We start from the raw sequence: 144,179 nt of genomic DNA on the forward strand, positions 1-144,179 counted from the left end.
TTATCCTACTATCTCAATCATTTGTCTCTCTCCTTTTCCTCACAGTCTCTCTGCTTAATAGCTCTGTCTGTCGCCAACACTTTTTCTGCTGCAGGGTGCACTTGCCGCTGCGTTAATGATCCTGTTTGTGAAGGTACAGGAGCGTCCGCTTTGCTTGTGTTCAACACTGTCTCTCTGTGATCTTGTGCGTCTGCAACTGCATACTTTTATCCCATTGGCCGAGGCGTAATCTTCTTCACTTACTGTACGAAGAGTACATACTTGCTTCTGGCTCACATGTGCCTCCTCCTATGATATTGTGTGTGTTTACTAGAAATATTACTACTGGGACTTATTAACACTGTAAATGTACTGTTGGTCCTTCATTGCACAATCAAATGGGAAGCATGTAAGCCTTACTTAAGACATGGATGACAGTTGATGTGAATGAAAGTGGACACTTTCACTGGACACTTTCACTTACCATAGTATTCCTAAAGGAGAGTAGACAACAACAACAAAGAATGGTGGAGGTGAAAGTCAACTCCTCATCAACCCCCTCAAGCACATCATCTAAAAGCTAATGAGTTTGATGAGGCATTAATGCTACTCGAACACACCGGGCAGAAGCAGACCTCAAGGCCCAGTACACCTCACAGGAAGCTATGACTATATGTTGTTAGGTTTTTGTTGGGAACTCGTGCCAGGTGTTTGCTGATAAACCTGGAGCCTTCCATGCATTGATTTGATATCTCTGTGGGAATGGCTTTTATACGTTGATAGGAACATGGGGCACCATTGTCCTTGCCAGAACTTGTAATGAAACCATGGGGCTTTATGTCTCACTGAAGGGGCTTTTAGGCCTGGTGAATCAGCATTCAATGAGAGACTGACAGACAATGTCATTTTGGCTGCATTTACACAGGCAGCCCAATTCTGATCTTTTCTCCACTGATTGGCCTTTTCTTTTTCAGAGCTGATCTGATTGGACAAAAGACCAATTACACAAAAAAATAAATCTAAACGCAGCCTTGGATTCTAAATCACTTACGCCTGTAGCAGCCCCTTCTGAAGTGCATGTTGCCTTGTTTAACACAAAAAACTATTTGCCTAAACGTTTATTTATTGAGAAGCCATAACAATCACATCTTCAATGTGTTTTAGTGTAATTGCATTCCCCCTCCAAGACGCTTGAAATAAGCAGCAAGACTCATTGTGAGAAACAGTGTAGAGTAACATTTAAGAGGAGGTTTTCAATCATGGCCGCTTTGTATTCATACTGCTCTCTGGGTATTTTTATTAATGGGCTTTAAATGTATAATCTCTTATTTTCTTTGCCAGGCTATATCAGGTCACAATGAAAACCAGCGGTGACAATCTCTAAAGTGGGCAGTCTGTGCTTTTGTATATGATATTAGAAGCACACACACAGAGATATTGCTAACTCCAGGAGAAGCCAAATCATGCTTGCAGAGGACATATCAGACTTTCTGCTGACTGTTGACCAAAGATACTTATTTCGCTGACATTTTCCACCAGCCTTGTTATAACATTTATGTCATCTATACTTCATTCTCCTCTTTTATGTGAGGAGCCAGGCTGGTCCTCTCTCCCCAGACAGATGCATAGTGGGAGAAAGCTAAAGGCTCCATTTTAAACATACAGTGCCTTCGGAAAGTATTCAGACCCCTTGCCTTTTTCCAAATGTTGTTACGTTACAGCCTTATTCTATAATGGATTAAATAAAACAATTCTCTCAGCAATCTACACACAATACCCCATAATGACAAAGTGAAAACAGGTTTTTAGAATTTTTTGCAAATGTATTAAAAATGAAAAAACATAAATCATTTTCGTAAGTATTCAGACCCTTTGCTATGAGATTCGAAATTGAGCTCAGGTGCATCCTGTTCCCATTGATCATCCTTGAAATGTTTCTACAACTTGATTGGAGTCCACCTGTGGTAAATGATTTGGAAAGGCACACACCTGTCTATATAAGGTCCCACAGTTGACAGTGCAAAAAACCAAGCCATGAGGTTGAAGGAATTGTCCGTAGAGCTCCGAGACAGGGATTGTGTCGAGGCACAGATCTGGGGAAGGGTACCAAAAAAATTTCTGCAGCATTCAATGTCCCCAAGAACACAGTGGCCTCCATCATTCTTAAATAGAAGAAGTTTGGAACCACTAAGACTCTTCCTAGAGCTGGCCGCCCAGCCAAACTGAGCAATCGGGGAGAAGGGCCTTGGTAAGGGAGGTAACCAAGAACCTGATGGTCCCTCTGTGGATATGGGAGAACCTTCCAGAAGGACAACCATCTCTGCAGCACTCCACCAATCAGGCCTTTATGCTAGAGTGGCCAGACGGAAGCCATTGCTCAGTAAAAGGCACATGACAGCCTGCTTGGAGTTTGCCAAAAGGCACCTAAAAACCTTCAGAACATGAGAAACCAGATTCTCTGGTCTGATGTAACCAAGATTTAACTCTTTAGCCTGAATGCCAAGCATCACATCTGGAGGAAACCTGCCACCATCCCTACAGTGAAACACAGTGGTGGCAGCATCATGCTGTGGGGATGTTTTTCAGCGGCAGGGACTGGGAGACTAGTCAGGATCGGAGGCAAAGATGAGCGGAGCAAAGTACAGAAAGTTCCTTGATGAAAACGTGCTCCAGAGCGCTCAGGACCTTAGACTGGGGGCGAAGGTTCACCTTCCAACAGGACAATGACCCTAAGCACACAGCCAAGACAACGCAGGAGTGGCTTCGGGACAAGTCTCTAAATGTCCTTGAGTGGCCCAGCCAGAGCCTGGATTTGAACGTGATCGAACATCTCTGGAGAGACCTGAAAATAGCTGTGCACCAACGCTCCCCATCCAACCTGGCAGAGCTTGAGAGGATCTGCAGAGAAGAATGGGAGAAACTCCCCAAATACAGGTGTGCCAAGCTTGTACCGTCATACCCAAGAAGACTCGAGGCTGTAATCGCTGCCAAAGGTGCTTCAACAAAGTACTGAGTAAAGGGTCTGAATACTTATGTAAATGTGATATTTCCGTTTTTTTGTATAACCAGTTTTGCTTTGTCATTATGGGGTATTGTGTGTAGATTGATGAGGGGAAATAAACAAATTAATCAATTTTAAAATAAGGCTGTAACCTAACAAAATGTGGAAAAAGTCAAGGGGTCTGAATACTTTCCGAAGGCACTGTATGTTGCACTTGCAATGTGTTGAAATGCTCCATTAAAGGTATATTTGAAGACGTCTGATAGCATGTCACTCCATTGCTTAGAGCCACATCCGTCTGTGTTGCCTCTAAATGGCAAAAACAGTGCTATGTAAAGGAAAGACTATTGTGTAAGACTTGCCCACTGCCTACATTACAACAGCACTGGGTTGTTTGTCACTGAACACACCAAAAAAGGCAGGGGACGACCCTGACACAGCTGACCTCTCTAGTACACGGATGTGAGCAGTATCACCGTCAAAGGTTTAATCAGTAGTTTCTTATACCATGGAGAAACCCACATACTGCACCATCCTCCACCTTCTTTCCTGCCTGAAGCAAATTATCATTGTGCTTGTTAGCACCTGCTTGTTCATCACTGACTGCCTGAAGCGTGTACTTTTACGTGTATGCTTGAATGAATGGCAAGAAGCAGCTTGGTTATCATTGGTCTCTGCACCTAACTCCTTATTGCCTTTCATAGCATGATAATTGAAGGTGGTGACAATGTGAAGTGTATGGTAGTGTGGTATGCAAAGTGGTGGGCAGAAAGTAGCAATATACGGTACAATTAATTTAGTCCCTCACCTACTGTGGTTGGAAATGTAGCATCTTGGGTGTGAAATTTAAATGAATTATTATTATTAAATGAACAGACATTATAATGGTCATACTAGTTTGTACAAGGCTAGACAGCGAAACAGTGAGAGTGTTCTGGAGACATGGTTAATAGTGGTCACGAATGGGTTGTCATATTCCAACGCAATTATAGTTGTCATTAGAGAAACCTGATAACGCAAACTTTTGCATTAGTATATTTTGTAATAATGAAATTACAACAGTTGGTGGTCATTGGAAATTGAGAGTGGCAGAATTATAACAAAACAGGTGCGTGGGTGGGTGCTTTGTCCACTTAGATGTCAACATTTATCGATGAAACCCCTTCAATATTTTCCTTTCTGCCTTAGCCTACATCTAGCTGTGTGGAAGTTATAGAAATATGAAATGCAGGGACATCTCCCTGTGATTTCCATTTTCCAGATGGTGGAATAAGTTGAGCAAGGTCCACATAGTAAGTACCTGGTGGTGAATAATAAGATAAACCCTAGCCACTGGAGGTCACTGAAATTTCAAGCTAGGCTCCGAGACAGGATATTTCATAGCCTCCGGCACCCTGGGTCTGTCATTTAAACGTGAGGCACGGCTGTGTCGGGCATCCCCTCTCTGCCTCACTCCCTTCCTCCATCTCTCGCTCCCAGTGTGGGGCTGACCTAACTAGACCCATGTCTCACTTACAGACAAGCCTCAACTCCCCAACAAAAAGGGTTGCCATTTTAAGACTCCTGAGGTCATTAAACTGCTTTTGAGAAAAAAAAAGAAAAAAAATCTTATTATAAATATTTTATTTGTCTATTACATATTTAGGTCAATTGAAAACAGAATGGTGATTCAGCTGTTTCAGATGCACTGTTTTTTGTCACAACTCTTTATTTGAATTTCACATGGGCAGAATATACAATCACTCTTCACAGAAGACCAATAAAAGGTAGACCATCATTTTTTTTTACCCATAATCCCCAAATTCTGTTGAATTTGTCTACCTGTTCGTTTAATGCCTTACATGTTCAAGATAAACATCAAATCAGAAGGAGAAAAAAAAAGCTATATCATTATCACTATCGTTTAATTTAGTTTATCATTATCTTTAATTTGAAAGATGAATTATGATATAATTCTTACATTATCCTCTTTACAAAGCCTTTCAATAATTATAATGGCCAATGGATAATGAGAGTAAGTTATTAGATATGTTTCTGGAAATCTATTGACATTTCATAAATGCTGTATTTTAAAAAAGAATGGTCTTCCCTTCAGTCTCTGTGCTGCCTTTTCAGAAGAATAAATAAATAATCAATTGACAATAGACCCAGCTGATAAGAAAGACAAAGTAGGTGACTGTTAAGCTAATACTGAGCATAACTGGCAAAACCCCATGGCACAAGAACCAAGAAAGAAACACTAGCCAACGTAAATAAATAAAATGTCCTACTGTACTGTTGTCCTTTACTCTTTGTCTGTACAATTCCCTCCCAAATTAACTCCACATTGTCACTTCAACATTCAGTAGTCATATAAACTCAGTGAGGGACGTCAGTTTTAGGGGGTCAACAGAAACATTTTGCCCAGTCACTACAATGTTTTATGTTGATCATTTTAGACAATTCAAAATAGTTGTGTTTATGCTCTCTCTGGTACATTCAAGTGGCAATCAATCAGATAGGAAACATCAATAGAAAAAGAGAGAATATGATTTCAGTAAGACATAAATGTATGAGCAGTATTTGTACATGATGCATTGTTGAGTAAATGTATCCGTCAACTATGCCCATCCACCTATAGCTAAGTGATCCATTCCCACAACACGCTGCACGTGGTGAGTATTCCAGATCGCTGATCGTTTTGCAGTTGTTTCCACTTCCGTGAGTCAATGTGTTGCAAAGGACATATGCTGCTGAATGAGCATTATACTAACGTCATAAATAATGCCAGATGAGCAGCGACACTAAAAACTCCTCTAAGCAGTTTTAGCAGGTAGCTACAATAACCAATACTTATATCCGACCTTGCCGCAATGACAGCCACATATCTCATGTCTGTACAGAAAATGGTATAATATGCATCCCTGCATTGAAATGTCCTTATTGTGAACTTATAAGCGCTACAACTAAAAAGCTGAAATATACTATAAGGACTGTTGAATGACTTAAAATATACTTGAAGAATGACACCCCCAAAAGGTTTTTGAAGTTGGAACTGGATGTTGATACAGATTATTATCATACTGTAAATGACTACAGCTAATAACAGGTTATTGAATATGTTGATTTATATAATGTCTAAATTGATAAGTTTAAAAACAAATTTCCCTTTCAGCAATATTTGAAGTTTAAGAAAGTAATTGGGTATATACAGATGTAGGATCTTAATTTGATCACCCTGTTGTTGCAAGGAATTTCCTGCATGGCAGGAAAAGCAAACTTGTAGTGTAGTCAAGGTTTTTAAAGGCTTCTAAAGTTTGTAATTTCCACTTTAAAATGTCGGACTTGGTTTGGCCTAACTAAAGATGTATCAACCTTACAAAAATGTCCATTAATTATAATAAACACAATAATTCACATTTCTGTAGGATTATTTTCCTGCTGTGAGAAACTGGTCAAATCAAGATCACACATCTGTACTTACAAATGATATAAGACATGAGCTCCAGCATTTAGTACTTACTGTAACAAGAACTTGTACCAGTAGTAAATGATGCAGACATCTCAGTATATCTCCAAAATCCCTACAACTCACTGCTCAATGTCCTCAGCTGTCAGTGCCATCTCTACACTAAGATCCATGATGAGTTAACACAATTCTCATAGCTAAACGGTTGCTGAGTACTCACTGACTATGGTCACGTCTGACTCCTAATCATTGGGAGTATTGATCTGAAGCGTTCGATCTTCCTATAAACAGGAGAATGTCGACGTTGATGAGGTCAGTGCCCACTGCCCTCAATAGGGACCTTACGGAGTAAGCGAGGGGTGATTGGAGGGCAAGGGAAGGACGAAGAAGAAGGAGGAAATGGCAAGCATTCAGTTCTCAAAAACTCTAAACACCAGGATTATAAAAGGGGATCCTTCCAAAGAGTCTTAAGCTCTTGAGTATCCAATCTAAAGATGACGCTGTAGAGTCCACAGGAGGCTGCTGAGGGGAGAACGGTGCATAATAATGGCTGGAACGGAACAAATGGAATGCCATCAAACACCTGGAAACCATGTGTTTGATGTATTTGATACCATTGCACTCATTCTACCAACCTCCTGTGATAGTCTCTTATGTATAGGATTCCTCTCCAAAGACGACACTAGAGTCTGATGTAGCCTATAGACTACGTAGTGTAATGTATACTGTAGCCTATTTGTAGCCTCATAATACTCTAGTGTTATCTTCAGGTAGAGGACGGGACAAGTGGACGCCTCTAGGTCTATGTCAGAGAGAGGGAGACCAGCGTGAGGGAGACCAGCAGAAAAAGAAGGGAGGAAAATGAAGAGGTGGCGGCCGACGGAACCGGGCGGTTCTTCTTCCGTGGCCCATTGCAGAGCGGTGTGTTACAGCAGGAGATGCACACAGAGTTGATCCTTCCAGTGCAGAACTGCTGGTAGCCTGACGAGGATATGAGGCATGCCCCGGACGAGGCGCAGGACTTGCGGTAAAATATGCCTGAAGAGGGAGAGAGAGAAGCGGTCAGGGATAGTGCAAAGCTATACAGGAAGTCCAGGTCAAGCTATATGTGATATTGAGACCCTTGGTGAAACTGAGCCAAGTCTCATAGCAAACTGAGGTAGCACAAACACTGGGGAAGGGAGGGGTAAAAGTCCTTAAGCTTTCGTTTTTGTTTAGTTTTTTATGAATGCTTGACGTTACAGTGCCTTCAGAAAGTATTCAGACCCCTTGACTTTTCCACATTTTGTTATGTTACAGCCTTATTCTAAAATTGATTATTTTTTTAAAATCCTCATCAATCTACACACAATACCCCATAATGACAAAGTGAAAACAGGTTTTTAGAAATTTTGGCAAATGTATTAAAAATAAACAGAAATGCCTTGTTTACATAAGTATTCAGACACTTTGCTATGAGACTCAAAATTCAGCTCAGGTGCATCCTGTTTCCATTGATCATCCTTGAGATGTTTCTACAACTTGATTGGAGTCCACCTGTGCTAAATTCAATTGATTGGACATGATTTGGAAAGGCACACACCTGTCTATACAAGGTCCCACAGTTGACAGTGCATGTCAGAGCAAAAACCAAGCCATGAGGTCAAAGGAATTGTCTGTAGAGCTCCGAGACAGTATTGTGTCGAGGCACAGATCTGGGGAAGGGTACGGTGTCCCGTATACGGGACGGTTGAGCTAATGTGCACTAATGTGATTAGCATGACTGTTGTAAGTAACAGCAAACTTTACAGGACATAGACATGTCTTATATGGGCAGAAAGCTTACATTCTTGTTAATCTAACTGCCCTGTCCAATTTACAGTAGCTATTACAGTGAAAAAATGCCATGCTATTGTTTAAGGAGAGTGCACAACAACTTATCACGGCAACTGGTTTGATACATTCACCTCTGAAGGTAAATAATGTACTTACATTCAGTAATCTTGCTCTGATTTGTCATCCTGAGGGTCCCAGAGAATGTAGCATAGTTTTGTTTGATAAAATCCATTTTTATATTCAAATGTAGGAACTGGGTTCTACAGTTTGAACCCCTGCTGTCTCTGGCTCCACACCCACCCCACCCGGCCATCTAGATGTGTGAAAGTTAGTGTATAAGCTAATGATCCATCATATATGACATTCCTGGGAGTGTGTAAACTTACATTTTGTATTACCATATCATTTTTGTATGTTCTCTATAGTTATGTACTTGAAAATGTTTTGGCACATTTGGGCAGACTTGATATAAAGTAGTCGAGTATTGCAATGCTTCACTGGATCAATCTGAAACTTTGCACACACACTGCTCCCATCTAGTGGCCAAAATCTAAATTGTGCCTAAACTGCAATATTATATTGTGGCCTTTATCTTGCATTTCAAAGATGATGGAACAAAAACCCCCAAAAAACACATGTTTTTTTGTTTGTATTATCTTTTACCAGATCTATTGTGTTATATTATCCTACATTAATTTCACATTTCAACAAACTTCAAAGTGTTTCCTTTGAAATGGTATCAAGAATATGCATATCCTTGCTTCAGGTCCTGAGCTACAGGCAGTTAGATTTGGGTATGTCATTTTAGGAGAAAATTGAAAAAAAGGGTCCGATCCTTAAGAGGTTAACAGGACTTTATCCTGATCAATACTGGAGTGGTTCATATTACTGGGAGGTGGTCCTCTAAGTGCCTAGAACCTATATAGAGCCATTATAACAAATAAAACATTGAGAATGTCACCTCGACAAAGAATATAATGCTCTCAAACTATGGAACAATTGCAACAAAACTATGCTTTGATTTATATGGTGATGAGAGAATGCACATGAATAATAATAAGCCATTTAGCAGACGCTTTTATCCAAAGCGACTTACAGTCATGTGTGCATGCATTTTTACTTATGGGTGGTCCCAGGGATCGAACCCACTACCCTGGCGTTACAAGCGCCATGCTCTACCAATTGAGCTACAGAGGACCACAATAAGAGTGTTTTGATTTCATGGAAATATTGTTGTGCCATTAGTCTTACCACAGGCGGTGGTAAGAAAGCCTGCGTCTCACTGCCTGATAAATGACCACCTTGCAGGGACTCAACTCCCACTTCTCCCTACCCCTTCCTAGGAAATAGACACTGGGCTTTTGGATACAAACAAATCCAAGGTGACCCTGGAGATGTGACTCAAGCTCCACTGAATCTATAAGCATTAGTACTTGTTATAAGCATATGGATGCTTATCATGTCTTAATACAAGGTTTATGTGTTCTCTGCTGAAATTTGTCAACAGACTGCAAAGAACTGTTATTATGATGAGAAGAGGTTCATAAGTGCCTACGACAAGTCTTACATTGCATTATAACTGTGGCATAATGCGTTATACCTGTCGACGTTAAGTAAAGTGTTACCAAAAGTTCTAATTAAGGCGTAGAGAGGAAATAGATGAAAGAGGTTGATGAAAGGGAGGAAGAGTCACGTTAAAAGTTCAATCAAACTTTACTGCTCTACTTTACTTGTCTTTCTCTTGAAATAATGACAGATGAGCTGTTAGACAGAGTGGCAATTTGTAAATGCAATACAATATTCTTGTTTTGTCTCAAAGACGTCAGACAAGCCTTCAAGACAAAAGTAGACAATTGCAGTCTGCATCAGCCCCTGATTACTGCTATAAAGTTTGACAGAACTAACAATACAACTTTAGCTTAATCAACCCTCTTCTTTGTTCCATACTACATCACTAGGCACATTTAGAACTGACAGTCTATCAAACCAAGTCCCCAAACCTTTGTTGGGGGGAGGAATGGGTAGAGAACAAATCACGTGCAAAAGCCAACTTTCCCTGAGGATTATGTTACAGATGTCTTCATATATCATAAACACATTATGCAAGTGTTTCCTTCCACCGATAATGTTGGGGTAATTCGCAAATTCATTATTTGTGATAAATTGTGGTTGCTGCATATAAAGATAATTAGTTAGGATCCTGGTCTCAGGCTGACATTATCTGAAATGATATAATTAAGGAACACATTCATTACCCAACATTGCTAGAAGGTTTTATGATAGAATACAAGTTTTTCAGTTTATCTGCTTACAGGAGCACATAAGAATCCCTTTGCCAACATCGCATTTGAATCAAATGACTCAGAAAACCTTTCTGGAGAGTGCAGACTGGCAAAGATTTGTGAATATACTGTAAGCATGTGCATTTCACACAAAAGTGAATCCTTATCTCAAGGTTATTCAAACCATTACACAACATTACATATAGTGTACATTTGTTAATTACATTATTGCCATAGAGCATTGCCTTTGAGTGATGAAGCTTGTCAACCATCATGTTCAGAAACATAGTTTGGGCATAAAGCACTCGCTAAAGACAATCTAGCTATGGAGTTCTTGGTAAATTTTTGGAATACTCTTGTAATTGGAAGTATACATTTGATCACAAGTGACAACTGTACATGTAATAACATTGGATGTGGTAGGATCAACAGGCCTAGTGTATTTGAAGGGTGTTCTCTCATTAAGCAATAAGGCATGAAGTAGTGTGATATATGGCCAATATACCACTGCTAAGGGCTGTTCTTTGGCACGACGCAACGGGGAGTGCCTGGATACAGCCCTTAGCCATGGTATATTGGCCATATACCACAAACACCCGAGGTGCCTTATTGCTATTATAAACTGGTTAACAATGTAATTAGAGCAGTAAAAATAAATGTTTTGACATACTCGTGGTACACGGTCTGATATACCACAGCTGTCAGCCAATCAGCATTCAGGGTTCGAACCACCCGGTTTATAATAAATAAATAATGCATGGATCAACTGAGCACAGCAGCCAGCAACCAAGGTAACCACCCTTTGGGATAATCCCATTAAAAGAATATGAGCCATAATCCATGAATTAACTATGGTAATGGCCTCTTGATCTATGGAGATTCTTTGATAGGTCCCAATTGATGTAGTGGGCATACGTATAGGCCTAGTTTATGATCTCATTTGTTGGAGACCCTATAGATCAGTTCCACTGAATTCAGAGGTAGAGAGGAAGTACATGAAAGAGGAAAATATACCTTATTTAGTTCACATGTTAAAAGTGGCACAGTCCGGTGTGGCTTGGTTTTACATGGCATAGTAGGTGTCAGAGAAGGCAGAGTGGCCTGGGGTGGCCTGGGGTGGTCTAGCTGCAGAACACATTTATATTGTGTCGGCGTGGGTTCGAATCCGGCCCACAACCTTCCTGTCTCGCTCTCACTAGTCTCTCTGGTCAGACTCAAGCTCACACTCTGCTGTGGCGGAGATACAGTGGCTGTGAGAAGGGACTACTCTCTCACTATCTCTATCCTATAAAGAACAAAGTATGAAAGGAATGGAACTGCCCAGGAGACGCTGTTTTCTTACCATCCTCCTTCACCAGCACCTCCTTCTGACACATGTCCTGCACGTTGACAGTGCAGTTGACGATGAACTCTGCCGTGGAGCATTCATCGTTTTTCACCTCCTCACACTGGTAACACTGGATCTGGAGAGCATAACCTGTACAAGAGAGACAGGAAGAACCACAAGGGTTAAAAAAAAAGCCCACAAGAACAGTTCACTAGTATCTGGCATATAGTCATCTCATTAGTCTATGAATGATGTTCAAGAGAGACTACAGGCACATTTTTTCAAATTTGTTTAGCTGTGCTTGATTGAGCTTGCCTGGCACAATGGAGTAGTCAGAAAAGTGCAAAGCAACTCTGCCCAACTGGCACTCCAGGCAGGCTCGATCAAAATTCAGAAAGTATTTAAAAGATTAGGCCTAAAATCTTATTTGAAAGATTTTAAAATTGTATTTTGTGCACCCAGGTCTGCAGTTCAGTCATTAGTATTATCCCTTGTTCATCTGGGGCCTTTCAGCCCCCCATATTCCTCCCAGCTAATCAACAATAAGTGTTTTCGTGATCTATTGCCATTACCACAGACCAGGAACTGTATCCTCGAGGAGAGACAAATTCATCTTTGAAATGAAAAAGTCTCTTTGTTGGCATTTTGAAAGTCAACTTGGTCCATATTTGCAATGATCAGAGGACAAGGGGTGGACTGAAAAAAAGACTGGATCTCCTCGATGAATAACAAACATGAAGATTATCTCAAAAGAGCATTTCATGTGGGAGAGACGATGTTGATGCTATCCTTACACATGTGGACATGTTACAAATATCAGACAATATAAATTTGAGCTAATATAATAACATTTCTGTACCACACCACAGAAAGCACTGATGAGTCACACAAAACACATACTTCTCTGACTACATACACATTTGTCGTGACAACGAAGAAACACAGCAGAGAGGAGTTGTTTAATGCACAAACAGATCTGGAGTCAGGATAAAGGGATTTTGACCGACAATAATGAACAAATATGTTTCAACAATATAAATCCATACTCTCACTTATTTGCCAACTAAACTTAATACAGTGCCCTCAGACACAATTGTGTGTGGAAGCTGGGCATATCTGTGCAGGGAAAAAGGCCATTCAACTTTACCCACTAAAATAATAATTGCCATTCTGACTTTTATAGTTGAAAACAATTAAGCTAGAGTGTTGCAAACAAAGTGCTTTATCCACACACTCAATGAAGCTGTTGCTCCAGCACTGACTTAAAATTAGATTAATTTATTTAGCAGATGCTCTTATCCAGAGCGACTTACAGTTAGTGAGTGCATACATTATTTATTTCTTTTTTCATACTGGCCCCCCGTGGGAATCAAACCCACATGCTCTACCAACTGAGCTACATCCCTGCCGGCCATTCCCTCTCCTACCCTGGACCAATTGTGCGCCGCCCCATGGGTCTCCCGGTCGCGGCCGGCAACGACAGAGCCTGGATTTGAACCAGGATCTCTAGTAGCACAGCTAGCACTGCGATGCAGTGCCTTAGACCACTGCGCCACAATTCCATTGTCACTTGACTGATTGGAATTAAATGGAAATTAACAAAGAATGACAGATGGTTGGCTATTCATCCAAAATTGTTTCACAGGGAGGAAAAATCGTAATAATTTAATCGAGGATACCGGATGGATAGCAAAATCTGATTCAGGGTATGGAGTTTTGCAGAAACATGCATGACTGTGCTATGTTAAACAACAATTCAAAATGTTCTCAGGCGCCACAGTTTCAGGTCATTTGTTCTCCGTGACAGATATTACTGTGTTCTAATTATTGAAATGGCGACAGTCATTCATCTCCCAGTCTGACAGCGCCATCAAGCACAAATTCAATTGAAAAGGATCCAAAACAAAGATCTGAGTGTAATTAATTTAAAACCAGATAAATGCTTCAAAACTCCATCCATCAACCGAGCAATAGAGTCTCATAAAGTGCCTAAACACATCATAGACTGTACTGTATCTGTCCTCTATAAACCACATATGTACATAACATTTAGCCAAGCATATAGTTATGTACATATTGTCTATACGGTTCATATTGTTCCTCTATACCCTTTTCACTGAGGTAAAAACATCATCAAATTATTTAGATGTAATTTCTGCTAACAATGAACATGATGTTTAAGGAGTGGGTACGTGAACCAAATCCAGCACATCCAACGCAGAACAGACAGAACATTTGTATGTTATTTACCACAGAGGCATTTTTGGTGAGATCAAGTTCTTACACGCCACTGTTCATCTACCCATATATTCATGTGCAAGGGGTTCTACTGGAAATATGGACTGGAAAAGCTCTCAGCTTCTGATTGTTATATCATTCTGATGATATGATCAGTGGATGTATGTTGGAATGAGAATGTGGACTGCTCCATTGACATAGATTATCATTGTCATTTTACCTGATCCCTTTTTAACAACTACATTTACCACGGTTTGTATACATTATAACCATATCATTGCTATAAGGTGACCCATGTAGATTGAGAATTCAGTTTATTTGCCTTCATCTATCTTAAATTGTATATTTCCCTTCCACCGTCATCTGAAGAGAGACAGGGTTGTTATTCTCTGCATATTTATTGATATTAATATTCATCACAGGTGTGCATGGAGTGATAGATCAGCTCATTTAACACCCACTAAAAAATGTTTTTTTTTAGTTTATTACAGTCACCTGAGCTGACAACTGTTGATCAATCATGTTCCTTATCATTTGAGCTTGATGGAATGCCTACACCTGTAAAATAAAATGTTGAATTGCATTTGTGTTGTCAATTATAGAGCTATTAATTAGCTATTGATAATGAGTGGCCTACACATTTCCCTCTGCTTTATAAAATGAGTGAATACATTCTTCACCTGTAATGGTGTCTAGTCATGTTTAATAGCAATTAATCTGAATACTTAATAGCCTAATTAGCATGCCATGTAGGGCAATTGTAAGAGCAGAAAGATGCTCCAAATATGGAATAATGTTCAATGTTTCAGAATGTGACGATCTATTATTTAGCATTTACATTTTTAAACAATATTATTAAATTGAAGCAAAGATATGGAAAATAATAGCCTAAATCACATTTTGAAAAGATATGCCTTTGCAGAGGTGACATGCGCAATGGTTTTACAGATGCAATTATGACCTAAGGTGATATATTTTCTGTAGCTGGAGCGCAGGTGTGTCATTAAAAATGTAAAATCCAAGAATCTGTTTCACAATTTCTTATTCCAAGACAGTTATACATGCATTTAACAAGATTATTTGATCCGCACCGGTAACCTCCTGCGCGCCTCACTGTTAGCATTACTAGACCTCTCCTGGATTTATGAAAACGATTTAATTGTTTTCATCCGACAAAAACAGCTCCCCAAATCATTTAACCATAATCCAAACTTGAATTAGATTGGAATACCTGGAAACGTTGACACCACTCTCAGCAACAGAATACAACGCAGCTAGCCAACACATGTAAGATTACACAGTCCCCAAAGTTTGCATACCTGTTTTGAGGAAAATTCCAAGCAAAGTTGCATAAATTAGAAGCAACATCCTCTCCCAAATGACACTTTAGAGGAACACATCAGACCAGGTGAACTTAAAACGAAAGCAAAACCCTTAGATGGATCCGTGGCATCAATGTGTGAGAGCACATTATGCTGCGAGGGAATGTAATGCTCAGCACAGGACGAGGGCGAGCTCTGCGGTTCGAGAGACTACGTTGAGGAATTCCAGTGAAATTGGATTAGGATAAATCATAAAACGTACCACGTGATGAAAGCTCGCCATATGGAAGCAATTCATCAGTCACTCATATCCTACACACGCAGATCCGTGACTGTTAATTGCGTCCAAATATGAAATGGTCACTTTTGGATAGGCTATTTGGTATGGAGTGCACCGTTGGCAGGCATGCAAATTTAACCAGATTTAGAAAGGCTACTATTCATTAAATACATTTGTTGAGATCATTTTATGGTTCAAGTGTGTCTGTATGGATAGTGTATGTTTAAGTTAGGGGGGATGGGGGGATTTTAGAGAGAGCGAGAGAGAATGTTTGGAAATCACTCTTGGGTGGCTGAATTAATTACTTTTATTTATAGTCACATAATTACCCATCAAGAGACTCTAATTGTTATAAATCCCCCTGCTTTATAAGCACTGTCTCAGAGAGTAAAGCTCAGTGGACACAGGCTATAGGTTTAACACGTTTTGTAGTTGAAGGATATGACATGAGCTTTATGGCAAGCATTTGAAGACAGGACTTGGCTCAAACCTTCCCTTGCCATTATTAACAATTCCCTGCGGTAGACTACTTACAGATATTTCAGGTACACATTTATGAGCGCAATGGCAAAGATCAGTGAAGATCTCACTGTTCCTTATGACTATGGTACCTTACATTTGACTACAGTATATGATACTGAACGCACACGTGTATGACTTCACGCACGCACGCACACGCACACGCACACACACACACACACACACGCACGCACACGTCAACCTCAAACAGTTACGGAAGCGGCACCAAATTTGAAATAGGAAATAATTTCTTTTTATTTGTATAGGAAATTATTACATAAAATATAGCATTACAAGTCTAATGTAACAGCCAAAATTGCACACGTAATTACCAAAGTAACACTGCTGGTAACAGGTTCTCTTACAAAGGAACAATCAAGGAGAGAAGATGTGAAGTAGGACAATTAAACACTACTATACAGTTCCATGTACAAAAAGTGGGATATAAATACTTGTCAGCTAGAAAAATACAGATTATGGTCTTAGCAAGACTCCTTACATATTATTAACAGTTTCATGGAAAAAAATTCAAACAATGAAACTTACAGTCTGTTTTTGATTAGCACCAGAATCAAATTACACACGTTTGGCATGATGATTTATTCCTACTACGTTTCAAATGTGTTTTGGATAAAGTGATAAAAGGTAGCAGTAGTAGCTTTTATTCGACAAAAGAAAACATTTTGTATCGACAAAACCTACAGGAAGTCACAAAACGAGGACATTTTCGAGAAAAGTTGAGCTGTTTTCAATCAGTAGACTTATAGACAAGCTTGAATGATTGGCAAACACAACAAAATGATTTACATTTAAAATTGCATATACCAGTCAGCAATGCTCATTCTGATATTAACTTAATAGCAGTTTTTAACACAGAGACAACATATACAAAAAAAAAGAGTGTTTTATGATGCTACAAGAGACCCAATTTCAACAGTTATGTTATCCTGCAATTCATGAAGCTTTTACTTTTTTTAAATGACAGTATATTCCATGAGTTGTAACCTTATATTCAAGGTAACTAGGTATAAGCGTTGCATATTCCCTGAGCTACTAGCATAGACCTTGCTCCGCAAATGTGTTATTGAAGCCAGCAGAAGTGTCTGATTCATAAGTACCATTCAGACACTAATTCAGTTCTATGTTTACATCAAATACTGAGTGACCCAAAGACAATGGTGATGGCACAGTAATTGCTTAAAGGGATACTTCAGGATTTATTAAACTTGAATTCGTGGATACCATTTTTATGTGTCTGCGTGCAGTTTGAAGGAAGTTGCTAAATAATGTTAGCATAATGACTGGAAGTCTATGGTAACTGCTAGCATGCTAGTAGATACCATACACTTCCAGTCATTGCGCTAACGCTAGTTAGCATTGGCTCGCAAAACTAACTCTAACTTCCTTCATACTGGATGCAGAGACATAATAATGGCATCCATGAGTCCATCTGACTCGGGAAAATGATAAAGGGCTTTGTTGCCAAAATCCCGAACTATCCCTTTAAGCTACTACACATCAGTTGAAGTTCAGCTTGACAGTTTTGACTTGCTGGTAGAAATGATTGATCATGTATTCCTAATTTATAATACAATTCAAAGTCAATACTGACTCCAGTACATTCAATATGCAGGATATTATTCTTTAAGATTCCACAGTACTGGTGGTTCAATTAAATGTGCACATGCATGTATTTAGGTCACTTAATATAAAGTATAAATCACACCACTTTAAAAATAAAATACAATATTTGTTCTTGTATTTGTTCTAATGTGTGTGTGTCACATTTTCGTTCACCATGCAACTTTCAAGATACCACAGCAGTCTGGAAATCGTACACGTTTGAGCCAATGGCTTTAGGGGCTGTGATTGTATGGTATGGGTTGCAGTGTATTGCATGATGGGAGTTGTGGTGTGTAGACCTGCCATTATGGCATACAACACTGTGGCAGTAAAACATTGCTCCAATTCAAACTTGAGAAATAATGATCAGTGAGAAAACCGTCTATCCACATCCACATCCAACAACCATAATTGTTTTTTTTCACATTTGATGATTCCTAAGGTATTGCTTCACACTACTAGGCATCATCAGTTGCTCCTGATGATATTTCTGATTGGTTTGTTTTGGTGGTATTTACTCTAGTTTTGTCTTCAAGTTGAATTTCACTTTTTAAATTCCTTAAAAACTTTGTACAGTATTTGTTACAGTGCAATGATAAAAAACATTCCCCCTTCGGGAAAAAATATATAATGCAAGAAGACTATTTCTAATATTGCTTTCCACACCTTGAACGGTGGTACTGTTGTAGCCTATAGTTTAATTGTCCAGGTCAGAGGTCATGCATACTGTACAGTCTGGGTTCACGTCCTTATCTTATGACATCACCTATGACATCACTTCCTTCCTTATGACCTAAGTGCTTCGGTTGGTGGGAGTAGCAGAGGACTCCACAGAATCGTCCCCGGCCTCCACTTTCTTACTCTACACATTGTTGGAGCCTTGACTGGTGCACGAGGAGAAGCTGTCGTAAAGCGAATCACTGAGAGAACCCACACGCTCCGCCCCGGGCTTGTTGGAGCCGTAGCTGGACGACGAGGGCTCGTTGTCAGCCCTGCTGCAGCAGTCCTCCTCTCTCTCCCCTGCGGAACAGGAGCAGTCACCGCTACTTGGCCTTTGCTCTGTCTCCGGGTACAGCCCCAGCCCACTGCTGTTCAGCTTGTTCAGGGACTCCAAGGACACGTCTCTAGAGCCGGCCTGGACCACTCCGCCGCAGCCGCCTGTCGTCATGTCCACTTGATTCCCTTTCTACAGCAAAAACAAGACAAACAAGAGAGGAGAAAATGAGATGAGGGGTGTTTTGTCATCTGCCCACAATGAGTCCACACTGCAGCACATTATTATCATACTTTAAAGTGTCAATCTGGTATTCAAACAACAATAAAGCAGTCCCAGATTGCCCCTTTCTACATATAATTTCATATAAGTAATCTGTCACTCGGTCTCTCAACAAAGAATATCCAGAAACAAGAAAAACAAGGCTGTCATGCTGAATTTACACTGAGTGTACGAAACATTAGGAACACCTTTTGCCCTCAGAACAGCCTCAATTTGTCGAGGCATGGACTCTACAAGGTGTCGAAAGTGTTCCACAGGGATGCTGGCCCATGTTGACTCATGAGGTCAGTCTATGTGATGGAAATGTTTTGTACACTCAGTGTATATCTACTTCAGCGTAACGCAACACTACAAAGCACTTTGACTACTGTCATTCCTGAGTATCGCATTGATTTATTGAGAGCTTTGTTCATTCTCCTCCCATGCTTAAGGCCCAATAAGTCTGTCTGGGGGAATCTGCCGTGAGATATCAACCTTTCCACAGGGAGGGAGAGGGAGAGGGAGAGGGAGAGGGAGAGGGAGAGGGAGAGGGAGAGGGAGAGGGAGAGGGAGAGGGAGAGGGAGAGATTCTCCTTCGTAGCTGTTTTGACACAATGTATTATTTTTTTGTCAGCAGCCCATGTTGTTAAAAAGAAACGAGTCAAACGGCGGCCGGCTTCTTCTCGCTATAAAGTAACGCAAATGGCTTAACCTTAAATATACTGTAGAGCAAACATCTATTGAATATCATTTTGCATATTGATAGGTGTTTTGGTATGCACAGAGAATCTCACTTAAAGGTATAATGTGGGATCTGGGTATCTGTTCAATGGAGATTTCAATCCATTGATTCTTGAAGAATATACCACAACAGGTTTGGGGCTGCCATTTTGCTAAGAAATCAATCCCAGATTGCAGCTTTAATGTTGCAGTTTCATGATGAATCACTAGAGCCCTCTAGGCCCTGTTTATGTACTTTTGAGAAATATCTTTGGTATCTACACTTTTATCGTGTGTGGTCGCTGAACTCATTGCCTTCTTCCATGGAAAACGCCTCCAAGCCATTCCACCACCCTTGAGTAAATTGGCAACACAACAATAGGAAAGGTCCCCAGTGAGATATATATATATATATATATATATATATATATATATATATATATATATATATATATAAACCTCTGCATCTCCAATCTAGCATAATCACAGAAATCATGCATAATGCATTTTTCCCACATACAGTCATAAATCTAACCACAGTGAGTACAAAACACATCTTCAATAGAAAAAAAAATCTGTTGTGTAATTCAACCTTGGTCAATAGCTATTAGAATATCTTAACAGAACTATTTATGCAACATGCACTGAGGAATCTTGAAATAATTTGAGGAATCATTAGAAGGAGCCTGGCCTCTCTGGCTACATTTTATCTGTGGTAAAGGTAAACACAATTCTCTGGGTAACTGGATTTACCTCTAGCCAATCTACCGAAGGGGCCAAGCCATCCACACACTTCCCGGGTGGAGCGTACACAGAGTTGTTACTGTATTACCAGGGGTATAGACCGCCCTCAGGGTTTCACCAACTCCTCATCATTAAGTGTTCACTGACAGGTGGCCCTTAGAAATGGCTTTCCTCCCAGGAACTCCAACCCAGAACCACTCCGCTAACAATCTGGTGGTTTACACTAATGCATTCAACACACAGGCACCGCGGGTTAGATATTCTTTATGTACTAAATCAGCACTAAGAAAATCAGAAATACCCTAGAGTTCTGAAAAATATCACTTTTGAGGTACAACGGTAATTCAAGGGTTGGTGATAAAAACAAATGGGATTCAAATCTGCACAATGACGCATATCTCCATTCTAGCAAAGTTACTGGAGAATCCAAAAGTGCTACTTCGAAAATTATTTTTAGTCCAGGACTAGGCTCAATCTGGGTCCGGGAAACCAACCCTATAGTATGTGCCAGTGCAGTGTAGTCTACAGGTGCATGGATGTGGAAGATCATGAGAACAGAGCAGAGGGTGTATGACTTGATTGTGATCAGTGATTGGAATTGGGGTGGCCTTTCGTTCAGTGCCTTTGACAGTGAGGAACAGCAATCATGGTCCTGCTCTTCTCCTAACAGCACTGAGCTCTCTATCTCGGTAGGAGGGATTCTTATCTGTGATTGAATTTGATTTGGTGAAACACAATTACCACTCTTGTCTGTGGGTCGAAACCAACCTCCGTGCAGACCTTGACCATCTGCTGGCACCTAAGGAGCCAGTTGAAGTGTATCCTTTACAACCGAACACACAGGAAAACATCGCCTCAGGGGCACTTCAGGTAGAAAAAGAGCTTGTCAACTGCTAAGGTATTTCATTTCAATGGGAATGCCTTGGGTAATTGGGATTCTGAAAGGATATATACGTTGGAAACATTCTGCCCCAATATTTGATTCAAAAGTCTGTCATCTGAAGCACTTCTTACATGTCTGTACTTCTATTTCCAATTGCATGTCCAAGACCAAAAACATCCCTCTCTCTCCCCATTACATTAGTGCTCCAGGTAACAAGCTGTTACAAGCAGCTGGGGAGAACGTGTGACCACAGATATTATATAGTTATGAGGCATATGGCTGTGTAACCTGGCCCTCTCTGGTCAGGCTCCTTAGGCCCTGCCCAGCCCCAGCACAGCATCTTATGCTGTTTTCCCCCTGTCGGAAAGGCCTGCAGAAATCTCTATTACCCATCAGGAGAGAGAAAAAGAGAGAGAGAGAGAGAGAGAGAGAGAGAGAGAGAGAGAGAGAGAGAGAGAGAGAGAGAGAGAGAGAGAGAGAGAGAGAGAGAGGAGGGAAAATGAGGGAGAGAAGGAAATAAGAAAGAAAGAGAGGGAAAGAAAGAGAGGATGAGAGCTAAACTGAGAGAGCAAAAGATAGAGAAAGAAAGGGGTGTGGGGGGGGTTGAAGGAGGCAGAGGGAAGAGGGGGTGTAGCAAGGCAGGCAGAGGGGCAGGCAGGCAGCGTTGCTGTCAGGCAGTGTCAGGATGATGAATGGGGGGCCAGGCTGGGCCATGAGGTCTCTGATGGGAGCTGCCGAGCTTTACATCACTCTCCTGAGTGTTTGTGAAAGGTTATTAAAGGCACTTAAATCACCCAATCTCACACTGCACCCGCACCCGCACCTTCCACACACTTCCCACTTCCCAAACGAATCTTCCATAAAGATACCATGAACTTACCTGACTGACTTAAAGGGAATGGTCACATATACAGTGGGGTCCCACCACCATATTTATTTTTGGCTCATGCCAAAATATCTGTATACCTTTACCTTGAAAATGTAATTATTAACGGATGAATTTCGAATAGCCTAGGGCTATGCGACAAAACAATGCCAATAGTCCTCATAGGTCTTAATTGTGTTGGTTAGATGTATTTTCAAAGTTCCTTAGTTTTATTTTATTTATAAAGATATTTTCTTGTGAGGTCTTTCCAAGACCAATTACTGGACAGCAATAGATGGTAGGATTAAATCCATAGTGTTGCTCTGTCTTTGGTGTATTTGTTATCGTTGTTTGGGTGATCTCTGTGCAGGTTGGATGCACATGGTCTCTGTCGGACACACTGCATTTCTGTAGGGAGTCTCATCACAATCCGAGCCATGCTTTCAAACCCCGGCTCACCACCGCAGCAGCCAACCACACATAAACCTTGTTAGAAAAACCTCAGTTACAACCCCACCTCCGCAACCAGCAACCACACTTCACTTTATTTCACACAGACATTAAAATGGTCAAATCCTGGCCATTTTAGCACAAAAACGTCTTTGTAGAGTGGGAGCGGAAGACTCATCCAAAATTGTTTCATTTAGTGTAGACTAACAGCCGAGAAGACAAAAAGCTGCAAACTCTATTTTACTCCCAGTTATTCAATGAATAGATGAACCAATGTTTCTGTATGCAGTGCCTTCGTCAGGGTCAAAGCATACGCCAAGGACATTCATTTTCCACATTCAATTTGAGCAGTCAATTGTTCAGTCAATGCAGAATGGAATAGATCTTTACTTATTGAATCTTAGAAATATTTGAGCACAAAAAAGCGACTGGCAAGGTTGATATTGTAAGTTTAATAAAAAGGCATACAAAGCACCCTGAGCCCTGCAAAGTTGTATTTCGCTTTAGCAGAGTAGCTGCAAGTTTCAATACTGCTCCCTCTTTCATAGTACAAGGCCTCTATAGGCCAACAGTAAGAACCATAGGTCAACAACATAAAACAAATTAATGTATTTTTCTCTCTCTCTCTCTCTCTCTCTCTCTCTCTCTCTCTCTCTCTCTCTCTCTCTCTCTCTCTCTCTCTCTCTCTCTCTCTCTCTCTCTCTCTCTCTCTGAACTTGTGTTGAGTCAGATCCTTTTGCAGATTATGGATTTTTCTGTCAGGTCTCTGTGTGTGTGTGTGTTAGGTTATTCTACTGCACTGATCCAATGGGAAGTGGGGGCTGAGGGGAGTGGGGCGAGGGCCATTTCATGGTCACTGCTCCTCATTTGTCATTCAGTGAAGTTAAATACCGTTAGGCAAATACCCCGTGACACGAGAGGGCAAGCCGATCGAAAGCAATTAGGCGACTTTCAGTTTTTTTATTTTATGAAAATGTCAGAACAATCCAACCACAGCGCTTTATAGGAGGGTGAAAGACATCAAGCTTTGTGGACTTTGTACGCACTTTGAGAAAGCTGGAGAAGCTGGAGAAGGACCAATTTTGCTTTACATTGATTTGTTTTCACATGAGTTGGACTGCACGTTACCATGGAAACAGTTTGCCTTGAGCTAATGCATGATCTCACATAAAATTTAGAGGGAAAGTTTGACTACATCCTTAGTGTCAAACACTGTATTGTAAACATAATACTTTTCCGAGGTCGAGGTAAAGTGGTCTGTGCAATAGATCCTCCTGAAGCAACATCAAAAGATCATGATCATCTAGTTGAGTATATGTGAAAACAACCGAGCTACAAAAGGATATGTCAAAGGTAATATACTGAACCAAAATATAAACACAACATGTAAACTGTTGGTCCCATGTTTCATGAGCTGAAATAGAAAATCCCAGAAAGGAGTTGAGGAGTATTTCTGTCTGTGGGCCTATGCCCTCCCAGGCCCACCTATGGCTTCACCCTTGCCCATTCATGTGAAATCCATGGATTAGGGCCTAATGCATTTATTTCAATTGACTGATTTCCTTATATGAACTGTAACTCAGTAAAATCTTTGCAATTGTTGCATGTTGCGTTGATATTTTTTTTCAGTGTTTGTCATAGGTCAACAAGAAGTACTTACGCTTAGTCTGTCTCGTGCTTTTCCCTCTAGCGATGATTGGTTGTGCAACAAGTTGTATTGGGAGAAACTCCTCCTGTGGTCGTCCTTCTCTATGTGAGAGAACATGTCATGTTGATAGTAGTCCATGATTGACGGGAACTTTCCCACACTGCTCCTCTTCATCGTCTCCTCTTCGTAGACAACTGTGGAGAGCAAGTTTCAATCAACCAATATATCTATCACTCAATCAACTTCAATTATTTTGGAACTGCAATAACAAAATGCAAGGAGATGTACTGTTGTTTCAAACAATTCATGTGTAAAATAGACCTAAGATAAACTGGCTCAAATCAAATGCTGTAGGCCTACATCTAAATAACATCATTATTGTGTCTGTGGATGTGGGATGCAGATGTGATTCTGACCTTGGTTGCTTGTCTTTGCTCTGTTGGTAAGAGTGCTTTGGGTGGAGCCTAGCGTGTTCCCTTCAGACTCTGTCTCTGTGTCACTGCTGCTGCCAGAGTATGTGCACACTCTCAGGACTCTGTCCTGTTCAGGAAAGAGAGGGACATCAGAACAGAATGAGAAGATAGATCAAGTATCCCTTTAAAGACTACTTCCCCGGAGTCAGATTAACTTGTGGATACCATTTTTATGTCTCAGCGTCCAGTATGAAGGAAGTTAGTCGTTTCGCGAGCCAATGCTAATTAGTGTTAGCACAATGACTGGACGTCTATAGGACACTGGCTGTTACCATAGATGTCCAGTCATTGTGCTAACGCTAGTTAGTAATTGCTTTCTTAAAGGGATACTTTTGGATTTTGGCAATGAGGCCCTAGATCTACTAACATGCTAGCAGATACACATAGACTTCCAGTCATTGTGCTAATGCTAGTTAGTATTGACTCGCGAAACTACCTCTAACTTCAATGATACTGGACGCAGATACATAAAAATGGTTTCCACAAGTTCATCTGACTCTGGGGAAGTAGATAACATCCCTTTAATATCACTCTTTCCGCAACAGATTACGGAGATACTCTTTCATAATGATAATGCTTCCTGGAGATGTGCAATTGTATAGGGATTGTAAGTACGGAAGCCACAATTACAGATGATAATGCATCTTGTATGCTACACAAAAACACAACCATTAGGCATTTTAAGTAGATTTGTCAGTTTAGCAGTTTTCTCTTATTGCTGCTCTTATTCTGTTTTAATTGCATGGAAAGGTTCATGACTGGTTCAGTCAGAGAATAACTGAACCACATCCCTCTACTACTAGCAACATTTACTGTATTTCATGCAAAAAAAATGAGTTTATGCTACTATGCTATTGCAGTCTATTTTGCTCCCAAAACACCACCCCTTTGACATAGGTCTAATAGTGTAGGGGAAGTTCCTTACACTGGGTGAGTTTAGGTCCTTGGTGTTCCTCTTCTTCTCCACTTTTTCCTCGTGGGCCTCTGTAGTGACTGTGTGGCTGGTGCTGCGCAACTGTATCTGACTCAGTCGCTTCCTTCTGATCACATCTATCATTCAAAAGTAAAGAGAAACAAATCATGAGACACAGACAACAACCCAACCCATACACTCACACCAGGAAGAGAGCCTACGCATTACGTACATAGAGGACGGAATTAGAAATAAAATGTCAAAGCTTTTACATGTAGGTCCTGGAGCTACAGCAAGACTCATAGTTGCGTCCCAAATGGCACCCTATTCCCTTTATAGTGCACTACGTTTGACCAGGGCCACAGGTTGCCATTTGGGACGCATTCCATAGCTAACGCTATGCCAATATAGTTGTTAACCTGTGAAAGCACACGCTGTACAACAAGAGCATGATGCTACGATTTCTTTAAGTGTGAGGATAGTTTGGCATTTCATCTATTAATAGTCATTGGCATCCTCCCTACGGTGACTACACTGCTGCATCTCTCACTTGAAGCAGCTCCGAAATACCAGCTTCAAACTGTCGCCCCCAATGACAAAGCACCCAATGATAGTCACAGCTGAGTCAGTTTGAATTGTAATGACTACCTACCCCTTCCTCCCTCTTTTTTTCTTATTTTTCCCTCTACAACTTTCTACCTTCTCCTGACAATATAATTAACCGGGAGGCGCCGCGGGAACATCAGCGGAATAATTTGTACCGCACCGAGGACAAAATAGTCCTTTCATCTTCCTGATTACCTGTGAGGGAATCTGTGGTGGTGATTAGGCTCCTTCTCTATTCGTTATAATGACAGTTGCTGGTCATACCTACCTTCTCTGCAGTGCCACTGCAGTACCGAGGTCACACAGATAGACACTCATTCCCTGATTGTATAAATCCCTAGGCGTGATCTCTGGGATCACTCATCCCTATACGAGTACATTGTTAGTGATACTTCCCTCAGCCCATATGATCCCTCTCTCCATCCTTCCCTCCCTTCCACCCACCGCCATGCTGTTGTGTTGCTGCGGTAAACAAACAGGCAGAAGGTGGTTTATGATCTATGTCGCTAATTGTCGCTAGTGAGTTTGCGTGTCTAATTGTATTAGCGACTTATCCTTGGGACATGGTCTGTGGGCCGTGTTATCTGGAGGGTTTTGTGAAGGTGGGTGGGGGACGCAGGGTCCTTTGTTAAGCAGAGCTACAGAATATCACTCAGAATACCAATCAAGCCTGATAGGCTTGTCCATCTAGTACAGCATTCAAAATGCATAGGAGACTGATTAACAAAGGTACAAGGTTTTCCTTTCACTGAATACCTTCAAGTGGAGAATGGATCCTCTGTTGAGATTGAGAGGGTGGAACATGTATTGAATTCTTGAGAGCAATTTAAGGTTCAACAATGATCATAATGATGTGTATTGAAGTAAAACACTGCCACCCTCATTTCACAATCAAATTGAGCCAGCGAAGATCTGAATTTTATCCTCTCTCATTTTATACACAGTTTATAGATGGGTTAACACCAAATTGGGTTTCATGATAGTGGCCAAATATCCTCTGAGCCAGCCCAGCTATTCTAGCTTTTATATGCAGCTGTGGATCATTGGTTTACCTAACATAAAACCACTGGCATGAGACAGAGACAACACAGAGCCTGTAACAGTGGTTGTGTCCCTATCATCGACCTTTCTCCCTGAAGTGTGCACTTGAACACACCACCTCACATGATGGGACTGGACTGGTATTAGAACAATGGTGTGGACATTGTCCAGCCAATGCTTATGGCAGTCCAATGCTTCGTAATCCATGAAGCAGAGTGTGGAAGTGCACACTATGGGTGAAGGGTATAGAATGGGGACGTAACGCGGATGTTGATATGAGGTGAACCCCCAGTCTTACCTGAGGTGGATGGTCTGGGGAGGCGGCTCAGGGCGTCCTGTCCACAACCTCGTCCAGTAACTGTAGGGTCAGACAGGGAGTGGCCCAGGGCACTGGTGGGTGGTGCATGCGGGTGGGTCTCAGACAGGGAAGGCACTTTCACATGGAATGGGGAATGAGCAGCAGAGGCCGAGAGCAGGTCAGGATCCTGGTCAGGATCAGTGGGACTGGGAATGCTCGCCATCATCTGGTCTGGGCTGGACTCGGATCTGGGAATGTGGCGCCCGTTGACCCGGGTGATGGAGTCGGGGAGGGGGAAGGTGCCAATCCCGCTGTCCAGGGTTCTCATCTGGCAGCTGGAGCCTGGGGGAGGGACAGGAGAAGCAGCGTGTGATGATGGGGTGGGGGGGAGCAATGGAAAAGCAGGAGGAGCCACTGGATTGGATTCACAAGCAACGGAAGGGGTTATGGGTAAAAAGGGCATCTTGGGTAGGTTCAATAAGATAGGAGAACGAATGGAGGCAAAAACAAGAGAAACAGGAGCATTACTTCACATACGGTGACCTGGGTACAATCCAAAGTCAAATCCTTATGAGAAACTGTAGAAATGTAATACAGGAGAAAGGTCTGGCCTTTTCGTATTACTTTGTCCAGTAATATGTGTGATACGATCTGTTGTGTGTGTAATTCATCAGGTTTATTCCTATAAGTGGTTATCAGCCCTCTATGATCAAATCTTTAGCACTTCTTCATAATATTAATAAAGGTATTTGACTAATCTTGAAAAGGATCTAAAATTAACGGCCGCATGTAACTCCTAAGTCTCTCTGCGTTCCCAATCTAATTTCACCCATTTGGAGCCCAGCGTGATTTTTCTCCCTAACTCCTATATCAGCATTATGTTGATTTACACACATTCGCCGAACTTGATATGTTCCACACTGCGCAGTGATCTAAGAACATTGTCGCAACAGATGGACAGCGTTTAAAATACCCCGTTTTGCAAAGCCTACGTCTCAGAGCGAGACAGATGGATGGCTGTTTGGCATGATCCAATTCCATGTAACTGTGAATGATGTTGGCTAATCATTCTGTGGTCATTACTTAATTGCAACAATTTGGGTAAAAAAAATAAAGAGAATGTTGAACTAGTTCTAACATTGATTAAGTTTAAAGACAAAAGAGGGGGAAAGGTCATATGACTGATATGACTAACTTTGACATTGTTCTGTTCTCATTCTAGGTTCCACAGTTTGTTGCTGTACTGCAAAAGTAGAAAATATAAATCTAGCGTTATAAACATTATAGACTAGTTGAGGATGGAAAAACCTTGGAAATTATTTATCCTTTGAGTAGGCAGTTGTTTTGGAAGATAACTTTCCCCATAGAACAATCGGTAAGTTCAGATTTTGTTCTTGCCTTTCATGGTCAATCACAGGATCTATTTTTTAGAGTTGTGTCGATTTCTGCTAGCTATGCCCTTCATCCTTGGGGCTTTGTCTTGTAACGCCCAGACCATAAACATCCACTTCTTCTATATGCCCTAACACATCCCTCCATTGTTTTCATAGAGTCTCTGGACGTTCAGCCCAAACTACTAGAACTGAATGAATAAACAGATGTATGGATGAATGAATGAATGAATGAATGAATTAACTATTTCCCCTGAAGGAGTTCTTGGCTTGCAAAAGTATTCACCCCCCTTGGCATTTTTCCTAATTTGTTGCCTTACAACCTGGAATTAAAATTGATTTTGGGGGGGGTTGTATCATTTGATTTACACAATATGCCTACCACTTTGAAGATGCAAAATATTTTTTTTTTGTGAAACAAACAAGAAATAAGAATAAAACAGAACTTGAGCGTGCATAACTATTCACCCCACCAAAGTCAATACTTTGTAGAGCCACCTTTTGCAGCAATTACAGCTACAAGTCTCTTGGGGTATGTCTCTATAAGCTTGGCACATCTAGCCACTGGGATTTTTGCCCATTCTTCAAGGCAAACCTGCTCCAGCTCCTTCAAGTTGGATGGTTCCGCTGGTGTACAGCAATCTTTAAGTCAAACCACAGATTCTCAATTGTATTGAGGGGAAACATTCCAAGACATTTAAATGTTTACCCTTAAACCACGGAAGTGTTGCTTTAGCAGTATGCTTAGGGTCATTGTCCTGCTGGAAGGTGAACCTCCGTCCCAGTCTCAAATCTCTGGAAGACCGAAACAGGTAAGAATTTCCTTGCCATCCATCATTCCTTCAATTCTGACCAGTTTCCAGTCCCTGCCGATGAAAAACATCCCCACAGCATGATGCTGCCACCACCATGCTTCACTGTGGGGGTGGTGTTCTCGGGGTGATGAGAGGTGTTGGGTTTGCGCCAGACATAGCGTTTTCCTTGATGGCCAAAAAGCTCAATTTTAGTCTCATCTGACCAAAGTACCTTCTTCCATATGTTTGGGGAGTCTCCCACATGCCTTTTGGCGAACACCAAACGTGTTTGCTTATTTCTTTCTTTAAGCAATGGCTTTTTTTAGGCCACTCTTCCGTAAAGCCCAGCTCTGTGGACTGTATGGCTTAAAGTGGTCCTATGGACAGATACTCCAATCTCCGCTGTGGAGCTTTGCAGCTCCTTCAGGGTTATCGTTGGTCTCTTTGTTGCCTCTCTGATTTATGCCCTCCTTGCCTGGTCCGTGAGTTTTGGTGGGCGGCCCTCTCTTGGCAGGTTTGTTGTGGTGCCATATTCTTTAAATTTTTAAAATAATGGATTTAATGGTGCTCCGTGCGATGTTCAAAGTTTCAGATATTTTTTTATAACCCAACCCTGATCTGTACTTCTCCACAACTTAGTCGCTGACCTGTTTGGAGAGCTCCTTGGTCTTCGTGGTGCCGCTTGCTTGGTGGTGCCCCTTGCTTAGTGGTGTTGCAGACTCTGGGGCCTTTCAGAACAGGTGTATATATACTGAGATCATGTGACAAATCATGTGACATGGGACTTTATTTAACTAATTGGTTGCACCAGATCTTATTTAGGGGCTTCATAGTAAAGAGGGTGAATACATATGCACGCACCACTTTTCCATTATTTATTGTTTAGAATTTTTTGAAACAAGTTATTTTTTTCATTTCACTTCACCAAGTTGGACTATTTTGTGTCCATTACATGTAATCCAAATAAAAATCCATTTAAATGACAGGTTGTAATGCAACAAAATAGGGAAAACGCCAAGGCGGGTGAATACTTTTGCAAGGCACTGTAGCCCTCAAAACGTCCATGGATATGCTTTGGTACAAATGCCCATATAAACATAGGGCTCACTCAACATCATCTCTTACTTGCTGCATCAAACCCTCATAATTAAAACCAAAGCTCTTTATCAGAGGCAATGCACTGCCGTTGTAAAATACATTATTAACCTAATAAAGCAATATTTACAGTCCCCTCTAAATTTGCAACCACAGACATTCCATTAAATCAACAGTGCATCAAAACAATAATTAATTCAATTATGCATCAGAAACGTCCCACTGGATGACTGGGAGTGAATACAGCCAACTTAATAATGGTATTAGTACACAGTTAGTCATATTGTAGGCATACATGTCCTCTTCTGCCTCCCTTGCACCTCCTACTCTGCAGTAATGTGTGAGAATGAGTTGTAGCTGAGGTGGTCATAAACCACCTCGATGGACAGATGGCCTGTTATGTTGCTCAGATTAATCTGCAGTGAGTCATCACAGGGCGGTTGTGGCAAGCAGCTGATCAATTACTACAGAGTTCTGCATGATGCATCAAATGTCGACCTGTTCAGAACGTCTCACATTCATGTTCATATTGACAAGGAAGAAGAGAGAGAAGATAAAGAAGAAGAGAAATAGAGAAAGAGAAATAAAAGAGAGAAAGCGAAATAAAAGAGGGAGACATCCATACCGCACAAAGCTTAATAATCAAAGGAGTTGATTTGGCAGTTGTTTTCAATATGCCAGTTACACTCACACAATAACAAGGTCTAAGGCCACCAAATTGAAATATGTACCAGAAGCCAGTTCCACTGCTTTTTTTTCCTCATTATTCCCTTCTATTCAGGGACTGGTTTAGACCTGGTACACCAGGTGGGTGCATATTAATTATCAGGTAGAACAGAAAACCAGCAGTACTCCGGATCTCGTAGGGTAAGTTTTTAATAACCCTAGGGTAATACTATCTAAAAGCAAAGGAATAAGTATCAGAGAGGGGCTGAAATTGTGTTTCCTGTGATCCCAATCACTTCTATATTAATTAAACCACCAGGTGATAGAGAGCAAGCTCTGCCGACGTAATGACATGTTATGATGAGGACTCATGTAAATTAACCACCATCATAACTGCATGGGAATTACAACCAGAGACCATGGCTATCGTCACATGACCAAGACCTCAAACCGTTAAATTCAGCAAGTCCAAGGTCAAAACATGAGCTGTTTATTATCTATTATCTATGCATAGTCACTTTACCCCTTCCTACATGTAGATATTACCTCAATTACTTCGATTAACCTGCACATAGAATCGGTACCTGTACCCCCTGTATATAGCCTCGTTATTGTTATTTTATTGTTGCTCTTGTATTTTTTTTACTTTAGTTTATTAAGTAAATATTATTTCTTAATTCTTAAAACTGCATTGTTGGTTACGGTAAGTAAGCATTTCACAATAAGGTCTACCCCTGTTGTATTCGGCGCATGTGACAAATACAATTTGATTTGATTTGATTTGAACCAAGACAAACCCACACCTCATAGACTCATTAGTCCATCTGCATCCTTTTCTAGTTTCTAGTTTTAATCCCTGCTACTATATCACCTTATGTCAAAATAAAATACAATTTTGTTTCTAGTTTCTTGTGTTCAGAGAAAATAAGTAATTGTATTCAGGCAAACTTGTAACTTATATTCTACCCATAAAAGCCCAGTGTAAAATGATATGCTAGACAGGACTTCAGGAGCTATAAGTGGACTCTGCTTAAATCTTTATGAGACCTTTAATTCATACTGAGGGGAGGTTGGATAGATGTGCTTAGCTGGTATAATTAAATATGCCATTCAGTTAATTAGAATACAGAAACGATTAATAATCTTATTTTGGGCTCTGTTCCACAATAGGGGGCTTATTTGAATCAAGAAAATGTTCATACATCCTGGAAATTTGCCCATGTCAAAACAATTTCTCACAATATTTGTGTGGTAGACCCCATCAATACAGAGGCTAGCATATAAAAATGACTTAACGCCAAAGAGAGCAGCTTTTATAAGTAACGGTATGTAGGCCTATGGTTTCCATGTTGGATGTAAATTATGTCCAAAATAACCTGAAAATCTAGGTCCATAATGTCCATCCTTTTGATAGATAGGCTATCCTTGATTTAGATAGTCATTATGATAGTCAACATAAATGTTTACTGAAATACTGCGTACCAGCAGCCATATTATCTGCATAGACCTATTATGTGCATGGAAATAAATCAATCAATCAAAATTAAGCAATGGAGGTCATAATCTTATGCGAAAATAAGGACACACTTCAAATATAAATAAAAGACCACTATAGTTCAAGTCAAGGCATCACAAACACCTTTTGTACATGTTGTAAATGACTGTTTTACTGCTCTCCTGTAATGCCAAAGCAACATCAGACTAAGTGAGAGAAGACCCCATTTATGAAAGGACAACAGTCATCATCACAAAGATAGACTATTGAGTGGCACATTAACTGCCTAAAACATTCCAACAGACTGATAGGCACCTAGCGTTATACAGCTCTAATAAACATTGATTACCCTGTCCTTGTCCCGCTCCCCTAAGAATGCCTTCCACCTGCCAATGAATGACAAACTGCCCAGCGAGTAAAGATCGCCTTGTCATTGAAATAGTAAGTGGGTGTTGTTGCATATAATTTTCCTATCACACATTGTATGCTCTCAGAACAGCAGCTGCCGTGACAACCCTCCATGTCTTAGCCACGTAAATAACAATGTGCGCTAGCAACGCTAAAAAGGATTTTTGAACGCTGGAGACAGTAACCATTTTGTTGATGACCTCAATATGTAGTGGGAGAGTGGCGTGATAATAAAGACTCACTCTCCAGTGACAAGACGAATCAGTCCTGCAAAGATGCAGGAAATATTATATAGGCTATAAGCTTACAGTTTTTCACTGGTATGAGAAAGTGTTCCATATGCAAGTCCCACATGCATTTGCCATTAGGTGATGGATGGCAACAGTTATTTCTGTACGCTACAGAAACCTAAAACAAGAGACCGTTTGTATAATCTATTACAGAAATACTTTACACAGAGAGCAAAAGTTGGAGATGTATTGCTGGTGACTACTGAAAATGCCTATGTTGAAAAATGTATTTTAATGTTGCTTATTAGCACAAAAATTGCATACGTTTTCAGACAATAGCTCAAAGTACAGTAGGCTCACTGCTACAGTAAACACCCTTACCTATCATATGATCCTGACATGATGTCTCGGGGGTGGGGTCCTCCTCATTCTCTCCTTGCAGGCTGATCTTCTGTGTCACAATGATGGTCTGGTGGAAAAAATGAAGGATTAAGTCCGTACGCATTTAACTAAACTTGAGTTCACCCAACATATAATATCAAGTTCTAAATCATGTTTATGACAACTGTGTTTAGGCATAATGACAGAACATTGAAATAAAGTGTTATCAAATGTGCCTCACAATATCATCAACAGATGGTACATCATTTGTGTGAAAACTGGTAGGGGAAACCGGGGAACAAAGTAACACTTTTGGGCTTTTGTTTACTATGAAAATAATATTTGTGTTAGATTAATAATATTGTTATAGAAACATACGTATCTCAGCTACCATTAAACACTGTAACTACGTTTCTAGAACATACCAGTCGTTTACAATTCAACCAAAAGTGGCGGGAGTGAAATGTTACAATTGTATTTTTTTGTATTATCTTAGTTGTACTGCTAAACTTGATGTAAAGAAGTGACATTTTATATAATTATGTGAATATGTAAATACCATATAAGGTACTGCGTTACAACTAACCCCCCACAACCCACACATGGGAGCCTATACTAATCTGAATCTTGTGAGAAAATACAACAATAATTATTGTCATCAACTACACCAATCAAAAGACCCCATCTTACTGATAAAAATACTATATGTTTAGATTCATGGAGAATGTTCCACAGGTCAATAAACAAAAAAAGAGAGGCGGCAAGTATATTTACTTTAGGGCATCAAAACAAAAAATAATGTCAATAATATAAAACAATTATTGATGGATTTAGGCATTTAGAGACACTAACCAGCATTAGCACATTGCATAACAGCTTTCTAAGTGGTTTCTAATTTGAGTTATTAAGCTGTTACAACAGACCCATTGTTTCCCCTACATCTTTGTAATGTGCATAGTATTGAATTCATCATTGCTTTGCTGCTTGTGTGTGAATTCAATCTGTTGTATTGTGGCCTTAACATTCCTTGAATATCATCTGCACAGATAAGAACAGAACAAAGTTCAAGGATACGTCTGGTATGAGTCATAAACCCCAAACAAGCAAAGTACACTTTTCTACAACGTGATAATACCTTATATACTTCTACGAAGCCAGACATCCAAAATGACAAACACAGCTAAGCTAACACAGATGCAATCGCTGGCATAATACAGATAGAACATTGTTTATATATATTCTGTATTTGTCAAGATTTCCATCACACGCTGCATACCCATTTATCCCTTTAGCGCTCAAACAAAACAATAGTGGAAGGCGATTCATCAATTAGTCAAGAGATGACTCAAAACAGAATCGACAAACACCTTGGATTTACAGAAATTACTATTACATTTTCAGAGCCTCTTTCATAACAGGTAGTTCTGTCAGGGGATAAAACAAGGTAATTGATCTAATATGCAGGTGGGCTAACAGAGTGTGATGTCAAAAAAGTGTTATCCGAAGGTATAAAGGGGATTTGCAGGTCATAAACACTTATTTTCTTTAGTTGTGTTTCTGTAGAGGGGAGATAGAGATGAAGCTGCACGGATAGTATTAAACAGGCCTTTTTTGAATTGAGTGTCTGCGATAAGAGCCTCCTCTTCACTATCAAAATTCCCCATCAGCTGGATTGAATTTCCTGCATATTGCATGTGGACTCTCTCTCTTTCTCTCTCTCTCTTCTTTCTCTCCCCCTCCCTTCCTTGCTCTCTTTCTGTCCCTGACAAAGAACAAGGAATACCTTCTACAAGGTCAGAATTCCGTGGCATTCTAAGTCTTAAAGAAACATTTTTTTTCTATCCAAAGCTTAGTATGTGGTTCAACATTGGTAGCATATTGTATTTCCCAAGATGAAGTGCTTTAGTGTGCTCTCATATGTGTGTCTGTCTGTATTTTGAGTCTGTCTGTATGTGTGTGTCTGTGTGAAGGTTGGCGGAATTTTCAGGTTTGTGCACAAACTAGACACACGACATGGAAAATGTTATTGCAACAGAAGATTATATTGAGTATACATACAATCCAATAAGCAACTGACTAGCATGATGGTATGGAGGAAATGGATACTGAGGTTAGAGGAAATAGTGATAAGATGGTGAGATTATGAGGAAAGATGGACAGATAATAGAGAGAGAAAGAGAGAGAGAGGGCGCAGTAGAGTGAGAGACACATGCTATATCCTAGAAGCCTAGCAACGTTTCATTACAGGACCCCTTGCTCACTCACAGCTGTATCGGAGCAGATCTCCATATCTCCCCTCATATCGCTGTTTCTCTTGGGGATGGAGATGCCAGGGAGAGATTCAGCGATGGAGTCGCCCTTCCTTACACTCCTGTATAGGAAACATGATTTGATTCATTTTCTGTCTGTCTGCTTAACCGATTTCATATGAACTGTGCAGGTGGAAAGAGATCCCGGCTGATAAATTCCATTGTTCTCCCACAATACGACCTCCATATATGCTGAACAAAAATATAAACGCAACATGTAAAGTGTTGGTCCCAAGTTTCATGAGCTGAAATAAAAAATCCCAGACATTTTCCATATGCACAAAAATATTGTGCACAAATTTGTTGACATCCCTGTTAGTGAGCATTTCTCCTTTACAAAGATAATCCATCCACCTGACAGGTGTGGCATATCAAGAAGCTGATTAAACAGCATGATCATTACACAGGTGCACCTTGTGCTGGGGACAATAAAAAGCCACTCTAAAATGTGTAGTTTTGTCACACAGCACAATGCCACAGATGTCTCAAGTTTTGAGGGAGCATGCAATTGACATGCTGACTGCAGGAATGTCCACCAGAGCTGTTGCCAGAAAATTTAATGTTCATTTCTCTACCATAAGCCGCCTCCAACGTCGTTTTAGATAAACTAATTCTGATTGGCTGGGCCTGGCTCCCCAGTGGATGGGCCTGGCTCCCAAGTGGGTGGGCCTATGCCCTCCCAGGCTCACCCATGGCTGCGCCCCTGCCCAGTCGTGAAATCCATAGATTAGGGCCTAATTCATTTATTTAAATTGACTGATTTCCTTATGTAACTCAGTAAAATCGTTGAAATTGTTGCATGTTGCGTTTATATTTTTGTGCAGTATAGCTATCCCCCTACCATAGGATCTGAAATAACCTCTTTTTAACTGCTCTTCCCGACTCAAGTCTTATTGAGAGTCTTGATAAAATCTGTCAGCTGAGATTTTAGGTATTATATCAATTTATGGGAGGAGGGGTAATGAATGCTGTACTCTTCCAGCCGAGATAGCTCAGGGCTGACAGTGTCTCTAGATTCCAGGTTAGGAAGTGCTTATGTTCACTCAAGTAGAACATAACTCAAAGAGACAGCTGGCGTTGCTGTTGTTTAGCTGTGTGTGCTTTTGTCTCTTTACATGCATGCATAATGTAGCAAGACTTGTGTTTTACTGCAGCATGAACACTGGGAGAAATGTTAAAACTAAAATCTGCAATCATATCAGCAGGAGACAAGTTATCTAATGAGTGTTCTTTTTCCTGATCAATTCACTGTAACTTTTTTTTAGGTTTTTACCTATGACTAATTATGCAAATGTTCTTGAAGTATTTGACAAATCAGGTTTTACGAATGTTGCTCCGTTAATACCAACCTGCCAAGAAGCTCTTTAATGAACTGGTCTTTCCCGGTGTAGGTTGTAGAACACTGGATCTGATTGGCTATTTGTCCCATCTGAATATTGCAATGATCCATGATCGAGCTCAGCTTGTTCTCCGACAACGTCAGCTCTGGACTCTTTTCGAACTGGCTGTCATTTTTCTTCTTGTCCTTCTTTTTGTCCGATTTCATCTGTTTGCCTCCCAGCACGGATCCGATCTTCAGATCTTTTTTCTCATCTTTCTCTTTCGGGGAGGTGGCGTCTGATTTCTTCCCATTCAAGGCTGGCAGCTTGCTTTTACGTAGGCCGAACCAGTTGGCCAGAGAAGGGCCGGTCTTCTGCTTGGTCTCCGATGCTGTTACCTTCTCTTGACCCTGACCTTTCTGGATATTCTCCTCGATCCCCATCATGACCTTCTCCTCGATGGTGCAGACTGTGGGGCTCACTGGTTGCTCTCCCTCATCGAGCGCCCCTTGGGAACAGCCTGCCTGGACTTTGACGCTCTTCGGGAGGTCTAGTTTGCCGGGGCTGAGCACTTTCCCACCCTTTGTTGTGGCCTCTGGGCTATAGACAGGAGAGGCCGGCGACTCAAACTGAGGATGAGATGCGACCTTCTTGGGATTTCGGGAGTTCTTCAAGCCGATCCGGTCGGCAAGGGGTAAGCTACGCACTTCTTTCTGAGGTGGAGCCGTGATGCTCTCCCCCTTTGCAGTGTTCCGTGGCCCATCACCGGTGGAGCCCGATTTGGAGGCTCTCTCCGGAAGGCCCTGGTGGCTGTTAGAGCCTGTCATACCTCCGTAGTGGCTCAACCTGTGGCTAGGCAACGGACCGGACTTTCCCCAGATCCGCTACTGGGTTTCATCTGTAGGCCCTCAACAAATGAGCTCTGCCTTGTTAATGAGTTCCCCCTCTCTCCAGAGTTGGTGATGATCTGGGTTCGAATCTTCACATGTCCGTCCAACACGTTGATGTTGGGTTTTTCCATGTAGTGGGTGCTGAAACTCTGGCTGCGCGCTTTCGCCCGTTCATCCCCAGGGGCGGGCTTTAGGTGAGGTTTGGTCGTGACAGATATGGACCTCTTGAACAGTCTACTGTCGCAGTCCGACTTGTCACCAACCTCCCCCTGCTCTGCCAACTCAGAGGTGTGTCCCTCCTCTTCCTGAAGGATGCACTGGACCTCACCCTTAGTCTCCATGATGGAAGTCATGGCTAACGAATCAAAATACACTGCCTGAAAACTGTCACATGGGGCGAAAGCATTTGAAGTCACAGTCTCTTTGGAGACCGAGTTGATGTGTTCCTTCTCTTGCTTTCCTGGTATCGTGGTGGAGCCTTTCTGCAGTGAGGGGGGCGATTTCACAAAAGCTTTGAAGCCCATAGGAATGCGTGTCTTTGACGCTTTTTCCGTGGAATTTTGAGTGCTAGTTCCAGAGACAGGTGGGTTCGCTACAGCTTGAGGAGTCATACTACCGTGAGGTTCTGTTGGAGACTGAGGGTGGCCCTGCAGAGTTACAGGAAAACTACTAGAGGTCTTATACAACATAGGATGCCTATTGTCATTGGTACCTTTCTTACTAGTAAATGTGCTTTGAAGCGAAGAGCCACGTTGAGAGTTGTATGAGGGAGGAGGGACATTCTTTGAGCTTTTAGGTGCATTTACAGGGTGATCAGGCACATGCCCTGAGGCTGAGGAGGGGAGGTAGAGTTTTGTGGGGACCCGTTTCGAAGTGCCTTTAGAGGGGGTCTCATTTGAAGCAGGGTGCTGCTGGCTCGATTTGTCCAACAGTTTCTGAGGTGCGATTGCGGTACCGTAGCCTGCGTCCAGGTCTATGGTATCTTGGCCCTTGTAGGGTGGTGGTGGTAATGAATGTTGCATATTTGGTACAGGCGGGGGGTGGTAACTCGGGGGTGGCCCCCTCACAGTTGTAGGCGTGGATGGTTGAGCCCCTGGTTTAAGTGCTTGAGGTGACCCATCGTAGTTTGGTCTGATAAGTAAGGAGGTGGTGCGGCCAGGGGGCAGGGGAGGAGACGGGGACCTGAGTTCAGTTTTGCTGCTGGCTTCACAGTGTCTGTCTCTGGTAGGCTGTTCCCTGTAGTCCATGTGTTCCAAATGCCTTCTTGGGAAGTGTGGGGAGCCGGTTGGAACACTAGATGAGGAGCCCTTTGTCCAGTCATTCCTGCCTGGAAGCTTGTTGCTCACTGCCTTGGGGCTTGTAGTGCAGCCTGGAGCTTTGATGAACCTGGACATCTTGACCGGAGGAGAAGAAGGGGACTTTGACTCCTGAGCTGTGAAACCTGAGGTTGGTCCACTGTTGCTGGTTTCCGTGGTGGAGCCCTTAGAAACCTTCATTGGAGATCCTTTCCCCTGGCTGCTGGGGATCTTTGAGCTGATGGCCTTGAGGCTGGGGGAAGCATTGTTCATGGGAGGGACAGACTGGCCTTTGTTGGATCGATTGGAAGGCGGCTTTATCAATTTCCGCAGTGGAATGACGTGCGTTTGCAGCCTCTCTGGGCTTCCCTCCCTGCTATTGCTGCTTTCTCTGCTGCTAGCCTTACTATGACACTTTTCAGGAGATTCTAGTACAGTGTAGTTCCTTCCATTGTTGCCTACTTTATGACGAATGGGCCTATCATGAGGCGACAGTGCTGCATACTCAGCAACCCCATTCCCCTTCCTCCCAGGAATCTCTTTCCGAGCCCCAGCACCAACGGAGGACTGCTGAGCACTGAGTTCAATGGGCTGTCCGTCTGCATCGAATATAGACATGATACTCTCCTCAGACTGGGTTTTGGCCCCCTTGTGTTCCTTGATTAGGCAGAAGGGCCTGGGTCTTCCGTCAGCAGACTGGGTTCGGCCAGGTTCCCTCCTCAAGCAATGTACGGGAAGCAGCTTGTCAGCATCCCTCGAGAGCCTCTTGATGTCCTTCTGTAGTTGCTCAGCTGTCCGGCTAACAGGCAGCCGGTGGTCACTGACCTCAGAGTGCAGATCCTCAGGATCGGTGTCTGAGAGGTGGAGGGGGCATTCAGCCTCTGTGGGGCTGACGTCAAAGTGCAACAGGGAGGGGTTTAGAACAGCGAGGTCCGTCCCCAGAGAGGAAACTGTTGATGAAGCTCTTGAGTTTTTCCGGCCGCTCCTTGGAGTTATAGCCGGACGGGTGCTTCGTACCCATGCTGCAGTTACTATCCCCTACTATGCCACTGTCCTGCAGCCCGTCCCAGCTACACAGACTGTCCGAGACGCTGTGCGACAGCTTCCTGAAGTACATCCAGCCTCCGTCCTTACTGGGGACGCTGTCTCGTCTGCAGTACGCCGAATGTAGTGACTCGTCATCCGCATCGTCAGAGTCGTACACAAACCTTTTGCACCCCACCCCTGAGACAGTGGTCCTTCCCACATAAGTGGGCTTGGAGATTCCCTTGCTCCCACTCTTAATCCCCAGAGAGTAGATACCCTCATTAGAGTTCATGCAGTCCTTGTCGCCCGACTTGGAGACCCGGAGGATGAGGAGCCTTTGGGTTTTCTCCTCTGTAGCTTCCGCAGGCCTTCTAGGATGTGGCTCTCCTTCCTCCTTGTTGGGAGCTGCTCCTCCAGGGGGGCGCAGATGTTTCCGGGGGCTGAGGAACCCAGACTCAACCTCTTCTCCCACGTCAGAGATGACTGCAGGAGAAATACAGAGAGACAGAAGTTATTAGAAAACTCAGAGAGGACAGTAGGTGATTGAGAGACAGACACACAGACACATCATTCGAAAATACATAGACACGTCATTCGAAAAGTCAGCTAAATTGAGCTGTGCAACAGCAATCCCAGCATGAATATAAGGGCATTCAAGCACATGTAGTACTTCTCAGAGGATTTGTGATTGTGGCCCACTCTCATTCTCTACAACAGAGTTGATTGCGGAGTCAGATGATTACTTTGTCAAGCTGTTACTCAGTCTGCAATTTGTTTGACTCCCTTTCAAATGTTCTAATGGAGATACTAAGCACTTTGGGGTATGGCTCAAGCTAAATATTTAATGCTTTGATTAATTATTATTTTTTCCTATTGCAGCCTATCAGGATTCTATATAATTTCATTTTATTGGTTTCTGCCAGTGAATTGAGGTTTAGCTAATGTTAAAATATTGCATATCACATTTCCACGGTCTCGGTTTGTGAAACATGTAATCTGGTGAGACAGATTTCTTCATAAGAGACATTTTAGTTCAGCTATGTGTTACGTCTATTTTTTATTTATTTTTAAAGCTGATTGAAACCCCACATTGATCAAGTCTATAAATGAGAGAGACAGAAACAAATAAAAATAGAGAGAGACAGAGTGAGGAGAGGTTGGTCTGGTCATCGTACTATTTTCCCACAGGAGCGTCCGTCGTTCCAGGTGTAGGAGCCACTGGAGTATTCGCTGCAGGCACTAGACAGGGACAGCTCGCTGCTGCTACAGCTGCTGCGTGGGTAGACTGGCGCTTGCACCGTCAGACTCAGCTGGCTCAGACACTTGGCCACAGGAAGTCCCGCCTTTCCGTTCAGTTGGACATCCTGCAGGACGGATTCCAAAGACACCATTAGTCATGATTTAGTGCCACATACATTCATGACTCTGGATAAAGGGGATTAAGGTTGAGAAGGTAGAGAAAATTATGGAGAGATGCAGGATAACGCTACAAAAAAACTCTGATTAACAAACCATATTTCAGCTTGTTAATCAGGGGAATCTATGACTATGCAATATCGAATCACTGGTGCATTTTACAAGGCTGTCCAAAAACACACCGCTTTTTTGCATCTCTGTTGACTGCTTTACCGGTGGCTGATATTTTATGTGAGTACTTTCACTTTCTGGGGTTTTCAGTATTCCTGTAAAGTGTTACGATAGCTACTGCTTCGACTCTATAATTAGCCAGTGAGATACAAATGATCCATCATACTTTCAGAAGCAATCTCCCCAACAGATGTTTTCTGCATCAGTCCTATTCCACAATTCTGTCCAAACAAATGTCGATTCAGAATTCTAATCAACTGTTCAGTCAGAGAGATAATAGGAAGCAAACTAATTGGCCCAGGAAATCTGTCCCGATCTGCACTGCAAGTATATCACATTTGTGCGTCTTCTTTTCCCAAACTCATTATCTTGTCGCAAAGACATGAATACATTATCAGATTTCAACATTATTACACCATCACTTATTCACTTCCTTCTTTTCTGCCACATTTCTATACTATAAATTAAGGTTTATCAGGTTGTGTCCTCCAGGAGTAAAAGGACATGAGACCAGAGTGAATTCATTTTAAGACCTTAATACATAATATATAAGATGACTAATGTACAACACTGTCCCGCGGACTCATTTTTACTGAATACGAGCCTCAATCGATGGTCCTTTGGTAATATGACAAGTATTTATACCTTTTAGAGCCAAGTGATACTGCCAACTCGGCTTGCTCGAGAACAGCGGATCAAATCCCCAAATAGTTAGGGGCTGGTATTTTAATCCTCTCGAATGATTTCTCTGGGCTATACGCCAGTTATGATGCCTGGACAATACATATGGGTGAGGCTGGGGCGAAAAGAATATGCCATTGGTTTGTTTTCAATCAGTCTTACATGAGGTGGAGAGTCAGTGTTCCTGGATAGCAGGAAGCTTTTGCTTCTCTCAGGCTCCAGGAGGAGATCAGCGGCAGACAAATCCATGATCCGAGAGTGGAGTTTCTGAAAGGATAAGGAAGGCCAAGGTCTTAATGAACGTCTCCACTACATACAGAAATGTATCAACTACATAGAGAAGGCATTTAACACATTCAACTGAACAGAAGAATGTGGCAAGGAAACAACTATATTATATTGCATGCTGTTTTGCATTTAATATTGGTGTTCTGTATCAATCACACCTTTCCAGTAGTAGATGAATGAATATACAATAGAAAGTCTACCATCAAACATAAATCATTTTCATACAAAGATCCAAGAAAAAAATCTCACAACGAAAACAAGAAAATTCACATTTGAGCAGGTCTCAAAAACGCTTTGGTTCAGCTGCACTTTCCCAGGGTTTGAAAGTAACCCTCTTTCTGCCTCCACTGAGATCCTAAGCAGGGCACTCTTCAATAGTCTTAGACTCAATGTCATTAATGTCATCTGTTAAGAATAATTCATGTGAATGGGAATTAATTGCATTGGGGAGCGAGGGATTCCTTTGATTTTTTTATTCATATTCAAACATTATTTTGCGATCCATTCTTTTCTTTGGTTTCCGTTCATAGGGAAGGATACAAAACCAACTACATTTTCACATATTAATCCTCCAATCTAATTACCACCCGGGTTCCCCGTGCTCGGATCTACTTAACGGCAAACGTGCTGTAACAAAACACTCAATTTATGCCACATTCCCCTCCAAGGGCAACTTTAATGCTCGTTTAGGGAGGATATTTTCTGCTGCGCTCATATCTATTTTAATTTCTCCATCTCGATAATGCAATACAATTGCCAGATTGCTGTACACTGCACTTACTTTCCTTCCCGTGCTCTGTACGCCCACTGTAGATGAACATAACCGTCAGAAGGATTTCATGCCGCTGTGAGAGTCACCTTGTGGAACTTTTAGTGTGAGGTATATGAGCTTTAGTCCATCTATAGTCTTCCTTCAGTGTTTTACACAATTAATCCCAATCATTTTTAAGTTATGAAAATGATTATTTGCTTGGCATAATCTCATTACATCATTAGTTGGAGATGCATGCGACATCCCACAATGTTCCTTTAACATAAAAAAAAGTACATCTGATTAAAAAATACAAGGAGAGGGTATACAATACAGGCCTAACGTAATATATGGTTACTCCATTTCTTACTCAGTACAACAATAGAAATGCAATTTCTACCTCACGTCATCTCTGTTCTACTACTCAGACTACCCAGATGGCTTGAGTATAAATCTACTCCTCTACTAAATCACACACTCAGAACATGTTTATTAAACAACAGTTTCACACCTCGTAAACACTCCGCCGCACAGCTGTGTCATTCAGGAAGCACTGATCTCAAACTCCTTGCCCAAGGCCAAACCATAGAATCACATGATCCATTATTTAATACAAACATCCATGTTACCACCTGTTTAAGTGTGAGACTCCGATGCGAGACTTTGTGCTATCTACCGTTACACTGAGTAACAGGGACAGAGCTACAGTAACGAGGTGAAAATTACCTTTAGCATGAAGACACTGGCTCACTACATGAGTCCACTTATCCAACAAAGAAACAGAGAGCCAGACAATAAGTTGAAAAGCTTGAAATCAGTCTCTGTGCTAGTGATCAACACACCGGCCGAGCCCTGGGGTCCCAGAGGCTTCGAGCTAACAAGCCTTCCTGCAAACGCAGTGTGAAAGCCATAGAGATACATGTAGATACACTATTGCATTGTATTTACATCTACGGTGGAAACCATATTTCGGGAAGCCATATTCCTTTTACTTGGGATGACAGCCCTTTGTAACCAGTTTTCTTTTGAATCTCCAAGAAAAAATGTATTCATGATAAGATGGATAACAATCCTAGTCGTTGGTTTCATAATCCCAGCCTTGGGCAATGACAATGGCCACTTGAACATTGTGTTCAGAACATCCATGGACTAGTGTCAAAGGATCAATAGTCACTGAAAGCAGGAAACTAACCAAGGCCACCTGAAAGATACCTATAGACCTACCAGGTATCTACAGGTCTCCTTCCTTATAAGGCTCAATATGTTATATAACATTTGTGATGACTGTTGCACTAGTGTAATACAAATCATGCAATGTGAAGTGAGGCTTTAGTAGGCTGAAAGAACACTAGCTAATACATGTATCTTCACCATATGGTGTTCCTTAGGCTAAAGAAACACTTCCAAGGACATAAAAGCACATTCATTTTGGTTGACTTGACATCGAATCTCAATGCATTGAATTTAAATCGATCAAGTTTGAAAAGCTGCAAAGGCTTGCTTGTGTGTGAGCCACCCTCTGCGAAACACAGAGAATGTATAGAAATAGTTCAAAATGGTGCTGCTAATTGTAGATGCATTTACAGTGCCTTTGGAAGGTATTCAGACCCCTTTACTTTTTTTGTTACGTTACAGCCTTATTCTAAAATTGATTAAATAAAAAAGAATCCTCAGCAATCTACACACAATACCCCAAAGCGAAAACAGGTTTGTAGAAATGCTTGCACATTTATTAAACATTCAAAACAGAAATACCTTATTTACCTAAGTATTCAGCCTCTTTGCTATGAGACTCAAAATTGAGCTCAGGTGCATCCTGTTTCCATTGATCATCCTCGAGATGTTTCTATAAATTGATTGGAGTCCATCTGTGGTAAATTCAATTAATTTGACATGATTTGGAAAGGCACACACCTGTCTATATAAGGTGCCACAGTTGACAGTACATGTCAGAGCAAAAACCAAGCTATGAGGACGAAGGAATTGTCCGTAGAGCTCCGAGACAGGATTGTGTCGAGGCACAGATCTGGGGAAGGGTACCAAACAATTTCTGCAGCATTGAAGGTCCCCAAGAACACAGTGGCCTCCATCATTCTTAAATGGAAGAAGTTTGGAACCACCAAGACTCTTCCTAGAGCTGGCCGCCCGGACAAACTGAGCAATCGGGGGAGAAGGGCCTTGGTCAGGGAGGTGACCAAGAACCTGATGGTCACTCTGACAGAGCTCTAGAGTTCCTCTGTGGAGATGAGAGAACCTTCCAGAAGGACAACCATCTCTACAGCGCTCCACCAATCAATCCTTTATAGTAAAGAGCCATATGGAAGCCACTCCTCAGTAAAAGGCACATGACAGCCCGCTTGGAGTTTGCCAAAGGTACCTAAAGACTCTCAGACCATGAGAAACAGGATGCTCTGGTCTGATGAAACCAAAATTGAACTCTTTGACCTGAATGCCAAGCGTCACGTCTGGAGGAAACCTGGCACCATCGCTACGGTGAAGCATGGTGGTGGCAGCATCATGCTGTGGGGATGTTTTTTAGCGGCAGGGACTGGAAGACTAGTCAGGATCGAGGGAAAGATGAACGGAGCAAAGTACAGAGAGATCCTTGATGAAAACCTGCTCCAGAGCGCTCAGGAACTCAGACTGGGGCGAAGGGTCACATTCCAACAGGACAACAACCCTAAGCACACAGCCAAGACAACGCAGGAGTGGCTTCGGGACAAGTCTCTGAATGTCCTTGAGTGGTCCAGCCAGAGCCCGGACTTGAACCCGATCGAACATCTCTGGAGAGACCTGAAAATAGCTGTGCAGCATCGCTCCCCATCCAACCTGACAGAGCTTGAGAGGATCTGCAGGGAAGAATGGGAGAAACTCCCCAAATACAGGTGTGCCAAGCTTGTAGCGTCATACCTAAGAAGACTCAATGCTGTAATCGCTGCTAAAGGTGCTTTAACAAAATACTGAGTAAAGGGTCTGAATACTTATGTAAATGTGATATTTCCGTTTTTTATTTGTAATAAATTTGCAAAAATGTCTAAAAACCCATTGTTGCTTCGTCATTATGGGGGTATGTGTGCCCCACAAGGCATTGTAGAAAAAAAAACACAATTTAATACATTTTAGAATAAGGCTGTACCGTAACAAAATGTGAAAAAAGTAAAGGCGTCTTAATACTTTCTGAAGGCACTGTATATGTGCAAATTAGTGCAAATTGGAACTAGTTTAAGGGAACATGGATGTAAACTGGAGATGTGAAATAAATCACATTTAGATGATCACTTTATCTCCCTAGAGTGCCAAATGAATCCTCCCTCTTGTTTCTCTTTCCGTAATCTCAGCCCCATTTAGACTGAGCTTAAGGGGACACTGTGACTCTATCCTACAGACCAGCTAAACAATGATAGGCTATAATGGCAATATTCCAATGAATTAAATTATATTGATTTCCAATGGCTTTTTGTACAAGTAATTGGTTAGTATTTTGATGTGTGTGTGTGTGTGTGGGTTGGTTCTTCTAACCTTGTGGGGACCTAAAATCCCATTAAGTCCCCTCAAGGATAGTAAAATGAGGAATATTCTCCCCCATGAGGACAAAGGCTATTTTAAGTTTAGGGGTTTAGTTTAGGGTTAGGTTTACAATTAGGGTTAGGGTAAGGGTAAGGGTTAAGGGAAAATAGGATTATAAAAGGAAATCAATGTTACATCCCCATGAGGATAGAAGAACAAAACGTGTGTGTGTGTCTGTGTGTGTGAGTATGTGCAATTTCAATTGAGTTGAAATTTCTCAACCCATCGTGCAGTGCTGTATATCTGCAGCAACTGGAGAAAAACGTTTTTTTTAATTGTTTCAAATAATACACTCAATTTCGACAGTATATATTTTATTTTATTTTCATAAATGGTGACCATGTAATGCTCTCATTACATCTTGTCTGGTTCTGTAGTATTGTACAGCATATTGTGTGCTAGCAGGGACCTGGAGGGATATGGCATCAATACTCTCTTTCACAGCAGATAGTATAGTTGGACTATTTTGGGGAAATTCTGATCCTTTGAGGTCATCTCGGTGGAATGCTCCATATTTTATAACTTGGTCCAAGTCGATTTGGTCAAGTGCGGTCGCGATCGATGGGGATGTGGAAAAGGATTAGACTTAATGTGCTCTCTTGTTCTCCATCGTGAGTTAATTTATGAAATATAGAAATAATGATAGAGCTGTTTAAACTGGAATAAATGGGAACGTAGTACAGTATATATACAGCATGTTGAGACTAATCGATTTTATTTAATACTTTTTTGCACAGTTGATGCACATTTGATGCTAAATAGTTTTAAATTTGTTTGTTAGGTATAATCACATTTTTATATAAAATATATTATTGTTTATTGCTTACACATTTATGCAATGACTTAAAATTGAGAATTAAAGGTAAGTGACAGCAATTAAATGAAAAGGTTTAAATCACATGTTCTGCTTATTTGTAGTTGAATATGCATATCATATTCATATCATGTACATTACTGTGAATTAATGGAGCAAAATATACCTACTACAGGTTGTTCTAAACCAAGTATTTTCTTGAATACCGCTTAACTTGCCATTATGACCTACAGTTTATATGTAGATGAGAATTCTTCCCCTGTAGCTGACTCAGTCCAGGTTCTCCTTTACAGTGGACTTTACATGCCAGATGGCATCTCTCTCACCATAAAGCCCATAATATAAATGTATTTCTCTCTGAAGCCATATCGCTCCCTCTCCAGGGTATAGGCTGTCCACACAGGGGATGGGAGTGGTTGAGTGTCAGGAGAAGAGAAGGGGGCTGATGTTATCGTAGGGGTGCAGGATTACACCTCCTCAGCACAGTCATCAATGATTCAGTCAATAGTGTCACAAGGCCCCTGATGGGGAGGGGGTGTGGAGAGGGAGGGGGACATGGGGGGCGGACAGCTCCCCATCTCTGTGTCTCTCCGGGCTAGCCTTAGCCTCACTGTACCTGACCGGGTGGAAGTGTGATCTAGCCAAGGACGGAGGCGCACTGAGGAGTTCACCTTCTCTGTTGTGCCTATTACCTGATCTACGTTTGATGCTGCACTCAAGGCTTGGTCTTTCCTTAGTCAGAGGATACAGGTAACGTATAGCAGTGAATTGGCTAAGCTATGACAAAACATGTGTCTTGTACTACACTGAGAAATTAACCAGAATAGGAATACTGTACAGACAATGCAGTTAACAAAACCCCAGCAAAGGCAACACTGAGGGGAACCATAGTGCAAAAGCCCATCAAAATTCAGACGGCAAAAATGACTGAATGGTACTGCGTAGCTACTATATGTCCTGCCGGAGGGGCCCGGGAAGTTTCCACGGTAACCAGAACCTACTTTTACGGATAATTGACAACTCAATTACCACTCGCCTGTCACTTTTGATAAGGCTGCATAAGTGGAAGGAGGGAATTATTATTCACTACTTACACATCTTACTAAACACCTGGCCGAACTGCAGCAAACAGAGCCTTGAAGCGTATGAAATGCCACATTACATGAAGCGACAGTAGGTCAAGCATATTCCCAGTATTCCTAATCACAATCTCAATAGAGAGCAGTGATTTGTTATCAGGAAATTCAAGATGGCCCCAGGGGCCAATAACACATTTAATTACCGACTCCCAGAACAGTAGAAATTAAATACCAATGCGGGTGATAAAAACAGCCAAACACCTGACACTCTCTGACTGAAAGGAAATATTAATAACTGTAGCTCTACTGTCGCTAATGATTATTTGATGGTAGGTTATGGTATAAAGGTAATTCATGCAAACCAGAAGGTTACCCGCAGCCATTTTAGAGGGCAAAATATTAGGCTACTTCAAGAGAAATTATCCACAATAAGTAGCAGGGGAAAGGGTTGAGCATACTGATTTCAAACCCATGTTTTAATTGACTCAATCAATCATATACTCTTTCAGCACTTGTATTACTAGTCACCTTTGTCACAGCCACCTTTATAGAGAAATTAATTTCAGAAACAGAAACAAGGTTTGAAACATATTGACAAAACCACAACCGTGAAAGAATCATGAGCTTTTCAATAAAATGAATGACTGTTCGAGGAATCAATGTAAAAATACAAAAGAGCATCCTATAACGTATGATTTAGCTATCGCTTACACAACTGTCAATTATTTTCTTGTTGTTTAATATGCTGGCAGACATCAGTTGGACATAAAGTTGGAAATAAATCTTTCAAATCTCTCCGCCTCCTACACAATAAAATCTCACTTCCTCACCGCTGAAAAAAGTGTCTTGCTACAAATCCTCATTCCTGGCATACTCCCTTGTGAAAAGCCAGAGGCTGTGTCCCAAATGGTACCTATTTTCTACATAGTGCACTTCTTTTGACCAGAGCGCTATGGGCTCTGGTCAAAAGTAGTGCACTATACAGGGAATAGGATGCCATTTGGGACATAGACCGAGGCTCCTGCTACACAAGCAAATAGATGTACGGGTATATTGCTCTCTTCAAATTCCTGTTGATCACATTGTATATTGAAAACAAATGCTCTACTGAAAAGACTGAATACGCTAACATTTACTCTTATAACCAGAACATACATATTGGTTTATTAAATCTAAATATTATTAAATAGTTACAAATAGTTAATAAACAATTACACATTTCACTTTATCCATGCCCTGGTTTAGTTGGGAGAAAAATAGTGCATCCACAGCTTTGCTCAATCTGTTGGGACGATGAAAATGCCTCCCTTCCACCACAAAATTGCACCCTTCACTGGACAATGTGGACTGTGACTTTCAATTATCCATATGTCCACATCAGTTGCTAGCGGAGGGCGACTGACAGAGGGCATACTCTCTCCTGAACTTGAAGTAGATAAAGGATTGTCGTCAGCGCGCTCTTTGCCATTCTCATTTATATATTTTGTCAACAACTGAACAAACTGGGATGAAGGTCTATTGATCGAAACATTGCTTAAATGAGATCCATTAAAATGGTCTGTGGACTATTCAAGAATACCAATGTGCTGGAGGCTTTTGTTTTTCAGATTTTGTCAACAATAAAAAAAGTTATTCTTCAACTATAACTTTCTTTGTTTCTGTACCTGGATGTGTTGACTTGTATAGTACCTGCACTCAGCTCTCCCCTGAGCTCCTCTCATCCATCCTTTCTGTGCCACATGTTCTCATTAAGACCAGTCTGAGTTTCATTATCTGTCTGTGCCCTGGTCCCATGTACCCCATCCCCCTGTGCTCACTCTCACACCCCACATCTCCCTCCCTTACACTGTGGCAGTCTGAGAGCCTCCACCCACCACTCTGAGAGGAGTTAAGGTAACGAGAGCTGGACGGCCATTGCGGGAAATGAGATTAAGGAAAATCCATGAGGCCATTTTATAGCAGACATTGTTGTCAATATTTCTCTCTCTGTCTCTCTCTGCAGTGACTGGAGTAAATTATTTCTGAGAGTTACAGTAAGTGTGCATTCCTACTCACGGCAGACTACACACACACACGGGCACACACCCACCCCCCCTCCTCTCTCTAGCATCTATATCTGTGTAACGTGCCACAAGGTCTGGTGCGCTAGAGGTAATTTGGTTGAGAGGTTTACCGTCCCCGAGAGAGCCCAGGATGGATGACGCGAGTCTGGGTACTTTCTCAAATGATCTTGTCTGAGCCCCGCAGCCCCGTGGAGGCTGGATGGTTCATGAGCACATAGTTTTTTAGTGATGATGATATCACAGACCCCGGACTCAGGATCACATCGCCATCACAAAAAGATGGATGATCTAATATCGCTGCTCTTCAGAAGTTTGAAGTGAGCAAATTGTCCTTACACCCACACTGTTGCCTTCAACGATAGTTGAATACAAGAAACAACATAGTTCTAATACTGAAACTAATAACAGTGAAATGCTATTTAACTCCATCAGTCGGGCACCTCTGAGTCATGGTCAATAAGTTGCTCTGTAGGGTTCTATCGTGGTTCTGGGACAATGAGGTTCTATAGTGGTTCTGGGGGCAATGAGGTTCTGTAGTGGTTCTGGGACAAGGAGGTTCTATAGTGGTTCTGGGACTAGATGAGTGGACAGGTCCCTACCTGCAGGAGCAGGTCTGATGCGGGTCGGACTCGCTGCTGGAAGAGGACACTCATGGTCCGGTTTTGTTGCTCCAGGTCAAACACTCTGGTCCGCAACTTCAGACACTCCTCCCTCAGATCCTGCAAGGGGAAGAACAACAGAGAGAGAGAGTTATTACAAACAGAGGTGTGAACTTCCAGTCATGTGTGACTGTCCTAATATGGACACCATAAAAGTTGATTAGTTAACAGGAGATAGTGAGAAGTGTCTCACAAAAAGTGAATGTTAAGATTAAGTTTTGAGCTACTGTATTGCATACATGTCTAACAACATAATTGGATCTAATAATAGTCTCATTCTGAGATATTTTTATCCCACAGTTGCTATGGAAACCAGACTCCTACCTTTTGGGTGAGCAGTGCCTGCACAACTTGATTGGCAACCTAAAACAGAGTGAAAAAAAATAAACAAGAATTATCCAAACGTTTTATGCAAGCTGTTTAGTGACTGACTATAATATGGTGGCTGTTATGGCACCCAGACGAGTGAGAAAGAAAGAAAGAAAGAAAGAAAGAAAGAAAGAAAGAAAGAAAGAAAGAAAGAAAGAAAGAAAGAAAGAAAGAAAGAAAGAAAGAAAGAAGAAAAAGAAGAAAAAGAAAATGGTCCCAATTGACCCACGCCCTCAACTCTAAACTGCCCCTGCCCTGTGCATGCCGACGCTGCACTATCTCACTCCGACCGCTTACAAAATTATTACAGGCTTTAGTGAACACGATGTCCCAATACATTACAGCATTGTCCCCCCGTCTGCCTTCCCTTGGAGGAGTGTGTTGATTCCTAATGGGCCCAATCATCATACATCTGACGCAGGGTGGCAGAGAAGGCCAGTAGCGGCCCGGTGAAGCAGAACAGTTTGGAGCCTGACGCGCTGCATGTCTTCATGATGTTTAATTGTCTTCCGTTGATCCAGTATTGACAGCAGTGTCATGGCTGATGTAGTGGCTTGGAGGGTAGGGGACTGTGTCCTGAATGGCACCCTATCCCTTATATACTGCACTACATGACCCTATGGGCCCTGGTCAAAGTAGTGCACTATATAGGGAATAGGGTGTCATTTGTGACACAGCGGGCAGTCTAAGAGAAGAAGTGACGGGCTAAAGCACTGTTGTGCCTGGGCTTTACGCAGAGTGTCTCACACCCCTACCACTCTCTGAGTTTAGACCGCAATGCCCCATCGACTTCTACTCTGATTACAGCCCATTGATTGCTCGTTAATTCACTGTAAGCATTCATTTGCTTTTTCTCAGAGGTGTCCTCTCTCCCTCTATTGAATAACGGGAGATATGATGAAGTGATTGAGCCCTGTGGGGAGTGATACAGAGCTGCTCCTGTAAAACTGAAGGGCACTAATTCCAAGAATATTTAATGATCTTCAAGTTAGAATCAAAATTACAACAACTGATAAATGAAACAACAACTTATAAAGGCTTTATAGAGCATTCATAGTTCAAGTCATGGCATAACAGTCCATTACATCTGATGCATTGCCACATGTGGCATGACTCCTTTTACCAGCCTTTCAATAGCATGACATTTGCCCATGTTTACCAAGTGGAACCCTAAAAGATATCCTAACGTGAGTGGCCAGCCCAAATAGCATACCAAACAACCACCACTCTTCTTATATAGAGATAATTTTCCACAATGTTTTTATTTTATTTTTGTATCATTACGAAACAAGCCCAGCGTTCTCTACAGTTTCCAATGGCCCTGAGCCCATCGGCAGAGTTGTTAGAGCTGTGGAGACTCCCACATCACAACATGCTCATTAGTGAGCTAGCTCCCGTCAGAAGAGCCCACAGAGGGCAACACAACACCAGACCAGACAACAGAACAGCTCTGGCTTTTTGAGGGCACACAAGTGGAAAAGGGATTTGGTCTGGGCCCACCCCAGGCGTTAACCTCCAAAGCTACAGCACGGTGTAGAGTTTCATACAGTATGCTTGGAGCATTGCAAAGCAATTGCCTACCACGGTTGGACTGTTAACAACAGAGCTAAAGTATTGCTAACTCTCCTTTCATCTCTCTATCCCTTTCTCTCTCTTTCTTTCTCCTTTTCTTTCTTTCATTCTCTCGGTCTTTCTCTGTCCCACCATCCATCTACGTCTCCCCCCTCCCCACCCCCTCTGGCACCAGAGCCCAGATCTCAGGTCATATAAGCTCCAGTAGCTGGCACCACAGTGTATTAAACCAGTCTGTCCCTTCTGGCACCCGTGGGCCTCCAGCCTTCCCTCAGGGTGACTCAGCGTGCGGGCCGAGCCAACAAGCTCATTAATTGCTGTCATTCGGATCCCTCAAGCCACCATTTACCCAGCTTCTCCCACAACACAGTTCACCTTTCGGAACGCCAAGTACCTTTTTCTCCATAATCACATTTCCTTTGGAGAGGAATTACTTTGGAATTGCATTGATAGAATTTGACAGCAGGACATTTGTGCATTGAGAAAGATCTCAAAGAAAGTCAATAAAGGTAGAGAAGGATACTGGAAAATAGTGCAGTGTTTGTAACCTGTTTGATCAATACCGTGAGTGAGATCTTAGAGATAGTCGCTAAAGGTAGCTGGAAAAGAATACAACTCATAATAAGTCACCGAATAGGAAAGAACAGAATATAACAATAGTTTTTCATATGGGGGGCGAGTATGAAAAATGTATGCACTCACTAATTGTAAGTCGCTCTGGATAAGAGCGTCTGCTAAATGACTAAAATGTCAAATGTAGGCTATCATTAGTGTGGTGAAAAATAGGATTCCCTCACTGAGGTTCAGGGCTGGGTGAATAGAGTGAGGGTTGGACTACTCACCTCATCCAGACAATGCTCATACTGCTCCCTCTGGCTCTCATTCTCCATGGCCAAGGCTGAGTTTTCCTCCTGTACAGCAAAATAAAACACACTTAGTGACAACTGAAATCCATTGAGAGCTTGTCATTAAAAGCAATTCAGACAGTTTGTATGCATCAGACTTGTTTATGAGTAACTTACCAAACAGTAATTTTACATTTTTACATTTTAGTCATTTAGCAGACGCTCATATCCAGAGCGACTTACAGTTAGTGAGTGCATAAATTTTTTCGGTTATAGAACAATCAACATATAATTATCTACGTTGATTGACATACACTAAACAAAAATATAAATGCAACATGCAACAATTTCAACGATTTTACTGAGTTACAGTTCATATGAGGAAATCAGTAAATTGAAATGAATTCATTAGGCCGTAATCTATGGATTTCACGTGACTGGGAATACAGATATGCATCTGTTGGTCACAGATAAAGAAAAGGTAGGGGCATGGATCAGAAAACCAGTCAGTACTGTATCTGGTGTGACCACCATTTGCCTCATGCAGCGCGACACATCTCCTTTGCATAGAGTTGATCAGGCTGTTGATTGTGGCCTGTGGAATGTTGTCCCACTCCTCTTCAATGGCTGTGCGAAGTTGCTGGATATTGGCGGGAACTGGAACACGCTGTCATACACGTCGATCCAGAGCATCCCAAACATGCTCAATGGGTGACATGTCTGTTGAGTATGCAGGCCATGGAAGAACTGGGACATTTTCAGTTTCCAGGAATTGTGTACAGATCCTTACAACATGGGGGCCATGCATTATCATCCTGAAACATGAGGTGATGGCGGCGGATGAATGGCACGACAATGGGCCTCAGGATCTCGTCACGGTATCTCTGTGCATTCAAATTGCCAACGATAAAATGCAATTGTGTTCATTGTCCGTAGCTTATGCCTGACCATACCATAACCCCACCGTCACCATGGGGCACTCTGTTCACAACGTTGACATCAGCAAATCGCTCGCCCACACAACGCCATACACGTGGTCTGCAGTTGTGAGGCCGGATGGACATACAGCCAAATTCTCTAAAACGACGTTGGAGGTGGTTTATGGTAGAGAAATTAACATCAATTTCTCTGTCAACAACTCTGGTGGCCATTCCTACGGTCAGCATGCCAATTACACTCTCCCTCAAAACTTGAGACATCTGTGGCATTGTGTTGTGTGACAAAACTGCACATTTTAGAGTGGCCTTTTATTGTCCAAGGTGCACCTGTGTAATGATCATGCTGTTTAATCAGCTTCTAAATATGCCAAACCTGTCAGGTGGATGGATTATCTTGGTAAAGGAGAAATGCTCACCAACAGGGATGTAAACTAATTTGTGCACAACATTTTAGAGAAATAAGCTTTTTGTGCGTATTGAACATTTCTGGGATCTTTTATTTCAGCTCATGAAACATGGGACCAACCCTTTACATGTTGCGTTTATATTTTTGTTCAGTGTAGATGTGAAATGATACTGCATATGTGGCCAATGAAAATAATTCCAAAGGTATTTGTAGTCTCTCCAATCTTTGTTTTCATATGAAAGATTATTGATGCAACAAATCATACAGTGGGGAAAAAAAGTATTTAGTCAGCCACCAATTGTGCAAGTTTTCCCACTTAAAAGATGAGAGAGGCCTGTAATTTCCATCATAGGTAAACGTCAACTATGACAGACAAATTGAGAGAAAAAAATCCAGAAAATCACATTGTAGGATTTTTAATGAATTTATTTGCAAATTATGGTGGAAAATAAGTATTTGGTCACCTACAAACAAGCAAGATTTCTGGCTCTCACAGACCTGTAACTTCTTTAAGAGGCTCCTCTGTCCTCCACTCGTTACCTGTATTAATGGCACCTGTTTGAACTTGTTATCAGTATAAAAGACACCTGTCCACAACCTCAAACAGTCACACTCCAAACTCCACTATGGCCAAGACCAAAGAGCTGTCAAAGGACACCAGAAACAAAATTGTAGACCTGCACCAGGCTGGGAAGACTGAATCTGCAATAGGTAAGCAGCTTGGTTTGAAGAAATCAACTGTGGGAGCAATTATTAGGAAATGGAAGACATACAAGACCACTGATAATCTCCCTCGATCTGGGGCTCCACGCAAGATCTCACCCCGTGGGGTCAAAATGATCACAAGAACGGTGAGCAAAACTCCCATAACCACACGGGGGGACCTAGTGAATGACCTGCAGAGAGCTGGGACCAAAGTAACAAAGCCTACCATCAGTAACACACTACGCCGACAGGGACTCAAATCCTGCAGTGCCAGACGTGTCCCTCTGCTTAAGCCAGTACATGTCCAGGCCCGTCTGAAGTTTGCTAGAGTGCATTTGGATGATCCAGAAGAGGATTGGGAGAATGTCATATGGTCAGATGAAACCAAAATATAACTTTTTGGTAAAAACTCAACTCGTCGTGTTTGGAGGACAAAGAATGCTGAGTTGCATCCAAAGAACACCATACCTACTGTGAAGCATGGGGGTGGAAACATCATGCTTTGGGGCTGTTTTTCTGCAAAGGGACCAGGACGACTGATCCGTGTAAAGGAAAGAATGAATGGGGCCATGTATCGTGAGATTTTGAGTGAAAACCTCCTTCCATCAGCAAGGGCATTGAAGATGAAACGTGGCTGGGTCTTTCAGCATGACAATGATCCCAAACACACCGCCCGGGCAACGAAGGAGTGGCTTCGTAAGAAGCATTTCAAGGTCCTGGAGTGGCCTAGCCAGTCCCCAGATCTCAACCCCATAGAAAATCTTTGGAGGGAGTTGAAAGTCTGTGTTGCCCAGCGACAGCCCCAAAACATCACTGCTCTAGAGGAGGTCTGCATGGAGGAATGGGCCAAAATACCAGCAACAGTGTGTGAAAACCTTGTGAAGACTTACAGAAAACGTTTGACCTGTGTCATTGCCAACAAAGGGTATATAACAAAGTATTGAGAAACTTTTGTTATTGACCAAATACTTATTTTCCACCATAATTTGCAAATACATTCATAAAAAATCCTACAATGTGATTTTCTGGAGAAAAAAAATCTCATTTTGTCTGTCATAGTTGACGTGTACCTATGATGAAAATTACAGGCCTCTCTCATCTTTTTAAGTGGGAGAACTTGCACAATTGGTGGCTGACTAAATACTTTTTTCCCCCACTGTATCTGTGTGTTGTACCGCAAGACTACGCTGCCACAGAACAAGATAACAACAAGAGAGGATTCGCCGGAGGTGGAAAAGGTCAGGTGTCAACCATAAGACCGGGGCCAACTAATAAAAACCTGCAGAAGTATCTCACAATGAAAGGTCAAGGGGATTGAAGTTATGATCTTGAACTTTAAAGGTACAAGTAAGAAGTTACGTAGAATGGGCTAGAATGGGCTAATGTGAATATGTTCTTGTTTTGGGGGGGGCGTGAATATTGCTTCACCTTTTAAGGGAGAGGGGCTATTGATCTCCTCTTTTTCTAGTTTGTCAAATGCAGGCGGGCCAGGCAGGCCATATTAGAAGCTGTCAACATCGCTCCGGCTAGCTCGCCTCTCTCGCCACATGCCCTTTAGTACAAACAGCCAGCCTTTGATTAAAACCCAGGCCAAATAATTGCACCTAACATATTCCACTGCCTTAATCGAAATGGCACAGAGCTATAACAAAAGAGCAACTTTGAGATGTACATGAAAAGCCCTTTACAAATAAAAAAGTATTATTAGTAAGTATTAATATTAGTAAAGTAAAAGTTTTTAGTGAAGGCACATAATTACCCAAAGGTTGCATATAAACATGTTTTCTGATGTTTTTATCATATTCTTTGTGTGGGTAGTAACAGGTTGAATCATCTTTCTCTATGGAACAAGGGGTTGGTGAAAGGGGAAGTGTCGTGCTATATTGACAACATTGTTGATTTGGGTAGTATGTGAAAAATATGTCTAGTTCCATCAAACTGAACCTATCAGTACCTGATAAACACACATCAAAAAGCATGCATGATGAATGCTGAACGTTTTCTGCTTGCACTAAAAGCATTTGAAATACTTTCATTATAGTGTTATTTTACCATCCTGTATTGCAAAACATCATGGAGAAAGTTTGACATTGCAGACATAATCTAACAATACAAATATTATTTGAACCTGGCAGAAAAATAGGTAGGCATAATCAATATTAGTGTGAATGAATGCAGTGCTCGCTGCGATACATTATCAACAAATGCTAAACTAAATAAATATCCCATGTCAGAAAAAACATTTTGATTGGGGAGGAAAATAGCAACTAAATCACATAATAAACATGTATTTATATTAGCACATCCTGTCAATGTATTGCTCCTGCAGCTGCTACAATTACAGTATAGCAACTACAACTGCTATTGCCATAGATTTTGAAACATATAAATGATGCATGCCATTATAAGTTGCTTTTTATAGAATAGAATACATGCTTGATGATCCAGGTAGTTTTTTCCTGCAGAGTCCCCATGATTAGCGACTAGAATCATAAATGCATTTTACTTTAAAACTTCAATGGAAGGTAACTAGCTAGAGAACAGAGTTATAGACAACAGGAGTTTTTGCTTCTGGCTCACAGTAGGTTTGAATTGGGGTGAGGAGGGGATGTATGGACAGGGCTAGAGCTGGCTGCACCTCAGTCAGTTCTCACTCTGTCTGTAATTGAACAGGAGTTAGAGCCAACCCTGCACTGAGACCAGAGTGCCAGCTGTCCTTCTGTGACGCCTGTACACCAGGCCTACTTTCCCTGGCACCCGGGTGCCAACTGTGCCAACCAAGCTGCATGAGCACAAGGCTGGGCAATGGGCATGCACACTTGCTCAAACTGCAGACAGTTACCCAAGACCCAGTCACTTGCTTGCTCTGGTGCTCTGTCTTACCATGGAGTCTCTACAACACTTGCTTGTGTGGAAAGCTAGAAGCATTGAGAGTTGAGCTGGAATGGATGAGTTCGTTATAGGTATATAATTTGTAGCGGTAACTTGTATTCCATCCTATGTCCACTCGAGATGAATCCCAACTCATTTTGTCCTTTGATCGAATGTCTACTCACTCAACGACCTTTAACCGATCTTTCAAGCATCTGTGAAAAGAATACCCATTTTTTTCTCCAAGATGGATTTTTTCAAAAGGATTCAATCTAAGCTTAAAATAAGCACCATTTATAAAGCGTAACATGCCCACCATGATAATTAATGATATCAGTTGAGCTTGGCTGGTGGGGGGAATAGAAATGGGCGCCCTTACTTAGTGTCACCACCGTTTACACATAATAAAGGCCAGTGATGTATTGCCTCGCCGTTGTTTTAGCGGTTCTCTTCTGGAGGAGCATCCATCACAGATGCGGGTGGATGGAAGAAAATGGCAGATAACTTCCGATAAACTCATTTAGAATGTAGCTTTTTGGGGTAATGCGACAAATCGCGAGACAGGCCAGCCATTATTTTCTTTGACTGCAGGGAAGATAACTTGTACAGTGATAGAGGAGCCATAAAGCAACAAGCAATTACACTGCATTTTGTTGTAATTAGCCTTAACTGCAATTTCTGTCAGTGTGGAGTTAGTGTCACCGTTAATAATGTCTGTAGAACGTGCCAGTTTCTTGGGTCTTTGTGTCTCTGGCAGGTTTTCTCATGTCTGAGCTGTCCATAGTGGCTGAGGAGAAGACCTGGGTTCAAGTAGTATTTTTTTTTTTTTTCAAATACTTTCTCTGCACTTGATTGAGCTTGGTTGAGCTTGGCTGGCCGCAATGGGCCAATGGAGTAGTCCTAAAAGTGCAAAACCAAACCCTTCCGATTGGGCACTCCGGGGGGGGGCTCGATCAAACGCTCAAAGTATTTTAACATTAGCCACAGACCCTCGCGGCATCAGCCAGGGCCACTTCATAAATGATTAGGTGGGTCTCCGAGCGTAATTCGATTAAGTCTTAATAGTCTTAGCCCCTTTAATTGCTGAGGAGATCTGAAAGCCTGGTGTGTCAGTCTAGTGGGTGTACTGTATGGTCGGAAACAATCAGAATCAGAAGGATTACTCAAAATGGATTTCTGACTCAACTGTTGCTAATGCTGAGAACAGAACACACACTGGAACAATGGTGGAGCGATGTGGAAACTAACAAAGACCCAAAACCTGGGCCCTCGTGGAGTGCTTTGCTCTTCAAACAGCAGAGCACACGAGACTTTGATAAGACCATTATGCTCCAGACTGCAACCAGCAGAACGGAGAGCCTGGTCGCAGAGGGAGAAGAAGAGGAGGGAGGAGAAGAGAACAGAGGCGGAGCCATTTTTTGAACCGTACCTCTAGGGTGCGCAGACGCTCCAGAAGGAGCTTTGTTTGGTCCTGAAACTCCTCCGCTCCGCTGATGCTGCCGATGTCGGCCAGCGAAGGGTCTCCAGAAGACGGCAGTGGGCCGCTACCGCCGCCGTTCTGCTCCAGGCTGTCACGCGTCTTCTGCACCTCCTCCGAGAGTTTATCCTGATAGACAGACGAGAGGAAAGAGGGAGAGAGAGCGATAGAGAGCGAGAGAAAGGGAGAGAGAGAGAGTGTGAGAAGGAGAAAGAGAGAAAGAAAGAGAGAAAGACAAAGGTGGGAGAAGAAGAAGAGAGAGAGAGAAAAATAAACAGAAAGACCGAGAGAACAGAGAGGAGCGAGAGAGGGGAAGAGAAAAATAAAACGATTCAACAACACGACTCCAAAACATCCCCTAATCCATAATCGCATTTCACTTGTATTTCCAAAGAGTGGCAGTGACCTTGAGACCTCTCCATCTTGTCTGCCGATAGGGGACCCCACATCCCCCTTTTCTCCCCTGCCTCAGTCTCTAGCTGTGACACTAATACACAGAGGCGGAAATTAAAAGCGAACACAATAAAATGATGGGGTCCCTGATATCCCCAGGCCCGCTGGGCATGGCTCACCAGGAGATTCACAGACGAGACAGCATCCTGACATTGACTAGCTAATTAGGTACTGTACATTCAACACAGGATACAGAGTACTGGTAAAGGAGGATATGTCATGTGTCGTCTGTCAGTTATTCTAAGTATTTTCACACTATCCTAGAAGTCAAGGAGGGAATTTTTGTTCACTCGGATGTTACTATTCAAATAAATTATTATTGGTCTTAAATTAGTACACCATGTTGTTTTGTATGTGATATTGAGACATATGAGAATCATAGCATAGGCTGCTAATGTTGTTAAAGCTAATATACTGTATTTACACCAAACACCATTTTCCTTACAATTTAATACAAAAACCCTACCAATGGGGATTTATGATGTATTTCCTGCATCCAAAACAAAGCGATATTCCGATAATATGAAACGCTTAATCCTCACTGGACTAAACTGGGCATTTATCTTTATGCATTGAATGTGCTTTAAAAACCAACGCTGCTCCTGGGGTGATATACGGTAGTTGCCATGAATCCTAAATGTAGGTACATTTCAATAGGAGAGATTGAGACACCTTTAAATACTCGGCATGCATGGCTTTAGTCCGATCGAGGAGGTCACCACCCTTTAATTTGCAACATCCATTTCACAAACACTCTTATCTCCATCCTATTCCAAATCTGATCAAGGACCAGAGGGGGATGAAACTACAACTGAGCTGGGAGTTAGATGTCGTGCAAACCTCAACACAAGCCTATAGCCAGCCAATGAGCTTTGCAATGCAAGTAAATGGACTTTCCCCCTCAATTTTTTCCTTAAAATCTCCCCAAAGCCTTCAGTCGTTATCGCCGGATGAATGGCTGTGCACCTTTGTTACATTTTTCATTCAATCCTTCTCTCCCCCCTTGATAGTTGATTGTCAAGTCTGATGATAGGCTTTCAGGGTAGCGCGGTGGGCGCAGGCAGCCATGGCTGGAGACATTGATAGATGAGGTTGAGTTTTCGCTAGCGCCGCCATATCCAAATGCATCCAAAACAAGTCGTCCCTCCCTCCTGAACATAAATTGGAAATGGTGTCCTTGGCAACAACTAGCATTACGTTTTGTTTTGAACTTTAAAGGACTATTCCAGTCTTGGCTAAAACATACCGGTGGTTTCCCAATCTTACTTTGTTTGATTCTTTTGTTTTGCAGGCGCATTGATACCAGGGTCGTATTCATTTGGGCACACTGTAGTAAAGAGTTTTAAGCATTTCTTGTTTCACAAGTCCAGGTCGTCCCTCCCTATTTGAGTCAGTTTTCTTCCGTTTGGTGCATAATGAATATGATCAATATCTCTCCCCCAGTAATGGTACCATTCATTGAGAGCTTGTTCTTATTACCAAAGTCCTGTTATGTCTGGTTGCTTGCTGAACATCTGGTTACAGTAGGTACAGTCATCTCAGTAACCTAACATGTGTCTCTCTCCATACGTGAATGTTTGCTGCATCCGTTCACACAAGTTAGAGCAACATTGATCCCCTCCACTGGCACACGTCGACAGATTCTAATTCCATGTTTAATAATCCACTCAGGTTGATTAATTCTGGGGCTGCTGTTATTCTGTAAAATACCCATCATTTGAATAATCACAGGGTATGTGGCTATGTGGAAATATGGCCCACAACTGAGAGGGAGGCTGCACTGCAAAAGGAACCCTATTAATGTTATGCCTAGTGCTATATACTCTATGGGCCTTGGTTAAAAGTAGTGCTCTATATAAGGAATAGGGTGCCATTTGGGATTCAGACATAGAGTTATACTCCCTACGGTTACCCCGAATAAGTGTAGCTAATGCATGTATTAGGCTCATTGGAATGCATACCGCCATACCTCCATTTCCTGTTATGACGCACATATTTTACTCTTCCTGCCTATTTGTTACACATGACCATTTATGATTGGTTTATAAAGGCATAGCATGCCCACCATGCTAATGAGTGGCTTTATCTTTTATAATGATGTAGCATATTCATCACTGATGTCAAGAAGTCAGTATAAAGTTTTGCATTTGAGAGATATGTGCAATGCACTTCGGTGAATTCACTTACTTATTGTTAACACATTTGGAAATGAAAAAGTTTAAGATAAATGACTTTTTAAATGTGGTATGAATCATATGAGTATAAGACATGATCTCCATGAACTGTAATTACATGACCTTTATCAACCTTACCTAACAGTAACACAACCTGACTACTTCTAGCCCACACAGTTCCACTTTTTTCCTACGATGTTGTTTGAAAGGTCACTTTGGCATAATTAAATGAATTTAATTACACATGGACAATTAAAGGACACTCTGTGTCAATAAGAGTTATGTGAGATACCTTGAGTATCTAAGGAACAGCACAAACAAAAATCCACACAAGAATATACAGTAGCTGTACACATAACACACAAACACACAAAGTTTCAGGCTACTATAGGCCTATCGCTAAGAAGTCTAATTATAGCAACCAGTTTGGTTGCCAAGAACAGAACCTAAGTAATAAGTGGAGCTGAAGGATGGGACTAAAAACAAACAAAATATAACTATTGTAAAATATACTGTATCCATAAAATATATATAGTATGTATAAGCTGGAAGTAGAAGCGTAAGTGTTGTTGTCCATTAGTTTACTCCAATTAGGGGAGGGTTGGTAGGGTTAGGGGAAAATAATAAAGGAAAATATATATAAAAAAAATATATATTTTATATATATTTTAAAAAATATATGTATATGGGGGATTGGAAATTATGCAGACAATTACATTGATGGAAGCTACAATATAGCTGCAATATTAAAACTGATCTAGCCCCTAAAAAAAAAATATATATATATATATATATATATATATATATATATATATATATATATATATATATATATATACTGTATATATAATAATAATAAGGCCGATCCTAATTGATGGTCAATAACAACAACTTATCCTAATGCATGGCCTATGTGTTACTAAACAAAGCATTTCTCCTACACAAGCCTCTACGTTTTGGCTTTATAAAGAGCAGGAAGGAGAGCCCATGTTGGAGGAGTGCTGGGCAGTGCGGTGTTACCTTGTAGGCCTTCATGATGTCCACAGTGTCCACGGCTGTCTGCTCCAGCACCCCCTGGTTCTGCAGCAGCGTCCGCACCGTCTCTTCCATCCTGCACACGCACGTACACACACAAATAGAGGGGGAAGAAGAAGGGGGGGTTGGTTTAGAGCCAGCGACACAAGAGGAGACGAGTGGGTTTTGGATCATACCCCAGTCCCTTCCCACTACAGCATGTGGTACACCACACACTGTGGTACTGAATGGGTACATATGGCGCTGGGGAGGTTCAGAAGTGCATCCACTGAGGCAGAGTATTGACTGACTGCCTCTGCTTCAATGTCTCTATGGGACTTGTGATACGGTTGTGCCTCGATTTTTGTCCCAAATAAGGATTTCTCTCAATGTAAACCAGAGACTTTTACCCCATAGCCTACATCAATATGCTACTACTCAATCCTGATTTCCAAATGAATCACTACAATGGCATTACCTCCCTGGCCTATTCCGGGTAAAAAGCACATCCACTGAGAGTTGGACCTTTAGGGAGATTGTGTAGGATAGGGCTCCCTCCATTGACCCAGCGGAAAATAGGCCTACACGTCAGAGTACAAAGAGATGGAGCGATGAAACCACTGTGACATTTCAGGAGAGGAATACCATTGTGGAGCAGGGAGAGAAGCCCAGACTTTGATAAACGAAGGCGAATTCCAAATCATCACATGGACATAGCCGGGGACAAAGCCAGGGACATAGACAGGGATATAGCTAGGGACAAAGCCAGGGACAAAGCCATGGACATAGCCAGGGACAAAGCCAGGGACAAAGCCAGGGACAAAGCCATGGACATAGCCAGGGACAAAGCCAGGGACAAAGCCAGGGACAAAGCCAGGGACAAAGCCATGGACATAGCCAGGGACATAGCCAGGGACCTACCCAGTGACCTAGCCAGGGACCTAGCCAGGGACATAGCCAGGGACATAGCAAGGGACATAGCCAGGGACATAGCCAGGGACATACCCAGGGACATAGCAATGGACAAAGCCAGGGTCACAGCCAGGGACCTAGCCAGGGACAAAGCCATGGACATAGCCAGGGACCTAGTCAGGGACATAGCCAGGGAAATAGATAGGGACATAGACAGGGACATAGCCAGGGACATAGACAGGGACATAGCCAGGGACATAGCCAGGGACCTAGCCAGGGACATAGACAGGGACCGAGCCAGGGACAAAGCCAAGGACATAGCCAGGGACATAGACAGGGACATAGACAAGGACCTAGCCATGGATGGACAGATGGGTGTGTCATTTGCATTTTAAAATGCCGTTCCTAAGAGTAAAGAGAGCAAAATGACGCAACACCAGATAACTTGATGTTGCAGTAAACAGCATTAAGAAACCTACTTGTGTCTAACTGAATTCCCTGTCAGTGTCAGTCACCTTTAAGTGGTGACACTTCTGATCATCCTTTCAACAGTGACAGTCCCCATCTCAACACTATTAACTGTTTAGGCTTAACACACTCTGGAGAAGACAAATCAGCCACGTTTGTTGTTTGTTCTTACAGCTGAGCTCAGTGACATTTTGCCTGTTTTCCCACTGCGGTTTTCATAGCTGAACTGTTGCACGACGGCTAAGCCACGGCTTTAGCGTAGGCAGGGCTGTGCTCTGCCATTGTAGTAGCCACACCATCTGGCAGGCTGAGTTGGAAGCCAGAGAAAAGCTGGCTATAATCAGGCCTAGCTAGCTGACTGACTGACTGACTGACTGACTGATTGATTGATTGACAGGCTGAGTGAGTGGTCAGGTCTATGGCAGATTGCTGTAGCCTGCCGCTTAGTACACTGTCCTTAATCGTTATGGTCAGGGATATGGGGTGTGGGACTAGGACATTGTAGTCAGGCCAGGTCAAGGACTTTGTGACTGAACCAACATGGGGTAACTGACTCATTCAGAGTTTATTGACTTTACATTAGTTGGGTAACAAATATGGCAGAGCTGAAATACAGTGGGATTCAGTCATCCTCATCACAAAAGTACCTGTGTCTACAGCATGACCAGGGTCAGGAGTTTTTACTGGTCAGATGATGTCGTAAGGTAAACCTCCTGACCCTTACTTTGATCCACTAGATGAATAGGAGAGCAAAGGCATTATTTACCCAATATTTACATTGATATTGCATTACAAAGGTATTTTGTTTTAACCTGCTTTATCAAACAACTTTATTTCACAATTTCATTCTCTCAAGATCTTTCCTTCCCTCAAAAACACATTCAAATCAAATTCTCCACATTCTCCGCCACATTACCAGACAGACAGAACGTCACTGTGTAGAGAGGTGGAGAGGTAGTGGTCTGACCCCAGTGACCTCCACATGGCTAAGTGACAGGATGATGGGGGCCTTTGATGTTCCTCTCCTCTGGCTGGCCTGTGTTGTGGCTGAGGACTAGGGGCTGTAGGCTGGCGGTCTGACGGCTGCGGCTAGCCAGCACCTGAAAGGGTCTCTTTGTATGTTTTTAATAGGGGCTGATTCAGGGTAGACCCTGAGAGCACACGTTGTGCCTCAAAGTCCCCACAAGCACTGCTGGACAAACCCAGGCCCGTTCTGAATCTACAGCCTGGCCAGGAGAGATGGCCAGATAAATTATCCTGCAGCACACACACAACTACACACGGCTTCCAGTGCCGATTGAGGGGAATGACTTCAACATGCATTGGATTCCCCAGACTGTTTGAAGTCACAGGGTCCTGTATGTGCACCATATAAGCAGAGAGAGAGAGAGCAGAGGAGGATAAAGGGACCATGGATATGGATGGAAGCCACTGCAGCATGGTGCCAAAGTCTGACTTCATAATACATGCTGAGCTACAAAGTGCCTGACAACGTTCTGTGACTGTCAAAATGCTTTTCTATGAATCAGGAATGTCCAGGACTAGTTGTAATGCTATGCTGAATAGCTTCTACCCCCAAGCTATAAGACCGCTAAATAGTTAATTAAATAGTTAACCAATAGCTACATGGAATATCTGCATACTGTATCTTTTGACTCATCACATACGCTGCTGCTGCTGTTTACTATCTGTCCCTTTATTCCTAGTTATATGTACATATCTACCTCAATTACCTCGTACCCCTGCACATCCACTTGGTACTGGTACCCCGTGTATATAGTCATGTTATCATTACTCATTGTGGATTTATTCCTCATTATATTCTTTTTCTTTTTCCTCTCTGCATTGTTGGGACGGGCCCGTAAGTAAGCATTTCACTGTTAGTCTACACCTGTTGTTAATGAAGCATTGTGACAAATACAATTTGATTTGATTTAATGCTATGACATGTCGTAATGCTATGACAATTCATAAATCTATGACAAGGCGTAAAGCTATGACAAGTCGTAATGCTATGACAAGTCGTAATGCTATGACAAGGCGTAATGCTGCAACATTGGCATTCAAAAGCTACATATGAGAGGAAAGCCAAACAAATCTTTCTCAGGTGTCTGCTAGCCTACACTTTACATATGACACATCTCAATCAATCAATCAATCAATTTTATTTTATATAGCCCTTCTTACATCAGCTAATATCTCGAAGTGCTGTACAGAAACCCAGCCTAAAACCCCAAACAGCTAGTAATGCAGGTGTAGAAGCACGGTGGCTAGGAAAAACTCCCTAGAAAGGCGAAAGCCTAGGAAGAAACCTAGAGAGGAACCAGGCTATGAGGGGTGGCCAGTCCTCTTCTGGCTGTGCCGGGTGGAGATTATAACAGAACCATGCCAAGATGTTCAAAAATGTTCATAAGTGACAAGCATGGTCAAATAATAATCAGGAATAAATCTCAGTTGGCTTTTCATAGCCGATCATTAAGAGTTGAAAACAGCAGGTCTGGGACAGGTAGGGGTTCCATAACCGCAGGCAGAACAGTTGAAACTGGAATAGCAGCAAGGCCAGGCGGACTGGGGACAGCAAGGAGTCACCACGGACGGTAGTCCCGACGTATGGTCCTAGGGCTCAGGTCTCTCAGTTGGCTTTTCATAGCCGATCATTAAAGAGTTGAAAACAGCAGGTCTGGGACAGGTAGGGGTTTCGTAGCCGCAGGCAGAACAGTTGAAACTGGAATAGCAGCAAGGCCAGGCGGACTGGGGACAGCAAGGTGTCATCATGCCCGGTAGTCCTGACGTATGGTCCTAGGGCTCAGGTTCTCAGAGAGAAAGAGAGAACGGAGAGAATTAGAGAGAGCATACTTAAATTCACACAGGACACTGGATAAGACAGGAGAAGTACTCCAGGTATAACCAACTAACCCCAGCCCCCGACACATAAACTACTGCAGCATAAATACTGGAGGCTGAGACAGGAGCGGTCCGGAGACACTGTGGCCCCATCCGAAGAAACCCCGGACAGGGCCAAACAGGAAGGATATAACCCCACCCACTCCGCCAAAGCACAGCCCCCGCACCACTAGAGGGATATCCCCAACCACCAACTTACAATCCTGAGACAAGGCCGAGTATAGCCCACAGAGGTCTCCACCACAGCACAAACCAAGGGGGCGCCAACCCAGACAGGAAGATCACGTCAGTAACTCAACCCACTCAAGTGACGCACCCCTCCCAGGGGACGGCATGAAAGAGCACCAGCAAGCCAGTGACTCAGCCCCCTGCAACAGGGTTAGAGGCAGAGAACCCCAGTGGAGAGGGGAACCGGCCCGGCAGAGACAGCAAGGGCTGTTCGTTGCTCCAGCCTTTCCGTTCACCTTCACACTCCTGGGCCAGACTACACTCAATCATATGACCTACTGAAGAGATAAGTCTTCAGTAAAGACTTAAAGGTTGAGACCGAGTCTGCGTTCTCTCACATGGGTAGGCAGACTGTTCCATAAAAATGGAGATCTATAGGAGAAAGCCCTGCCTCCCGCTGTTTGCTTAGAAATTCTAGGGACAATTAGGAGGCCTGCGTCTTGTGACCGTAGCGTACGTATTGGTATGTACGGCAGGACCAACTCGGAAAGATAGGTAGGAGCAAGCCCATGTAACGCTTTATAGGTTAACAGTAAAACCTTGAAATCAGCCCTTGCCTTAACAGGAAGCCAGTGTAGGGAAGCTAGCACTGGAGTAATATGATCAAATTTCTTGGTTCTAGTCAGGATTCTAGCAGCCGTATTTAGCACTAACTGAAGTTTATTTAGTGCTTTATCCGGGTAGCCGGAAAATAGAGCATTGCAGTAGTCTAACCTAGAAGTAACAAATGCATGGATTAATTTTTCTGCATCATTTTGGACAGAACATTTCTGATTTTTGCAATGTTACGTAGATGGAAAAAAGCTGTCCTTGAAACAGTCTTGATATGTTCGTCAAAAGAGAGATCAGGGTCAAGAGTAACACAGAGGTCCTTCACAGTTTTATTTGAGACGACTTTACAACCATCTAGATGAATTGTCAGATTTAACAGAAGATCTCTTTGTTTCTTGGGACCTAGAACAAGCATCTCTGTTTTGTCCGAGTTTAAAAGTAAAAAGTTTTCAGCCATCCACTTCCTTATGTCTGAAACACAGGCTTCTAGCGAGGGCAATTTTGGGGCTTCACCATGTTTCATTGAAATGTACAGCTGTGTGTCATCCGCATAGCAGTGAAAGTTAACATTATGTTTTCGAATAACATCCCCAAGAGGTAAAATATATAGTGAAAACAATAGTGGTCCTAAAACGGAACCTTGAGGAACACCGAAATGTACAGTTGATTTGTCGGAGGACAGACCATTCACAGAGACAAACTGATATCTTTCCGACAGGTAGGATCTAAACCAGGCCAGAACTTGTCCGTGTAGACCAATTTGGGTTTCCAGTCTCTCCAAAAGAATGTGGTGATCGATGGTGTCAAAGGCAGCACTAAGGTCTAGTAGCACGAGGACAGATGCAGAGCCTCGGTCTGACGCCATTAAAAGGTCATTTACCACCTTCACAAGTGCAGTCTCAGTGCTATGATGGGGTCTAAAACCAGACTGAAGCATTTCGTATACATTGTTTGTCTTCAGAAAGGCAGTGAGTTGCTGCGCAACAGCTTTTTCTAAAATTTTTGAGAGGAATGGAAGATTCGATATAGGCCGATAGTTTTTTATATTTTCCGGGTCAAGGTTTGGCTTTTTCAAGAGAGGCTTTATCACTGCCACTTTTAGTGAGTTTGGTACACATCCGGTGGATAGAGAGCTGTTTATTATGTTCAACATAGGAGGGCCAAGCACAGGAAGCAGCTCCTTCAGCAGTTTAGTAGGAATAGGATCCAGTATGCAGCTTGAAGGTTTAGAGGCCATGATTATTTTCATCATTGTGTCAAGAGATATAGTACTAAAACACTTAAGTGTCTCTCCCGATCCCAGGCCCTCGCAGAGCTGTGCAGATCCAGGACAGCTAAGCCCTGGAGGAATACGCAGATTCAAAGAGGAGTCCGTAATTTGCTTTCTAATGGTCATGATCTTTTCCTCAAAGAAGTTCATGAATTTATCACTGCTGAAGTGAAAGCCATCCTCTCTTGGGGAATGCTGCTTTTTAGTTAGCTTTGCAACAGTATCAAAAAAGAAATTTTGGATTGTTCTTATTTTCCTCAATTAAGTTGGAAAAGTAGGATGATCGAGCAGCAGTGAGGGCTCTTCGGTACTGCACGGTACTGTCTTTCCAAGCTAGTCGGAAGACTTCCAGTTTGGTGTGGCGCCATTTCCGTTCCAATTTCCTGGAAGCTTGCTTCAAAGCTCGGGTATTTTCTGTATACCAGGGAGCTAGTTTCTTATGACAAATGTTTTTCGTTTTAGGGGTGCAACTGCATCTAGGGTATTGCGCAAGGTTAAATTGAGTTCCTCAGTTAAGTGGTTAACTGATTTTTGTCCTCTGACGTCCTTGGGTAGGCAGAAGGAGTCTGGAAGGGCATCAATTAATTTTTGTGTTGTTTGAGAATTTATAGCACGACTTTTGATGCTCCTTGGTTGGGGTCTGAGCAGATTATTTGTTGCGATTGCAAATGTAATAAAATGGTGGTCCGATAGTCCAGGATTTTGTGGAAAAACATTAAGATCCTCAGCACCATACATTAAGATCCTCAGCACCATACATGACCAAGGTAGATCATCTACACACACAGTGACCTGAACATAACATTTAGTTATATTGTCGTCTTGAAAGGCGGGTTCAAGTTTAGCTCCCATTAATTCTAACCACATTTCTCCCTCCGATTCATCTGGGGGAGCATCACAAATAGGACTGTCTTGGACAATTACCCCTGATAATCACATTTTGATGGTGTACTGATTAGGAATTATATTGTTTTCTGAAGCTATTTAGCAGTATAATTAATGAGGACTTGGGAGGGAGATCCGAGAGGTTGTTTTGAGTGCATAATGCTTTTTAAGTTTAAAAAAAAAATGGTTTTATATTTAATCGAATAGAGTGAGAATGGTTTAAAAGGTTATGAGAGTTTATTTCATTTATCTCTAATAATAAACATGAATTAAGATCATAACTGTAATCCATCAAGAATTTCAAAACTCCCTCAAGTAGCACATATGCTGTATATTAAGTGTGAATATGATGTCACTTCGATCCAATTTACATAGGTCACAGTCTATGATTTTTTCTCCCTAACAACTTGAACCATTAACTTTGTCTATGATACTAAATGTAATAACATTGGCATTTAAAATCTGTTGGCAATTTCCTGTTTTTTGTGAAACACTTCAATCTTTACGATAGCAACTCTACTTGATGTCAACTCAAACCATGAGAGCTGATAACAATCTTCGTGACAAAAAAGTTGTGAAAGATAACTTTGATTCTACACAAAAAAAAACATACATCTGTGTCCGAACAGCTCTTACTTAATGTGGTTACAATCTCAGTGGTTGTAAATGACCTTCTATTGAGGACCTCGCTGGAGAAAAGGAAGGAGGAAGGGAAAGATGGAGCTATGGATGGATGGAGGAAAGCAAAGCCTGACTCGTTTGACCCCCAGACTGCACCAGCTGAATTTCAAACACGTCGGCAACAGCCAGGAAGTACAATTAAGTCTCCAATCAATCTCCAGCCCCAGGTATAAGTAACACACACACACACACCGCACACACCCCACATCACTTCAAGTAAAGCCAATGGGGGAAGGAAGCCAGATGTCTGAATGAGCTGAATGAGGTGTGTTTGACAAGCCATCAGAACATCCGGACCATTGATGGACCAAAACGGCCTTTTAGAGGTAGAACACCCTGTGTGGCGGTCTCCCCTGCGTCCTGTGTCTCACATTACTCATGTCTCAGCCGCTTTCAGATGGCCCGAACATTGACACACAGATTTGCAGCTTCCTGCCATTAAAGCCATGAAAACTTTCAACGCCGTCCAGACTTCAAATGGGACGCCATTTTTATCACCTGTCAATGTAAACTAGCAAGCGCTATTCCAGTTGTAGAACGGATACTAGTAAAATTAAACTAGTTCTCAGCGGTACCTCTAACAACGCTTCACGCACAACCAAGGATTTAGCAAAAGAACAACACACACACACACACACACACACACAGATCTTTAAACGCTCACACTGATCAGATTGCCTCAGAGTCCGACTTACCCCATGTTGCTGAATTTGGGTCCTTTGCGGTTCTTACAAACATCCTTTCTCCTAAACAACGCCACAAACACTGTGCACACTCCCCTAAGCTCCATGGGGACAAGCAGACGGACCAACCAGCCAGCCTGCTCTCAGCCCTCAGCTCTCAGAGTGTCACCGGCTGACCCAGACACAGATCAAAATGTAGGTCCGCTAAAATAGGCCAGTCAAGAATCATACAAGCCTGAGTGCTTTTCCCATCGAACAGACACAGCCAGCATGTTTGGTTGGTCGTCCGTTAGCTGGTCTCTGGTTTGGAATCATGAAGCACACACAACCCGCCGGCCAGTCTAAACCAGTCTTGCTTTCTATGAGGTGGCCCTGTGTCTGCCTTGTGGTGGGTTATTATCCAATCCCAATGCTGTCCCAGTCAGGACCATGGTCTGGTAAGGGAAGTCTGCGGTCCAAAGGGAGGGAGACGTAAAGGGGGGGGGGGGGGAGGGGGGGAGGAAAGGGGGAGGGAGGGAAACCCTTTCCCATATGTCTCATGTTAAGCCTGAGCCAGAGGAGGACAGCCCCTGCTGTGTCGACGCTAGGCTGTGGCTAGGCTACGACCAGGGATCAGGTCTGTGGCCACAGGGGGGAGGCCAGGATAGGGATCACCCAGCCTGGGATAAGTGTGAGGGATGAATGGGTGGATGGATGGACAGCAGACATGTGGAGCTTTACTAGCTGCCAGGGATTAGAGATGCTTTAGGCTGAGTTGAAACCAACACTTTCTATTGCTATGTAAGTCACTGCTGTGTCGTCGTGTCAATACTGTACACAGACAGGCAGACAGACTGAAAGACAAACATATGTATTTCTTAGGACACATATCACCATGCTAGAGAAAGAGTGAGACCGTGAGCTCATGGGTTGGATTGATCTACCTGGCTTCTGCAGCCTCTGGGCTCACTGGGGAAAAGCCCTGCTCCAAACTCTCACTCCATCAACACGGTATTAGGAGCTGAGCTCTCCCAAACCCCATTAACCAGGTTTGACAAAGGCACAATTTGAAAAGTCTTAAGCACGAGGGGTCACCATGACTTGATGGATAAATATTATTATCGCCTAATCTTCACCCGGCAGCAGTTCCTGGAAAACTCACCCAAACTATCTGACTCAGCATTGCAAAGTTCAATTTTTCCGGTTAACGACTCTTTTTCGCATTCCCACTAAATCTCTTCCACCTCTGTAAACGCATGTAATTGCCCGGCAGGCCGATAGATTAAGCTAAGCTACTTCTTTATCCTCTTTCAAATTTTTGTTTTGTGTTTTTCGACCAGAATGGGTAATTGTAATTGGGACTCTACCCTGTCCTACCCTAGAGAGCGACCTGAACCCCTAATAAAGCCCTCAGGGCAAATGCTGTTGGGGTCTCTGCACTCGTTCTCTGACCAGGCGATACACATCCAGTTTTGTTTAAAGCGGAAAACGCTGTAAAAGCCACAAGGGCCCTTCATCCCAGTTAGCATGGGGGTAGCATTACAAAGTCCTTAAACCTTAGGACCACTGGCTCTTTCAAGTCAACTTTGACCCCTGACAATGAGACACGCATGACAGGGAGGCAGGGGGACGCCAAAGGGACGAGTGAGACAGTCAGAGGCCAGGCAGGCCAAGGCAGTCATGTCACTTTTTTACAGCCTCCTATTCTTCTGAGAGAGATAACGACTACCTCCTGGATGCTTCCACCATCTTTATTTCATTTGAGGGAAGTAACGTGTCACATAGGGTACAATTCTCACAAACATGCTACGTTTTGTGACCAAAAAGTCACTGCATACACATATGGATAAGGGAAGGCTTGAGTTAATTCCTCTTTAAGACACAATCCTCTTTCTCTCACTCCTCTTTTCCCTCTTTTAGTTGAGGTTGGATTTCGAGCAAATCCATTATGTTTTTCCACATGTACATCTCTGGCCATAGGAAGCAGTTAGCAGTGAGCTGGGAGCCAAGGGGACCCATATGAGCAGAGGCCTCTAGCCCTCAGAGGCTCCCGGAGGATCTGTGGTAGGGTTGTGTGTGTGTGTGTGTGCGTGTGCGTGAATGTTAGCATGTGTGGCCCACATGCACCACAGAACATCACTGATGGCCCCAGAGGAGATACTTAGGGAGGATGACAGGATGAATCCCATTACTCCACAGCACAGCCAGGAGCACAGCTGTCCCGCAACTACTTCACCTCCCCCAACCTCCCCCGGCCTGGATGCTCCTCTTGGGGCATGGAGAGGAAAAGGTGGGCTGTGGTCAGGTTCTCTCCCCTCTACACACAACCTATCCCAGCTGAAGTCCTTGTACAGGCTCTTGTATCAGCCTGAATGGACATTCCATCTCATAAGGATCTACTGTGCTTGGCATTGCTGCTATGTAAAGAACTACAGGGTCATTTAAAATTAGATCTGGCTCCCATGTTGAGTTCAAATACAGTACCAGTCAAAGGTTTGAACACATCTACTCATTCCAGGGTTTTTCTTAATTGTTACTATTTTCTACATTGTAGAATAATAGGGAAGACATCAAAACTATGAAATAACACATATGGAATCACGTAGTAACCAAAAAAGTGTTAAACAAAACAAAATATATTTTATATTTGAGATTCTTCAAAGAAGCCACCCTTTGCCTTGATGACAGCTTTGCACACTCTTGCCATTCTCTCAACCAGCTTCATGAGGTAGTCACCTGGAATGCATTTCAATTAACAGGTGTGCATTGTTAAAAGTTAATTTGTGGAATTTGTGGAATTTATATCCTTCTTAATGTGTTTGAGCCAATCAGTTGTGTTGTGACAAGGTAGGGGTGGTATACAGAAGATAGCCCTATTTGGTAAAAGACCAAGTCCATATTATTGCAAGAACAGTTTAAATAAACAAAGAGAAACGACAGTCCATCTCTGTTGCAGAGGATAAGTTCATTAGTTACCAGCCTCAGAAATTGCAGCCCAAATAAGTGCTTCACAGAGTTCAACTAACAGACACATCTCAACATCAACTGTTCAGAAGAGACTGTGTGAATCAGGCCTTCATGGTTGAATTGCTGCAAATAAACCACTACTAAAGGACACCAATAAGAAGAAGAGACTTGCTTGGGCCAAGAAACACAAGCAATGGACATTCGACTGGTGGAAACGTATCCTTTGGTGTGGAGACCAAATTGGAGATTTGTGATTCCAACCGCCGTGTCTTTGTGAGACGCGGGGTTGGGTGAACGGATTATCTCTGCATGTGTATTTCCCACCGTAAAGCATGGAGGAGGAGGTGTTATGGTGTGGGGGTGTTTTGCTGGTGACTCTGTTTGTGATTTATTTAGAATTTAACCAGCATGGCTACCACAGCATTCTGCAGCGATACGCCATCCCATCTGGTTTGGACTTAGTGGGACTATCATTTGTTTTTCAACAGGACATTGACCCAACACACCTCCAGGCTGTGTAAGGGCTATTTTACCAAGAAGAAGAGTGATGGAGTGCTGCATCAGATGACCTGGTCTCCACAATCACCCGACCTCAACCCAATTGAGATGGTTTGGGATGAGTTGGACAGCAGAGTGAAGGAAAAGCAGCCAACAAGTGCACAGCATATGTGGGAACTCCTTCAAGACTGTTGGAAAAGCATTCCAGGTGAAGCTGGTTGAGAGAATGCCAAAAGCGTGCAAAGCTGTCATCAAGGCAAAGGGTGGCTACTTTGAAGAATCTCAAATATAAAATATATTTTGATTTGTTTAACACTTTTTTGGTTACTACATGATTCCATATGTGTTATTTCATAGTTTGAGGTATTCACTATTATTCTACAATATAGAAAATAGTAAAAATAAAGAAAAAACCCTTGAATGAGTAGGTGTGTCCAAACTTTTGACTGGTACTGTATGTTCATACATGTGTACAGTGGTACCCAGAGACATATATTAAGAGATGTCGGACAGGTTTCAGAGCGGACGCCATGTTAGCGCCTTTATTCTCGACATTTTGATGAGGTAACGATAGGAGAGCGCCTCTGAAAATTCCCTATGAAATGACCCGCTGTAAACAAGCAGAACAGATCAGCGAATTGAACAGACGTTTTTATTTATCAGCATTCGGGATAATGTGTATCCAAGTCGGTACTGTGGACATCTTGATAGGTTTTGAAAACTATCCGAAATCAACAGCACGAAGCAGAAGCGTCAATTATCACTTTAGCGACGGCTATAGAGGACAAAGTGGCGCCCTCGGAACATTCAGACAGAAACCTCATTGGCCCAACTCTTTAAATAAATGACTTTGGTAGTGGCTATTCAGGCATAAGTGTCTCTATGCGTTGACCATAAATGTCAGTATATGTGCCTGATCATGTGTGGATAGGTGTTCATATTACGCCATAGACAGTTGCTGTGTGTTGGCTGCCTGCCTGCCTGTGTATGTAACTGCCTCAGACGGTGCCACCGCCACCAGATCCATACAGCTTCCATAAGTTCACTGCATATTCCATGTCACTGTGCCACAGGCAGTCTGCTGGTCTGCAGCCTACCAGTGGCAAGACAGGAAAGCCTTGATCATGTGTGAACCAACGGATGCCCTACTTTCACACAGGCTTGTAATCTGATCTCATTTAGTACGCCTGTAAAAGATCATCATAACCAGCATGTTTAATCCATAGCGGAAGTGAATTAGTGTGTGTGTGTGTGAGAATGTGAGTGCGTGTGAGTGATCTCCCCTCAAACTAACTACACTGTCACCACTATACAGTAATGCCAGACAGACTGTTACATCTGAATAACCTCTCCAAGTTGATCAGCCTCTGAAATTAAATTACATTTCAAAACTTCCCCTAATCCCCCTAAATAAACTCAATCATTCCAATTCCCTGACTACATTGGAACTCCTCTAACTCGGTTAATTGCGGCACAAGGGAGGGAGGGGAGAAATGTAAAATCATCAACAAACAAACCCTCTAGTAAAGTGGGTTGTTTAAATATAGAACTGACACTTATTATCAGGCTAACCGTCTCCCATCCCTCGCTAATGTGTCTGATGCTGTGAGTGGAACAGCAGTCTGATGCTGTGAGTGGAACAGCAGTCTGATGGCTGTGAGTGGAACAGCAGTCTGATGGCTGTGAGTGGAACAGCAGTCTGATGGCTGTGAGTGGAACAGCAGTCTGATGGCTGTGAGTGGAACAGCAGTCTGATGGCTGTGAGTGGAACAGCAGTCTGATGGCTGTGAGTGGAACAGCAGTCTGATGGCTGTGAGTGGAACAGCATAGTCTGATGGCTGTGAGTGGAACAGCAAAGTCTGATGGCTGTGAGTGGAACAGCAGTCTGTAGTCCCCTGTAGCTCAGTTGGTAGAGCATGGCGCTTGCAACGCCAGGGTTGTGGGTTCGTTTCCACGGGGGCCAGTATGAAAATGTATGCACTCACTAACTGTAAGTCGCTCTGGATAAGAGCGTCTGCTAAATGACTAAAATGTGAGTGGAACAGCAGTCTGATGCTGTGATTGGAACAGCAGAGTCTGATGGCTGTGAGTGGAACAGCAGTCTGATGCTGTGAGTGGAACAGCAGTCTGATGGCTGTGTGTGGAACAGCAAAGTAGCTTCAAAGAATAGCAAATGATAATTTCTTTCCTCAAGATGCCACCAGATGTGCAGGATGTGAAACAGCGCCCCGATTCATCCAAATCAACTCCGCAGCTGCTCTGACCGTGGGGCCCTGTTTGAAATGAAACACTTTGGGGCTGGTATGGGTGTTAGATTAGCCTAAAGGGGCATTGATCTCTGAACATGAGTGCAATCACCGAGCTCATTGGGAACCAGGGGAATGTGTGTTTTAGCAAGCTAGCTGTGGCGGTGGGCCGGGTGATAACTCGCTGGTACAGCTGTGGGCCGGAACACGCTAACACGCTAACGAGGTAAGCACATGACCATGGTCTGTAGTGTTTTTATAGCCTGACCCTATGTTCTCTCCTCTCCCCTCCTCCCTTCCCCTCTCTCAGACTGTGGTAATAGTGGGGGCCAGGCATGAAACCAAGCATGACTCTCCAAACAACATGTCTGGACTTGAACGTCCAACCACTCATTCCTGCCCCCCCCGTGCAGACAGAATACTCCACAGAGTTGTAAATCTAGACCTAGAGTAATCATCTGCTGTTGTTATTAGTACTCACAAGCCTGTAGTCCATACGTCTCCCATATCCTGACAAGGAAAAAAGCTTGTGGAGACAAAGCTGATTCAAAGTCAAGAAGGAGAGCGTAGGTAAGTGTCTTGGAGTTAGCCCATTGATTAGCCAGCATATTATTGCAGGTGGCCATGACCTTATACACAAAATATAGGCTTTAGTATGCAGGTTTAACAGTTCTCCAGCATGCTACCGAGTTCTCCAGAGTTTTCAAACTTCTGTCTCCATAAAGGCAGACAAGTGTTGAAGACAAATAGAGACAGTGAGAAGCAAAGAGAGCCTGGATCTTTCATTACCTGAAAACTGCTTCCCTCATCTTCAGGCTAAACCCTAAGTGGAAGCCTTTGATGGGGGGGCCCCAGTGGCCCTGGGTCCCCCTGGTCCCTGCCTGTCCACAGGACATGCTGTCGACTGTAAGGAGGAGGGAGGGCTAGACTGCTGGGGGTGATGTGGCTCAGGCTTGGCTCTCCCTTACAATCCAGTCCGGTCAACTTCTCCTAAAGTCCACACGCCACCTTCTTCCACCTCCATCTTCTCGCTACTTGTCTATGTCACTCTGCTCCTAACTAGACAAACTTCAGCCCTCGAGAAGTTGAGAGGGCTCCTGTTAGTTGGTTTCCCGTTGCCCTCTGTCCTCTCTCTGCAGTGTCTGGCCCCTGTGTGTGTAAATAACCTACAGGGTGGGCTGTGTGGGCTTCTACTAATCCTTGAGTTTTAATGACGAGCAAGCTGGAGCTAGCTCCTGAGGGCTGACCCAAGTCAGGGGCCGACCATGTGACCTTCCTGCTGGGGTCTCCTCCCCTTTAATGCTCAGCTGGATAAGGGATGGGGGAGGGTGTGTGTGTGTGTGTGTGTGTGTGTGTTGGGGGGGTCGAGTGTGTGAGTGACCAGTCCCTTAAGGAATGCAGACCTGCTGATCTGAGGACAGACATGAATACAAAGGAAAACACAAAACTGGGAACCGAGACTATGATGTCTTTTTGTGTACAAAATGGAGAAGAAAGCCAGACGACCCACTACTGAATGATTGTTTCGATCAGGTTCTTGCCCTTACATTCACCTCCAGAAAAGAAAGCACCAAGGCACATCAGGAAGCACACACATATGCCCGCTGGGGCTAGTAAGAAGCTGTGCTTCCCTGGGGTTCGTCTGGCTCCACTCTTAGGCATTCTCTGATGTGTGTGTTTTCTCTATTCCCTGATCAGAGAGAAGGAAGGAGGGAGACAGCGAGGTGCTATGGATCTAACAAGGAGCTCATTAACATAACTCTCTCATATCATCACAGAACACCTTGGTCTTCCAAAACTGGAGATTGGAAAGCAACCTGGTTTCAGAGCATTTCCGTATAAATCTGTACGTAAATATGAGACACTCCAGTTAGAATGATATGTTACGTTTCGTATGGTATGTATTAATTTGTGGATGTCCATCACTCATTTCGTATGATATGTCACGAATTACAATTCATATTATATATTATGAATTTGCAAACGTACAATATGTTACGAATTTGCTAAACCTATGATATGTTACGAATTCTAACTAGATGGCTAACGTTAGCTAGGCTAGGGGGTTTGGGTTAGGGGTTAGGGTTAAGGTTAGGGTTAAGTTTAGAAGTTAGGTTTAGGGTTAAAGTTAGGGGAAGGGGTTAGCTAACATGCTAAGTAGTTGAAAAGTTGGTAATTAGACAAAATGCTAGTTGTCCGTGAGGATATTCAAACTCGCAACCTTTGGGTTGATAGAAGTTCGCATTTGTGTTGCTAGATGTTCGCATTATACGTCTATCTATCCACCCCGACCAACCACCACTTTTATTTTTGTCTTAAGTAACCATACCAAACGTAACATTTCATACTAATTTGAGTGTACCAGTTTTACATTTACTATGTTACATCTAGTCTATGAGACCAGGCTGTGGAAAGACAAAATTAAAACAGACATTCTAATAACTTCACAAAATATGGTGTCCTGTTAAGGAAGTTCTACTGAAAAAAATATGGTTTTGTTACATATAGACACACATAACATATTATAAGCCCTATAAGACAGGCCCATAAAGGCTAATTATTCCTGCAGGCTATAAAAGTGTTACCAAAATGTTGATATGTGTTTGTGGTATTTTATCTTTATCCTATTTGGAGTGGTCATTAATAATATGTTTCATGACTGAAAGTTAGAGGTCCTACTCTAACTTTATTTCAATGCACTATCATCATTCAATGTGACTTCATTAACGATACTCAAATTAATTGATGCCATTGTTCAAGTAGATTCCAGTCTATTTAAGGGTGTTTCAGATACTGTATAGTCCTCTTTAAAATAACCGATCTTGGTCCACTTTAAAGTGAACTCTGGGGTCAAAAAAATGCCCTTGCCTTTGAATGAGGACTCAACTCTTTTTGCCAATTCACATCACATATTTTGTGGCCTGAGTCCTCTTTGCATTCACATTGCTATGTTTAGAAAGGAACTAATATTTTTTCCCAACATTCACTCAAGGTTCTCTGGGTTTTTACAAAGTGCAGGACAAGCGATTCCATCCGAACGTGTTATCAGACAGCTAGATATACCTACTCACATTTTGGAAGCTAATAGACTGCATTTATTTAAAAGATGAGACATAATAATAATGATCAGAAGATAATATTACATGAATATATTATTGGTAAATAGCAGAAGAATAACTGCAGATTAAATAATGCTGTAATTGAAAATTGTACATCCAATGCCCCTTTAAGAGCTAGCATTGATTCACCAGATATGTTGTTGTCTTCCTACACTATTCAAGCCCCACAATCGAATAAACAGTTTACGAGGTGCTTAGCCTATAGATTACATATTGCAAACAAATAATCTGAACATCGTGTCAGTACGAAACTCCACACACATTTTCTTATGTCCGAGCATCGCTAATCAATATTCAAAAACAGCACGTTTTATCTGCGAACCTGCACGTCATCATCATCTCTCTTTCGTGGCACCAATGTGAGGGGTTATGTCAGAGGAAACGGTTTTGCAGTAGTCTAGTGTGTGGTACCGGAATAATGAGAAGTGAACCTGGGGAGCTTTGTGTTCACACTGCCCTAAAAAAGGTAACCGGCCAGCGGAATTCAAGCAAACCGAACTCAGACCACCTCCTTCGCTTCAGGGGCACTTTTGAGGGGTCTGAGTTCCTTTGGAGTGTTCACACTGCACATAAAAATTCTGCAAACCGCACTGAGTTCATAAAAATTGTCTCAAAGGGACCAAGTGTGAAAACACCCTAAGAGATTGGATGTCAACCTCCATAATTCCTGGATATTATCTATGAGGACACTTTCTGGAATGAGGCTATTCTCTTCTGATGCGAAATGAATGGTAGGCTATGGCTATGTCCCAAATGGCACCGTATTCCTATATAGTGCACTACTTTTGACCAGAGCCTATAGGGCTCTAGTCAAAAGTAATACACTATGTAGGGAATAGGGTGCCATTTGGGACGTAGATGATATGTTGCCTAGATATCTGCAGGGCACATATGTTCTATCCTTGACAACCAAAGAAACAGGTACAATGGATGGTTATTTCACTGGAGAATCAGATTTGAGTGGGATTGCAAGTAATAATGCAGGTAACAATATAATAATGAAATAATGCCACTTTTGGAAGGCACAATATGCTCACTCATCCTGAACTAAGCACTACACACAGTGTGTGTGTGTGTGTGTATCAGTGATTTAAGAGTGCAGAGCTGGCATTATCAAGTGGGTCAAAGGTTCAGGCTGAAGACAGTGTGGGCAGCCTGCTGACTGACTGGTTTTCTGGCTGGTGAGCTCTTAATTAAAGTGACCACACAGATGTCCCATCTGCCACTGGGACCACCATCACACATTACTGGCTCCCATCTAAACATGATAATCCAATGAGAGGCCAGGTACACAAACACACACACATGCAGGGATACACGCAAATCACACACATAGACGCGCAGGGACACATGCACACACTTGCAATCATGCATATATGACACACATGGACTCAATAAACACACAAGCACACACACACACACACCCAAACCCATGCACACAGCCAGACACTCCAACATACAAAAACAAACATTATGAATTAAGTCTCTCTAAACCCGGTTAGCTCCTCTATGTATGTCACTGCAGGGAACCTTCATTTAATAGGCTCTGAAAGGTACAGAAACAAGAGCAATACAAAGATAGAGAAACACATTTCTACCAATGCCTGTTGAAATAACGACCATCCACCACCACTGACAATGAGCAATACAGGGGGAATTACACCAGTTGATCAATTCCAAGCACTTTATCTCCTATAGCATTCAGTGTGGTGGGAAGGTCTCTTATTGCTGAGCACTTTAAGGACATAATGGAATCTTTGTCTACATTGTTCTTACACAATCTAGGGGCCGAGTAGGCATGCAGTCATCCACAGGAGTCACAGCCAATAAGAACAATCTGTCTGGAGACAGGCAACCGCCCGGCGACGGAAGCATCTGTCACAAAGGGACTAGAGCAGGACCCAATCACAGATAAGCCTAATATATTTTCCCCCTACACACACACATGCACACCCAATCTCGCCCGCCTCACTTATTCGGCTACGGGACGTCGGGCGTCGTTATGCTAGCGCTATCAGCTGATTCATCGGTCCACGCCGGTGATAGCCCAGAATATAAACAGATCTGAGATCAGTCTGGAGTCTGGATGATGTGACAAAAGACATAATAAGGCTATGGCTGGTTGAGTCAGACTCTGATTGGGGATCAGACTGATGGCAGACATAACAGAGGCAGTCACAGAGGCAGTCAGGGAAGGGTGATATGAATAGGGACAGAGACGGGAGACAGGCACTTATGTAAACATAATACGATGTCTCCCCCGCTCACTGACTTATATTCGATTTCTGTGTTGAATGATCTGTCCCTGATTCCTCAGGCATTATTCCATATGGGGGAACAGCTAGCTACTATACAGATACACAATAGCACGTCGAGCTGACTGTGTTGTCTGTGCTGACTGCAAAATCTAATCCAAACTGTACGCCCACATGGATAAATGAATTCTGCTACAGAATGAATATGTTGATGGATACACATATAGATATACGGTGACAGGATGCCACAGCCGAAGGCTGAACATTTAGAGTTGTGGGGCAAGAGAAAATGGGTATATTGACTTGTGGGCTGGAATGACAATGGAGGCATGCTGATTGTTTAACCAGTCCTACAGATTGTTACTAGTCCATTAAGGTTGACTGATTGATTGCTTCTGTGGACAGGTGTCTTTTATACAGGTAACAAACTGAGATTAGGAGCACTCCCTTTAAGAGTGTGCTCCTAATCTCAGCTCGTTATCTGTATAAAAGACACCTGGGAGCCAGAAATCTTTCTAATTGAGAGGGGGTCAAATACTTGTTTCCCTCATTAAAATGCAAATCAATTTATAACATTTTTGACATGCGTTTTTCTGGATTTTTTTGTTGTTATTCTGTCTCTCACTGTTCAAATAAACCTACCATTAAAATGATAGACTGATCATTTCTTTGTCAGTGGGCAAACGACAAAATCAGCAGGGGATCAAATACTTTTTTCCCTCACTGTAGAATCATGCCGTGTAACCATTGGGTTATAAGTTAATGAACATTTCATTGATGTGCATTGCAGTGTGCAGAGTTAGCCATCAAAGCTGTTGTGAATGCGGTTGAGTGAAGCTGGTGAGTTACCATAATAGCCACTACACTGTAACAAATCTGACATTCCTTGGAGCCATGGGTGCGAATCCCACTTCTGACACCATTGTTGCGATTCGGGGGTGCTTGAACTCCGGTCGCCTTGACCAAGGGCAGTGACCGCAACCACTGGCCCAACAAGCCCACTTGGGACAGCAGTTTACAGTCTTAAGAACGTCAGATTTCTTACAATACTAATACAAAACTTAGAGAAGAAACACTAATACCATTGTTGGACTAATACCATAGTTGGATTTATACCATAGTTGGACTAACCCCATAGTTAAACACTAGATGACAACAATGAGTATGATGACCCACCACATTTAGAGGTCATTCTGCCCAACTAACTCCAGACAACTAACTGCAGTACAATGTCAGACTATTTTAATATGACAGATTTTCTCACCAAATTTAAAATGGGAAGATAAGCGCTCATTATAAAACTCCACGGGTTATTCTCGTAAGGCGGTGCATTGAATGACTATCTCCTAATTATGACATAAGTTCCGAGCTGAGTGGTGCTGAGTGGTGAATTATTTTACTTACTGTCACACCTCAATGAGCCTGTAGTAAGATGAAAATTACCTTTTAGTAAGGGGAAAATGACCTTATAGTAAGGGGAAAATGGACTCTCAAAGCGGTAGTCATTCTTCGCGGTCAGAGAACTGACAAAGACTTCATCCTTCCTTCATTTTAAATGTTGGAGAGATAAAAATGTGTCTTTCAATACAGTCAAGGTTGACTGATGAAGTGATGCACCAAGAGACGGGTCTATATTCTCCAATTAAGTGGAGAAAGGTAAGAGAGATGCGATAAAGATTTCTCAACACAAAAGATTTAAAACAGAGATGGCTAATGAACCAAAAACAGAGTAATTTTTTGGGGTGTAAAAGAAAATTGGCCCCTAGCTTGAAACCTGTGGCAAAGTCTGTTGGATCAAAGTCTTTGGCATTACTTCATTGGGTACGGCAGTGCACTCTGATGGTAGCATACACATTTACATTTACGTCATTTAGCAGACGCTCTTATCCAGAGCGACTTACATTATTATTATTTTTTTTCATACCCCCTGTGGGGATACACAGAATGTATCTAGGCCTATATAGGTTGTGTCTGACCTGTGTCATGTTACAGTGGTGGAGTAAGCTGGTGGAGCCTACTGGTCTGTTGTCATGGAAACGTTGCCATGGTGCGTGGGACAGGCGGTGTGTGTGTGCATGTCTTTTTTATTTTGTATTCTTTTTTGGGGGGGGTGTTTAACCCCCCTTTTTCTCCCCAATTTTGTGGTATCCAATTGATAGTTACAGTCTCGTCCCATTGCTGCAACTCCCGTACGGACACTGGAGAGGCGAAGGTCGAGAGTCGTGCATCCTCCGAAACACAACCCAAAGGAACCGCACTGCTTCTTGACACAGTGCCCGCTAACCAGGAAGCCAGCCGCATCAATGTGCCGGAGGAAACGCCGTACACCTGGCGACCGAGTCAGCGTGCACTGCGCCCGGCCCGCCACATGAGTCGCTAGTGCGCGATGGGACAAGAACATCCCTGCCGGCCAAATCCTCCCCTACCCTGGACGGCGCTGGGCCAATTGCGCGCCGCCCCATGGGTCTCCCGGTCGCGGCCGGCTGCAACAGAACCTGGACTCGAACCAGGATCTCTAGTGGCACAGCTAGCACTGCGATGTGTGTGCATGTCAGTGTCAGTGTCAATGTATGTGTGTGTGTCTGTGTGTGTGTGTGTGTGTGTGTGTGTGTGTGTTACCTGGAGAAGTGCTGCTGTAGCGAAACCATCTGCACTCGGCCCAGCTCCGACTCGTCCGTCACCTCCCGAAGCCGCTTCTCGCTGTCCAATCGCAAGCGTCGCTCTTCCTCTAGTACGTGAATCAGCTTTTGTCGCTGTGGGAAAAAGGACAGAGTCAGGTTAGCTGCTGAATGTCAACAAAACAGCTAAAGGTAAAATGTGTTGTTACCAGCCAACACAGGTAGAGAGAGAGAAAAGCCACCAGCAACATAGGCCAAAGCACAGTCTGTGACTATCTCCATGTCACAAATATCTATTTCATAATATCTATTTCATAATATCTATGTCATAATATCTATTTCATAATATCTATGTCATAATATCTATTTCATAACATCTATTTCAGCAGTGCATTTGTAATTTTACAGTTCAGGAGAACCATACCATGTTTCTAACTAGAGCTCCTAAAGCCATCCCAGTTGCCATGGCACAAAATTGATACCCAGTGTAATGCAGCACCCTGCACTGTAATAAAAAAAAGGATGTTGATTCAAATGTACAATTGTAAGGCAACCAGCTGCAATAGGATTGTGAGTTTGCTTTCAAATAAAATGAAGTTGAGCAAACTCACAATCATATTGCAGCTGTGGTAATAAGTTACATATTGAACCCTGCTGACCTAACCCTGATACACTATCCTTGTCTCAATTGTATCAAGGCCTAAAAATCCTTCTTTAACCTGTCTCCTTCCCTTCATCTACACCTATTGAAGTGGATTTAACAAGTGACATCAATAAGGGATCATAGTTTCACCTGGATTCTCCTGGTCAGTCTATGTCATGGAAAGAGCAGGTGTCCTTAATGTTTTGTACACTCAGTGTAAGTTAAAGCTTAAACCATGCTGCCAGAATCACAGTGGAAAACAACTGCACTAATGCTGGATTTGTCTTCACTAAACATGGTTTTAAAAGACTCCACTGCAGGCTCACTGCTGAAAGATGATGAACTTTAGCTATAGAGACTCTAAAAGCAGAAAAGCTTCTGAACATCCAATTTTTTTCTATGACCCTAATTGGAGCATGCACTGTGTCCTGAAGCCTCAGAAGTTACTCCAAATCAAAAAAATGTCCTCGGTTCAGATTCTACACTTCAAAGGCTATGCGGCCTGCCTTCCTGTCTGACCATCTCAAGGAAGAAGTTTAAAGTCAAAGATAATGTTGGGGTTCTGTGGTAAAGTTTCGAGGGGCCAAACACTGCGTGCTTTACATCTAAACTTCCACAAGCTGGTTGAGTTTGGGGATTTCACTTGAAGATACTGTAAAACTGAAGACGTGATATGGAGAAAGTTAGTGCACTAACTCTCCTATAATCTGTCTCCATATGGCGAAATCCACCAAGTTACAGTAAGTGACAGATGTAACCAGGGGCGCAACTTTGATTTTGGAAGTGGGGGGGATATAATTATTATTATTTTTAAAGATTTTTCAGTCGGATAAACAATCCAAACAGCCTAACCGACCGCTCGGAGGCGTCCACATGGTCCTAAAGCACAACGTTGCCTCGTTTTGTATCACATTCCAATGATAAAACTGGGGGGGGCAAAAATGCAATTTCAGAATGTGGGGGGGACATGTCCCCAACCGTTCCCAGTGAAAGTTGCACCCCTGGATGTAACTATTGATCACTGCATGCTGGGTAAGCCTCTTAGCCGTACAGTAGATTAAACCACTAAACCATCTCCCTCTGTCTATGGTGTAACAAGCTTATTGCCAAAAGATAAGGTTGTTTACTTATGGTTAGAAAAAGAGAGGCCTTGACACTGTGTTGAACACAATAATGGTACAAAGTGAAAGGAACACTGCCACTACCTCACTCTCCAACTAATGTGCATGAATTGAGGAGCAAACGGAAGTGAAGAGGAAATTGGACATATCCTCCTCATGTCCGACAAGAGTGGCTGAATTTCCTCTTCACTTGAACACAATAACATACAGTACAATACTAGGGTCTGTGATCATTGCAAAGGAAAATCGTGCCTCGAATAATGCAGATACTGATATCCGTTCTTTACAGTATGTTTAATGGACATTCCTTGATATGTCTCATTCACAGTGATGGCTATAGTTATAGGGGATGCCTCGAAAGAAAGGAAGGAAGGAAAGGGGATACCAAGTCAGTTGCACAACTGAATGCATTCAACCAAAATGTGTCTTCCGCATTTAACCCAACCCCTCTGACTCAGAGAGGTGCGGGGGCTGCCTTAATCGGACGTCATCGGCGCCCGGGAGCAGTCGTTCTTGGGGGTTAACTGCCTTGCTCAAGGGCAGAATGGCAGATTTTTTTCCACCTTGATGGCTCGGGGATTCAAACCAGCAACTTTTTGGTTTACTGGCCCAACCGCTAGGCTACCTGCCTCCTACACAGTATATAGCCACCAAGGCCATGGGTAGCTGACCATGGCTGTCTTACTATAGAGGGTGTAATGCACATTTCATCATAGGTGTCATTCACAGTGAACATTGTAGTGGATGCTTCAACATAGACTACAAGGCCATGGGAAGTTGACTATATATATGGATGTCTTAATATATCTTACTATATGTCTTACTATATGGATGTCTTATTATATGGATGTCTTACTACAGTGGCAAGAAAAAGTATGTGGAATTACATGGATATCTGCATAAATTGGTCATGAAATTTGATCTGATCTTCATCTAAGTCACAACAATTAACTAATAACACACAAATTATTGTATTTTTCTTGTCTATATTGAATACATCATTTAAACATTCACAGTGTAGGTTGGAAAAAGTATGTGAACCCCTAGGCTAATGACTTCTCCAGAAGCTAATTGGAGTCCAGAGTCAGCTAACCTGGAGTCCATTCAATGAGACGAGATTGGAGATGTTGGTTAGAGCTGCCCTGCCCTATAAAAAACACTCACAAAATGTGAGTTTGCTATTCACAAAAAGCATTGCCTGATGTGAACCATGCCTCGAACAAAAGAGATCTCAGGAGACCAAAGATTAAGAATTGTATACTTTCAGAAAGTTGGAAATGGTTACAAAATAATCTCTAAAAGCCTTGATGTTCATCAGTCCACGGTAAGACAAATTGTCTATAAATGGAGAAAGTTCAGCACTGTTGCTACTCTCCCTAGGAGTGGCCGTTCTGCAAAGATGACTGCAAGAGCACAACGTAGAATGCTCAATGAGGTTAAGAAGAATCAGTGTCAGTTAAAGACTTACAGAAATCTCTGGAACATGCTAACATCTCTGTTGACGAGTCTACGATACGTAAAACACTAAACAAGAATGGTGTTCATGGGAGGACACCACAGAAGAAACCACTGCTGTCCAAAAAAAACATTGCTGCACGTCTGAAGTTCGCAAAAGCGCACCTAGATGTTCCACAGCGCTACTGGCAAAATATACTAAAGTTGAGTTGTTTGGAAGGAACACACAACACTATGTGTGTGGAAAAAAAGGGACTGCACACCAACATCATAACCTCATCCCAACTGTAAAGTATGGTGGAGGGAGCCTGGACAGCTTGCTATCATCGATGGAAAAATAAATTCCCAAGTTTATCAAGACATTTTGCAGGAGAATGTAAGGCTATCTGTCCGCCAATTGAAGCTCAACAGAAGTTGGGTCCTGACCTCAACCCGATTGAGATGCTGTGGCATGACCTCAAGAGAGCGGTTCACACCAGACATCCCAAGAATATTGCTGAATTGAAACAGTTTTGTAAAGAGGAATGGTCCAAAATTCCTCCTGACCGTTGTGCAGGTCTGATCCGCAACTACAGGAAACGTTTGGTTGAGGTTATCGCTGCCAAAGGAGGGTCAACCAGTTATTAAATCCAAGGGTTCACATACTTTTCCCACCATGCACTGTGAATGTTTACACGGTGTGTTCAATAAAGACATGAAAAAGTATGATTGTTTGTGTGTTATTAGTTTAAGCAGACTGGGTTTGTCTATTCTTGTGACTTAGATGAAGATCAGTTCAAATTTTATGACCAATTTATGCAGAAATACAGGTAATTCCAAAGGGTTCACATATTTTTTCTTGCCAATGTATATGGATGTCTTACTATATGGATGTCTTACTATATGGATGTCTTACTATATGGAGCACATGAGTCTCCTGACTTCCTTCCGTTCTCTGTGCTATTGACCTCAACAAGGTCAGTTAGAGACAGCATCTGAATAGAAACACTAAAAGGTGCTTAATAATACATACTTCCCCACGCATTGGTAGGCCATTACATATAAAGTGCTGAGTCACTGTAATTGAGTGAATAACCTTGTCCAAAATCAACTAGTTCAATACTCCATGAGGCATACAGCCTTAGAGCAAAGTATGGCATTTCCTTCACCCCTCTGTTAAAAAATATATAGGTATAAAATATTTACCTTCATGGCTATTAAGTATAAAGCATGAGTTCAATTGAAAAAGTAATAATGAACAATCATTATTATGTTATTTCTGAAATATGCAACACTACCAAGATCTTGTTCATTTGGTTGTCCATTGCATGGTAGCAAGAGGGAATTCAAAGCAGACAATTTCACAGAAAAGCACTGCACTGCCATCTAGTGGCAGTAGAACAACACACTTGTTCAAGCGAATCAAATCAAATCAAATTGTATTTGCCACATGCGCCGAATACAACAGGTATAGACCTTACAGTGAAATGCTTACTTACAAGCCCTTAACCAACAATGCAGTTTTAAGAAGAAAAAAAAGGGTTAAGTAAAAAATAATGAAAGAGCACTAGATTGCAGGAGAGGAACTAACCAAGGAGCCTACTGTAGCACGAACCAGGGCACTTACCACATGAATGACACATTTCAAACCTCCATATATACTATGGAGGCCTTAATATAGCAACTCTGTATTAATCTCAAATCAACCTACCTATATAACTGTATATCAAATCAACCCCTATACCCTACCAATAGACACTACTACCCTACCCCTACTTACTGCTGACTAAACTGTGTGAGTCCCAAATCAACCCCTATACCCTACCCCTAGACACTACTAATGGTTAGTGTGAATACCAAATAAACCCCTATACCCTACCCATAGACACCATTACCCTACTCGTAGACACTATATCTGAAACCCTACTTCTTCAAAGAGTATCTTAAATAATCCCACAGCACCCCTCCTCGCACCCACCTCCTCCCCCCTCCCCCAAAAGTCAAACTGAATGGAAAAAGTGCCCCACACTACCGCAACACCACAATCAGGGCAGTTTCCAGACAAACAAATTATAATAAATGAAATACAAAACAAAACGTTTTTTTCCCAAAGGGGGAAACCTCTTGGCTCCTTTAGTTGTGAGCCCAGTGTGTTAGAGTTGAAGCCGTCCAATAAACAACCATGTTTCACTCTAACTCTGTGATTTGGCCCAAATTCTTCCCAACTGAGGTTTTCATTGGCTGAAGCAGTTGAGCAGACCACATTAAACCCTATTCAGCACTAAAACCAGGCCAAGCTCTTCAACACGACCGTAAATCCAGTGCTACTATGTGGAGTGGCTTTTACGCACAAGGGAGCCTCTCCATCACACGTAATGGATCCCGTAAATAACACACCACGACAGGAACATAAACCCACTGTCACAAGACTGGTGCCAAGTTAGAGCTGCACCCTAGCTACAACCTGGACCAAACCCAAACAAGTTCCTTTACCACGACTAGTTAGACCGGAGTTGAACAACTGGACATGAGTTTAAGTAATCGTTTTAGAAACTTTAGTGACCTTTTTGGAAACTAGACTGTTTCTCTTTCAGAAGAGGATGGGTTTTCTGTCATAAAATGACATAACTCGAACATAAACAGGTTTAAACACAGGCACAGTGTAAAAAACAATAACATCTCATCAGAAAATCAAAGGTAAATTGCGGTATTTTGATTTCATATTTAAGGTATTCAAGGAACTAAACAATTTACAAAACATATTATACTGGACTTATTGCAACTTAAATGACTTTATATCAAAAATGCGTCGACCGATTGTTCAAATACCCACACTAATTGCCTCAAGATGATTACTGTATGTGAATATCACCTCTATACGCAAAGGTCCAATTTGCCTCAAACATAACTGCAAATGACATTGTTCAGTAATTTGGCCTGTGTTCCTACAATTGTCCATTGTCCCTGGCTTTTGTTAACCACATCTCCTTAAAAACACACCAGGCACAACACCCTGTGCAATAAAAAACAATGTCTGCACCCCAAATGGCACCCTATTCCCTACATACTGCTCGATAATCTCCCTAAGGGCCCTGGTCAAAAGTAGTGCACTACATAGGGAATAGGGTGCCATTTGGAACGAAGCCTACGTCTGCATACTAAGCCTTGCCAATAGCTTAAATAACAACACACTTATAACAGCAGTCTTCTGCTTTTGTTCAATTTATAATTTCTGCCATTTAACTGGGCCCAGAACCGTTAAATCCAACTTTAAGATATCTTTACATTGCCAGAAAATCCTAGCGAGACATACACTATTTCACAGCTGAAGTATTTACTGTCCACAGACTTTATATGCATATGGAAATTGGCCTTGCCCAGTGATAGCAAGCCTGATAATTGAAAGCATACTCTAACGTGCTAAAACCAACCACTAACATTTAGCTGCAGCTGGAGTAGACTACATTCAATATTTTCAAAAGGAGAATTAACTCGATGTGAGAAAAACTGTTCAGGCAATCAGTAGAAAAACTAGCATAAGCATTCTTTCTAAAGCACCATTTACTTTGATGTCTCACATGACAAAAAAAAGGATATACCTCTGATTATGATTAGCTTGCATGGTAGTTGACTGTCTGCACTGATGTTCTTCCCTCTCTGTCCTGTAGATGGCCATCTCTTCCTAAGAAAACCTGTCTGTCAAGGCCCATTTTAACCAAGTGTCTCAGAGTAGGAGTGCTGGTCTATGATCAAGTCCTCCTTGTCCATATAATCTTATTCACTATGATATAAAAGGAAAAACTGATTCTAGAACAGCCCCAGAGGATTTATAATACTGTATCGGGTACCTTTGTCACATCTAATGTCTTCTCCTTTACTCTTATCAGCCATATCATCTGTCAGATGAGATGCTTCATGGTTCTGCTGACTCCAAGGTTTAGAGAGTGGCTCTGCCTAGGGATTGTAGCTGTGTATTCAGGATTAACCTTGAACTCATTGGGATTATCATGCTATTACCTGGGAAGGTCAAGGTGGGGGAATGAGCAAGGCTAATATTACTCCAGCATTGTTCAGTGAAGAGTGAACCATTGGACTACCTAGTCAGTTGCACAACTGAATGCATTCAACCGAAATGTGTCTTCTCGCATTTAACCCAACTCCTTTGAAACAATACATTGGATATGGAGCTGGGTGTATGTATACGATCCATCATTATCAAAATGTACACGATCAATATTTATACATATGGTATGGTATACTTTAAATCATGTCTCTGTCATAATATACAGCACATGTAACTGGGCTCCATTGCTCCATGCTATAGTAACCTAGTTGCACTAGACACAGTCCTAGCATGGCTGTGTAATTCGACAGCATTGTGTTGTCATTTATTCATAAGAGACAGACAGACAGGGTTCTCAGTAGTGAATTACTACTAGACCTTCCGTAACCCCCTGATAGCCCTCCATGATCCGGAGGAGATTTTAAATTAATTAGAGACTACCGCGTCTCTCAAGGCCATGTTGTGCCTGTAATGCTGCGAGACGTTGACAAAGGGATAGAAGGGAAAGCCGCAGTCTGTGCAATGTTATCAGTGAAGTGTGTGTGTGTGTGTGTGTGTGTGTGTGTGTGTGTGTGTGTGTGTGTGTGTGTGTGTGTGTGTGTGTGTGTGTGTGTGTGTGTGTGTGTGTGTGTGTGTGTGTGTGTGTGTGTGTGTGTGTGTGTGTGTGTAGGGCTGACGGGTGGGGGGAGAAAGGGTTTGTGTGTGTGTGTGTGTGTGTGTGTGTGTGTGTGTGTGTGTGTGTGTGTGTGTGTGTGTGTGTGTGTGTGTGTGTGTGGAGGGCTGACGGGGTGGGGAGAGAGGGTTTGTGTGTGGTGTGTGTGTGTGTGTGTGTGTGTGTGTGTGTGTGTGTGTGTGTGTGTGTGTGTGTGTGTGTGTGTGTGTGTGTGTGTGTGTGTGTGGAGGGCTGACGGGGTGGAGGAGAAAGGGTGTGTGTGTGTGTAGTGTGTTTGTGCATGTGTGTGTGTGTGCCCCTCTCTCACTCAATAATCTCTTCATTACACAGTGCACCTCAGTAGGAGGCTGGGAGGCTCCCGCTGAATCAAAGGCCTGGAGGATATCTCCTTGGCCCAGTACTGCAACACAAACATCAGGGACACAAAGCAACATGCAAGTTCCTCCTCCTTCATTAATAATACATGCTGTTTACTGTCTGCCTGCCAGGCTGGTAGTATATTGACCAGCCTGGATTCTGCTGGAAGAATTGTAACAAGGGGATTTGTCTGACTGGCAAACTGTAGGCTAAACAATGTGTGTTCACTACAATGCAGAATACAGGTACTCACCTGCTATTATGACAACAACAAAATGCTTTAAAAAGTAGCATGTCATGTAGCATGTTTGCCTGAAGTGCCTTTACTCTCTTAGCCTAATTGCATTGAAATAATTAATTATCTAAATAACAATTTAATTCAGTCAGGTTCTTAGTAGTAGCTCTGCCCTTGGTACATTGAGAAGAGAACAATTACCATAATATCCATATTTAAATTGCAATATAAAATATGATTAGATTCTTGAACATGGCCATTTGGTAAAATAATACTTATCTTTGAAATACAGAGGATGGTGTAAACCGAACCACATGCTATTCCCTAGAAATCACTGCCCTACAGATCCCTGGGGAGTCTATAAATTCAATTATCATGCAGGGCCAACCATTACATTAGAGCCTGGCTATTGCTCTCACTGCGGCTGTTCAGCATACACACACCCCGGGATATGGTAAACCGTTTGAGTGGCCCATTTATCATTGCCAAGGGACCCACACCCTGTCCATCCACACACAGAAAGAGAAAGATGGAGATAGAGAGAGAGAGAGAGAGAGAGAGAGAGAGAGAGAGAGAGAGAGAGAGAGAGAGAGAGAGAGAGAGAGAGAGAGAGAGAGAGAGAGAGAGAGAGAGAGGCACACACACAAACACACAGAAACGTAAGCACATACACACCCCAACCCCCCACCCCACATGTGCTCCGTCCAGAGACTGGCTCTGTGGACATGCGATTTAGGCCTGGCTGTCACCGCTCGTCTCCCATCTCAATGTGTGAAACCACTATGGGAGAGAGGGATCCCAGTGATGGTCCCCATAGTGGTTTCTCACATTGAGATGAATGACTAGCGGTGATAGCCATCACTGGGATCCCTCTCTCCCTGTACATGCTGATAAGCCCCAATCTGTAGAGACAGTACCTGAGTCCCCAGCGGCCCCGTCGGTCCCCAGTCCCTCACCAGTGTCAAAGATCCTCCAAACAGCTGTCAAAGCCATCTCCATGCTGTCTCCACACAGACCTCAGTCCACCACACAGACTTCAACCATAGAAATACAATGAAAATACTATAGAATGGAAGTAGGCTATTATACTAGCACCATTCTAGAATAGAAGTAATGTTATTTATAGGACTTCAACTCACTAGGCAATCCCTTACTCTCTTTTCCCCCTAATGGAGAGCTTATAGCTAGAATGCATGGCATGCTTTTTTGGTTTATTATCCATTTGGCCTACTGTACTGTGTTTCTTCTGATCTCTTTTAAGACTCAGATCTGTAACAGTACCCCATTTATCTTCAGTGCATTTTCCCCTTGAATTACCACTGGTGCATTTGGATCCTTTGGAGGAATGGGACTGTTGAATAGCCTAGAATGTGAGGCTGATGAGAAAATGTTTCAATCCCTTTCATTTGAGTTTCATTCAAGCGTGAGCGAATCATACGCGGTAATCAAGGAAAGTGGTGTGTATGAGTGTGTGTGTGTTTGTACACTTGCACGTATTTGTGTGTGTGTGTGTGTGTGTGTGTGTGTGCGCGTGTGTGTGTGTGTGTGTGTGTGTGTGTGGGTGTGTGTGTGCATCTACACTTCATTATGGCTCTATTAAGCTGTGATACCATGGTGTGCCTCAGAAGGCAAAGAAAATAAAGTGTGTTTCACACGAAGCGCAGCGTTTATTTTCCCACGTTGTTTAGACAGCCGTTTCCAGTGGTCATAATCTCAGCCAGCGTTTTAAATGGGCCTTTAATGGACAGCCAGCACAGCCAGAGCAGCAGCAGCACCTAGCGACCTCACAAGCCACACATTTTGACTTTTTCCTCCCACTCTCTCACTCTGACAGGAAACACAGCATCCTGCCTAGGACTAGCTTAGATGAGGAGAGAGGGTGAGGGAGAGAGAGAAAGAGAGAGAGAGGGAGAGAGAGAGAAACACCCACCCACGCATGCATGCCCACACACACACACACACTCCCCCCACACTCCCAGGACTCATTAAGCCAGCCAAGCCCAAACACTCTTCTCTCTCTGGGCTGGCTTGGATGTGAAGAATTCCAGAATTCTGAATTCCAGGGGAAACCCACAGCAGTAACTGGTACTGAATGAGAAGGTTTGACTAAAGAAAGACAGGCCACACTTGTTGGAGTGACTGGGCCTGTGTTCTGCCTTCTCCGAGCATCAACACTACCAGTTACCAGAGCTCATCATCAAATACCGTACCTTGAGGGGGATCCAGTGTTTTTCCTCCTGACAGAATTTGAACGGAAGGTGGCTGGGTGGGGCTGGCTGATTAAACACCCTGCAGGGCTTAAGATAATGTTTAAGCAGTAAACAGCACGTTCAAGGCCTGGCAGGTATGGCTATACCAACATCTCCTTATAACCAATAAACCAATTCATATAGGTCATGTCTATAATATGAGGATTCTGACAACTCTGACAAAGTTGTCATTGCTCTTCAGTATCTTAACCTCAATTCTCATTTAGAAGATCAGGGGCTGTGTCTATCAAGTGTCTCAGAGTAGGAGATCTGTTCTAGGATCAGTTTAGCCTTTTAGATCATAATGAATACGATTACATGGACAGGGGAGGAACTGATCCTAGATCAGTACTCTGAGACAGTTGATACATACTTATTGCTTTTTACATGCACTTTTGGAACTCCTGTAGCATAAATTCTGATAGCAAACGTTAAATGCCCAATGAAGAATGATACAGAAGTCTATGGCCTATACCATTGGCAGTTACCATGGTATTGCGCAACTTTACCCCCCAATTTATAACACTAGTTAAAGTTAAGACTTGTTACTCAGTTGTATTAAGGCACATAGAGGACCAGGGAGTATACAATTACATGCAAAATCACAGCATGTTGCTTTCTTTCCCTACACAATACAGTCATAACACTGTAACATAACGTTTCCCAGAGGAGGTAGTCAGCACAGGGTCCATTTGGTCTCTCTCTCTCTCTCTCTCTCTCTCTCTCTCTCTCTCTCTCTCTCTCTCTCTCTCTCTCTCTCTCTCTCTCTCTCTCTCTCTCTCTCTCTCTCTCTCTCTCTCTCTCTCTCTCTCTCTCTCTCTCTCTCTCTCTCTCTCTCACACAAACACACGCACAAGCATGCTGGAGGCAGTAAGGGGAGCATAACTAGTGAAAGAGGAGGCAACAGACACTCTGGAGGGTAAGAGATGCACACTTCAAAGTCCACAGCATAATCTGTCGTCTTCTGGAGGCGGTGTCTGTGTGTGTGAGGAGGGGACTCCTTGGGGCAGAGTGCCTCTAGTTCACCTCGCCATCACATTAACAATTATCTCCCTGATGCAGCATTCTCTTTTGATTTCTATTAAAGACCCTAAAGACCATGCCTGAGCTCCCAGAGGAGAGGAGCATATTCCAGGCATGTGTGTGAGAGAGGGGGACTCCAGGAGGGATAATCCCAATTTCAAATGGAGCTCGGAGACACACACACACCCCACATTCTTCTTTTACCACTCCCTTCCCTTCCTCCTGTCTGGCACAGATAACTCATCCCTCCTTCACCCCCCCTTTCCTCACATACATACACACCCTGAGTTGTAATTAGCATGGCATCCACTCTCATGACTCTGAGAAGCAGTACTCAGAGAAAGCCTCACACAGCCAGGCAGTAGATATTTCCCCCCTAGCTCTTCACTAAGGTCAGAGGCTGATCAGTCTCTTAGTCTGACTGACTACAGTATGAGGTGCTGACACACAGAGTTTCCCAATGGAGCCTGAGATAAGAGCTATGTGGGAACGTCCTTCTCTTGTGCTGTGACTGTATGGAACTTGCTACAGTGAGCCTCAACCGTGAGAGCCTGCACTGTGTTAAAACGAATGTGACTCTGATCTGATGGTCGCGCATGACCTTGTAGATGGCTACAGCATACCTCAGGAACCGCAATGCGGAAATCAATATACCTTGTAGGTCGTTCTCCACAGTCACAAACAAACATCCAAGTGTTTTCCAAAGACTCCATGGTAAACATCACTGTCTCATTGTGGTGCTTCCAGGAAACATACCTCTTACAATCTATAGCTATACGTCATTTAGCAGATGTTTTTATCCAGAGCAATTTACAGCAGTAAGTGCATACATTTTCATACTGGTCCCCCGTGGGAAACGAACCCACAACCCTGGCGTTGCAAGCACCATGCTCTACCAACTGAGCCACACAGGACCATCTATACAAAGAAGACTATGTACAGTATGCTGTCATTGTAATGATGCGTATGCTACCCACTCTATTCAGTATGTAGTGTGTTGTTCATATCCATATCTGTATTGTAGTGTTACGAGACCAGACTGTTAATGTGGTATTCTCAGGAGGACTTCTAGAACGCTGGAACTCGAGACCACTACCACTACGAGAGTACATTGTAGATATGGCTATCCTAGAGTATGTAAATCTCAGTCTGCTTTAGGCTTGCTGCCATAGCGCTCTTTTATGAAGCTATTTGGGGCTGTAATGAATTTACTGTAGTTCTAAAGTTCTAAACAGCTGAGTCCAAGGCCTGGCTGTCGCTCTAGAGACCGTGGTCAGCTGGTATCTTCAGGTCCCTCTCTCCGAACCCTACTCACTCTCCTCAGACGACCCCCGTTATACAACCAGGGGTGTGTGTGTGTGTGTGTGCTACATTTGACATCAACCCTGAAATCTGCTGCACTAATGTGTGTTGATAATACCATGGCGATGGGAGCAAGACCTAGAATTGCCACCCAGAAAAGTGCTGCAAGACCCAATGTAAATATATGTTTTTGGTTGAGGAAAGTTAGCAGTGCAGTGACCTTGGTCGATGACCGAGCAGGACTGGCAGCTGTGAGCTGTGGGTTTGAGAATAATAATGTGTCTGTATGTGTGTGTGTATGTGTGTGTGTGTGTGTGTGTGTGTAAGACAGAGCATCAACAGTACCATTGTTCCTTCGCTTTTGCTTCGTGCGACTTCCCTCTGCAGGCGAGCCACGGCCAGCTTCTCCCTGAACAAAAGAAAGAGAGAGAGAGACGGAGAGAGAGAGAGAGAGAGAGAGAGAGAGAGAGAGAGAGAGAGAGAGAGAGAGAGAGAGAGAGAGAGAGAGAGAGAGAGAGAGAGAGAGAGAGAGAGAGAGAGAGAGAGAGAGAGAAAGAGGGAGAGAGAGGGAGAGGGAAATAGTGAGAGAGAGGACAGAAAGAGAGAGAGAAAGAGAGAGAGGGAAAGAGCGAGAAAGAAAAGAGAAAGAGAGAGGAGGGGAGAGAGAGAGAGAGAGAGAGAGAGAGAGAGAGAGAGAGAGAGAGAGAGAGAGAGAGAGAGAGAGAGAGAGAGAGAGAGAGAGAGAGAGAGAGAGAGAGAGCAAGAACAAGAGACAAGTGAATAGCTGATCACTTTTCATTGTGACACAGTCTGTGCTCCATGCACTGTTTTCTGCCAAACAGCACTGTGGTTTACCAACACGTCAACAAACAGAAAAGGTATAGAGGTCAGCAACTAGACACTACACACTAAACAGAGACACACTAGCCTGCGCCTTGATAAAAATAGCACACAAAAAAACATGAAAAGCATTCCACATTGACAACCATAAACATCCTCTCAGTCATAGAGAAACAGCAGCTAGTGTTCTACTTCTATGAAAACTGTTCAACAGACAACCCCCCACTCTCATTTTGCTAATGAGAGAAAGCAGTGCGCTCATGTACTGGCACTGATAACGATGGACACTTTAGAGCTTTTCCCAAGGTATCACTGCCTGACTGACGAATAGTTTCTCTAGACTTCCATATTAGCAACATACTGTAACATGTTTGAAAGCTACAGACAAGAGGAATTGTAATGCTGTGGTTTCAATGCCAGCCAGCCAACATCACATTGTTAGACCACAAAATAACGCTTTGCATTCCATATTACTGTAGCTACCTGTCTGGAAGCAACAGACAAGACAACTCCTCTAGGCCAGGCATACCTTCCATATTAGCAACATATCTGAAGGCAAGATACAAGAAGAGGTACTGTAATGCTGTGGTTTCATTGCCCACCAGCCACCATTGTTAGCCCACAAAATAATTCTCAGTATTAGTAATAGGGCAATTTCACAGCAACGGAATTGCGCTGAGACTCCGATTTTTCATTTAAAATGTATGCCAAACAAAAAGCATGAATTTCAAAGTTTGACAAACCATAAAACGTTATGCACAAGGACTACTTTTAAGAATTTCCACTGAACATTTTACAAAACCACATTTACTGGAAGAACTGTGCAGATGCAAAGTTTGGTAAAATAATTTAGGTAAAATCTCCTCAGTTTTCTATGTGTCCACGTTTTCCAAAAAAAACGCTGTTACATATCTATCCAAGTTAAGATTCAACGACGTCTGCAGAAAGAATGAGGTGTCAGATAGGACATGACACATTGACTTTGAAAAAGTCTATTTTGGTTGTTGAACTACAGTAAGTGAAGTGGATTTACACCCGGTAACGGAATTGCGGTATGAATTTCATCATGGGTCCCTAATCTGTACTACACAGAAATGCATGAATAGAATGTCATTCTATTCATGGTAATGTATCCTAAATAGGTAGGCTACACAAATGCATAAATATGCAATATCTTTCTTTGCATATTTGGTTATTATTCTACACACTGGCTATTATTTGAATGAGCTCTGCCCCCAAACAAAACCAAATTTGGTAGGTCCGGATCGGACCAAATCTGAACCAATCACAGACGTCTATGTTTCACAATGTTTGGACATCAAAGTACAGTACAGTAGAGTACGGTACAGAACAGTAAAGCAGAGTACAGAAGAGTACAGTAAAGTAGAGTATAGTTCAGTACTGTACATTAGTGTATTCAACTCTAGTGTGCTCTACTGTGTACTGTACTGAAATCTACTGTTTAGTACTGTACTGTACTGTACTATACTCTATTTTTCTTCACTGTACTGAACTCTACTCTACTGTACTGTACTGTCCAAACTTGTGAACCCAACTGTGGTTTGTGACTACTAGGATTTCCCATTGTAGCCAATTCAATTGCAGAAATTCCATTATCAATATTTAGGAAATTCTGTTACTGATTTGGTAACGAATATCGAGTTTTACTCACTTAATAATTCATAAACAAAATTGATATCAGTAAAAACACAAACTAATTGATAGGTCTACCTTTACGTGTTACTTCTGTGAACTTTCATTATCCTCCCTCCTCATGAGGGAGAGAAATTAGTTTTTTCTTTGACTTACCTGGGGAAGGTCCTGTGTAAAAACACTACAGAGGTAGTAGCTATAGTAGATGAATATGGATGGGGAAGTCCCCACTGAATTAGCAGTTTGTAGGACACTACTTGCTGACGCTAGCTAAGAAAGTTCTGATTTGTTTGTAATCCAACTGCTGACTGATTGAGAAACAATGATGCGGTGAATCTGACAGGAAGTTGATGCAGTGAATCTGAGCAGAAGTTGAGCTGCCCTATTAAAACACACACACGCAAACACAAACGTGCACACACACAGTTACGTGCCTGAGCCGTGAGCAATCTGTGCCCATGTGATCCTACACGCTGCACCTGAAACACACGGCAGCATACTCACGCTCCAGTTGCGCAATCCTGTTAGTAACCATTCCAGTTACTGTGTGTGTGTGAGTGTGGACTGTGTCACCTTGTGAGAAACTCTGTAACTCATCACCACATCTACACTGTTTTCCTAACTGGCAACTCATCACATACCCTGCTGCTACTGTTTATTATCTATCCTGTTGCCTAGTAACCTTACCCCTACCCATATGTGCATATCTACCTCAATTACCTCATACCCCTGCACATTGACTTGGTACTGGTACCCCGTGTATATAGCCAAGTTATCATTACTCACTGTGTATTTATTCCTCGTGTTGTTAACTTTCCACAAAAAATAATCTCTCTGCATTGTAGGGAAGGGCCCGTAAGCATTTCACTGTTAATCAACACCTGTTTATGAAGCACGTGAGAATTAAAAATGTATTTGATTTTGAACTTTAAAAAAAAAATGCAGTCTTTGTTATGTCTGCGAGCTAGACATGTAAGGGATTAAGTTTCAGGCCACTTCTTCACAGACATGTTACAGGGCGCAGGAAACTTGAGCTAACTGCGCCCTTTGAGAAAATCATTGCCAAAAAATAGAGCCATTTGACATTCTGTGTAAAACATAATTACAGTAATTGGTACATTCTTAACAGGCAGTCAAAACAATATCTCAACATGGCAACATTTGACTCCAATTTCAGCCCTGAGAATGTGGAGGGATGGTATTTGAATAGTATTCAAGTAAGTAAGGGGTGGGAATAGACGGCCTGAGTAATAGACTGACCCATTTAGCGTATTTGATCCTGAGTCCAAGTTAGCCCATTCTGCTGATCTGTTTCTCTGTGAACGGCTAGGCTACCCTGTCCATGACCAGCTGTGTAAACCTACATATCAAAAGAGATACAGAATGAGAGTCAGTCCTAAAAGCTTTAAGGACAAACATTCCAGATATCAGAACTCATCCTCCTTGAGTTGTGATGGTGGTTATAAATATAAGGCTCTGGTCCCATATGCCACACTAGCATACCACTTACTAAAATGTATTGGCCATTTGTTCTAATTAAATGGTATAGTAGTATGGAATTGGAACATGGCCAAGATGTGATCCAATGCTCTGATCCCATGTTTGATCGAACACAGGCGGAAAGGAAGCATACTGTGTGCTCAGACTGCTAGCTGTCCACAGTTGACCATGTCTTTGTGAACGTTTTCATCTCAATATTGAATTGGAAACCCCAGCTGCATCCAAACCCTCCTCCCTCCATCCCTTCATCCCTGCTTTTCCCTGCTCTTTTTTAACAGTCAGGGAGCTTGGGGAGCGAGTGCATTCCAATGGCAGCAGTGGGCAGACAGATCGGGGTTGGCACCTCGCTGGCCTCTAGCAGTTCCCAGTGACCTGGAATCACCTGGCACTGCCCGCACCAGTGCTCAGTCCGTGCCCACAGTCTGCCCACAACATACGAGCAGTTGGGCCAGTGGAGAGCAGGGACGCAGCCTGACTAGCTCCACGCTTCAGTGAAGCAGGCCCAACCACCTAACACCCCCCTCGCCGCCCCGCTGCTTCCCACGCCTCGCACAAGCTGCTCCAGCGAAGGGCAATGGGCCAAAGAACAGGGAGGGCCAGGCTCTGCCCCCAGGCTGACACCACAGGCAGGGCAGTGGCAAGGGAGGGCCCCCCAACCATCCCATATCCCACATGCCATCCCATCTCTCGCCCTATAGGGCTAGGGGTACTTTTGGCAATATGTACTGACAGTATGTACGTTATGCCAAAAAACAACATTTGATTGGTTACTGCAGGGTATGGGACCAGAACTATATTGGAACCTTATCAATCAGGCTCCATATGTTTCTGAACTAGATCTGTCACATCTAGTTCTGATCTAGGATCAGCTGTCAGTTGTCCACCCACCCACACAACACAATACTTTATTGGTATTTTCCTCATTGGGATGTTGTTAGTCATATACAAACACAACAACATCACCTTCCTTTAGGTTTCATTTGAAAGCCTAGAATAATCCAAGGCGATGCGAGGAAAGGTGTGTGTATGAATACAGATCAAATCAACCCTGTTTCCCCAAACATTCTCCCACATTCTCCAGGCTAACCAATCTTCACCATCTCTAGATTGTTTTCGTCGTTACGTGGAGACAATGAGCGCGGCTGCGTTGCCGTCGGAGCGTCCCAGCGTGCAAAGACATGATCTGGCGAAGGGAGGGAGGATCAATCATTCTCCGGGAGATGTTATTTGCCAACCTGAGCTGACACGTTCGCCCCCAAACACGCTTTGAACTGCATTGTGGGAGGCAGCTCGTTTTGTGGTGTTTTTTCTTTTATCCTTATGATTGTTCCATTGTCAACCATTGTCCCTTGTGTGATGTTGTCTGGTTTATTTTGTCAAGTCTAAGTTTGCCTGATGAGGAAAGCAAGGAATATACAAGGAAAAAAGTTTTCCTTACTCATAATGCTTAGGTTTACTCTGTATTCCAAACTACACAATCATATACTGGCAAGCCAACCCTACCTCTCTGTCCTATAAAAACCATTGCCACAACACTACTGCATCTGTAACAATGAGAAAATGACATACTGCTATATTGGGCGGCAGGTAGCCAAGCGTTTAGAGCACTGGGCCAGTAACCGAAAGGTCGCTGTTTCGAATACCCAAGCAGACAAGGTGAAAAATCTGTTGATGTGCCCTTGAGCAAGGCACTTAACACTAATTTGCTCCAGGGGTGCTGTACTCCTATGGCTGACTCTGTAAAACAACACATTTCACTGCAACCATCACTACAACCATCGACCATGGTTGTACGCTACAAATAGTCATGCCTGTGAAGGATTTGGCTAAAACAGGAAATCAACGTCACCATCCACTACATAATGATGAATAGTCTTCTCCTGCAATGCCAGCTCTCACAGACTACACTCTAAACACACCACTCTGGGAAAAGGATGCCTGAATAAAATAGCCCTCCGATAGTGTTAATACAAGGATTACATAAGCAAACGGAACATCTAAACCATGACATTATCTCGATCTGAGCAAACCGCAAATATACACAGAGTGAAGTGGATGGGAAGCATAAATATTTGGAGGATGATGGGTCCCCATGCATTTACGCATTAGCCCTGGCTAGCTCCACGCTGAGTTTTAACATTGCAAATGCACTAATCTGGTGTGTGTGCGCGTGTGTGACTAAACATGTGTCTGTGTGTGTTTGGAGAGACCTTGCCGGTTGGCGCTCTTTTTGGCCAGTTCCTGAGCACGTCATTCCCTTAACCCCACGGTTATGCAACCCTCTCTGTGATTCCAATGCCAAATTTCCCTCCATGGAGCGTCAGGCCAATGAGTTTGTTCAGGCATTTGTTAAATTATAGCATCCATTAGAAAGCAATGATGGCTACTGTCCCCCTGTGTGTGTGTGTGTGTGTGTGTGTGTGTGTGTGTGTGTGTGTGTGTGTGTGTGTGTGTGTGTGTGTGTGTGTGTGTGTGTGTGTGTGTGTGTGTGTGTGTGTGTGTGTGTGTGTGTGTGCGTGCGTGCGTGCGTGCGTGCGTGCGTGCGTGCGTGCGTGCGTGCGTGCGTGCGTGTGTGTGTGTGTGCACGTGCATCTACGCACATCTATGTTATGCAGATACAGCCATGTCCCTAGAAAACATTCCCCCTTGCACTGACAGGCAGAGAGAGGGTACTATACACACCACCCACATCTGGGGTCTGACCTCTGGTACCCTCTCCAGACCTGGGCTACACGGGAGAACAGCGGGAGACTGGAGCCATATGTTATCACCTCACACACCCATGAAACGAGGGGGTCAGAGGGCCGAGTGAGTGTTACCACACCGCATGCATCAATAATGGAAGACATGAAACATGACGAGGTTTCTTTAGAATCACACAAAGAACACCTCCGTATCTATCATTGTGAGGCTATACAGACTGGACACAAAAGCATCGTTTTGAATAAGAAGAATGGCTCCATCTTTCAAGACATTTTAACACTTTATAAATTATGAACAGCCTTGATAGAGAATAGCCAGTGAACGAAGCATGAATCTTTTCAGAGGCAGAAACATATTTTACAAAATACAGTAGAAAAATATCTAATGGAATGTTGTTCACATATTATATGCTTTGCCAATTGGCTTGTCTTCTGAAATTACAACACATTCATTTCCACACAATAAGAAAACCCAAGGATGTTTACCTCATATTACCCATCAACGATCAGTAACAGTCACACAAACCCCTAATTCTCTGTCCAATGACAGCTATGGCAAATTTTAACTCCGAAGCCTTGTGTCTGACAGGGTTTAGAATGTTCCTAGTGAGCAAGGATCCCCCCCACACCTCCCCTCATCTCTCTAAAAGTTTTCTCATTGGGCATGTCACGGCTGACCTCGATTGTTTCCAAACCACATCAGCCACAGTCAGACGCATTCCACCTCAGACGGAACGCAACACTCCGACAGAACAGGTGTGCTCTGAAATGGCCTCCGATGCGCCACCATCTCAAGACCGCTCACAGACAGAATACAGACAGTCGGCTCGGGCACGATGAATGGAGATTGTGAATCATCAGTCACAAACCACTGCAGGTGTTCAATGTTGGAACCAGACACAAACGTGCATGGATGCGCACGGGAACTGTATGTACACACACACGTATGCATGCATGCACACAAACACACACACACACCATCTTTATCAAACCACAGTCAGTCGGGCAGACACTCACGCTCCGACATTTCATCATGTGTGTATCACTCCTATAATTGTCTTTATCTGTCCATTCCTTTCCCCATGGAGCCAGTGTTGATGTCACACTGTCCAACACGTGACAACAACCATCACAAACTTTTCATTCGCTCTGCAGCAGGCCTTTCAAATGCACTGACTGCCTCTGAATATGGGGGGACTCACTCTTAAGCCTCACAGACACACACACGCACACACACACACACACACACACACACACACACACACACACACACACACACACACACACACACACACACACACACACACACACACACACACACACACACACACACACACACACACACACACACACACACACACACACACACACTCCATACCCCATTATGGCTGTTTACTGCTGACTCATCCAGGCTAGTTTTAAAGGCCACCCCTGGTCCCTTTTCACTCATTGTGAATGGCAAGCCATCTACCATCGTTTCAGAGGCAACGCAAACACTTTCCACTTTTACAGCAGCAGACAAACAAGTCATTCCTCTACAATAGACACAAAGGTACGGGTAAACACTGGCTCTCATTCTCTCAAGGGTCCCAGGTCTCCCTGGAGAGGCCATTACAACGTGTTAGCTATGTCACACACTGACACACACTTACAGATGTGAACACACACACACACACACACACCTACATCTATGTCTCTATGTAAGAGAGCACCAGGTACCAGCAGCCAAACCAGTTTTGACCACACTGAGCCAAATAAAAAGAAAAGAAACAGCAAGTGGATGAGGTCTGCTTGTTTCTCCCACAATTATCCTGTGATTTACGATTGGGATAGAGGGGAGCTGACGTTTGTTGACATTCCCCAGGCTCGGTTAACCTCAATCTGAAGCCATGGGCTGTATGTAACTCAAAGTGCTGATTTAGGATCAGTTTCGCCTTTTATATCACAATGAATAAGATTACATGGACAGGGGGAACCTGATCCTACATCAGCACTCCAACTGAGAGGCTTGATACATACGCTCCAGTTAATTCCCAACAAACGTCATAAATGGTTTTGTTTCCTGAAAAGGGTATCTTTAAAACGTGTGAAAAGATAAATCAAGAGATGTTACTAGAATGGTTTGAGAACTGTCCTTGGTTAAGAATCATGATGGAAGCTTATGTTTCTAGGTTTTAACAATAAAGTATTTTCTTCTAAAGTAGATGCCTGTCACATATCCTGTCCTTTTCTTGAACCATGCACCTTGGTTGGACTGTGAGGCTGCAAGAGTATACCGTTCATGTTGTAGCTTTTCTCATCACAATTTTGTGAGATCAACTTTTAAAGTAAGAGACTTCGATGCCAAACAACTCTCAAATGACGGCGGACACATCAATCTTCTCATAAAGAGTTTGCATGTGAAAGTTATATGACCCAGTTACTGCTGAAAGCCTACTGCTTAAAACTAGTCTTAAAGTCTTAAAACTAAATCCAATGTGGGTTGTTTCCAAATAAGTTTTATGTCCACCGGTTTTATCTCTTAAACTTAATCCTTAGTGGACACATGTATCAAAGAGATAGATTGCCAACACAATTAAAGATTAAGGTTATATTTAAAGAGGCACAACAAGCCTGTGTTCCAAGAATCTGTCATTGCACAAAGACTCTGATGAGAAATATAATCCATGGCTTTATTTTGTGAGCCAAACCTGATTGGCAAACCTAGCAATTTAGCAGTTAGCGACTGGAAAAATGTCCTGCTAACATTTTCACCTTGAAGAACGCCCATGGAGCAAACCCAGCCGTTTTAAACCACAAGAATGTGGCGTTTTAATGACATAATTTAACAGGGTAATACTGTACTTTGTCTCTAAAGGCAAAGGAGTAATCAGATTCCACCAACACCATCCATTGACAGTTACCACATAAAACCCTTTTATTGCCAATAAATGGTGTTGGGGTATTAACTTTAATGTTGCTTTGGAGTGGGACACTAGATTCAGAAGGCAGTCAGCCAAAACATGACAAGGATATAACAGTCTTTCACATTTGAAATATGTCTTTCACATTTTAAACTATGTTGGCAATCGAAAAACAAGCAGAGTCGTTGCAGCTGTAGAACAAATACATTCATATAGCCTACATAGCTGCCAAGCTGAAATCTTGCTAATCTCAAAAGACTGAGCTATCCATCAGAGACAAGGCATTTGCCTTGCCCCATTTTCAACAGGGCAACTTAGACAGACTTAGACCGAAACAGGCTCATACTGGCTTGTCCCCTATGCCGGAGAGCCCTCCGAAGACCTCTGCTGTTTTTAGACTTTCCCACGTGCTGTTCTTAGCAAGATAAATGTGTAGCGGGGCTATGGGAGGAATGCATTCACTGCTGCTCTTAATTGATGTGAGTGGTCGTCAGCAGCAGTACAGACTGTCTAAACAGAGCCAGGGGTTAGAGAGGGGAGAGGAACTCAGGCCTCACACGTTCACATCATTACTGCTTTATGGGCGCCTCTGGGTCTCCCAACTGTGTGTGTGTGTGTGTGTGCGTGTGCGTGTGTGTGCATGCCAATTTAAGTGTGTGTGTTTGTATGTGTGTGAGGGTGTCCAACCCCAGTGCTGGACAATGCAGAGAGGGAGATAGACTGGCCTCTGGGGAATTGGGTCCTTTTCCCAAATGAAACGAGTCTGGCTGCAAATGAGGTGGAAATGCTCCCATGCTGGGACACACTGGGGCTGGCCATTGAACAGGAGAACATTCCTCAGTAATTCATTTTGACCTGAACCCAATATGCTAGCTGGGTCGATGAATGGAAGAGGGGAGGAGAGAGGGGGAGAGAGGGAAGAGGAGAGGGAAGAGAGAGAGAGAAGAGAGAGAGACAGAGACAGAGAGAGAGAGAGAGAGAGAAGAGAGAGAGAGAGAGAGAGAGAGAGAGAGAGAGAGAGAGAGAGAGAGAGAGGAGAGAGAGAGAGAGCAGAGAGAGAGAGAGAGCGAGAGAGGAGAGAGAGAGGACTAAAAGCATAATATTTGATGAGGGGGATGGCAGTAACTGGTTGTGATCCCTGTAGGCTTACTGCCAGCGGCTTGTCTGTCAACAAATTGACTGTCTATGTAGACATTTGGATTACATACAAAGTGGTTGGCAGGACATTGTGAGTGGATAATATGTTGTGCCACCATACCACTGGTTGGACTGGCATGACAACATTTACAGTACTTCCACTAAAAGATAAACTTTCAACATTCATATTGTTTCATCTGAAAGTATACTCTTAGTGGGATCATAACAGATAGGGCATTTACACAACCAATCCAGTGAATCCACAATACATTTGTTACACAAACAACACTTTAAACTGCTTCCATATAGGTCACATGGTACAGCTAATGACATTGAAATAAATGTATACATTAACATCAAACTCTGTACGGGAATGGAATGAGGGGAAAAAAGATCATGCCACTCAGAAAATGTTTTCATTCATCGCGGGGACACATGCATCATGACGCTTTTAATTCCATAAAATCAAATCTCTCCACTTCGCAATCCTCTTAAACTAATCCCCAGGTATGTTTCAGAGGCCGCTGGCCTCAAACTGGGCAGCACCAGCAACACATCTGCCCAGTGTGAACACTTTCACTGGGCAGAAGTTGGCCCAGGCTGCCTGTAAAGTATCAATGCCTTGGGGGCATCTCAGCCTGGACCTTAACTATAGCACTGCCTTGGGGGCAACTTAGCCTGAATCATATAACATTACAGTGAATAATTATAGACAATCATAGCCTCCCTGGTGATTCAAAAATAGGTTGTTAAAGAATAACAGAGTAAACTGCAATGCTATTACATAGTCTAACTGCAATGCAAGTGTGTTTGTTTGAGTCAGAATAACACAGTTTGACAGGAGAAAATAAACCAACAAACATGTTGTCATGTCCTATGGTCCTGTGTTGTCATGTTCCATGGTCATGTGTTGCCATGTCCTATGGTCCTGTGTTGTCATGTCCCATGGTCCTGTGTTGTCATGTTCCATGGTCATGTGTTGTCATGTCCTATGGTCCTGTGTTGTCATGTCCCATGGTCCTGTGTTGTCATGTCCTATGGTCCTGTGTTGTCATGTTCCATGGTCGTGTGTTGCCATGTCCTATGGTCCTGTGTTGTCATGTCCCATGGTCCTGTGTTGTCATGTCCCATGGTCCTGTGTTGTCATGTCCTATGGTCCTGTGTTGTCATGTCCTATGGTCCTGTGTTGTCATGTCCCATGGTCCTGTGTTGTCATGTCCTATGGTCCTGTGTTGTCATGTCCCATGGTCCTGTGTTGTCATGTCCTATGGTCCTGTGTTGTCATGTCCCATGGTCCTGTGTTGTCATGTCCTATGGTCCTGTGTTGTCATGTCCCATGGTCCTGTGTTGTCATGTCCCATGGTCCTGTGTTGTCATGTCCTATGGTCCTGTGTTGTCATGTCCCATGGTCCTGTGTTGTCATGTCCTATGGTCCTGTGTTGTCATGTCCCATGGTCCTGTGTTGTCATGTTTATGTGTTTCTGTCGCCTCGTTGTTTACGCAGATAATCAACAAGACAGAAATAGGAGCCGTCATTCAAATCAGTGGTGTTTGAGTGACAGCTAAGGGTTCTGTTGATAAGGGTGTGTATGCAGTACTGTCACCCCCTATACAGTGACTGCTGTGGGGCTGACATACAGTATGGAGGTAGATAGCTAGCTCTTTCCTCACCTGTCATGGAGGAATAGGGGTAGGGATCTAGGGGAGCCCCACAGCAGTACAATGGAGCTGGCCACATCCATCCATCCATCCATCCACAACACACACACACAAACAGGTGGAGAGCCAGGGGCACCCAAGCTTGCTGTGTACTTGATGTGAACACACACACAGTCCCAGCAAGGGAGCACAATCCATACCCCACCATTGCTGTTTCTATGGCAGGAGTACAGTCACTGCTGGGGGAAACATACCAATCTTTAATATGGCTAAGAGGAGACCAAATACATTCCAACACACACACACACACACCTCCCAGACTAGCTTGTTGTACCTCTCCTTGAACGATTGGGCACATATTTCCTCTGTTATCAATCACAATTAAAGCCGCTTACAGGGCTGGCCTCCGTGCCGTTGCCACTAGCAACAGGGCACACAATTGCTTTCCTTTTCCCTGCACTCGCTAATAAAGGGATCCTGCAAATCAGGATCATCTCCTGCACATGCAAGTAGCCTAATTCCCTAAATAAGAAATGAAGCTAACGTTAGGCTACACGCTCATCGGAACCAGTTGGATAAACACAGCTGACCCTGATTTAAAGAGACACAACCGGCCAAATGTGACAACGCTACAATCAACGACACGTACACAGCAAGAGAGCATGTACACTGTATTTAACTTTGCGGCTTCTTGCAACTTAAAGGACACATCTGGCTGAAATTCACGGCAACATGAAGTGACAATAGGAAGAAAACACAACACCTTTAAGCCCAACATAATAGCCTACTATTATTGGTCGCGTAGAAGCCTATGCACCAGCCCACACAATCTGAGAAAAAATACTGCTGAATTCCCCTGTCTTAAAGGGACATCTGCACTCTTAAAGGTACATCTCCTGTCTTAAAGGGACATCTCCTGTTTTAAAGGGACATCTCCACTCTTAAAGGGACATCTCTTGTCTTAAAGGGACATCTCCTGTTTTAAAGGGACATCTCCACTCTTAAAGAGACATCTCCACTCTTAAAGGGACATCTCCTGTCTTAAAGGGAAAAGAGTGGTGGTGTTATGAGCGTCTGCGAGTTCTCCTTACCCTGCCTGAGGTGCTGCATCCTGGTGTTCTGTCTTCAGTTGACACACATGGTAATCCTGCTGCTGCACGCTGCACTGCACAGCAGCTGCTGCAAGCCACTGATCCCACCCACGATAAAGTTTACATCCACAACGCAGCCCTCTGCTCGGTGTGACAACTGCGCAGAACAGCGATCGCTCTCTCTCTCTCTCTCTAGCTGAGCAGCTCTCTTTCTATTGCACTCCCTCTTTCTCTCTCTCTGACTTGCTCTACACACAATCTCTGCCTGTCCTCACTCTCACACACTGTCTCTCTCTCTCTCTCTCTCTCTCTCTCTCTCCCTCTGACAACATGCACACTGCTGCCTCTCAACGCTGTTTCTCCCTCTTTCTCCTCTCTCTCTATCCCTCTCTCGCTCACACTCGCGTTACATAGTCTGTCGCTCTCACACCGTGTGTTTCTCTCTCTCTCTCTCTCTGTCTCGCTCTCGAGGTCCCTCCTCCTTCTGTGCCTCAGCGGTTTTCTCCTGCTCAAGCTACGGGACGTTTAACGTGTTGGGGGGTGTAGGAAGGGGGGTGAGATGGCTGCTGGCTCTGAAGGTGGCACTTTCCTCAGGGGAGATGGGGGGTGGTAGGAGAGATGGGGGGAGGGATGGGTGACAGCAGTGAGGGGGGGAGGGGGACCAGGGACGTGAGTGGGAAAGCGGAGCTCGGCTTGAGATGTTTCTGACTGAGCTCTTTTCAGAGCGAGAGAGAGAGAGCGAAAGAGAGAGAGAGAGAGAGAGGCCTGGCTGCCTGGAAAACTCCAGCCCATCTGCCGCAATCACAATCAGTCTCAGCTGAATGGCTGTGACAAACCAAAGCCCCGAGCCTCTCGATCAGGACGCCTACGAGGGCAGAGGGGGGAGGAATAGGGGAGAAGTGGAGAGGAAGGGGGAGGGGACCGCTCTCCATTGTCTTCCCCCTCCACTGTGAAAAGGGGGCAGACACTGGAGAGGTGAAAGGGAAATTGAAAGGGTCCTGGCTGAAGAGGAAGGGGAAGGAAGAGCTACTCCCAGCCTAGCCAATCACAGTCCCTCTGCCCAACATTCACTAGTCACTAATGTCACTAAATGAACAATTACGCTAAACACATGAGTAATTAGTAGCACCATGACCAAAGGGGACAGAAGCGGATGCTTCCTAGCTAAATTTATGACAAGGGAAAGTTGGAGTTGGGGTAAAACTGAACATGCACATACAACCGCATTTTGGGTCAGAGAAAGTTAGGAGTTAGATAGGGGTAAAACTAGAAATGTGGAAATTCTAGAACATGCAGGATCTGAAAGCCAACATTTGAACCGGTTAGAGGACACAATATCAGCTGGAAAGTTTGTGTAGTGATCGTAAAAGTCTTGGTGTGTCAAGCCTACATATGTTCATTACTGGATCGTCATGTCCCAGAAAATTGACAGTGAGAAACCTATTTATCATAATAACAGGGAAGATTCACGACGGCTAATTATATTGAATATGACCGAAGTGTCATGCGTCAAGCTTAAGTTGCAGATGTGTCATACACACACTAACGCATGCACGCACACACACACACACACACACACACACACCATTTTTGGGGGGGAATATGTGGTGAGGGCCTAATTTGATTTTTAGAGCAGGTGGTCACCAATTTGGTCCCATTGTCCTTTTTGGATAAAAAAGATAAATGGACTCAGAAGTCAACAGGAACAGATACATAATCAAGAAATATTGAGGAGTCGCCCCACTTTAATTCAATAAACTGCATGCCCCCCAACATTGAGCGATGGCCATGACAGGATCCAAAATGGACACCCAGAAACACAGGCATTACAACAGCTTGTCTGTAGTAGGAAATAAACCATCAGACCAAGCCTAGTCATTCCTAGCAGAGTCCGATCCCCCCGAAACAGGAAGCTTTGTTTGTTTTGACTTCCACGACATGGACATTGTATTAGAAGACTAATAACATGTCCAGGGGTGAGTTAGAGTGTGTGTGTGTGTGTGTGTGTGTTTGCGTACGTGTGTGTACGGTGTGTGTGTGTGTGTGGTGAGTGATCTTCATTCATTAGGAGGCCCTGCTTACTCCACTACCAATGGTGTCAGTGACAGATTCCAATGTCTGGAAACACATGGGTGCCAACATACCCCACACACAACCTGACTGGCTCCACTACAACCACCACTACCACTACCACCATCCCCCCTCACCATCACCAACGGGCCAGCATTCCACTGAAAGGTGGGGGGTGGGGGGTGGATGGTGGTGCTGCTGGGAGAGGAAGGGGAGGGGGAGACAGGGTCGATAAGGGGCGGTATGGGGGGTGGTGGTGGGTGGGAATGCGGGTTGAGGGGGGCTCTCCTCTTCTCCTCCTTGGTAAAAAGTTACCACAATCCCCCAGCCATCAGACATTAATTACATTAATCCGGGAGGGCTTATTAAGACATGGGTGGACGGAGGGAGGACAGAGGAGGTTGATGACATGCGTCACTTAGTTGAGCGCATTACGTGACCAGTTTCTGCCGCCATCGTTGTCGAGGTCTGTGTTCTCCTTCCCCAGACACTCGCTAATCAGGGGGAGATAATCATGGGATAAAATGCAATGGTGTGTGTGTGTGTGTGTGTGTGTGTGTGTGTGTGTGTGTGTGTGTGTGTGTGCGTGTGTAAAATGCCCCCCCCTAATCTTCAGGGCCTCAAACACTATTTACCACATCTTATTGGCTCAGACATACACAACTTCCATGCATTTCATATGTCTGAATGTCTGAACGCTAAATGAGGTACGCTAATGTCTGAATACCCTTTTGAAACTACATCAGAAGTGTTTATAGCATATTTTTCACCTTTCATACTTAGTTGTCAACAGACTACCCCCTTGGGCTGTTTGCATGTTGAGACGAGCGGTGGTAATGCCATAGTGTAGATAGGGACGTTTATTTACCCAACACACACACAGGTTACCCCGCTCGGGCTACACTGCTCTCAACCACTGCTCTAGACAGCAGTCAGACTATGCAAATCATGTTAGCTGTGATCGTCCACTTTGGAACGCAAACTGGAACAGCCATTTAACATTTTGTTTGGGGCCAGATTGAATGTGTAACATGATGAGTGGGATCTGTGATAATGTGCCTCTGTCATGTTCCATTAAGCAAGGGAATGGGTTGGCGTGATATGTTGGGGGTGCATGTTTGTCTGTGACACCATTCCTAGCCTGACTGTGCTACTCAAGGGAATGGGGTTAGCTAGCCCAAGATGTACTCTTAAGGAGCCTACCATTACTCATTAAGTTCCAAGGACCTTATATGTTCTTTTCAGAGGTAGACTGGCTCAGGTAGCGAAGGCATCCAAATACTCCATCAAAACGTGAATCGATTCTCAAATGCAACACGGTTCTAGAAACATAAAGCCCTTTACTTTCATATCACATTTTTTTTTAAATCACAAATGCAAAATCTACACTTACTGTACACTGTTTTAACCGGTTGTATCACAGTTGCAGCCGAGAGTATTTTTCAGTGACAACCCATTTCTGGCTGCCTTCTTCCGTTCCACACAGGTGTTCAAAGCACGCTAGATGTAGATGGCTAAGGCGCCTGGTCCTCCGTCTGAGTTTCCGGAAACACAAGCTGTAACATATGGCCGTGTGGGAATACTAACCCTATAAAGCTGTGTATCAATTTAACCTTTTGTTTTTTGAAAATTATTTATTGTCGATATGAAAGATAAGGTTCTTATGTTTCCAAAACCGTAACGCAAGCGATGCTTGTTAATGTTCAGACCGAGCGCCGTGGCTTTTAACAAAACTCCCCCTTACATAAGACTCCTTCATCCAATGACAGTCATGTGTAATGTCATGGAACTGAGAGTCATGATCAAGGGCTATGGCTAGGGGGGATGTAGGTTTGGATTAAACACCATCCCTATTCTTTACTACTCTAAAGAGGACGATGGTCTGGTCCCAGATCAGTTAGTCCTGTATAGCCGATTCCTATGGTCATTGGCATGCCAAACTGACCAGACAGCACAAACTGATATGTGACCAGTAGGCTAACCAATGATTACTATGCTGACGCAAAATAATATATATAATAACATTTAATAATATATTCTATTTAGCAGACACTTTTCTCCAAAGCGACTTACGGTCATGCGTGCATACATTTTACGTATGGGTGGTCCGGGAATCGAACCCACTACCCTGGCATCACAAGCGCCATGCTCTACCAACTGAGCAAAAAAGGACCACAAAACCTACAGCATATAAAATGTTATAAAGTAATACATATAAAGCAATACTGATGTGATACAGCATGGTTTGATTAATTAATAACACCCAAACTCAACACATGTTGACTAAGTCAGTCTGGTACTTCGCTGGAGGTGAATAGCACAGATGCAGCCACTGTGACTTCCAGAAGCATACTGCGGCAAACCTGCACCTCCTCCATCTCTCCACACATCTCAATACAAGGATGTTTCTCCAAACGGTGAAAAGCGGACGTGTCAGTCAAAACAACTGCATGCTTTGGTGAATAGATACAAAAGAGCAAAAACACCCTTTAGACTACTAGCTTGTCTTGAGAATAAAGCCAAGGAACTCCAGACTCAAAACATCCCAGGAAAGAATCAATCACCTAATATACTGTACATCTAAAGACTCAAAACATCACAACTGCAGATGCCACCCATTTTGCTCAAAATAGGACAACATAGTGGCTCAAGCTCTGTGATGTGTGAATATGGTGCTTTATTTAGCATGGCAGGCTTCATGAGATTAATGGTGTGGAAGCCATTGGGTTGGTTGGGTAAATACCAGTGTTCATTAGTAATTACACAAGGCCACAGTGATCACTCTTCTTCACCGGATCTGATTTTTCCACAAGAACAGTCCTAATACCTCCACTCAATGGACCTACAGTACTGTAAGCAGCACAACAAAAGTCCTTCTATTATAATGTTGTATAATATTGTTTATTTATTCAACCTATTTAACCAGGAAAGACCCCTGAGGTTAGAACATATTTTACAGAGCCCTTCTTTGTATAGCCTACCATTGACCTCGGTCATGTAAGAATTGAACACAAGCACACAAACACTCATCTTAAGTAACAGGATGCTTTAAATTCTAAATGGCCGCTACTGTAGATGGCCACTTAGCTTATGATTGACCTTGAGTATATCATAAAGAGAAACGCTTGGCCCACAAGGACGCTTACTGTGGTACTATGTGGACTGAATGGTGGGGGGTGATGAGTGGGAAAAGGACCAGCGTAACATTTCAGTCACTAGCCAAAGTGCTTTCCTCTTCACTGTACCAGAGCACAGAGATATTACGGGAGTTAAGAAGACGCGACCTTGAGAACTATCAATAAAAAGCTTCATTAACCCATTCGATTAACCTCTTCCTCTCATAAGCGCCATAAAACTGATGCATGTTTTTAGCCAGGCCTGGCCATACTGATAAATCTCGGGAGACCCATAGGGCTCTTACAGTTAGCCTGATTAAACCAGACTGAATGCGGTGTTCAATTGTGATCAATGGTAAATGCAGCATTCCATTTTGTTTAACCAGGCTATCTTAAAGTAGCCACAGACATAAACAGCACTGGACCAGACTGGGTTGATGTTAGTGGTTGGAGATCCAAATAATGTAATGTGGCAGTCATGGCTGACTTGTGTTATGGGTCAACAACAGTGTCAGGCTTTAACTAACTGGTCGAAGTGTTTTCATCATCGGGTCTATTTATATGAGTTTGTCTTCAATTGATAGATAGTACAGTGCAGTATTGACCAACAAGATGCACAACAGTGAGCAGAGCTCTCCACGGTACTCTGATTAAAGACTAAGCTAAGCAGCTAAGCTAAGACTAAGCTTAGACTAAGATAAAGTTAGCTTCATGCTAATAACAGATGGAACATACAGGCTAAAAAGCACATGCTGCATATTTCCTCAAGCATTGTTCAGTTCTCTGTTTAGAATTAACTCTTGAGTAGCTTAAAGTACGCTATTTTCATCAGGACACACATGTAAGAGCTTGAAATAACATAACCACTGATTACTAAAATAAACATATTTAACCGAATCCCATCAAATACAACAATCATTTGATGAGAGTTTTCTGAGGGAAAAAGAGGGGAAAAAAAACTCTCTGCAGAACATTTCTATCGAAAACCAATGGATTAATTCATCTCCAACTTTCGTAGGGTGAACTGACCTCTAATCGATGGATTAGGCTAAGTCTCTCGCCCACAGGAGGGCACATAAATACACAATTGACCGATTAGGTCTCTGGTGGGGGCTTAGCGTTATCAAATTAAAGCATTATACTGGTCAACTTATCCAATTACTGTTGTCAAATGCATGGCCTTCACCCAAGTGCAACGGCTGCAGAACAGAGCCTTGGGGCGCGCCTTGCATTCGGGCATACCAAGGGAAGGCTCAGCCCTATCCTCATCATCTGGAGAGGGGAGCGAGGGAGAGCGGGCCGCATACTTCCACAGAGGATTACATGGCCTTTCATCTACGAGACCGGAGCAGCGGCGGTGAAAGCACAGAGGCGTCTTTGAGGCAAGACAGCCTTGTGGTAACATCAGTGAGCCGCACAGCACAGTCACAAGCCGGTAACATCAGTGGAGGAAAAGCCCTGTAGCGTGTACATCATCATAGTGGATGGACACACACGAACATAAACATGAACACACGGCGCACACACACACACAGGCCTCTCTTTCAATTAAAGGCTCAGTCTGCGCCCAAAATGGTAAGATAAAGAGGGTTTATTTAATAATATACTAAACTATTAACTGCTTTTGATGATCATAGTGCTGCCTTAGGGTCTTCAACCGAGGCGCTGCAATTTCATGAAGGGAGGGATTATTGCCCAAATAAATTATAGGGAAATAAAAGGAAAATAATTCAATTTACAATGGATGAAATCCCATTTGCAAGCTAAACTGGTAAATGAACACACTCTCTGGTGGCTATAATCCACCATCTAAGCATAATACAGTACTAGTGAGTAGTGGTAATGTACTGGTCAGGCAAGGACACACATAGACAAATGAAGGACAGCTATGGGAATACAGTATACATTTATTGAAAGTAGCTGAACATTAGAGAAGGATAAAGAGTTACTTTCCACTACTTTTACACCCAAAGAGAAATACATCCAAACAAAGATATTTAAAATGGACCGATAATCTAACAAAACCACTGCCCAACCCCCCCTCACTCAAATGTGGAGGGATAATTCCCTCTCTAAAGATGACAAATAGTGTATTGATTAGCAGATGTCCTTGCTAATGTCATTCAGGAGGGGCTGCAGATGCACGACTTGCCGGTCCTCATAGCCTAAGAGACTATCCTCCATAGATCTCCAGCAGCGTCCCCATTCTCCCCTGCCCTCACCCCACCTCCCTGCTACCCTGAGCAGGCCCCCCGCCTGCCTGCCCCCCCCCCGAGTCCTCCAAGGTGTGGAGGGGTCACAGACAAAACAAAGACGCACACCATCTGCTAAGTGTAAGCCAGGTGAGATAGTTTGGCCATTTGGCTGATCAACGGCCAGTGTTCTACATAAAGTGTTGGAACAGATACAAAAGAAGGTAATGGAGATTTAGTATGCAATGAAAAAACACTTTCATACATAAGATAAGACCACATGCAATCCCAACCAGACACGCAGACACGGGACGGAGTGCAAGAAGGAAGGAATGAAGGCAAAATTGAGGAATTGCAGAAAGAGGGAACAAAAAAAGGAATATTATGTATTTTTGTTCCCTCGACACAGCAGCTTTTCAGAAAGGGCACGTGACCTCACCCGCAGTATGCTTTTTAGTGTCCTAAAGAAGCATCCATATGTCCAAGTCAAATCATGCCTGCCCCCATTCAATAGCTCACTGTCTAAACAGAGAAAGAGCTGTCACTCACTTCACGCCCACTACTTTCTCTCTCTATTCACATGTAGGGATATATGTACATGGCACAGACATAATATTGTTGTTTGGTGAAATTATTGCCATTTTTGGCCATTCATTTCACATACAATAATCTAGATTTGATAAGATCAGAGACAACCATAAGGAAAGCTTACATGATGCATCATGACATGCCTGCCTTGTTTGGAGGTTGTCATCTGATGTTGACACAGGGCTGTGGAGCCTATGTTTGTGTTTGTATGGACGTGACCAGAGTTAATGAAATAATGAGCGATGCCGCGACAGTACCCCACGTGGTTTGTTGTGCCCTTGGCCAGGTTGCTGTGTGGTGGGGTGTGTGTGTGTGTGATGTAGAGTGTATGGAGAGGAGGGATACAAGGAGGACTATATTATGGAACAGATGGGTTTGACATATGATGAGAAGCTGGCAAAAGCTGTTTGGAGTGAGTTTATCGTTGACAGAATTATATATTTTAAAAAGAGTTGATTGTGATCTGTTTTTAGCCTGCAATTACAATAATAGCAAAGGGAAATTGGATAGATATTTTGGGGTTGAAAGTAGAAGGGGGTCCGGGGCCCCTCCGGAATTTCTTTTGAATTTGTGATCGCCTCAGGAAACTAGTGTCACGACCGCTCATGAACGAGAAGGACCAAGGGAGGGATATGCATTCATATTTATTTCACAAATAAACGAAACCAAAACAACAAAGAATGACCAAGGTAGACAAATAACATACCTCACACGGAACAAGATCCCACAACTAACGGTGCCAACAGGTGCCGGAGCATGGTCCCAATCAGAGACAACGAGCAACAGCTGCGATGGGAACCACAAGGCAACATAGATTACCCATACTAGAATTAATATAGACAATCAACATAGCCAAACCTAACACAGAAAATCCACACCTGACTCAACAAATACAAGTCCCCTGAGTCAGGGCGGGACAGTACCCCCCAAAGGTGCGGACAACCGGCACATAAAAACAGGGTAGGGGCGGGTGGGATTCCGCGGAGGCGGATCCGGCCCGGGTGTGACCACCACTTACTCCACCTCCCCGCTGCACCCCTGGTCTGGTCTGGACCCTGGCGCGCTGCTTCCTCTCTCCTTCCTCCCACGAAGTACCAAGCCCCGTCTGGACCCTGGTGTGGGAGACCCCGATCCTGGAGTGGCCGCTGACCGGAGCTGAACCGGACCCCGGTGGAGCGGATTGCTCTGGCCCCGAGTGGAGCAGCTGACCGGTGCCGGACCAGGCACCGGGGAACAGGCACGGGCCGCGGCGGACTGGACACACGCACCACGGCTTGGCGCGGGAGCAGGCACGCAGACTGGGCCGACGAGCGCACTCCCGGCTGTGGAGAGGAATGGCTGACGACGACACTGGCGGTGCGCGGGAGCAGGAACGGGCCGCAGAGCGCCGACACAGGCTTGATGGGGGAACAGGAACAGGCCGGACGTGGCGGCGCACCACCGGCTTGGTGCGAGGGACAGGAACAGGGGACCTGGCGACACGCACCACGATTGGTGCGAGGAGCGGATGGTTTCCATTAACCCCCGCTCCTCCTGCTGCCTAACCAGCTCCTCTCGCCGTGCTCTAACTCTCCTCTGCTCCCTCTGAACCAATGACCCCCTTTAATCTGGCGGCCTCCTCTGCTAAACCGCTGAACGAGGGCCTCGCTGCCGCCGGCACGGCGTGAGCCCCCCCCAAAAATGTTTTGGGCTTGTCTTCCCGGATATGGCCTCCATCCCTCTTGACTCTCTCTCATCCCTCCCAAGCCATCCGGTCCCCAATCAGAGACAATGAGCAACAGCTGCGATTGGGAACCACACAGGCCAACATAGATCTACCATAAGAATCTAACATAGACAATCAACATAGCCAAACCCAACACAGAAAATCACACCCTGACTCAACAAATACAAGTCCCTGAGTCAGGGCGTGACAACTAGGCGTATGTCGCACGTCACTACTTCACAGAAGCGCCATTTGAACGGAAACTTTTTTTAAATCAAAATGTTTGGGGCATAAATGCCTTCTGGAACATGTGAACTTTCATGTGCCTTAATAAAAAAAACTTGTATGCCATCTGTAAAGGAAAAATTGTAATTACGAGCCTAGTTGGTTTAGCCATGGGAAAAAGACAGCAACCTTCCCGTAGCCATGATTGGTGAGAAATGAGTGGGCTGGACATGCCTAGAGATGAGTCCGGATTGGTCTGCCATGTAGCATGCTTCTGTCTATAATATGAGCTGGTATATGAGTAAGAGAGTTAGCTAGCTACATTTTCAGATATTACACATTTCTAATTTAATCAGAAAGTTGTTTTCATTCAAGTTAAAGTGTACTGTTAGTTAGCTAGCTAACGTTAGGGCTGGCTAGTAGCTAACGTAGAGATCTGTGTAGTAATATTATTCATATCTCATAGCCATTTGCATTGCTAGTTATAGCCTAATGTTAGCTAACTAAGATTGAACCTGGTTGGTAGCTACCTGCAGATTCATGCAGGGTAGTAAAGTTATGAGTTGGGATTATGGTTATTGTTTAGTAGCTAGCTACATGTCTAAACAAAACACTCCACTATGCAAGTAATATTTAATAGAGTGTTTATGATGTCACTGCGCAACTTCCTATTTTGTTGCCTTAAACGAATTAAAATGGATTTTTTGGGGGTTTGTATCATTTGATTTACACAACATGCCTACCACTTTGAAGATGCAAAATAAACAAGAAATAAGACAAAAAAAACAGAACTGAGCGTGCATAACTATTCACCCCCCCCCCAAAGTCAATACTTTGTACAGCCACCTTTTGCAGCAATTACAGCTGCAAGTCCTTGGGTATGTCTATAAGCTTGGCACATCTAGCACTGGGATTTTTGCCAATTCTTCAAGGCAAAACTGCTCCAGCTCCTTCAAGTTGGATGGGTTCCGCTGGTGTACAGCAATCTTTAAGTCATACCACAGATTCTCAATTGGATTGAGGTCTGGGCTTTGACTAGGCCATTCCAAGACATTTAAATGTTTCCCCTTAAACCACTCGAGTGTTGTTTTAGCAGTATGCTTAGGGTCATTGTCCTGCTGGAAGGTGAACCCCGTCCCAGTCTCAAATCTCTGGAAGACTGAAACAGGTGTCCCTCAAGAATTTCCCGTATTTAGCGCCATCCATCATTCTCAATCTGACCAGTTTCCAGTACCTGATGATGAAAAACCCCACAGCATGATGCTGCCACCACCATGCTCATTGTGGGGATAGTGTACCGGGGGTGATGAGAGGTGTTGGGTTTGAACCAGACATAGCGTTTTCCTTGATGGCCAAAAAGCTCAATTTTAGTTATCTGACCAGAGTACTTTCTTCCATATGTTTGGGGAGTCTCCCACATGCCTTTTGGCGAACACCAAACGTGTTTGCTTATTTTTTTCTTTAAGCAATGGCTTTTTTTCTGGCCACTCTTCCGTGAAAACCCCAGCTCTGCGGAGGTACGGCATAAAGTGGTCTATGGAGAGATACTCCACTTCTCCGTGGTGTTTGCAGCTCCTTCAGGGTTATTTTGGTCTCTTTTTTGCCTCTCTGATTAATGCCCTCCTGCCTGGTCATGAGTTTTGGTGGGCAGCCCTTGGCAGGTTTGTTGTGGTGCCAGATTCTTTCAATTTTTTAATAATGGATTTAATGGTGCTCCGTGGGATGTTCAAAGTTTCTGATATTTTTTTATAACCCAACCCTGATCTGTACTTCTCCACAACTTTGTCCCTGACCTGTTTGGAGAGCTCCTTGATCTTCATGGTGCCGCTTTGCTTGGCGGTGCCCCTTGCTTAGTGGTGTTGCAGACTCTGGGGCCTTTCAGAACAGGTGTATATATACTGAGATCATGGGACAGATCATGTGACACTTAGATTGTCCACAGGTGGACATTATTTAACTAATTATGTGACTTCTTAAAATTGGTTGCACCAGATCTTATTTAGGGGCATCAGAGCAAAGGGTGTGAATACATATGCACGCACACTTTTCCGTTATTATTTTTTTTAATTTTTTGAAACACGTTATTTTTTTTCAATTCAATTCACAAATTTGGACTATTTTGTGTACGCCCATTACATGAAATCCAAATAAAAAATCAATTTAAATTACAGGTTGTAATGCAACAAAATAGGAAAAACGCCAAGGGGGATGAATACTTTTGCAAGGCACTGTAGCAAGCAAGCTAGCCAACGTCCAGTGTGCGCTCTGAGAGCGAAACGCTCAGAATTTACGAACAGCCAATCTGACAACGCTCTGAGTTTACGAACGCCCAGAGCACACTCTGGCACTCCAGATTACATTTACGAACACACCCGTTGTATAAACCAGCCTTTAGTCTTGAAATCTCTGGTTGTTTAGTACATAGCCTCACATGTGAATCCTTAAAGAGATGGGTTTATCAACTTTCAAAGCAGAATTACTTTCCCATTGTTCCTCAACTGTAGTGTATGATATACATTTTTCTAGCTTGAGTTTACTTTTATCAGTACATTTTAAAAACATTTCCTGCAATTTCTACACAGTTTGACATGACTTGATGCCTCTCTTCATGGGTATTTTGAGGGGTATATGGACGGGTATTTAGAAAACACAGTATAAGGGAAGGATAAGTGAAATAGAGCATCAAATCAAAGTTTATTGGTCGCGTACACAGTTTAGCAGATGTTATAGAGGCTGCAGCGAAATGCTTGGTTACTAGCTCTAACAATGCAGTAAAAATATCAAACAAAGGTATTTACAACAAAGTATGGCATGGCGCCTTAGACATAATATTGAAACCAGGTACAATATCCCACGCCCGTGTAATACTACCCTATAATGTGATAGACTGTATAAATATATGCTTGCATTGGGTCAGTAGACACAGAAATAACAAGCCCTGAATTAGTGGAATCCAACCTCGTTCTCTCTCCATCTTCTTGATGGATTGATTGCCTCCATATTCCCAGGAAAAAAAGGAGGAATACAATGTAAGTCCTCTCGATAACGTAGCCGTAAGACACAGCCTAATAAGGGGAAGGAGGCGTGCCTGTCTTTATCGCCCTGAGTTTCTGCTTCAGCCCAACAAAAGAATGTGTGGAGTCATTTATCACTGTCACTAACACTATCGAGCAACATCCGAGGAAAAGCAGCACAACCCTAGGATCTGGTTGTCAGGTTGTCAGCGAGCTGTCTATTCCAAGGAGGTTTATTACATGAATTTGAATATTGTAATTAGGCATGAATCGGTTTTAAGTATTTGTAGGTAAGTGATTATCTATATGAGCTACTGGAAGAAAAATGTTGAATAGATAAAATAATCATTATCGAATTAGAATATCATTTAGTTTTACGTACAGAAAAAATGTACGCAAACACACAAATTAAAAATCCTGAGCAAAACGAAACAATTATCACTAAAACCTTAGGGTCAGCCACCCTAACTATTTCCCCCACTGTCCCCACTGTCCCTCCAGGTCTAAGCAAGTTCATGGCTTCCAAACAGCCCCTAGTGAGAAGACCCCAACCGCTCCCATGGGCCAGTCCACACAATAACAACCAGGCCCCTCTAACCTGTTATTAGGTCACTTTTGCTGGTCAAAAGAGGAAGGGTCTCCTCTTCTAAAGTGGTGGAGGTTAGACTGGGGGGACAAGACAATCATTCCTTTACACACCACTTCCTTACCCTTCTATTGAAAGCCGGCCTGGCACAGCAAAGACCCTGGTAGGGTATCCTCCAACCCCCACCATCCACCCTGGGTCCACTCAGAGGCCCCTCTCCCAGGCCTCCCTGCTCGCTCAAGGGGGAAATTGGTTGGATGGGGGAAACCAACTCTATTGACATGGAGAGTTATAGGATAATGGGGGTGAAGTTTGAAAAATTGTCTCTCTTTTCTGTGGGAGGTGTGACACTAAGGGTCTAAGGATAGGTTTGAGGGCCAAGGTATGAGTTTGGCCCCAAATCCCCATTGTCTCCATGAGAAATGTCCCCAGCCAACTCCAAAACTGAAATAGACTGAATGTACGTCTTTGTCTTTCCCCACTTTTAGCACCCTTGTCCTCACCATCACTTCACAATAGCATTTTCTCACCAAGACTGCACACAAAGCATTGTGTCAGCTTCCCAAACTTAACAACATTGTTCGGCAGGTTTCATTGAGAATTGATTATGCGTCAGCTGTTGATATTTATTGGCAACTAGCAACAGCTGTCAAAACGAGATCGAGGATCCTCCCTACTTCGGACATCTCCTCCGCTCTTCTTCCAGCTGTTTGAGTAGCTCCTCGATGCACTTGTTGGCGCCCCCATGTACTCCTGTAAACAACAGATGGAGATGAGTGTCAAAGATGGATTCCATGTGCAAACATGGATGAAAAATATCAGTAATATTAAGAACAGCTGTCTCGATTTTTATGAATCAGGGGTCGGCTTCCCAGATTAAGCAGTGAAGTTAGAAAAATATTTTAATGGAGATTTTTGTGTTTATAACAGCAGTGGTATACCACAACAAAACGGAACTAGACAATACAGAAGCCTACTTGGAGTATGAAAAAAACAGACCAAAACCATGTTGTGTATTGTATATTGTGTATTGTGTATTATGTATTGCCTATTGCCATTGTGTATTTTGTCTTGTGTATTGTCTATTGTGTATTGTGTATTTTCTATTGTGCATTGTGTATTGTGTATTTGTCAGTCGTTGCCTTGTTTCCACACACTCCTTCCAGGTGTGAAGAGGAACACTGAGGCAGAACTGGACTGTGTTTTAAAAAAAGGTGTGATTATTATAGGGTCAATACTTTTTTGGGTGTGGCTTCAGGGAGTTACGAAGAGTGTAACTCAGAAGACGGGGAACTTGCCTGGCTGGCCCGGAGTGCAGGCGGCCAGGTGTAGGTAAGAGGGAATACCTTCACACACACACACTCCACACACACACACACTCCCAAAGTGTGCTATTGAATTACAGCATGGCCCAAATGAGCAGAGACCCGGGAACAGTATGGAAAAACAGATGTTCAGCTTATTTGACTTTGCCCTAATAATGGCTGTCTATCCCATGCCTGTATAGTGAGTATAAGACATTGGTTTAGAAGAAATAGGCCACCTAGCCATAATATTCCACCCAGCTGTTTTGGAGAAGCAGACAGTGACAGTAGCAGTGGTTGTTAAATATGAACAACCAGTAGTGGCTTATTTAGCCTTCGGTAGTGGTTGTGGATAGCTTTAATTAATTAGATGCTAGCTTTGGTATTGTTGAGGCCCTCTGGGGTAAAGCGTATCTCACGGCCACAGATGCCTCATTGATTTTTTTATTTCATCATGTGCTGTCCACGTATAATTGAATCATGGGGAATTCCTTTGAGAAATGACCCAGCTGAGATTGTTTAGACTGTCCCATGAGCATATTTTTTTGTGCTAGACAGACTTAACAGTGTAATAATGGTGGTACAGACATGGTACAGACAGTATACAGTATGGTATAGCCTACATTGAGGAACACTGTCATGTTCTTTCTCAAGCTGAAAATTGAGAGAAACCCTTATTGTCAGACATTGGAGCTGGGATGTGTTCACAGTAGCTCTTAAGAGCTTTCTTCTCAGAGGGCAACCATATGGCTGGCACCAGGGCAATTATCACACTTCAGGACAGACCTGAAACTAGACACTGCAGGTACCCACCGGCTCCAGTATGCCCCCATGCCAACTGAAGATGGCACAAGCCCAGACTTCCAGCCGAAGTTGCCAGTCAAGGGCATATAGGGACAATAATCACCAAGGGAGGACAGAGGCAGAAGAACATGGTGATGGGAGGTGATGATGTGTTATTTTGTCATTCATAAGAAAGGAAATCAAAATAACCTGATGAAATATTTTTATTTTCACTTTCTTCATAATTTGCTTGTGACCTTTAAGAAAAAATGGTTAAATGCACATACTTGTCCTCTTATCTGAACGGAATAATTCAAGGTGTTGGACTTGGTGTTGTTTACCAGTGGTGTCCACAAGGCCATCTGAAGTAAGGGTGCCACTACACCCAGCAGAGATGCCAGTCACACTAAACCCACGAGTGTCATTAGGACCAAATGAAGTTGCCAAACCTCAATTCACCATTAACTTCATCACCACAAATATGCCAAGCCAGGTTTTGTTTTGAGTTAATTGGTGGAGCAACTCAGGTTGCTTACAATATCAGAGTGATAGGATGTGAACATGGGGGGCATGATCGGAGTAGATCAAACTGCAGAACACGTTTACGACGTAACGTAAGTTTAGTTAAAAAAAGTTACTAAACATCAACTATAGTGCATCTAGCTCTATCAACTTAGAACAGAAAGAAATGTCATACAGATGAATTGTCAGGAAAAAAATATGTTGTTAGCCACATAGTTACCCACATAGTTCATAGATCCAAATCCTAACTTGAGATCCTGTATGATTTAAGCAAAAGTCACGTTAAGCAGATCTCAATAGGATCAGCCCGATAATGATTTGACAGTTTTCCGAGAGATCAACCCGCCACCAGAGTGCCAGTACAAAAAGATTTCCACCCCACATCAAACGAAGCGCAGCTAGCTAAGTCTCTGCTGTATCAGCGGAAACCTCTACTAATGATAGGGTACTGGGTAACCTCCGCATACATGAAGGCATGCAAAGAACGTGCAATGGCCGTCGGAATGTCAAATGGAGGGTATTTAAACCAAAGATGGATGTTATGTGGAGCACGCTGCCGGGTATTACATTAGTCTTTGGTGGGGGCATTATGCCTGACGCTTTTACTGTATGTGCAAAAGCTGCAGGGTTCGACGGGGCCCGGCCACGTTGGGAGAGAGGAAAATTATGGAGGTTTGACTCAAACTTTATCGAACGCATATTTCGCGAAGTACACTTGGAGTGCGATGCAGAACAAATCATTTCTGGAGGTAGTTAAAGTGTCTAAATAGCACTAAAGCTCATGAGGACGGAATATCACCTGTACAGAAAAGTTGGGAGGTGTAAAACAGTGCCGGGCATGAAACCCTCAAACCCCCCGCAGCAGCGACCAAACTATACCTTCTCTATCTACATAACCCTGTAATCAACAATCTGTGAGGCTAAGTGTTGGGATCCCATGGATACCAAATCCTACATGGCAGAAACCAAATGAAGTTGTTTAGAAGGACTAAAAGTCATAAGAGCTCACTAACAGGTGATAAAAGTCTTGAAGTATGTTAAGAGATCAGGAGCGATCGTGACCTGTTTATCAATGCAATTATCTGCAAATGTTGCTTATTTCCATATACAGTTTTCCTCTGTTTCTTTTGTAGGATGGACACAAGACGAAGAATGAACCAGCATCCACATTCTGCATTAATTTCAACTTCAATGTAGGAGTCAAGGGGAGAAACAGAGCACTGGGATTTGTTGAGCTGGAGTTGGTGGGTAGACATACACTGACACACTGTAGTTTCCTTTGTGTGTTTGTTATGTTTTTGGTCTATGGCAGCCTATGGCAGCGACCCTCATGTTACTCTGTAGGTGAGAGGGGTTGATAAGGAGGCTAGAGCTGTTGAGGGAGAGGGTTCCCCAGTGTGATGCTGTGAGGCCCATATCCTGCAGGCTCCAACCGATATGTGCCTCCTAATCTTTAGGACATTTTAAAATGAGCTTGTCCCCCCACTGCGCGGCACTCGAAAACTCAGCCAAAAAAATCTTTGCTTTAACCCCAGACACACAGGCTCACGTGCACCCACACGCAATGTGTTTAAAATAAATGGTCAAGAATTCCAGTAATAAAGCATTAGAAATTATCATGTGAGCGCCGCCGCCCCCCCTCTCCTCTCTCTCGCCCTGACAGATCCACACGTACTGAAAGGCAGTAAAGGATGGGATCATATCCCTGTCAACATATGAGTTCCTTTACGACTTGGCTAAGAAAAACCCAAACCCAGATACAGCCCTGACCCAGTTGCATATGGGGTCAGTATGTGTTCAGTCTTCCTTTAAAGTCCTAGCTATCTATAATGTGATTTCCTCCCAAACCCCACCTTGGCAGGGCTGTAGATCTGAGACCCAGGCAGCAGGCGAATGAGAGATAAGAAATCCTGAAGCTGCCCAGTGGCCCCTGGAAGTGAGACCTAAACCAGTCAAAGCCAAGGTCAGGACCTATCTCAACCCCCAACTGCCAGCCCCCTCCCCACCCTCTGGCTGTAAGGCAGGCTGAGACCTGATGACATGGCAGAGTGGCCTAGGGACCCACTTTAGCCAACTGGAAATCTGAACTAGGTGAGGGTTCGAGGGGAGATGGAAGGTGGAATTCCCGACTGGCTTATGGCAGTCAAAGGTTATGCCTATAGAAGAAGACTTCTTTCTGAGGGAAATGGCAGTTGGGAATGAATGATATTAAAACTTTCCTGGTGTCGAAACATTAGAGCTCATATGGCTAACTGAGAAGACTACCTACTGCGCATGACTGTGACAGCCCTCTGAGCTAAAACCTAGGCATTGACCCGGGGAGCGAATGCAAGTCTTTAGGTCTCAGGCAAAGTTAGACGGGTGGTTACACAGCTATTGAAACTGCTTATTGTATCCGTCCCTAGCCCCGGCTTGAACCAATTAATTTTATCAGTGTGGCTTATCTGTAGCACAGCACTGATGATCTTTCCTCAGAGTCATTATTCAGGTCAAAAATGGCTTCATGTCACCATATCAATCCAGCACATCAACCTCCCATCTCCCAAGACTGCGATAGATTAGATAAAAACAGCCGATGAAGGATGGATATGTTATCAAGGGGTTACTATGGTGACTAATGCGATTTGTCATGAGTGTACGAAAGTTACAAAGCCAGAACCCAGAACAGACCAGGAAAGGAAGTTGAAACGAAGGTGAGTGTTTATTTAAAATTAAGAGTGATGCTGAATAATCCAGGGAACAGAGCGAAGGGGCTGAAGGTTGGGGGGTGCAGGGTGATCAACACTCGGCAGCGCGACCACCAGGCAGAGGTTGGATGAAGTTCGGAGAGTGACGCAGATGGAACAAAAGGAGAAGTAAACAACAAACCAACAAGGTGCAAAACAAAAAACTAACAGAAGCTTAAGACGATACCTGGTAAACCCACTGTTTATGGCTAACGATCCGCAGGGAATGGACGGTAGGCCAGAGCCTAAGAAGGGTGATGATCAGGACCAGGTGTGCAGATTGCTGATGGGATGCAGGTGCGGAAATCAAGAGAGCTCCCCGGAGCCTCCAGAACCCTCGGGAAACTGGAGATCCCGAGCAGAAAAAAACTAGTCCACAGACAGGACCCACTCAGACTGCCGGGATAGAAGGACACCCCTCCGTACGAGGACTCCCGGAGCGCAGGATGGAGGGTAGAAGCACAGATGAGGTAGCATCTAGGATTCGCGGGAATAACCCCTCAGGACCATACCCCCCCCAGTCACGAGAATGGAAACCCGCCCGCCCGGAATCCATGATGCGCGAGTGTAGGAGGACCACTCGATCATCCGAGGAGGAGGAGGAGGAGGCGGAGGAGGCAACAGAGGACTGAGGAAAACAGGCTTGAGGCAGGAGACATGAAAGGTGGGATGGACTCTGAGCGCCTCGGGAGTTTGAGTCGAACTGCCACCGTTGATCACCTTCTCCACCACAAACGGACCAATGAACTTCGAACAACTTAGACTAGTCGTAAAGGAAGATCCGGGAACAGACCCTATCTCCGAGGTGTAGGTGGGAGCGGGATCACGATTCGCCTGGAGTATACCGTCGAAACCTAAGGAGTGCCCCTCTGGCCCGATGCAGGTCCGGTGGCAAGACAATATGGGCCTGAACAGAAGTACTGAGAGCTCCTTCTCCTGAGAAGGGAACAAGGGAGGTTGGTAGCATACAGGACTGGAAGGGAGACATCAGTGGCAGATGTAGGGAGAGTATTGAAGGCATATCAACCCAAGGAATGAGAGACCCAGGAGGTGGGGTTGGAAGAGGCCAGGCAGAGGGTGGATTCATCTTTGGTTGGCCTCTCCGCCTGACCATTAGATTGGGGGTGAAAACCAGATGTGAGACTGACTGTAGCTCAATGGCCAAACAGAAGGACTTCCAGACAGCAGAGGTAAATGAGGGAGGGTCGGAAACGAGATCACTGGGAACGTGGACCGAAAACCCCCCAACCAGATCTGGAGAGGCAGAGGAAGTTGGCAATTGGCACAAAGGGAATTGCGAATGTCACATAGTAGAACGACCGGTTCCAGAAGCGGGCAACCCAGTGACAAAGTCCAGGCCTGATGCGACCATGGTCGCCGGGGAATAGGAAGGGGTGAAGTAGTCAGAGCTGGGCCGATTGGTACCTATTCTGCGCACACACTGGACAGGCAGCAACATAACCCCGAGTATCCGGCCATGGCAGGCCACCAAAAACGCCTGCGAAGAAACGATCGGAGCCACGCCAGGGTGACAAGCCATCTTGCTGGCGTGGGACCATTTGAGGACGGAGGACGAACCGACTCAGGCACAAACAACCGACCGGTGGACCGCTATCGGGACGGGCAGCGTCGAAGAGCGATACCTCCCCTCAATCCTCCACCTAACAGCTCCCACGACGAAGTCCGGGGAGAATGTCTGTTGGACACCCCCCCCGCTTGGAGAACATCAGACAAGGCGCCTTGCCGCTCTAGATCCAGGTCGGAAGAGGGGAAAAAATGAATGTCCAAAAACAACGACTCACCTGGCCTGGACGGGAGTTGAGACGTCTAGCCGATTGCACGTAAGCAAGATTCTTGTGGTAGTCAGACAATAAACGGTTGCTCCGCCTCCAACCAGTGGCGCCACCAAGGCAAGTACCCGCGAGAACCCGTAAACATAAACCCTCCAGGCGAAAAAGAGTAGTAGGCGCAGGGATGGAGTTTATGTCGTGGAGAATCGCTGCGACAGGATGGCGCCAACTCCCACATCAGACGCCGGTCCACCTAAGAAACTGAGGCGGGGTTGAGAGAGAATGGTGCGGAGAATGCTTATCAGAAACCCTCCGGATTCACTTGAAGTTCCTGATACTGGAAGTCAAGGCAGTTAACGGAGGGACACGGTGTAATCCCGGATGAATGCGGAGAAATTCGCAAACCCCAAAAATCCTGGAGCTGCAATCTCGACGGGCTGGGCCCATCAGAACGTCTAACCTTCTCCTGGTCATCCTAATCTCTCCCTGGAGATGATGTACCGAGAAAGGATGTCGCGGTGGGCGTGAAACCCGGACTCCTCGGCCTTCACGAACAGGCGATTAACAACCCGCAGAACCGGGACATGCGGACGGGGTGGGAAGGTGAGAAGATAGAATGTATCAGGTAAACAAACACAAAGAGACCGATCATATCTCTCAGGACGCCGCTCACCATACTCTGGAATACCGCTGGAGCATTGGTCAGTCAAACGGCATACCGATACTCGAACGACCCATCGGGTGTATTGAAACCTCGCCAACCACTCGCTCCCTGATCCGGACATGTGATACGATTGGAGGTCTAGCTTGGGCTGAACACCGTAGCACCCTGTAAGGAGTCGAAGGCAGAACTCATCAAGGGCAGGGGATACTTGTTCTTGACCGTGATGTCATTCAACCCCCGAGTAATCAATACACGGTGAAGAGAGCCATCCTTCTTACCCACAAAGAAGAATCCTGCCCCCCAGGGGTGATGACGAGGGGACGAACGAGACCAGCAGCTAGGGACTCCTTGATGTAGGTCTCCAAAGCCTCACGCTCAGGGCGGGAGATATGTATAACCTTCCCTGGGGTAGACAGCTCCAGGGAACAGGTTGATGGCACAATCATATGGTCGGGGGGGGAGGGAGTGACAGAGCCTTCTGTTTACTGAACACTTCCCCCAAATCGTGATATGTCTCGGGAACCAGGGACAAATCTGGGGGGTTTAGCCTCAATCACCTGACTGGGAACGAATGGGGACAGGCAGTCTTGAGACAGTTAGCATGACAATCAAGGTCCAACTGCTACCTTGCCCGTCACCCAATCGAACGGGGATTGTGTTCCTTAGCCAGGGGTATCCAAGGACCAGAGGAACATGGGAAGACGGCAGAATGAAGAATGAAATCATCTCCGAATGATTCCCGACAACAGCATCTTAACCGGTTAGTCCTATCGGGATAGGCAGACTAGCCGCTCAGAGTGGTCGCATGGCTTGGCAATTGCTCCTTGGAAAGCCCCAGCTGTTCCATAACTCGGCATCAAGAAAGCTTCCATCGCACCCGAATCGATAAAACGTTAATGCTAAGCTCTGATTCCTGTTCACAAGGGTAGGGGAAACTCTGACAGAGGTACTGAGAGGTTGAAACTGGCTCGCTAAAAGTTCAACTTAGCGAGCCGGGCAGTTTGACCGACCGCCGGGAACAAGTGGAGATGTAAGTCCGAGCTACCACAGTAGAGGCAGCAGTTGGTCTTAGCCCTATGTTGACGCCCTCCTTGGTTAACCCCCACTTGCAGGTTCAGAAGGAGAGAGGACCTTCCACTAATCCTTTGTGGTGGAGAATGATGACGTGTTTGGTCACCACCCGACCCGACTGGGAACTGAGAAGCTGATCGACTGGACGGACCCCATTGCTTCTCCCTCCTCGCCCGGACCGATTATCCACCCGAATAGACAAGGCTACCAAGCTTCAGGTACTAGGCTCGGATAGGAGATCAGCTCATCCTTGAGCTGCTCCGACAGACCCCGGTAAAAGGCCGCTTGCAGAGACTCCTCATTCCACCCACTCTCCACAGCCAACGCCTTGAACTCGATCACGAAGTGCACGCAAGCAGTTCCTTGGTGGAGCGAAAACAGGGTAGCTGCGCCCCCCCCTCGGACGGAATGGTCGAAGAGCTTCTATCTCGGCCGTGAACCCTGGTATGAAACGCAGGGGTTTGTGCTCCCAAACGGCTGAAGCCCACTCCAGCGCCGACACGAAGCAACCTCAATCACAAAGGCTATCCTAGCCTTGTCTGTGGCATAAGAGTAGGGTGTAGATCGAACACAACCCACACTGCATAAGGAAAGAAGGATTCCCAGCCCCCCATATTTATCGGCGTCGGAACCTTGGGCTCACGGAAGGACACCGCTTCAGACGCGGAGGCGAGATGGGTGAAACCGGAGTGGATCTCCACCGGAAACTTGCGCTGGTCTGGACCTCCGTCAGACCGGTAGAAAGGTTGAACCAACGCGATCCCTACGGGAGATGGCCAACATCTTCTCCTGATGGGTAATGGCATGGCGAACAGAGTCCAGGTCCGCTGGGTTCATTACTGGACGGATCGATCTGTCACGAGTTACAAAGCCAGAACCCAGAAGCAGACCAGGACAAGGTAAGTTGAAACGAAGGTGAGTGTTTATTTACAAATTCAAGAGTGATGCTGAATAATCCAGGGAACAGAGCGGGCGGCGTTGATTAGTTGTTGGGGGGTGCAGTGGTTGATCCAATCACGGCTCGGCAGCCGCCGACCACCAGGCAGAGGTTGGATGAAGGTTCGGACGAAAGTGACTGCAGATGGAACAAAACGGAGGTAAGTAAACAACAAACCAACAAGGTGCAAAACAACAAAAACTAACGCTAGAAGCTCTAAGACTGATACTCTGGTAAACCTACTGTTCATGGCTAACGATCCGGCAGGGAATGGATGTTAGGCCAGAGCCTAAGAAGGGTGATGATCAGGACCAGGTGTGCAGATTGCTGATGGGATGCAGGTGCGGAAATCAAGAGAGCTCCCCGGAGCGTTCCAGAACCCTCGGGAAACTGGAGATCCCGAGCAGAAAAAACTAGTCCACAGACAGGACCCGACTCAGACTGCCGGGATCGTTACAATGAGAGGCCATGGAGAGCTGAGTGATCTGGTTTGTAGGCCTTGACGTCAGAAACCAATATGCCGCCAGTATGAAGTGAAATGCTTTCTTCAGAGTGCAGCAGAGGACTAGAGCAATAATAATAATGAATGATATTTGTAGAGCGCTTTTCATTTCCAGACGTAAATCACAAAGCTCTTTACACTGAGAGCAACCTTTAAAAGAAAAAAAAGCTTTAATAAAAGGGCAAAAAACATAAGGCGAGAAACAAACAATTCACACTCCATAAATATATGTAAAAAAAGAAGAAACATAGTGGTTTCAGCACCATCAGTGTAAAAGATTGAACAAGCTCATCCAGATAGACATACTCCAAAGCCTCCAGTGCTAAATTCATCACTTGCATACCACATCCAAACGGAGCCAGATTTGGGAATATGGATTACCTGATTATACAAAGGAAGCCTGTTCATCCTCTAGGGTGGTTTTCACTTATCTGATGTCCTATTACAGCACCTTGCCCGTCCCAGTACACACACACACACCAGCCGGACATCAACACCTCCCCGGCCGTCAGGAATCCGAATCTGTCAGATTATCTTTCCAAACATTAAGATACATTCAACACTTAAATAGCCCCTGTCTCCTCCTCCCAACGCTCAGTTGGCTAGTCAAAGAGTGGGTCATTCATCCCTGTGCAGTATGTGGCGGAACAGTAGCCAAGCCTGTTCCCCAAGCAAATCGTACTCAAGAAAATTGAAAAATAGAATAAATCCGACCTGACATGCCCACTCCATAACGCCCCATAGTACAACCTGTGTAGAGATTAAGCATATGCAACTACTGTGTCATTTGGGAACTCAACACAGAGCCTCTGTTTGACAGTATCTCAGAAAGCATGTGTGGAGGGTAGAGCACCCAAGGAATGTGTCTATTAGAAATACAAATATATATTTGTATATATACTTTTTCAATTCAATTCATAAGCAGGTAGTGAAAATGAAAATACACACTGTATTCATACACCATATTGATGTTTAGAACCATGCCATTCATTTAAAAGAGTCAGTGACAGATCTGTGACCAGACTTTACAGGCCAGTTGTTACGGCCGTCTGGAGACTAATATCCATCCAGGTGTGTTTAGAACAGGAGGGGTGGTGACGGAAATGAAATGGCAACCAGGATTTGGCATACCAGAATAATGCCCTCTCAGCTCCCAGAGAGAGAAGGAGAGAGAGACAGAGGACAGAGAGTAAGAGAGAGAGTGAGAGTAGAGAGTGAGAGTGAGAGTGAGAGAGACAGAGACAGAGACAGAGAGAGAGAGACCGAGGACAGAGAGAGAGAGAGAGAGACCGAGGAGAGAGAGAGAGAGAGAGAGAGAGAGAGAGAGAGAGAGAGAGAGAGAGAGAGAGAGAGAGCATTTGGCCCTAAACAGAGAGTACACAGTGGCAGAATACCTGACCACTGTGATTGACCCAAACTTAAGGAAAGCTTTGACTATGTACAGACTCAGTGAGCATAGCCTTGCTATTGAGAAATGCTGCCATAGGCATTCCTGGCTCTCAAGAGAAGACAGGCTATGTGCACACTGCCCACAAAATGAGGTGGAAACTGAGCTGCACTTCCTAACCTCCTGCCAAATGTATGACCACATTAGATACACATACTTCCCTCAGATTACACATATCCACAAAGAATTCGAAGACAAACCCAATTTTGATAAACTCCCTTATCTACTGGGTGAAATACCACAGTGTGCCATCACAGCAGCAAGATTTGTGACCTGTTGCCACAAGAAAAGGGCAACCAGTGAAGAACAAGTACCATTGTAAATACAACCCATATTTATGTTTATTTATTTTCCCATTTGTTCTTTAACTATTTGCACATTGTTACAACACTGTATATAGACATAATATGACATTTGAAATGTCTTTATTTTTTTGTAACTTCTGAATGTAATGTTTACTGTTAATATTTATTGTTTATTTCACTTTTGTTTACTATCTACTTCACTTGCTTTGGCAATGTTACCATACGTTTCCCATGCCAATGAAGCTCTTAAATTGAATTATATTGAAATTGAAATTGAATTGAGAGAGAGACAGAGAAAGAGAGACAGATACAGAGACAGACAGACAGAGAGAGAGAGACAGCGAGAGACGGAGAGACAGAGAGAGACAGAGAGAGACAGAGAGAGAGAGAGAGAGACAGAGAGACAGAGAAAGAGAGAGAGAGAGAGAGAGAGAGAGAGAGAGAGAGAGAGAGAGAGAGAGAGAGAGAGAGAGAGAGAGAGAGAGAGAGAGAGAGAGAGAGAGAGAGAGAAAGAAACACACAGTAAGGATAAGCGGAGTTTGTGAGTACAGAAATTGAGAGGAGAGAGAGAGAGAACCAGATGTTGATCCACCGGAGGGAATCTCAGCTTCTGTTTGTGCAGGCTTTGACAGGCAGGCACCACACCTAGCCTAGCCATTCACAGTTGGCTCTGCCAACATATTAACGAGAGCAGCAGCGATCAGGTGGCATGGCTACCCCTTAGCTTCATGGGAAATTAGACACATTAGGCACATTCAGTAAGCGACACTCACTTTCAGTCAGTGTTCCCTTTGCTCAAACAGCAGCCATTCACTCTATATTACCTCTCACCTTATTGAAGCTGCACATACTGTATATGCTTTGTGTCATTGTGTATTGTGTATCGGCTAAATTCACACCTTGTCAATGAGGGGTTTGTGGTTCCAGCTCACTGTTTTGGCCAGTGAATGGTGCTGAAAGTGTTAGAAATGTCTAAGCCAGCTAGGCTAGTGTTATCCCCGAGTGAGTCGGCTTAGTGAGATATTTTTGTTCCCACCCAAAAACTCAAATTCCTCCCCAGTCACATGAAGTTAGTGACATGTTTTATTACCGCCTCACCTACCCTGACACCAGTAAAACAGTGAAATCCAAGCGAACGCAGATTATAGTCTTCGCTGCTGAAGTTATGGCAGCAACGAATGGAGAGATGCCAGACTTGAGAACACATTCACGGTATAACAAATGAGCACAGTGAAATATAGCTTTGTCTCGTCAATGCAAACTCCCGACCCCGAGAGTATGTTTTTTAAGATATATTTTTCTCCATACATATAAATATATATTTCTCCACCATTTGACCTGTCTTGTGTATTATTAATGTATTAGGCTCCACAGCTTCAGGTTTATTACAATATTCTTTCTCTGTTTAATCTGCTGGGTGATTTATTGATTAGGCTGGTGCGTCTCAAATGGCACCCTATTCCCTATATAGTGCACACCTTTTGAACAGGGTCCTGGTCAAAAGTAGTGCAATAAGGTGCCATAGGGATCTGGTCAAAAGTAGTGCACTCTATAGGGAATAGGGTGCCATTTGGGACGCACTTGCTGCCTCTAGGTTGACCCATGTGTTAGGCAGATGTCGAGGCAGGCAGGCAAAACATTCCTCGGAAAAGCTGGAGCTCGAAGGGTTAGGATCTGCTTCTGCCTGATTTCCAAATCTCTTCTCCCGCCGGAATGGTCCTGAACGCCAGGGAGATTCCCTGTTGCCGGGGAGCAGGGAGCAGGAATGCTGAAGCCTGACAGAATGGTAATGTGACAACGGGAACACTGTTTGTTTGCACCCCTGTCATTCAACCTGACGCCTCTCATGCTTATCACAAGCCATATTTCCATTTTAAGTGACAGTGACAGACAACAGATAGGAATAGGATGGGTTTCCTATTTTGGAGGGGGATTGGGGGATGTGTGTGTGTGTGTGTGTGTGTGTGTATGTGTGTGTGTGTGTGTGTGTGTGTGTGTGTGTGTGTGTGTGTGTGTGTGTGTGTGTGTGTGTGTGTGTGTGTGTGTGTGTGTGTGTGTGCGCATGCCTGCCTGTGTATAAAGGTCTTTCGAAACAGGAATGAGAAATGTGAGCAATGATTGGTTGTTGTAACTTTTGACCTCTCTCTGGTCTTAAATTGCTTTCATGCAGATACAGTGCAAAGGGTGATTTCCTGTCATATATTACAGTAGGGAGGCAATGGTGTATCTGAACATAGTGTTATGCCTACAGCATATAGCCTTCAGCCTTCAACTGGCAATGTCCAACATTACACAGCCAAACCGAACATCAAATTGATATGTATTAGCGAAATACACAAACCCAAAGGCGTTAACATACTGTGTTACTGTTAATCTTGTGATATAGATACACACTGTATGAGGATGAAGTAAAACAATCTCCGTTAAAATAAAGTACCAGTCAAATGTTTGGACACACCTACTCATTCAAGGGTTTTTCTTTATTTTTACTATTTTCTACATTGTAGAATAATAGTGAAGACATCAAAACTATGAAATAACACATATGGAATCATGTAGTAACCAAAATCGTGTTAAACAAATCAAAATATATTTTATATTTGAGATTCTTCAAAGTAGCCACCCTTTGCCTTGATGACAGCTTTGCACACTCTTGGCATTCTCTCAACCAGCTTCATGAGGTAGTCACCTGGAATGCATTTCAAATAACAGGTGTGCCTTCTTAAAAGTTAATTTGTGGAATTTCTTTCCTTCTTAATGCGTTTGAGCCAATCAGTTGTGTTGTGACAAGGTAGGAGTGGTATACAGAAGATAGCCCTATTTGGTAAAAGACCAAGTCCAATATTATGGCAAGAACAGCTCAAATAAGCAAAGAGAAACAACAGTCCATCACTACTTTAAGACATGAAGATCAGTCAATACGGAACATTTCAAGAACTTTGAACGTTTCTTCAAGTGCAGTCGCAAAAACCATCAAGTGCTATGATGAAACTGGCGCTCATGAGGACTGCCACAGGAATGGAAGACCCAGAGTTACCTCTGTTGCAGAGGATACGTTCATTAGAGTTAACTGCACCTCAGATTGCAGCCCAAATAAATGCTTCACAGAGTTCAAGTAACAGACACATCTCAACATCAACTGTTCAGAGGAGACTGCGTGAATCAGGCCTTCATGGTCGAATTGCTGCAAAGAAACCACTACTAAAGGACACCAATAAGAAGAGACTTGCTTGGGCCAAGAAACACGAGCAATGTACATTAGACCGGTGGAAATCGGTCCTTTGGTCTGATGAGTCCAAATTTGAGATTTTTGGTTCCAACCGCTGTGTCTTTGTGAGACGCAGAGTATGTGAACAGATGATCTCCGCATGTGTGGATCCCACCATTAAGCACGGAGGAGGAGGTGTGATGGTGTGGGGGTACTTTGCTGGTGACACTGTCTGTGATTTCATTAGAATTCAAGGCACACTCAACCAGCATGCTTACCACAGCATTCTGCAGCGATACGCCATCCCATCTGGTTTGCACTTAGTGGGACTATCATTTGTTTTTCAACAGGACAATGACCCAAAACACACCTCCAGGCTGTGTAAGGGCTATTTGACCAAGGAGAGTGATGGAGTGCTGCATCAGATGACCCGGCCTCCACAATCACCCGACCTCAACCCAATTGAAATGGTTTGGAATGAGTTGGACCGCAGAGTGAAGGAAAAGCAGCCAACAAGTGCTCAGCATATGTCGTAAGCATTCCTCATGAAGCTATAGTACCGTGTAGCTCAGTTGGTAGAGCATGGCGTTTGCAATGCCAGGGTTGTGGTTCGTTTCCCACAGGGGACCAGTATGAAAAAAAAATAATGTATGCACTCACTAACTGTAAGTCGCTCTGGATAAGAGCGTCTGCTAAATGACTAAAATGTAAAATGTAAGCTGGTTGAGAGAATGCCAATAGTGTGCAAAGCTGTCATCAAGGCAAGGGGTGGCTACTTTGAAGAATCTCAAATAGAAAATATATTTTGATTTGTTTAACACTTTTTTGCTTACCTCATGATTCCATATGTGTTATTTCATAGTTTTGATGTCTTCACTATTATTCTACAATGTAGAAAATAGTACAAATTAAGAAAAACCCTTGAATGAGTAGGTGAGTCCAAAACTTTTGACTGGAACTGTATGTGCAGCGTCCATGGAAGTTCTTGAAAGTCTGGATATTTGTTATATGTCTTTTTTGAAGCCATCCCATATGTATGCAAAATGAGCCCATAAGCCGCTAAGTGATGAGTGTCAGTCAACAAGAGCCTTCTCAAGAGGCGATTGCCTTTCTCACTCTCTCTCTCCGACCACTTTAATGGGATCCATGTCATGTGTTTCTAGTAGGTTTCTTGGCACACAGGCTACTAAGTGTGTCTGCTGAGCACACAGTGGCACACAGTCAAGTGATTT

At 43.4% G+C, this 144,179-nt stretch overlaps 2 protein-coding genes across 2 annotated transcripts; both read right to left on the reverse strand.

The window, feature by feature from the left end:
- Positions 1-5,621: 5,621 nt before the first annotated feature.
- On the reverse strand, positions 5,622-15,567 carry LOC121537648 (ly6/PLAUR domain-containing protein 1). Its single transcript, XM_041845226.2, has 3 exons — positions 15,410-15,567; positions 11,868-12,002; positions 5,622-7,466 (listed from the first exon to the last, which is right to left on the reverse strand). Exons 1-3 carry the CDS (start codon positions 15,456-15,458, stop codon positions 7,231-7,233), a joined length of 420 nt encoding a protein of 139 aa, XP_041701160.1. The 5' UTR covers positions 15,459-15,567; the 3' UTR covers positions 5,622-7,230.
- Positions 15,568-17,948: 2,381 nt separating this feature from the next.
- LOC123484795 (nck-associated protein 5-like) lies at positions 17,949-114,435 on the reverse strand. Its single transcript, XM_045215520.1, is given in 21 exon segments — positions 17,949-19,020; positions 24,412-24,593; positions 24,816-24,939; positions 25,798-25,922; positions 27,731-28,072; positions 34,191-34,278; positions 36,456-36,561; positions 37,849-38,674; positions 38,677-40,918; positions 40,950-41,350; positions 41,353-41,512; positions 42,205-42,393; positions 43,460-43,564; positions 52,459-52,578; positions 52,843-52,881; positions 55,302-55,370; positions 61,654-61,830; positions 65,349-65,439; positions 87,609-87,742; positions 101,053-101,116; positions 114,193-114,435. Coding segments are annotated over 20 exon segments (5,847 nt in total). The 5' UTR covers positions 101,056-101,116; positions 114,193-114,435; the 3' UTR covers positions 17,949-18,696.
- Positions 114,436-144,179: the final 29,744 nt, after the last annotated feature.

Source organism: Coregonus clupeaformis, unplaced genomic scaffold, assembly GCF_020615455.1.
Source record: "Coregonus clupeaformis isolate EN_2021a unplaced genomic scaffold, ASM2061545v1 scaf0464, whole genome shotgun sequence".
In the NCBI taxonomy this organism is placed as follows: domain Eukaryota; kingdom Metazoa; phylum Chordata; class Actinopteri; order Salmoniformes; family Salmonidae; genus Coregonus; species Coregonus clupeaformis.

Coding starts and splice junctions, on each gene's coding strand:
- LOC121537648 (XM_041845226.2), bottom strand. CDS start 15,458: ATGTTGCTTCTAATTTATGCAACTTTGCTTGGAATTTTCCTCAAAACA. Junction 12,003..15,409: donor TGGAATTTTCCTCAAAACAG/GTATGCAAACTT, acceptor TCTCTTGTACAG/GTTATGCTCTCCAGATCCAG. Junction 7,467..11,867: donor GGTGCTGGTGAAGGAGGATG/GTAAGAAAACAG, acceptor CTCCCTCTTCAG/GCATATTTTACCGCAAGTCC.